This window comes from Abrus precatorius, unplaced genomic scaffold, assembly GCF_003935025.1.
Source record: "Abrus precatorius isolate BTA unplaced genomic scaffold, Abrus_2018 Scaffold7, whole genome shotgun sequence".
Taxonomy (NCBI): domain Eukaryota; kingdom Viridiplantae; phylum Streptophyta; class Magnoliopsida; order Fabales; family Fabaceae; genus Abrus; species Abrus precatorius.
In genome coordinates, this window is record NW_020874417.1 from 36,183,321 (window position 1) to 36,285,035 (window position 101,715).

The window sequence follows — 101,715 nt, forward strand, 5'->3', positions numbered from 1 at the left end:
TTTGGTTACCTGTGAGCCAAGTAATATGGGGTCTGTGGTGCCATTTGGACGTGCATGGGAAGTTGTACAAACAATATTACTTTCTTACATATTCTATTTTTGTCCTTCTTTTATTTTTCTTTTCCTTTTATATTTGTTCATCTTGCTTCAAAGTTCAAACAAACTATATATGCAGCATGAGAAGCACTTTTATCATTTCAGTATATGTATTTGTCATATACTTCTGGAACGTGTTGATTTTGCCTTTTTTGTTTTCTCATCTCATTTAATAATCATTTCTTTTTCTTAAATGAGTGAATAATTATTTTTTTATATACATAATAATGACAAAACCCACCTCAATTTTTTTCTGGAAAAAATGAAATTTGGTCTTATTTTAATGTTTACAAATTCTTTTCTAGAATAATATAGGTGCTTTTAGGTCAACGAATAAAGCAAAATCATGTGGTACATAGCCAAGATTTTCAAAGGTAGTGGATGGTTGCTAGTTTTTTTTTTTTTTCAAAATAAAAAAAGGATAATAACCTATGGAACATAAACAGCGTTTGGTAAAAAATTATATATATAATAAATACAGGTAATTATGAGGAATATTGTATCACATCTGTTTGTCCTAAAAGAGACTGAAAAACTCAAAATACCTTACGAATTTCTGACTAGACATTTCTGTTAGAGTGGTAGGGAATAGCTTTCTTGTCAAAGGAAAAAAAAATGGAAAAGATAAGTCAAACACACATGCAAATGTGTTAGGATTAGTAGTAAGTGATTAACATTAACATGAGCCAAACGATAAAATCAAACGGAATAAATAATTACAACGAAAGCCAAACAAAGCACACTCGTAAGATAGAAATGGGTACGAAATTTCCCATCCCAAAGTTGACACCAATATAAATCAAATCACTGAACCTCGAAATTACCCCATGAGAAATCAACGGCTGGGATCTTTGGAAGGATCTTTACGTCAACGTGATGAATTCCGTATGTGGAATTTCAACTCTGAACTATTGTCAATCTACACAGCTGGGGTGTGCCATCAAAATCAATCAATCAAGTTTCTTTATTACTGTCTTTATATTTATATTTTATTATCTCTATTTTTTTTAATGAATTTATTGAATATAACAATATTGATTAAACAGTATTTTGTTTACATTAAAGTGAAAATGGTATTAAAAAAAAAGTTAATTGGAGAAAGAAGAAAATTTTAATTTGACGTTGATATATTAAAAAAGAGAAAGAACTTTTGTATAAAATAATTAAGGAGAATTTAATTTATTCCTAAATATGTATTGATTATACATTTTGCAAAACATTGAGAAAGTGTTTCCACTTAAAATGTAAAAGGTTTTTATATAACTGTACATTTAGGATTTTAAATTTATATTTTAATGCTTTTAATATTTTTTTCACTTTATAATTTATTGATTGGAATCCTAAAAATGCATTCCTATAACTTTTATGAATATGTCAATTTTTAAAACTATAGCTCCATACGGTCCTAACAGACCTTAAGCTTAGCTTCTAAAATGAAGAACAGTTCACGATTTAAATTAGTACCCATGATTGCATGCAATAAAATCTTAGAAGAGGGTATAATATGATAAATTAGAAGTTAAAACACATCAATGGCTTCCATTAACTTAAAAAAGCGACCTCCTGAAATCAAATTGGTCCTTAAAAATCATTTGCAGGGAGTGGATTAAGAGGTGCTTGTAACATATATTTATGACCTGGTTTTGGTGAGTATTTAGATAAGTTATTTGAAAATTAATATATAAAAATTAAATTATGAAGTTATATATATATATATATATTTTTTTTTTAATTTATAAAAAAATTACTTTATTTACTATTTAATATTTTTTTATAAAAAATTATTACAAATTGTATTTAAAACCACGTCATTGTAAATTTCATAATTACATAAAGCATAAGTTCTTGTACCACTTCACCAACTCTTTTATTAATCTTGTCATTACATTAAGCATGAGATTATTTGGAATTAAAATTCATGCAGTCATTGCATTCATTATCTAAGTACAAATTTATATATATTTAATTAACTTTGTTAATATTAAAAATTTGGTTAAAATGTATCATTTTTTTTATGACTACAAAAAGTTTGTAGTTCACATAATTTATAAATGGAGCATCTTGGGTTTGTTGAGGGATAAGATTTGAATTTAGTCCCTACTTATTACATAATCTTGTAATGAATAATTCAATTAAAATACTAATAAATTATTAAAATTTAATAAACTGAAATTACATATATAAATTAAAGCAGAAAAAAATTGTAACATTAGTGTAGGACTGAATTAAGCTTAAGCTTTATTATGCATGTATGGGCCATTGTGGGCAAGTCCTTGAAGATGTACATGATGTAAGAAATAGTAGCATTGTTTTAATGTTGCTGAGGATTTAATTTTACACACATGACAGTGTATATATATATATATATATACAGTGTGATGTAGAAGAGGGAGTGTGGAGAAAGAATCGGTAATAGTGGTACGGATTAGAATCATAAATGGGATATTTAATTTGGGTACTGAGGCAGCTGACCATTTATAACAGAGGAAGGAAACAAAATGGCATTCTCAGCTAATCAGAAGGAATTGTTCTAAAAGATGCCAGAAACTGCAGACTTGTGAGGGGTATTACAAGCCAAAGCCAAAAGCAAAAGGAATAGAGAGTGGAGAGAATTAACAACACACACACTCTCTCTCTTCCATCTGATCCTGTCAGTATGATAATGATGGAATTGGCAGAAGGTAAAGGAAAGGAATGCTGGAAATTCCTGCACAAATGGAATGATGGGTTATGAAACAGTCCAAACAACATTCAATTTAATACGACCATTACTACTGTTCTCATCTCATAGGCTGCATGAATTCCAACACTCACCCATTCTTTTTATTATTTTAAATTTTTTTATCTTCATTTTTGTAAGTTTGTTTTAAATACCTAAAAAAATCAAATTTTATTTAAAAGGGTATTTATCTTCATAAAAATATAATAAATATTATTTTTTTAAGATATTGTTATTTTAAAAATTAAAATGAATATTTTGAAGGAAGAAGTGGAAAAGAACAGAGCGGAGAGTGGGATGGCTTCGAGGGCGCCGGTACCTTTGGCGTGAGCAGGCAAACGGTAATGTGCCTCGGCATATGCGCTTCCTTCGTCTCTCCTTTTTCTTTTGTGTAGAAAAAACAAACTAAAACCAAAACAAAATCATTGCTCAAGAAACCCAAGATTACAATATAATTTCTTAAATTAAATGTTTTTTTTTTTTTTTCACAGAATAAATAAAACTGAAAGACATTCAAAGAAAATATAGTAAACAAAGTGCTTAATTATTTTATTTTATTTTACTTAAGTTATGTATAATTTTAGTTTCTTAAATATTTATTGAGTTTATCTTTTTTTATTTATTTTACAAAAAAATCAATTTATTCATTTATTAAAATCTTTATTTTCTCTCTATCTGAAACTTTAAATTTTATGATACACTTAAAATACTCAATAATTTTATAAGTTAATAATAAATATTAATAAATTTCAATTGAATTTGAAGAATCTTATATAATATAAAAATAAAATTGTAAGAGAAAGATTATTATTTTTTACTTTTAATAAAATTTAAATTTCCATTTAATAGATTTCAAGTAAAAGAAAGTTTAAAATACAATTGATTCAATTTAAAAAATAATAATAAATGTTAAGGCTTTAAGAAATTTGAGCTCAATTTTAGTGCATCATTAATACATTATCAATTAATCATAATATATTATTAATATACTGTACATTTATCACACAAAAAATAATTTTTATTCATATAATAACTCATGATTAATTAGTATTGTATAATTTTTTATAATATTAATATATTAAAGTTAAATCCTTCCAAGTGTAGAAACACAAATAAGAAAAAAATTTACTAGAAACAATTATTCAATTTTAAAATTTAATAACTTAAAAATTTGAAAAAAAAAACAAAAAGTTACACAAAATTAAAATTGAAAAAAAAAAATAAAAGCCACATAAATCCAAAAAAATATATTAATTTTAATAGATACAAATAAACATAAAAAAAATTAATAAAATGAGTACAAAAATAAAAATTATATATATATATAATAAAGTTTTTACTTTTATAACAGTATTTTTTATTGAAATACAGGTAACAGAGGACTGATATCCTCTGCAATAATTACACTTAATAGTTAATATACTTTTTTTTAATACTTTTGGTTTAAATGATAAATCTTGTTTAAATAAAAATATAAAAAATGTATTAACTATGAAGTGAAATTAATGCAAAAAATGTAAGAAATTCCAGTCCAAATTTAGATCTTCTATGATTGCCTCTTGAGAAAAGCAAAATATCCTTTGATAAAACATAAAATTGATTAACTACAGAATATTATAATTTTTATAATTATTGAATATAAAATCAATACTTAAGATTTCTGTTGCAGAAATAATGCGTTGCAGACAATCCAAATCAAGTAAAGTATCAATATTTAAATAACAAATACAAAATCTTTTTCGAATAAATTTCACATTTTTAGCTTTCATTTCTTCATATCTTGCATGAACAATTTGTTTTAATTAATAATTAATTTATTGATTGTAGTTGTGTTAAGTCTTGTCAATCGCCGAGCTAGCTAGAGGAGCTGGGTAAATTACCTGACATAGACTACTTCTTTACCACTTTTGTTTCTTAAATGTGATTATGACGGTGTTCACTCAAGTTTAATTTTGATAAGACTTTGTTAAACAGCTCACAAGGTCACTGTTTAGTGATTACAAATTAGATTTTATTAAAAAAACTTTGTTTTTTCATGTTATAAAAAGCACATTCATATTTTTTTATAAATAAAAGTTAGATTCTAAAATTAGTTTGTCAGCTTAAAATGAAAAAACTTTTAAATAAAATACTTAAGAAGTGTTTGATGTCATCATAACTCACAACTATAATCTATGAGATGTAAGACTTTATTATATTTGAGTAGAATTAAGAATATATTTTAGACATTAAGAGTACTTTATATCAACTTATAAATATTTTTGTGTATTATTCAAATAACTTTAATAAAGAAAGAGCATTTAAAAATACAAGTCAAAAGTTATTCAACCAAATGAATCGGGCAAATATTCATGTGTTATGCAAATATCTCATTATTTATGTAATTATTTTTTAAAAATGAGAGAGCTTAGAGGAGAGATAAATTTTACACTAATGAAATAAGATTGTTTCAAATTTAATATGTATATTTACTTATTTTAGATATATAATTGTAAATTTATTTATTTTATCTCTCTTTTTTCTTCCACTTTTCTTAAGAATTGAACAAGCATAAATTTTTTTCCCTCCTCTTCCTTTCCTTCAATTAAATTAAATAATGTGTCAAAGAATAGTTGTCAAGCAATGAAAAAAATTATATAATATTTGGCGAAGAAAATTTTAGATTATTTATTTCATCTACAGCGATGCATAAGGTGCAAAAAAAATTTTATTTGAATAGATAAAATGTATTAAAGAAAAAAAAAACTGTACGACTATTTATGAGAGAGTAAGCTGTTTCATACAATAAAAAAATATAATTTAGTTACGTTATTCATGTATGTAAAGTAAAGTTTTAATTCATTGCCTTTTTAATTTTGAATAAGAGATCATATACTTATTTTATTATATGTTTAAAAAACACTATATCGTATATCTTAAAATTATAATACCATTATTTTTTACTTAACAAAATATTTGAATGCTTACACAAATGAAATAAAGCTAGTTGTTGAAGTAATAAAACAATAACTCAAACAAATAATGTTCTAATATTTAAAGTTAGGTTAGTTAAACAGTTCATTGAGACTTTAATTTATAACTAAATTTGCAATATGTAATCTTATTTTTATGCTTTATTAACCTCTTTATCAGTGTGTTAGGTCTCAAAATATATAAATAGAAATACATGGAGATTATAAGTTGTAATAAAAGACATTTTTTCCACTTGGACAGCAGTTTAATCTCATGGAGGGTACATTTTTTCAAACTCTGCCCCTTATTTGCGTTACATCTGAAAAATTTTCCACCTAAGATGAGCTTCTTTTAACCCACTTATGTACCCTCTCTTTTGAGCGATGCTATAAGTCAATCATTTTTAGGACCCAAAAGGCTAAGCCATGCACGTGTTGTTCTTATCAGCACTGTGTGTAATGCATAACCTGCTACGCCCAAAATGCGGTTTGACATTCTTTGGCACAATCACAATTTTGTCAAAAAAGGATGGTGAATCCTCCTTATACACAAAACAAACCCCACGTTCTTTCATATTCTTTCCACACACATCTTCCTTGATTCAAGGACACCTAACAAAACATTCAATTTTTATTACAAAATCCCTGAAAGGAACACTTAAATCAAGGCATGATATAAATCTCCCACCTTTCAATCCCAATTCCATTGCCCAAAAGCATTGTTTAACAATTAAATAATGGCTAATCGATCAAAGGGTGCGTCTAGGTTGTTTGGTTTAGGAATTAGGCAAAAGGCAAATATTTTGACCTCATACTTTGCCCACTTGTTTTGACAATGTGCAAGATAAAGAAAAAGGGACCATTAGACACAATTACATGCGACAAAAGACTTCAAATTTGAACTGCATTATTGAAGAGTAAAAAGGACGTTTGTCTGGTTCTTCGTATTCTGTGTACATTTAATTGTAATAGTTCTCTTAGTAGTTAGTAGAAGGAGTTTATATCATAAAATATTATTTTTAAAAATTATTACATGATAAGACACGTGAACTCGTATGTAGATCAACAGATGTTTCAAGTTCATATATGTTGTGCTTGTAAATGTTCATTATTGTAAAATACAAAGCACTGCGATCAATTTCACGTAATAGTATTAGGGTTGGTAAGATTTAGGATATACGATGCAGCCTCACATCAACTCGACACATTGTATACTGCATCAGTTGACTAACAATGTTCATCGTTATTGTTTGGGACCATTTTTTGTATCACTGTTATGTAATAGAATTTAAATCTATTTGTGTTATAAATTTATGCTATATTTCTGAATTATCTAAAATATGGTTCAAAGTCTTTTATGACTCTAAGATGTTATGGGTCATCAACAATGCCTTTTTCATCTATCACTTTAATTATTGAATAGTAATAAGATGTATTTTGGAATGTTTTATCTTTTGAATTCTGATCACTTCGCAATTGTAAGTTAACTAAATTGATTGAAAAAAAGTTGAGTGTTTTTAGGTAAATCAACCCTTTAAATATAATTAAAAATAGTAAAAAAAATGTATAAAAATTATATCGAAGCCTTTTTTAAAAAATATTAAATATAGTTTGAGATTGTTTGAAAATCAAATAGGAGTTTTGGTCCTCAAATGTTAAATATAAATGCCATTTTATTGTGAAACTATTAGTTGTTATTAAGTTTCTATAATTACGTAATAATTGCATTATGGAAAGGCCCCACAATACATGAGAAAAAGAAAAACCAAAATTGGATAAAGGGAAATTTTGAAAGGGAAATTTTGAAAGAGACACAAAATCAAATCACAGCACCTAATGAGGATCCAAGGAGGAAATGCAGTTAAAGTTTTTCCCTCTAGAAAACTCGTACATGGGGATTGTATGACTTTGAAAAAGCTTGTTAACAGTTTGAGAATTAGAAAAAAAAGAAGAGGAATTCCATTTTTTTATTCACAGTTCAGTAAACATGTGACATCAATGGTTTGTTTGTCATTTAGACAAAAAAAAAAAAAAAAAAAAAAAAAAACCTCATCGTGACTTAGAAAAAAGGTAAAAGGAGTGTGTCATCTTCTTATTAATTAATAATTAAGGGGAAAAAGTCATGTAAAAAAATCGTTTAATTTCACATAATAGATAATATTAAAGGAGGTTTGTTTATCCGAAATGAAATTGATCATATTTCCAAATAATATTAGTCTGAAGGTTTAAAACAGGGAGTGGTGTAAGATGTGCCACAAACTGTATTCCAACGTATTAATTTGATAAAAGAACTCGAATTCTCATAAATAAATAAAAATCCATTGTTGGTGGGATAGCTTAAACAGGCCAACAAATCCCATACTTTTAATAATAACATTAATTGAATAAACAAATATCAATACGTGACAAATTAAAATCTATATGACGAGGGCCTTATCATTAGGTGATCATGAATTACATATTCGAACTTTCTACAGTCAGAGTTACGTGCATAGATAAGATTGAGGAAGACGAATCAAAACAAAACAAAATATTTCGTTCACAAAGCTGAGTCCACCTAATTCCCTATCTTCAAGGATTAAAAAACCAAACACAAAGATGAAGACAATAAAAATGGGACCTATCTCCATTAGTCATCACATATTCCCTAGAATAAAATTGGACTTGTTAGCTAAAAAAAGGAGAAGAATGTATTGCCCAATTGTTTACTTTACCCCACAGAGGTTTTGGTTGACTTCCTTGTCCATGCATTAGTTCATACATACACTATACGTGTGTCATTCTCTCATTATATATTAATTAACAAAGTGGATTATAGATAATGGGCACAAACAACATGCTATTTTTGACCCATCAATTCTAATTATTGCATGCAAAGTCATGTCTATCGTATGTGTGCATTCACACTGCTAGACATCCATCATCGTTTTTTAAAAGAAAAATATTTCTTAAACTATTAAAATAAAATACTTTTAGTGTTCTTTCATTATAATAATAATAATATTATTACGTATTGGAGCAAAGGTAAATATATATTAGTGAAGGAATGGCGTTACATATGCATGCATGCATATGCTCACAGAATCGAAATCGTCTGTAATCTTCAGAAAAATGATAAATTAAGTAAAAAAAAATAGTTTGAGGTTGAGATGACATTAAATAGAATCTCAATATGATATTACACTGGTATCTGTGTCTATATTTATATTAGAAAAAATCTGGATCCAAACATGTAGTTATTCCAATAACAACTTTTATATTTATGTTTCTATTCAATAGATAAAAGCTCTTTTATGTAGTTTGAGTTTTCCTTCACATCTATGTCTACGCACAGGGTTTGACTTTTCCTTAATGTACACAAATAATTTTCAATTGATATATCATTTTTTACTTGGTTATCTCGTGAGGGAAAAAGAATCATGATATAAGGTGGCTTGCTGTTTCGAAAAATGAAATTCAATTTTTAGTATTATCCAATTACTCAAATTCCCTTTCATTTTTAAAAGTAAAATATCAATATTTGATAATGATTTTTAGAGTTAAAAAAAGGGTGGAGATTATAAATGATGTACGCTAATTAACTCCACATCACGATCACATGTGCACTTGCTGTATGAATCCATTGTTTTCCACACATGGGCTATAGCTAATTTGTTCATTGGCATGATCATCATAATTAAAAATCATATCAGCCCCTCACCAAACTCAGGTTAACTAATTACACACACATATTAAGTTTTTTGTTATTATTGAGATTTATGTGATTTGATGAATAAAAAATATTAAATACTATATTTTTTAAGACCATCTATTTATCATTAATTAAAAAAACGTGTGTATGTGTACATGAATAATTATAAGCCCTTCAATCTCTTATATCAATAAATCCTCCTAATTACTAAATGGAGAAGTTATTAATATTTTATATATTTTTAATATAATAAATATATATACTTTTTTAACTTAATTCTTACTTAAAAATAGTGTGAGCTAGAATTGTTAGAAAAAATTGTAAAAGAATATAGCAGTATTTCCCTCGTTACATATATATCAACGATTAAATTATTTCAAAAATAATTTTTACAATAGCAAGAGTTATTGTTTTTAACAATTCTTTTTAAATATTAAACTATCAATTTAATTATTAAATTAATTATTTTAATATAAATCAAAATTTTTTAAAATAATTAAATAAACAAATAACAATTTATCAAACAATTTAATTTTAACATCTAAATAATTTTTAATCATAAATAATTTTGATTATAAAATTAAATTTATATGAATACCTAAATTATCTAAAATATAATATATACGATCAATATAAATCTATAATTTTATTCAATTATTGATAAAATTTAATATTTATAAATAATAATTAAGAAGGATAATTATAATAATAATTACTTTATAAATAAAACAATATTTCCTTTTTTATATGTAAGGAATGACTCAAACAAAAATACTCAATTATTGCGCAAATGAGAATAATAAAAATAGACTATTAAATTTTATTTGAACAATTAAGATAAAATAAAAATACACTTAACCTTTTTTAAATGATAATGCTACTATTAACTTTGGATCTTGATAATTTATATAATTTAAACCAACAAATATCATTTGATTTTTTTAGAAAATACAAACTAACAATTAAATTAAAAACTTCTATCGTATGCATCATGTTTATAACATTTGAAATTAATCTAAAATTATTTAATACTTTATTCGTGTTTGTTAAAATTAACGTAATATATATTTTTAAAATATATAAGATAAGAGTAACTTAATCATGATATTTATTATAAATATCAATGTAATTTATAATGAAATAATTTCATCTTATATATGTAACAAATGATCATTAAAAATATTAAACAGGTTTCTTAGAAAAAAAATATAAAATAAAATATATTTGAATAAAGCATGACACTCTGATTACTTAAGTTTTATTGATACCCTATTGGTTAGTTTTCTTGCAACCTGGTATGTAAAGTTTGTTTTGAACCCCACCACACACTATGTCAAAGTTGATATTTGATAAAAGTCTCGATCACAGCAGCTGTTCTTGCTTAAAAGGCACACTGGAAAGTGCTGCTTAAATCGAAAGAACAAAGACATAATACAATAAATTCAAACTTTTGCGTTTAATCTAATCCAAATTCAATGCCTTGAGAATGTAAAGTCAAGGTGGTAGGTACCCCCTTCTCAATCATTATTCATTCCCTTGACACAAGAAGAAACGTATAGAAAGTCATAATATTCTATTCACTTTGTTTATGTTTTACGTTCCATATATTCTCCTCTTATTCAGGCTAGCAGCTAAAAAGAGATTGGCAAACAGATATATTAATAGGGTTACTTTATTTTAATTCGTCAAATCATAAGCATATCTAAGGATATATATAAAAAACAGTTCTCACACTAGTATAAAATTAAAAAATTTTATATTTAAATTTAAACATTTTATTTAACTTATATCTAACAATTATAATTTATTATTTTATTAATTATTAAGTATAAATTAAATAAAAAACTTATATTGAGTGTAAGAATTTTTAAAATTATATTAGTATAAGAATATCATTCTCCTATATATATATATTTATTTATTTTTTCAATTTATAACCTTATATTTTTCCTCTTGGATATCAGTAAACCCATTAAAATTTAATTTAAAATGAAAAATTTTATAACTAGAGTTAAAACCATGCTTAAAGCCTAAAATTATAGCTAAATAAAATAAAAGTAAAAGGATTTAATGATAAAAAGATATAAATAATCAAATGATATAAAAGTGCATAAAAGAATATGAAACTACAAGAGGTTAAAGAATGATTCATCCTGAAAATAATAACATCAACTAGAGATTGCGAGTGCTGCACCCATTGTGATAAAGCAAACATCCAAATTATTTACAAAATTATCACTTTGCTCAGTTTATTGACATTCAACAATTGATTGGAAATTGATAGTGGGCATGGAAATTTACCTTATTGTTTAATGTTATTATGACGTTTATGGGGTATCTTTGATGTAGTGTTTTTCCATCTTCCGAGTTTTAGTGCAATTTTTCGGATCTTTACATTACATTTTAATTCTTTAAGAGAACATATTGTCCGAAAATAAAATCATTTTTGGCCAGCTACCCTTTGGTGTTTTGTGACTGGGATTACGAGAGAAAGGAATGGAACAAACCAACACATCTACATTGGCATGTGCATGTTGGTCAGTTAGTAATACCACATTATAAAATGCTTTTACTACGTACGAAGGAACACAGTTTAGCCCAGTCACGCATAGGCTAGCAGAAGCCGTTTGCAATATATCATTTCAAGCTGCACAAACTCGTGCTTTCTCAGGAAGTTCATAGTTTCTTTTTCCATTTTCTTTTTGAAATCTGTCTTTGCTTGAGTTGTGGGACTGGGTTCGATTCTTGTTGAAATTTAGCCGTTGTTTAGTTTTAATTTTTTTATTTCTTGTTTTCATTTTCAAATTTTCAAGATACAGAAAATATGTTTGATTTAATATCTTGTTTCTTGCTTCCGAGAAATGAAAATATTGAAAACGTGTTTAGTTTATTTACTTCCATTATCTTGAGACATCCCAATTCACAGTCATTCCTTGCAATCGCCGATCAGGCTTAACAGTTGTGCACAGTTGAAACCCCTTTTTACGTGAGGAACCCTGTTCTTGTCTCCTTACATACCAAAAAACTTCTGGATTATCAATTTATCCCCTTCGTCCCTGTTACTGTCCCTTGTGCCAGGCCGAGCTTGAATGTTATAACTAAATCTAATCTCGGGAATCGTGGTTTCATCAATCCAATTTGGAATTCCATAACATTCTATTTGCCAACTTCTATGCGTATAAAAAGGAAATGAATCCTGCGATAGAAGAAAAAGCTTAAATCTGCACCCCTCTCCTCTCCAACTTTTTGCTAATATAATCTCATGTTTAAATTTAAAATAGAGTTTAACCTTATTAGTTGCAAACCTATTGATACTCTAAAACAGAATATTTAAGCTAAGTTATGATTACAAAAGGGGAAATAAGCACATTTTGGGCGACCAAAGAACATTTTGATTTTCTACAAAAGGTTCTTTTTTCCCCGTGCTCACCAGGAAACTCAATTCAAAGTACAAATTGTTGATATAAACGCTGAGATAAACTGCAATTAAGAAGCATTCATTTTTTTTCCCCTAAGCATTATCATTGAAATTGATTTCATGACAGGATTCGAGAACTTGCCACTTCAAATCCTTTTACTCGTTCCTGAAGATATAATCTATCTATATCTATAGTTAGATTTTTGTTTCAAAAAATTCTGTTAAATCCTTCGCTCTGACACCTTTGGAAATTTTTTGTTCCAGCCTCTATATTAGTTTAAACCTCGTCGAAGTGCCAGGTTTGATCACTAGCTAAGTGTGCTAGAATCGGATCTTGGATCATAGCCAAGGATTTCAAAATTGTCAGCTAAGTGATTAGGGGCATGACCAAGATGCATGCAAAACCAATCAGTTAGTATTTCCCTTTATGAAATGTTAACAAGAAATTTTATTTCTTCCAAGTAGAAAGTAGAAACATGACTCAATGACAGCAGAAAATAAAATATAAACAGTCTGTAGGGGTCTCTGGCAAACATTCCAAAGTAACTTTGATCCTTACAACAGAAAAACATGAAAGAACATCTGACCCAAGCAAAGGTTCCTGTCAAAAGTTGAACATAAATCAAAAGTCAAATAGGAAGTGCAAGAGAAAACCGGGGGGAGGGGAGGATCAACAAGATCTTGCGAAAGAAATCAAGGGGCAAATGAAACCTACAGGGAGAGGCCAGGAAGCTTATAACAACTGTTGCAATTGTATATTTTTTCCCAAGACTCCTTTCTTATCACTTATAATGCGGAATAAGGATATATCATTGGTGATTTACATTTGACAAACCAAAGTCCAATGAAAGCACATTATATATAATATCACCTCCAGCTAGGAGAAAAACAAGCGACCACAGAATTACAGATTCTGCAGTATGTTAAATTCACTGACCTATTCCAAACACTATCTTGTAGAAGTTATTTAATTGAAAAAACGAGGAAAGATAGTTTGTTTAATTGCCTGCTGCTACCATTCCCAGCCTTTATAAATCTTACAAGTTAATTTAGGCCTCACAAGCCCAAGATAATACAGCCTGAGTCATATTGTGAGAGGTTTCCATATAGGAAAGCAACCAAAGAATCACAAAGGAGAGAGAAAAGAGAAAAGCAAACTGAGTTCAAGATCTACTATCAGTCTGTTTGTTTCTCCGTTAACGAAGTGAAACAGAGTTTCAAAAATTCAAACCTACAGTGAGCATAATTTGCAAATCGATTTACACAGCCTTAACAATTTTTCAATGGTTGAAAAATTGATTCTCTTGCCATCTTTAGACAGAAAACCAATCAGGCTCTATGCAACTAAAAACAGCTGAATTATATTGTAAGAGGTTTCCATTACAATTAATAGTTAATCATTTAGAGTGTATATAAGTTACGCATTCATTTACATTTGATTCAACAAGCAACTCTTTATGTATTGTGCAAACACTTGATGTGAACATTCTCCTACGGTCCAATGCACAATCTGAAAGCGACACTCCCACTCCCCTGTAACCAGAATTAAGTTTAATAATAGACTACAAACTCCAATACTTATTTCTACACAGAATAGTTCGCAACAACCAATTTCAAAGTGCAGTAGCATTAAAAAGGGCTCCCACATTCTTCAAGTCATCTAAACCTAAAACATAATTTTATCCCCAAATCTAACTTGGTACGAAGACATAAATCGCCAAATTACTCATAAAACCCCAAACGACAAAAAATGGAAGAAAAGAGAGGGACTTACAGAGAGGGGGTCAGGCATTGGCCGGTTTGGGAATGAGGGAAACGGCGGGGAGAGGGTGTTTGGAGTCGGCGTTTTGCTGACGGATCTTCTGCATCTGAAGCATTCTCTCCATGACGAGTTCGTATTCGCACTTCTCGTAGGTGTGACGTTCGTTCTCGCACTTCCATGGGAGATAGAATTCGGCTTGTCTGCACTTGTTGAGAGGGATCAGCAAGTGTGCGCACTGGTCTCTGTACGCTAATGGAACCCTAGCCTCCACCATTTCCTCTTGTGTCGCTATCATCTTCTTCGATGATCCTTCAACTTCCATTTTCTTTTCTCAATTTGATCGCAAAACGATTCTCTCTTTCTCCGAATTCCACTTCACCCTGCTTCTCTGGCTGTGCTGTCTATCTCTCTAATCTACGTCGCAGCTTCCAGGCCAGGGCTGTGTTGTGTTTAATGGCCCAATCTTTTGTTTTAGTGATAATCCATTCGTTAATCTCTAAATTTATTATACACCAAAACGTATAATACTCAATTAATTAAACTTGATTACCTAACATTAAAATTAAATTTACTAGCTCACCCAAACCAATGAAGAAAAAGAAAAAATTGTTAATATTATTTTTGTTTTTCTTTTTAAAAAGAAAAAAGAAAAAATATGTTCTCACGTATTTATATTCATGTAAATTTTTTTTTAAAATATATAAATTGTTACATTTTTATTATTATTATTATTATCCTTTTATTTATATAAAAAATTAAATACCATATTTTGTTTTTTTTTCTTTTGCATTTTAGTAACATTATTTTTTATTGTTATTTTATAAAATTAATGAATAATTAAATTTTATTACAAATTTACTATTAATAATTAATGTTTATGGGATAGAAGATAATAAAAAAAATTAATTGATATAATAAATGATTGGTATGATTGAAAGTTAAGTATTTTTGTATAACACTTAAAATATCAATATTTTCTTAAAAATTGTGCAAAATCTTAAACATAAAAACAAAAAATATAATAAATAAAAATTAAATTAAAATGATAATTTTTGTTAAAAAATTATTAATAATATTTTTTTTTGTAATTTTTAATGTAATTTACCGTATTTTTTTTTCAAAAAATTTACTTTCAATTCTTTAACATCTGGTTAGCAAGATACTTTATTAAAATCACAAGATATTATATAATTAAATGCATTAATAATATGTTACAATTTTTAATAAATAACAAAAGTTTATTAAAAATATGTTAAAATGCATAAAAAATTATAAAAATAAATATCTTATTATATGTTTATTTTTTTTAAAATACTAGTTAAATTTTTAATTATTATTATTTTTTGGTTATTGTGCTCATGTTCAAAAAATATACTGTTCTACATATTTTTACTTTAAAAAATTACTCTATCTGATTTTTTTTTATAAGAAATAAAATAAAATATTTTCTTAATTCTTATTATAAGAAATAAATGAGATTCAAGATACATTAATTATTAATTTTTTTTATATTATTCTTTTATTAGTATTATTAAATATATAAATTATTAATTATATTATTTAATATTATAAATATTTTTAGAATAAAATTTATATTTATAAAAAATATATAAGACTTAATTACTTTTTTCGTTCTTAGTGATTTAGTCTTTTATTTTTTATAAAAAAATAAATAATTTAGTCTTTTTATTTTTTATAAAAAAAAGAAAAAAAATACTGTTAAACCAAATTTTTGTGTGGTCAAATGATAATCTCAATTTACAGTTTCAAGACTTTAATTGTGTGGCAAGACTCGAGACAGCACTTCAAACAAAACCTGTGTCACCATAAATGAATCACTCTATTTATTTACTCATAATAGGAAATAACACAATATTATATACTGAATCTTCGTTTTTTAACAAAAAAATGTTTTTAAGTTTTTCTCTTTCTCATCAAGTCACATATCTTTTTTTGTAATTAACATTTTATTTATGTTTTTTAGTCTTCCCTGGTTATGTTATTTAAATCTAATTACTTTTAAAATTTAAAATATCAAATGAATTTAAATACATAATTTTTAAGTAAATTAAAATCTAAGATTACTGCAATTTTGAGTTTTCACGCACTATTAAAATTAATACACTCAGAAATAAAAACATATTTGAATTAAAAAAATTTTGTTCTGAGGGGTTATCATTATATGTGAGTTGAGTAGGAGGCAGCTAGCTTAACAAAGATCATAATTAAATCTTCACTTGCTTTGACCAGAAATTACTTAGGAAAACAAGGGACATGCAATGCATGCTTCTATATTCTCTTGGTTAAGGAGTAACAGCATCTCAATTTCAAACTGCATCCATGCCTAGTGGGGAAAATGCTACCTTGCCAATCTGTTTCTTCAAGATTATTCTTAAAGCTAATATTGAAAGGCTTGTAAGCATGCATTCTTACACTTAGGCTTCTACCTCCATATATATAGCCATATATATCGTATAAGGATTTGAGATACTTCCTATTGCATGATATTAGATTGAAATTATACACATAGACATAAGTATTATGAGCGATTTTTACGAACTTGTTATAACCATCATGTTCTTTGCAGAAAATACCCAACAAGTTTACAAGGAGATATGGAGGTGGCTTGTCAAATCCAGTGTTTATAAAGCCTCCAGATGGCACTGAATGGAAAGTGTATTGGACAAAAGAGAATGGTGAGGTTTGGTTGGAAAAGGGTTGGAAAGAAATTGTTGAAAATTATTCACTAGATCATGGGTATTTGGTTGTTTTTAAATATGAAGGAACTTCCCACATTGATATACTCATACTTGACCACACTGCTTTAGAAATAGACTATCCTTTTTGTGACACTTATTGTGATGAAAATGACAACCTTAATCAGAATCAAACTGATGATAAATCAATTGAAATTTTGGACGAGTTTCCTGACCAAAAGGCTACACACATAACAGGTACTATTCTTTCCTCCACTTCATTGTTTCTTCTTCAATCGATTTTTTTCGGTGCTATCTTCAACTTATGGGTGGTTTATGCTCTCCTCCATGGCTATTTTGGACGCCACCAATGACTAATCTTTAGTTCCCTTCAGTTTTTCCCGACCTGTGATTTTTTTAACGTATACAATAAAAATATACTTATAATAAATTTATTAAAAATTGCAAGATATTACACAAATGTATTAATAACGTTAAATTGATCAACTTATTGGGTATATCATGCAGTAATATTTTAATACTCTCTCTATTCCTTTTTATAAGAAACAAAATAGAATACTTTTTTAATCTTTATAATGAGAAACAAATAATAGATTTAAGATATATTAATTATTAAATTTGTTTTATATCCTTCTTTTATTAGTATCATTAAGTATATAACTACACTATTTAATATCATGGGTATTTTTAGAATACAATTTATATTTTTTAATTTCATCGTGCTATATTAGCTCTTGCTAATGAATATTTCAAAGATATACTTAAAGAATTAAAAAATTATTAAAAATTATAATTTTTAGTTTCTTATCAAATATACTTAAACTTGGTTAGCTTTGACCTATTTGTTTTATCTTTTTATATATAGCAAGAGATATTGAAGGACAGCATTTTTACATTTTTAAATTTAAACCCCATCTTCCGTTTGTTTTGTATTTTATACAGGTGATAAGGCTATTGAAAGAACATCTTTAAATTGGCCAACACAAACAAGAGCAAAGGAAGTTGCAATAAAATTCATCTCAAAGAACCCTTTTTTCACTGTTTACATAACACCATCTCTTCTAGGAGCAAGTCGGGTGGTAAGACTAAACAAAAAACATTAAAGTTCCTGAATCCTGAAGTCGTAGGTTGTGTTATAACTAACTTTTAACTGTACTGATATTATATATATAATGTTACGTTATGCAGACTCTACCAGATTTGAATGTTGATATTGAGAACAAGGAGAAGAATGTGATACTTAAGAGTGGGGACAGGTCATGGAATTTAAAGTTGCTCCGGCGTCACAACCCTTCTTCAGTTCGCAAGCTCTCTGCTGGTTGGTCCTTGTTTGTAAAGGAAAGTCAATTGATACCAGGAGATGTTTGTGTGTTTGAACTCATTAACGCACAAGATTTAGTTTTTCAAGTTCATGTTTTCGGAAAGCACGGTTGAATTTGATTTTGGTTCAACTTCAAGAAGTTATGATGATCTCTTCCATTCCATGATTGCTGTAATGCTCCAAGTGACCTATTGTTATAGTTAATTTAGAAAGATTTGAATAAAAAAATAAATCTGTGGTCCATGATTACTTTAATGCTCAAATTTCTTAGGGCCCATATATGCACCTAGACCTGAATCTTCAAACTATTGGTGTTTTCTAAATTTAAAAAGTTGCAAGAGAAGAAAGAAAAATCGTGAAAACATAGATATTTTGCCTTCACCAAATTTGGGGAGGAAGAGGTTCAGATCTCATGAAATGGAACTGAAGTGGTTTGATAATAACTCGCACTTCCTTCTTTTAAAATGAAATTAATACTTCCCTTTATATTAATCATCGGGATTAGGATGTATATAAAGGATGAATTATACAGCAGGAGAGTAATTTTGAAGAGAGTAATTCACGGCGGCTAATAAATAATCTTTTCAATTTACAAAGCGCAGCCACTAATATGAATGGTTATGTTAAAGGAATGGCGGGGCTCAAGAAGTAACTCCAGACGTCACTGATTAATTCCAAGGTGCATGAGCATTAATCCCTCTTCTTTGGACTAGAAACCAAGAAGCCTTGATGCCACATTTTATTGCATGCGATCAAATAATCATTGCAATTCCATTATTAAGCGCAGTACATTGTAACCTCGTGAATATGAATGATTCAATTATACTATATGATTATGAAATGATGCGAATACAAATTATCACTCGGCAGTGGTTGAGTGACACAGCTTCTCAACTTCATATTCTATTCATGGCTACTCAAATTGGCCAACGTAATGCATTCCTGCCCATCCATTTCTTCAAGATAATCATTGAATCTAATGTTGAAAAGCTTGTAAGTATTCTTACTTATCCTTCTAAGTGTTGCAAAATACTACACTTAGCCTTGCTTTGGAATAAAATACAAAGTAGAGATATCAGTCCCAAAGAATTGGTTATGGAAAAAAGTGAAGTTAGAATAGAGTTATGTATGTGGTAGAGTTATGAACATTTGTTTGGCATACTAACAAATTAAAGCTTTTGTGCAGAAAATACCCAATAGCTTTACAAGGACATATGGGGATGGTTTGTCAAATCCAGTGCTTATTAAGCCTCCGGACGGCACTGAATGGGAAGTGTGTTTGACAAAAGAGAATGGTGAGGTTTGGTTCGATAAGGGTTGGAAAGAATTTGCTGAAAATTATTCCATAGGTTATGGGCATTTGGTTGTGTTTAAATATGAAGGATCCCCTCATGTTGATGTACTTATATTTGATAAGAGTGCCTTAGAAATAGATCATCCTCCTTCTGAAAATGATGATGATGAAATGGACAACCATGATGAGTGTAATGATGCATCTGTTATGATCTTGGAGGAATTCCCTCCACACCAAAAGACTAGATCAAACACACCATTGTTTTCCCCTCCACTCCACAAGAAAATGCGAAATAATACACACGAGAATGTTGAAGCAAACTCCAATTCACAGAAGTTGCAAGCAGATACAGGTGATCATTCTGAACCAGGGACAAAGTGTAAGAAAATAACCAAACACCAACTGAAAGGAATGATGTTACTCATGATATCTTTTTTCCTGTCAATGAATATGCATGGCATGCTGAGATATATTGTGTTAAGCTTTCTATGAAATGAAATAAAGATAGCATAGCACCTTGATAATTTAATTTCATTATCATGAGTGTTACTCCATAGATAGGCATATCTTTAATTGGTTCCGACTTGTTTTATTTGTATTTCACAGGTGTGAAGGGTACTCAAAGAACTACATCTTTGAATATGCCCAGGAGTGTTAGAGCACAGGAAGTAGCCAATAATTTTATCTCTAACAATGTTTTTTTCACATTGCTCATAAAGAAGGTCCATTTGGAAAAAAATGCTACGGTGGGGTTTAAATATAATTTTTGGTGAAACGATTTAGTTATATGCTCTTGCAGGTGTTTCAATACACTTTCAAGTTGTGTTTTTAATTTCTTTCTTATTTTTGAGGTAATGTTAAATTAATTTTGCAGAAGCATGTACCAAAGTTCATGGATATTGGGGAGAATGAGCGAAGTGTGATGATGCAGTTAGGTGAAAGATCCTGGTGTGTGAAGTTAGTTCGTGCTCCCAAAAGTTCCTATGATCGCTTCTCTTCTGGTTGGTCTGTGTTTGTAAAGGAAAGTAAATTGAAAACTGGAAACATTTGTATTTTTGAGCTCATTGACAGAGAACTTCCCTCCTTGAAAGTTCATGTTTTTTAAGTCTATGCTCTGAGTATAACTACTTTTTGTTAAGTTTTTAAGAATATGATCTTTATTTTGGTTATATTTGATTATGAGGAATTTGAAAGAAAAATTTATGGTCCATGAATATATTTGCTAAATTCACTTCTTTTACTTATTAATATTATTCTTGAAGGTATAATATGTAGATAAAACCAATTATCCCAATACGATTCTTATCAATTTTTATAGTTCTTTGACGGTCATAAAATAAAGTTAATAAAGATGAAAATAAATAAAAAAATAATTTTTTTTATAAAAAATAAAATATTTTTTTATCTTTATTATAAGAAATAAATGATAGATTCAAGATGCATTAATTGTTATATTTCTTTTATATTATTCTTTTATTAATATCATTAAATATATAAATTATTAACTATATCATTTAATATTATGAGTATTTTTAGAATAAAATTTATATTTATAAAAAACATAATATACTTAATTATTTTTTTTGTTCCTGATAATTTAATCTTTTATTTAAGTACCAAAGAGAGTAATACATAAAAATATACTAAAATTAAAATTGTAAAATATTGATTTGTCTAAGCGTAAAATAATAAATATGCTGTTGGAACTCATGGTTGATTAGCAATCATGAACCTAATCTTTATAAAATCAAAGAATTGAATAAATAAATAAAAAATGAGGTCAGAGGGAAAATATATCTTATAATATTTTTGATAAAATTGTTTAAATATATTTTTTATTATTAATTAAAATTATAAAAAAATATTCTTAATTTAGTAGTTTTTATTCATACTTCTATATCTTTTAATTAGTTTTATTGATAATTAAGAATATGTTGGAGAATATTTTTCAAATACAAGAGTATATAACATTGCATAATATATATATATATATTAAAATCAAAAGTGACAACATTCTGTTGTCTCCAAAACATTTTCCCTGTAGACCATTGTTACAACTGCAATTATAAGTTTGAAAAAAAAATCATGAATTTTATTTAAATAAAATTATAAAAATAAAAGGTATAAAAAATTTAGACCAAGTTTTGAAGTTTGTTGCACACACCGATAATTACCAAATTAATTTCACAAAAGAATAGTTTTTAGCTATAAAAGATTTATAAAATAAAAGAATATTCTTTTTAACTTGTGCAATATTGCACAAAATAAAAAAAAATGTATAAATTTTATAAAAAATTATTAATATTATTAATGAATTAAATAATATTGAATTCTATAATTTTTAATAAAAATATATTATATATAAATTTTTATCTTTGACAATATTACACATTAAAATATCTACCAAAAGATAGTTTTTATCTGGTGCTTCTCCTTTTTGTTTATATATTATTATTATTTAAATAAAAAGGTTTTTCAATTCATAAAAAGATATTTAACAAAAAATATATTATACACCTTAAATTTAATTTCAAAATAATAAATTTTACAAAATAGAAATAATAAAAATTTTATTTTAAAATAGACTTTCCCAAAGCATAGTTTTGACAAAGTATTTCAAAATAATAAAGGTTTACAAATTTTGATCAAGTAACTGTTATAGGACTAATCCAAATACATGGTATGTTCAAAATAAAATTTAAGCCCTATAGCAATATCATTTATTCTTTCATTGAGCCCAATATTAATCGTTTTGGTCAACTGAAAAATAAATGTAAGGATGAATACTCTACACTATTCAACACACACAAACAGAGAGACTCACTTCACACACCTCACATAATTTTTAACATATTCTACACAAGTATAATGAATTACAAACAACACTTTTCACGCATTCCATTTCAGTTCACAACCGATGCACTCCCTGCACTAACAACATTTTACACATACGTGTACTCACTACACGTAGCCTCGCTCATTGTGGCACTATGATCACAGTTTCACACCATGAATGGTCGTCGGTTATCCCCACCTCACGGATACAACGTGTGCGATTACGAGCTGCTTGACAAAGGTGTTGATCAGAGGTCTAGTCAGGAGAAGAGTGTGCGGCCTGTAGTGCACCCATGCTCACTGTTGGTGTCACCATTACCTTCTTTTTTCTAAGATATTTCTACCGTCCTCATCTTCTACACTTCTAGTGTATTGCTAAATCATTCATAACATATTCACAACCGCATTTAACATGCCCTTTCACACACATTTTAGTCACATACAATATTCATATTCGCAAACGGCACACAGACCCACATTATATCACAACACATGCACGCAGACCTACATTCATTCACAGCACACGATACATATGCCCATATTCCACCACACAAGGCTCAATCATACAGTTTTTTTTTACCATAATATCCCTATAACCATTCATTTCATCATATCCAGTATTTCTCAATATTGATAATACTAAGTTTCACACGATCTTTTCACCATAATTTTACTACAATTAATCAATTCTACTAATCACACACATTTCAAACCATCCACATGACAATGCATAGTAAATTACATGGCATTCAAACATAATGAGATAGAGTAGAGTCTCCCTCTTATCTCAGATTAAAGACTCACACACGAAATCAACCAAGGAAGTGCTCCTCACACGAGTTTCGTCATAAATACATAGAATGAGAACTAAGGAAAACTGAGAAAGCAGAGAATAGAGATGAGAAACTGAAACCCTAACCATTAAACTTACCTCCAAACGCCTCAAACGTAAATTCTACCCTTAATCTTACTCCTAAATGGCTTTGGAGACAATTTAATCGATAAAATAAGGTTTGGAATTGAAAGAATTGCGAAAGAAGGGAAGTGAAATGTAAAATAACCCATCCACTCGAACCCTAACTCTTCAAATACCTTTCTAGTCTCGACATTCTTGCTGCAGCGACACCCTCTTTTATTGCAGCGAAAATCTCAGAAGAAACTGCATTTTGGTTTCTATAGAATCTTGTTACAACGAAACTCTCTCGCTACAGCGATACTACAGTCATAAATGCACCCTCCATCGTTGCTTTCTTGCTACAGTAAGGGAATTCTTGCTACAGCAAGGGAATTCTTGCTACAGCGAGAACGCAATAACTTCACTCCTCTCTCCATTGCCTTCTCACTACAGCGAGAATCATCTCGCTTCAGCGAGAACACTCTGTAGAATCAAGTGCACCCACACTTAGCCTATTTCAAATAGTCCAAAAAATTAATCTTAATGCACAATCAACATCCACATTACTTTTACAAACATACACATATATTCTCATCACCATTCAATATTCATCATTATCATATCAAACTCATCATGTATTCGAGTGCACATTCCAGCATCCACACACACACATATATATATATATATATATATATATATATATAATAATCAATATTATAAAAATTCGGAGTGTTACATATATCATGAAAGATTCTCTTGATACATTTAAAAATAATAAATTAAATAAAAAAGTTATAAAATTTTTAAGAATCAAAATATTACTTAAATTTTTTAAAAAATATTATCAATCAATATATTATTATTTTAATACACTCTTAATACAATATTTTTGTTTATTAATTTTTAATTAAAATACTAGTTAGCAAAATGTTTATATTTAATGTATACCTAAGGATATACAGTAAAAATTTATATAAAGTAAATTTTTATTAAACATTATAAAATATTGCAAGATTGAGTATATTAAAAATATTAATTGTAATAAAATTTTAATTATATACTTTTTACATACACCTTATATAAAAAATGGTTACTAAAATACTTGTTTGGCCAATAAATATATGTTAGCAAAATATTTAAATTATTATTATAAATAGATTCATAATTATCATTTAAATTGATTTTTCACTCGTCACCGTCGTTTGGGTTACTAGCAACAAGGAATTTAGGTGGTTGGCACAATGAAGCACTTAAAGAATTAAAATAAGTACGCTTTATTCTACACTTAAACATGCTTTGAACTGAAACGACACGTCCATTTCTATAAATTTGAGCCTCCAAAGTGTGATTCATGGTACAACAATGTCTTCTCATGGCAATGACATTCATTTTTACAAGAAAATTGAGGAAGACAACCTGCGAAATGGGCACATGGTTAGCATTCTTTACCATTTCTCATATTCATATTAAGTTTAAGTTTGTTTTCCAACTATTTCAAAATCTTTCCTTTTTAATACTTTCATTTTTTTACTTATTATATTATTATTTATATTTAAACATTATTACTGCCATATATACTCCATTGACAATAATATTGTGTCAGAGGATTCCTCGAAGTTTTGTTAACAAATGTTGGGAAGAAATATCAAACCCAATAGTCCTTTTGCTACCTAACGGTGCTAAATGGGAAGTGAAATGGAAAAGGCCTGATGTTGACGTTTGGTTAAGCAATGATTGGAAGAAATTTTCCGAATTCTATGCTTTGGATGAGAACCATCTTTTGGTCTTCAGATATGTGGGGAAGTCAAGGTTTCATGTTGTAATACTTGATCAGAGTGCATTGGAAATAAAGTACCCTTTGTTGGAAGAAGCAACTTTTGATGATGAAAAGGGTGATAACTCTTCACGCCATAATAAAAGACAGAAATCTCCCTTAGCCTTTTCTAGTTTTACTAAGAAGATCAAAACTAACCCAACAAAGGAGCCTCAATGTTATCACAGTCAAGATGTTGAAACTAAACATGCTCAATCTAGAATGAATTCAAGGCCCAAAAATAAAGGTGGGGATGTGGGTTTCTTTCCTTTTTTTTCTTTAGTTCCAAAGTTTAAGGTATTGCAACCTTTCTGTTTTTTGAATTACATTGATTCGTTAACAGGTGGAAGAAGATATATCTATGCCAATAGAAGTAGCTCAAAATTTAAGGCTCCTCAACGTGAGGAGTCATTGGAAGATACTGATGGTAGTAGTGCTTGGGAGAGAGCCAATGCTTTCCACTCTGAGAATCCTTTTTTCATTCGTGAAATGCACCCATCATACGTTCAAAAATATTTCTTGGTAAACCACCCAAAAAAAAAAGTGATATTTGAAATGATAACAAGTTGTACAAAACTTAGGTGCATTATCCTATCCCAAGTATTTTGAACGTTGTTCTCTAATCTTGATTGGATAACAATACAAAAAATACCTTGGCATATAGATTTTGTTCAAGTTTTGCTATAATTCTGACCTATATTATTGATTATTAGGACCTGTACATTTTGTCAATGTAATATTAGTTAACAAAAGGTTACTACTGAACTTTGTTTAATTTGTAAATTTTTGTGGAAAAATAACTGTTAAAACAGGTCATACCAGGCCACTTTATAAAATCATCTCAACCAGAAGGGGATGACAGTGTTACTCTGTGTGTATCTGAGGAAAGATCTTGGGGGGTCAAGTTTAAGACAAATCGTAACAATGAACAAGTGATGTTTACTACAGGTTGGATGAATTTTGTGAAGGACAATAACTTAAAAATTGGTGATGTATGTGTTTTTGAGGAGACTATGTCAGTAGGAATTTCATTTAGAGTTGTTATTTTTCGGGATAGAGAAGAATCAAGCCCTCCCCTACTTCAAGGTAATTTAAAAATGATATTTTACTTTGCCATTTTAATTTGCAAATTTCATTTTCTTATTATTATTTTTCTTGACAAGCTCATGGGGATGGTGCAAAGCAAAGAAAACGAACAAGGTTTCAAAATAGTTTCACTAAAAGGGGCTGTGAAGGAATTCCAAGAGAGGACTCAAGGGCTAATGTCATTGATGGTATGCTTATTATCAACACATTCTTTTTTGATTCATTATGGAAATTCTATGATAATTTTCTCCATTTTTTTTTACTTTTTCCTCTTTTTATTCCCTTAGATTCTGAATTTCCAACATGTAACAACAAAATGTGGGAGAATCAATTAGCCCTCACCATAAAGTCTACTCAAATGAAGTATATGGTAGGTGTAAATTAGAGTCATGTTTTACACATGCAAAATATTCTTCCCTTGACCAATTAAATTAACTTATATTTTTGCAGTACATACCAGTCAATTTCATAAGAAAGCTTGCCATTGATAATGTAAATGAGGTGACTCTGCAAGTTGGGAAGAGATCATGGCTCGTTAAGCTGAAGTATTATCCAATGCATAACTACGGAAGATTCTCTTTGGGTTGGTCATCATTTGTTAGGGAATGTCATTTGAAGGCCGGAGATGTTTGTTTCTTTGAGCTGATTGATAAGAGAAAAAATGTGCTTAAAGTTAAAATTTCGGGATGCATTGACTGAGTTGTTGTCATTGCTTTTCAATATTCAATTAAAGTTTTAGTGACTTCTCCTTCCCATCTATTTTCAAATGTTTATCAAGGGAAAGTTCATAAGAAACGAAATTGTATGAATTCATGGGTGACAAATTTATTGAAAACCGTATATAGAACAAATGATGAACAATAATTATTATTATGTTGGTTGATTTTAAAAGCCCTATGGTTTTTCATCTGCCAATATATGATCATGTTTACGTGTGGATGATATCCACTTATCATTTATCATTTAATTTTAAGAAATTATTCTGCGTAACGTATGAGTGTTAATAAAGACTAACTTCTGCTTTTACTTTGATATTTACACATTTATTATTTTTCTCCATAAGCATTACATAACTTCATAGAAGGTTAATTAAATTTGTTATCATATTTAATTTTATTTTAATTTTAACGATAATTGAACGACAGTTATACAAATTATAACTGTTTTTCCTGACCCAGTGGTGGGAATTCATGATTTCACTGTCAGCCACAAACTCGAGGGCTATTTCTGTCTTTGAGGAAATAGGATGAAGTGTTATCCATTCCCTGTAACGAGAGGCTCAAAGCACTTGCATTGCTTCAATTTTTCTCTTCCCTTCATGATCTCACGTTATCTGAAAGGGGCCAAATCCTGTAGCCAACTCCAACTATTACACCACTAACCAGTCATCAATATTATAAGGTCAAAGAATCACAAGTCAAAGTCTTATCCATGCTCCAATTTCATTGGTCAGCAACAAATAAGTATGGTCTAGCATGTCACACTAGATCATCAATCTTTAATATTATAAGCAAAGACCAAGTGAATTTATGCTTCAACTTAAACTATAGACAGCTAGTTACACTTAACACACTCTTTTTGCCTTCATGGCCAAGCCAGTGTCCATCGAGGTATGGAACCCAAATGGGAAATACAGAGTTGTTAGCACAAAACCAATGCCCGGAACTCGTTGGATCAATCTTCTCATTCAAAATGATTGTCGCCTTGAAGTAATCAACCTTCTTTGTTTCCTTTTATACGATGCTACAATTTTTTATTTTTTTTTTGAGACAGCTTCTAAACGTTTGTTTTTTTAGTAAAGGAAGAGAAATTGAATTTCTTATTTGGGTCTTTTGTGCTACTCAGATATGTACCGAGAAGAAAACTATACTTTCAGTTGAAGACATCATTGCTTTGATTTGTGATAAGTGCGATGGAGTTATAGGACAGGTAATGATAAGAGTAGTTACAAGATGGTGATCAAAGTCAACAATTTTTATAAAAAAAATTATAATTTTGGTTTTGGTTTGGATTTTTCTTGCTTTTGGGCTTTATGGGTATGTGATGGAGTTGCTATTACAGCTGACTGAAGACTGGGGAGATGAGTTGTTCTCTGCCTTGAGCAGAGCGGGAGGCAAGGCATTCAGTAACATGGCGGTTGGTTATAATAATGTGAATGTTGATGCTGCAAATAAGTATGGTGTTGCTGTTGGAAATACTCCTGTAAGTTCTCTCTTTTCCCATTTCTCATGTGTGTGTTTTATAGAGTGTATAGTTGGAAATATATATGATACAACAATGATTGCTGTTAAATGCTTTTATGTGTGATGTTGAAGTGAGTTTGGTTATGTTGTGTATGTTCTGTGAGAAAAAGTGGTAGTCTTGAGGAGGAAATATTTGTTCTTACATTAGTTTCATTCTTTCTTTGGTAGGGAGTGCTCACAGAGACAACTGCAGAGCTAGCAGCTTCACTGTCTTTGGCAGCTGCTAGAAGGATAGTTGAGGCAGATGAGTTCATGAGGGCAGGGTTATATGATGGATGGCTACCTCATCTGTATGAAAACTACTGAATATTCCTTTATTGTTTCTTTCTTTATGTTAAGAGTAATGTCATGATATGGTAGTTTTTCTTTTTTGATTTGTAAGCAACATAACCTTTTGAAGGCTGGAATTACTGCTTTTGTTCTGTTTCCGTGGCAGATTTGTTGGAAACTTGCTCAAAGGACAGACTGTTGGTGTAATTGGAGCTGGTCGTATTGGATCGGCTTATGCAAGAATGATGGTAATTTTCCAATACATATAAGGTTCACTTGATTGAGTTGAATTTGGTGTGTGCTAAATCTGTCACCCATAAAAATAGTCTGGTTTCTCACTGCTCTCGTTTGGGTTTCTTTACCTGACTTTTATTTCATTTAAATTTTTGAATTAGCACTTTTGCTGTATTGTATTAAGCTGGTGATAATTGATGATACTTGATTATTCACATGATCATCACGTTCAAAGTTGGCAAGGGTACTGCGCTTCCCTTGCAAGAAAATGCATTATTTAGTTTGCTGATGTTAAAGATTTCAATTTGACTTTGATGCTCAATAATGTATAATTTTTTTTTCTCTTGATAATGACCAAAGAATTCTTTTCTACTATATCAGGTTGAAGGGTTCAAGATGAACCTAATTTACTATGATCTCTACCAGGCCACAAGACTAGAAAAGTTTGTCACAGGCATGTTCCTACCAAGTCTTATTTTATATACCAAATTATTGTGAACTAACTAAAGGTTCTTTTTTGTCCTATTGCAGCTTATGCTGCATTCTTGAAAGCAAATGGTGAAACACCAGTGACTTGGAAAAGGGCATCAACCATGGATGAGGTCCTCCAGGAGGCAGATATAGTAAGAATTTGATTGTGGAAAATTAATGTACCACATATGACAGCATACTACATTAGTTATTCCAAATATTATGGTTTATTATCATGGGTGGTGCTTTTGTAGATTAGTCTTCATCCTGTCTTGGATAAAACAACTTATCACCTAGTGAACAAGGAAAGACTCGCCAAGATGAAGAAGGTAAGAGTTTAAGGAACAAGGTTTTGCTCTAAATTATTTACGGAATCAAGTGGTGAAATTTCTGTGTTAATGCTGATGTCTCTATTACAGGAAGCAATTCTTGTAAACTGCAGTAGAGGGCCTGTTATTGATGAAGCTGCACTTGTGGAGCATTTGAAACAGAACCCAATGTTCCGAGTAGCCCTTGATGTGTTTGAGGTAACTGAACCTTCTTTTTGTCCTTGAATAATTGAATTTGTTATTACAAAACCACCTTTTAAGTTGCTACATGATTTTTTTTGTTAGGACGAGCCCAACATGAAGCCCGGGCTTGCAGAGTTGAAGAATGCCATTGTGGTACCTCACATTGCATCTGCTTCCAAGGTAATTTTACATTATACTAAGAAATTTTCAGTATTAATTAAAGTCTTATGGTTGACTCACTTTCAATTTTTTGATTTAATGTATAAACTTACTTGCAGTGGACCCGTGAGGGAATGGCAACACTAGCAGCTCTAAACGTGCTGGTATATATCTCTCCATCTTTATACTAATTTTGAATTGTTAAATGTGATTGAAATATGTGTATTTATGTTAATCTCAGCCTAATATTCATATTGAAAAGTGTGTACTTTTTTGTTTAACATTGTAAAAATTGATTTTTCAATGTCAAAACAATCAGGGACTTATTTCTATGATGACTGTAAATTCTGAGTGCCTTGTAAAACTGATTATAGTCCTAAATTATAAAATGTTCAGGGCAAGATTAAAGGGTACCCAGTTTGGTTTGATGCCAATAAGGTGGAACCATTCCTGAGTGAGAAAGCTCGACCTCCAGCTGCATGTCCAAGCATTGTTAATGCAAAAGCACTGGGTAACAACATTTTGCACACTTATTGTTGAAAACAAACCCTCTTAATAATACAGTGATTGGACTTGTAATTTTTCTTTCTAATTGCAGGTTTGCCAACTTCAAAGCTATAGACACTCGTGGCTTTATCTTACAAGGCCCTTCAATTGCAAAAATGACCATTTTTTGTGTGTTGAGTTGGGCTCTGTTGGCGAGGAAATATGGCTGGCTAGTCTGTGTTTTTGTGTATGTAGAGTGCTGATGGCGGTGTGAATAAGAATACTGTCTCCTTAATATATCAGCATCATTGCTTGTAGTATTTGAAATATTGATTAAACATAAATGAACTTAAAAAGAAAAGGAGAGAAAGTGCTAAAGTGTATTTGAACACACAAAATTTGGGCACAATTTCATAAATATTTTTAGTATTATTTTTCAATCAAAACTAGTATCTTGTCTGTGTTCAAGCTTTCAATTCGTGCAATCTCAGCTTAATTACCAAACTCTAGGGATTATTTGTGTCTCGTGATTCAATTCTAGCATTCTTCTCTTCTCTCACTTATTTTTTTTTTAACTTTGGAGAATTATTAAACGTGTCCTATGATTTGTGTTGGAACCATTTGAATGGTAGCAATTGTTCTTGGATCGATGGGATGGCCAATTTATTAAGAGAGGTGGCTGAGTAAAGGAGAAAAAGAGTCGAAATTATTGTGAAAAACAAAGAAAAGAAACGAAGGGCAAGTTGCAATTTTTCAAAAGATAACAGTCTCCGCAAATTCTTTGAATTGTGTTGTAGGTGACAAATCTGATGAATCAATCTCTATAATTTTACTTTATTTAATTTTATTCTAAATTTTAGAGATAAAAGCTATTCAATTACAAAACTTTTTTTTTTTTTATGAAAACTTAAATTCGTGACTACCTATTAAATTAAAACAATCTTATACCAATTAATCCACTCGTTCAATAATATTGATATACTGAGTTAGCTTTGTCTCAAATTCACAATTTTAATATTTAAACAAAAATTACATACTGTATTTAAATAGTATTTTTCTTCTTCTTTATCAAGCTGAACATAATTTGAAATGAAGTGATATAGTAAATAAGGAATTATTCTGGTATTTATATGTATATTTTTTAATTTTTCATTCGATGAATTAAGTGCATTGATTAAAAAAAAATCTTATATTAAAAAAAAGGATAAGTTATAAAAAAATATATTTAAAAAGTTTAATATTTACTTTTTTTAAAGCATTTAAAAAAGTGTTTTTAATATCTCTTAACCTATAGTACCTTACATATAAGATTAAAAAAAAAACAATTTTTAAAAGTCTTGCTAACGGATATGTTACAGTTATTGGTTAAGAAGATATTTAATGTACCCATTAAATACATATGAATTATTTAAACATATAAATTAAATAGTTTTTTTATATATAAATATTTTTCTTTTATCTGAACGGTTTCTTATATTTTTATACTTATTTCTTATGACGAATTGTAAAATATTTTACATAAACATTAATAGTGTTTATTCAATAAATATATTTATTATTCAAAGCATCCCCGATACAAATCACTTTAGTGCATATAAATAATAGTATGAGATATTTGTAAGCAGTCAAGAACACTGACATTTTCAATCTAATAGTCTCTTTTCTCCTTTGATCAACGATGGCTTCACCTTCATTGAAGAAGATCAACGTGAAATGTTCCGAAGGCGAGGTGTTGGAGGTAGAAGAGGCTTTGGTGAATGCATCTCCCACTATGAAGCGTTTGATTGAAGAAAAGTACAGTAAGAGTGAGAATAATATCATCATCACCTTGCCAGAAATCTCGATTCAAATCTTGTCAAAGATCATTGATTTCATGAATAAACATGCTGATGATGTTGATGATCCCAGCAAGGCCTCTAAGAGCGATAAGGAAAGTCTCAATAATTGGGACACAGAGTTCATCAAAGTTGACGTGGACACACTGTATGACCTTATCCTGGTTAGTTTCATCTCTTAATCTTCCATGCACTCTTCTCTTCTTTTCTTTTGTATTTAACATTCGTTAATTTTTTTTTCTACAGAAGTTGTGATGTTTAATAATGACATTTACTTTTGTTTTTGTTATGTCGGTTTGTAGTTTAATAAGGGATTTGTGAATTCAGTCTAATACGGGGCGTGGTTGTAAAAACATCCAAAACCTTGTTAGTGTCTACAAATGTGGCATTGGCTTGCAATTTGAAAACTTGTAGAATCCACTTAAAATGTTTTGAAATTGGATTAGATATCACTCATTCATGGCTTTGGATTTGGGTTGTGTTCTATTTTCTGTTCTTTCTTGTCTTGGGGTAATTGATTTCTACGACCCAATTTTTTTTACACCCAAATTCTTATACCCACTTTATATTTCTTTATCTCTACTTTTCTTGTCATCACATTTATCACTTTCTTTCTCTTTCTTTTTATTCTTAATTTTCTCCCTTTCAAAGTGTATACACCATGGAATGAGAATAAAAAATTGTCGATTGGTGAGTTCAAAATAAAATCGTTTTGCTTGACACGTTTCTCACCTTGCGTTGTTGTTCGATTAATATGGTTTTTCAGGGAGCACACTATCTCAAAATTCAAAAACTTCTTGATTTGGGATGCAAGACTGTGGCGGACAAAATGAAGGGAAAGACCCCCGAAGAGATACGCCAAATTTTTGACATCAAGAATGATTTTTCTGATGAGGAAGAAAAAGAGATTCGGAACACTAGCCCAGTTTTCTATGATCTATAAACAAGATGTGTTCAAATATCCACATTTCTATAGTAATGTGGATAATAGACAGCAGTTATGCATCATATAGGTTTTAGTGTATTGAGAGGAGGTCGTGCTAATTCGAACTTGCATTTTGTCGGTGTTTAGTATTAACCTCCTCTAAACCACGCTCTTATTGATATCATAATATAACGCATTAGATGACATTTGCTTAACTTTTGGGTTGAGCACTTTAGCATTTGATTGATTTCTTGTGTTTCAAACCTTCACATTGATATCTTTGCGCTTAAGTTGCTAATAGAAAAACTGGTATGGTTTATTTTGTTTTGTCTCGGAAAACATGTTGGCTTGGGTGCATGGTAATAAGACTTCAAATTCTATCATTTTTGGCTTCATTCTCTTTGCAGCGCGATGCAACTACATAAAAAAATCATATCAATGCTTTCTTCCAATTCTTTTAGTCGGGTGGTATACTTGATAAACGTTACTAAAGGTACGCCTCGGACTGTATAGATATATTTATAATTGGACTTCAAATCAAGTAAAAGAAAACAAAATAATGAAGATTATATAGAGTTTTCTAGTTAGACAGAAATTGAACTAGCAAAGAATGTTCCTAGTTTGCTGCCATCCACAGAAATCGGTATGATGGCCAATTTGTTAAGAGAAGTTGCAGAGTAAGAGGGGGAAAAAGAGTTGAAATTATTATTAAAAACAAAGAGAGGTGGGTCAATTTTATAATTTTCAGAAGATAAAACCTCCACATAATTTTATCAGTTGTAGGTGACAAAACCTGCCACCCATCAAATAATTATTCTATTCAATGACAATGACTTGGTTGTTGATTACTAATTTATGAAATAGTGTAGTATCCTAAAAACCAGTTTTGTCCCAAATCAACAATTCAATATTGAATAAAAAAAATTCCAATCTCCTTTTAATAGTACATATGTTTCTTCATCGACCTTATTATTTGGAAGAACATAATTTGAAATAAAGCAATATAGTAATTAAATAATATTTTTTTGGTCCAAGGTAAAAATTACAAGATGTCTCCAAGCGCCAGAGGATTCAAGGCTAAAACTAACTCCCAATTCGTGGTTGCTTCTAAAAGCGATATGATTTTTAACGAGACTGGAAAATAAATTGACATTCTAATTTCATAAATATCTAGTCATACAAATAAAAGTGGAAAGATTGGAAAGAGTGCTATTAAGAACCCATGTACAAAGCAAGCATTTAGTATTTGAAGTTCAAAATGAATCAACATTGCAAAATATTAGTCCACTCTATAATGTTACATAGTCAAAAGGCACTTTAAAAATGCAATCTATCATTGAAATATATCAGTATTAGAACAATATGACAATAATAAAACATCACTGCAAAAGCAGGTACCTCAGTCGGGCAATGCTGTTCCGCGCTCAAGATTATTTTTAATCTCCAGGGTGTATTTACCAAAGGCTCGCTCAATCTTCTTGTTGAAATGCTCATTACGGTCATTGATTGAGTCAATATCTTTCTCTTCATGAAATCGTCTTCTCCTGCTAAATGACTTGCGTTTCTCCTCCCTATCCTTTAGCTCCTGCACCATCCTGTCAATCTTCTCCTCTGAGATTTTTGGTGCCTATAATGAAAGAAAAGACAACTCATAAAAAAATAACTAATGCAGTAAGGGTTTTGAAAGAGATAATTAATGTCATGGAAGTGTACCTTTCCATACTGGAGACTTGAAGCTTCACGGTAGAACTCTGGATCAGCTTCTTTCATTCTAGTGTATTCATCTACATCAACCTCAATGTTCTTGGTCCGCTTTTTATATGCATTGTATAATGTCTTCTGATTAAAAACTGGGGAAAAAGAAGGCAATAGTTTCAGTTCCGTTATAATTACTCTACAACACAAGTTTTTTAGGATAATTTTGCAGTCAATTAGACACTCAGCAAGAAAGCATCTATTTCTCATAATATAAAACAGGTAGATTACAAAACACAAAAATATGACTCTCCAAAATTATATGTAGGAGGAAGACAAATATTCTTGGATGCTTTGCATGTATTAACACTAATTTCTCTATATTTTAGCAACAGAACATTTGAGATGATCTACATGTAACTCTTCAAAAAATTAGATTCATGCAAACATCTATAGTTCATCCAGGAATCTCTTTTAAAGGAAAAGACATCAAACTCTTCTGTTAACAATTTAAAACTCGTATGGGTTTGAAAATCTTGGATAAGTAGTAAACATACCATCCCACCCAAATGGAGCAGGATCTTTCTCCCATTTCTTGTATTTCTCTTCTGCTGCCTCTTGTGTGTCAAGCATATAAGCCTTTGACAAATCCAATCCATTTGCATCAAGAAGTTTTCCAATTTTTTTCTTCCTGTCCTCAAGCCACTTCTGTTTAGAAACACCCCTAGACTCTGTTGGAGCTTCCATTCTCTTTTTCTCAGCAGCTATTTCAATTTGATTACGCTTTTTTGCTTCTTGCTGCCAGGGAAACAAAGCAACAATCTTAGGTTTTCTTCAAATAAATAAAGCAATAAACAAGAGGTTTTTCACCACTTTACCATCTTGGCTCTCAACTCCATCCACTTTTTCTGTCTTGCAGATAGTTTTGGGTAGCCTCCCTCCACTTGATCTGCAGCCAGCTGTTCAGAATCACTATCAGAGTTTTCTTCAAGATTGGGTTTGTCATCATCATGTATTTCCTCATCGGGATATGATTCATCAGGGATGGCTTGCTTACTGCCACTTCCACCACTAGCTTCTGCAACTTCTGATTGATATAAAAAATGGTACGTAAATATCGACAGATAAACTCAGCAGCATAAAACCAAGAAATACGAGTTCTTTCTTTCTATCAGGGAAAAGTTCAATATAATTATTAAATAAAAGCTCTCTAGTCTAATGACATATGATCAAAATTTAACCATTAAAAAGAACATTTCCCGTAGGATAGAGTTGTCAACTTACTTAGCAGTAGCACAGTGACCTTTTACCGAAGAATAATGGACATTAAAGAACTTAGTTGTAATAAACATAACTAAATCCATAAATAACTATCCAATTACTTGAGAAAAGCTCATCACCAATAGAAGAGATTGCAATTGAGAAACTAACCTGATTCCTGTTGCTGAACCCTAATTTTGGTTTCAGCTATCACTCTAAAGCAGTAATCACTACATTCATGGAAAGGATTACTCGCATTCCGACAATCGGGATGCACTGCTCGCTCCTCAGACATGTCGCGCAAAGACGTTGTTGTCCCTTCGAGAACGACCTGTTCCGTTGCCGCATAGCAAACCAACATGTTCGTGTTACAAAACCATTGCTACCCGAAAAGAGGGGGGAAAAAATACAAAACCCTAATCAATCAATATCGGAGGCGCAGTTTTATTCTGCTTATTCTTCAAAAATTGACAGCAAGTAGCGCACAGAGAGGTTGAAATTGAAGGAACAAATATTACAGATGAAATCAAAATAGAAAATAGGGTTATTATTTATTGTTCCCCATTAGAGTTTTGCGCAGTAATACATTCAAGAAGAGAAGGGGAAAAAGATACGAACCTGTAACAGCAGAACAGCGATCTCTGAACAAGCAACAAGAGGAGATGGAATTCGGAATTGGATTCGAATTTGAGTAATTAATCGATTTGTAAACCAATCTGATTTGAATTTTTGTTCTTTTTCTTTTGGGGGTTAGGGGTTGTGTTATACTCTTGCACTATCCTTTGATACATACTGCCTTTGCGAGATGGGGACAGAGTTTGCTAAAAAAATAAATAAATAAATAAATAATAAATATTGATTTTTTAGAATTTTAATAAATTAACATTTCTTTCACCATAAGTAATTTTTTTTTAATTTTTGTAAAAATAATCATTAAATATAAAAATAAATATTATTATATTTTTATTTATAATGTAATTCATTTCACGAGATATTTATTATTATGTAAATAAATATGTTTATTTATTTAACATATAAATTATTTATTTAATTATTTAATATTATATATTTTTAAAATATAATATAAATGTATGACATATAGTTATTTTTTATTAATTTAAACAAATTAATTTTAAAATATTAAATATATACTTTTTAATTCACTTTTTATTACACACTTTCTTTTATTAATTAAGATTTATTTAAAATAATAAAAATATAAGTAAGATTTGTTAAATTGAGAGTGAAATTTATATATTTTTATGATTTTAATATATTTTAATTAATAATAAAACATGTATTTAAAACTACGTTAAAAGTATATTATTAATATTGTTTATTAATTTTTATAAAAAGTAGAACGAAGTATTATTTTAGGAAGTTTGTTAATGACGTTGTTGTCAGGGAAGGTTGGATTGGACCGTGCAATGAATGGTTATAATTTTTTGTCTCTTTTTTTCAATATTATTTATTTAAATTTTTTTTGTTATAATATTAATTAAGTTAATATTATTTAAATTATTAAAAATTCATTAAAATATAATATTATTTTTTAAAAAGAAGATTAATAGAGCATAATATTTATTATAATGGATTTTTAAAAATGAACACTAATTAATATCATTTAAATTATTTATTGAACTTAATTAGTAATGATAATAATTAGATTGATATTATTTACATTATATATTTAAAAAATAAAATAATAATTTATTTTAAAAAAAGAATAAATTACTTAGCATTATAATTATTCAAAGATTTGAGTTATATCGAATAAGTTTTAATATTTGTTCATTTACTTTAAATATTACATATAAGTTAATCTTTGAATTCCTATAGCTTGAGGAATTGTACAGAGTATGAATGTAATATGTGGAAAATTATTTTCCCCCTTTCTCTTGACATATGTTTTTCACTTAAAAAGTCAAGTTCAGTCTTTTAATATATTAAAAATCATAAGAAAAGATCATTTAAGAGTAATTTAAATTGAGCAATAAGTCTGCTACTAAGGTTTGTTCAAACATCAAATTGGCAAAAGGTTTATGGTATTTAATAAGGTTTTAAATGATAGTTTGTTATTATCAAATGATATTATAGAAGCAAGATGATATTGCACCCCTCACATTCTCACCATCCAAACAGAAAAGTTTACAAAGCCGTGTGAAACACCAAAACTAACTATGAAATTTACATGCAAATAATAGCCCTAATGATCAAAGAAAGTGTTGAGTAAGTAAACAAACTGAAAAATTCTCTATAATAACCGCAATGCCTTCAACCCATTGTTCTTGGGACAATTATATAAAAAAAATTATATTAAAAAAATTGAAGTCCAGCAGCAAGGGTGCATATGTGCGAGTGCAATATGGATTCATACCATTACCTAGCTAGAAAATATAACTCCCAAGAGTTTATTTAGTACCACATTCTACTTGTTAAAGCATTACCGTAATTCTAAGGATGCAATTCAAAGACAAAAAAATCTAAGCAGTTGCATTATTACAGTAGTTCATGTAGCAAGGATTTGTTATCCAAATTGTCAACCTTGGACTTGAGTGACAACATGTTCTTGTCCAAATCAGAAGACTTTAGCTCAAGCTCACTCAAACGCTCCCTTATCTCTTCAATTCTTGTTTTGATATCAGTTACCTCTTGTTCTTTCTGGGCCAATGTTTCCATCTTTGATTCTAGCTCTTTCTTCAATGATTCCACTTCACGATCAGAGTTAGCCTTTGCCATCTCCGCGGCACGGTGTTCATTGATGACTTCAACGTTTTCAGCAATTTCATCAACTATGCTACGCAACCAGGCCACACGAAGTTGAGCAGATTCTACATCTTTGAGAATAGCCAACAATTCCTTGACTTTGGACTTTGTTAGTTGCATTATTGGAGTTGAGTGTAACTCTTGGACAACAAAGCATACACACTCAATGTAATATGATCGCATGATCACTGATTCCAAGTGGCAACTTGCTCCTATATCACCATACTTTTCAAATATGGATCTCAGGATTGGAACAAAGCTTTCTTTCACATGGTATCTTCCAACAGGAACACGGGACTCGGAGACCACAGACTCAGTCTCCTCTCCGTCACTGTCTTCATTATCATTGAAATTACCGGAGAAACAAAAATCCATGGACCCACCATCCGGTTTAGTAAGAGTGAGACCTGTTGTGTCATCAAGAGAGGTGATTGGAACAACTTTTGGTGAAACATTCTTGTCTCCATCTTGCTTTGTTCTTATTGGGCCGGCAAGATGCTCAGGAACATCCTTTGATTGGACTTTGTCATTCGTAGGCTTTCGAAGAAACAAGGACAAGAGAGTAGAGACAAGTCAACTATGTGCTTAGTGGGTTTGCTTGTACATTAGCCCAAAATTTAAAAGAATTGTCGGAATAAAATGTGAGAATAGAGGTAATTACCATGAGTTTTGGGACGTGTATTTCTCCAGAAACTGGTATTAGCTCATTGCTTTTTGGCTCCTCCTTTTGCGTTTCAGAATAATTTGATAATGGTGATGAAGCATCAGAGAAATAAATTGCCCCAATTTTTGAGGCCGGAACACTGTCAAGAACTGGGAGTTCTGGCTTAGAACCAAGCTTCTTTTTCCTGCCTAAGTTTAATGGAATTGGACCTGGCAATTGAGAGGATAGTAATCAGAAACATTATATGTGAGAATTCTATGGTATACCAACGATCTGTTTATTACCTCAACTTAAGATTTTTTTTATTTAATTAGTCAAACAAATTAACAGACAAGCCTTGCCAGTGGCTTTATTAACCACTATTTGAAGTTTATGATTCAGGGCACTATTATTTATTATAAATAATTTAATTAGAATATGAATAGACATTAACTATATATTTGTGAGCTTGGCAAACCAATTGCACAGATAATGCAGAATTATAAGATGGACAGTTAAATGTTTTGCAAAGATGCTTAATCCATTATCATGATTTGGTCAGACAAAATCACAATGTTCGCAGTTTATATCATTCGTACACAAGTTGTTGAAAACTGAATAATATTACATGAGACCATAAATTTATTTTTCAGTCTCAGGTTTTTTTTCATATGGGATGAATGAGATTGACTTCTTTTTATATTTTGGCAAAAGTAAATTGGATTAGACAAATAGAGAGATTTTTGCTTAAAAAATTATCTGTGAGGGTATAAACTATTAATAGATCAAAACAAAAACAAAAAATTATCTCTGATATCCTCAATTAGCAGATAAAAAAATGATGGGAAACCTGAATCAGCTCCAGACATTCTCTTGTGGCAAAATTCATCACACACATGGTAAGGATTAGATGCTTTAGGGCAACCTGACTGTGAGCGTTTTTCTTCATTCATCTTTTTGCCAAGTTCACCATCAGTAACACTTCTGCGATAATCTTTGGGGGAAAAAAAAAGACAGATCTTACAAGTGTTCAGAGATTGGTAGCTACACACTACCAAATAGATTGGTTAAATTTGAAGTATTAGACTTATTATCATTTAACAGCGACGACAACCATGTCTTGTCCCACAGTTAAGAAATATTCATAAACAAGTCAAAAACAGTATCAGCAAAAATCACAAATAGCAACACGGACACAAACAGAAGAGCATCATGTAGCAGAAAGCGGTTACAATTAATAGCACAATAGAAGTGATTTTTTTAAGAAAAAAAAAAAGAAGATGCTACAGGTCAAATCTTGTTATTTAATTGATACACATTTATATAACAGAAATCCAGGGAAAAAGAAAGTTTTCAAGATGGGCCACCAAGAATAATAGAGAAATGATGTTTTCACTTGACATAACAAAATCATAAATATAAATATAGTATCTTAAAATATTTGACTGTTATGAGATGAGGATAAAATATAATTGCAAGCATTAGATAAAAAGCTGAGGAAACAGGAAGAACAACCGACCAGAACTCTTTTTATTTTTCGGTGGCTTTGTTTCCTTGATCCTTTGCAAGCAAGCCTCAGTGCATTCATGGTAGGGATTAGAAGCATATACACAGCTTGCCATGACTCTTGTGTTCTGAATCTGAGCCATCTCTTTCCAACCGTCACCCGCCTCACCTTCGCTGCAAACCAACCGTACTGTGACTGTTGCATCAATCAAACAACCTCAAATTAAACAACAGATGCATATATAGAAAAAACAAACACACAAGTTCTTACCCAAATCCGACCAAGACACTAAATAGCTTTTCCTTTGATTAAAAAAAAAATACTTACGCACAGTAATAGGTGACACACACAAAAAAAAAAAAGATCAAGATTTCTGTTCAACTTTTAGCCCACATCGTATTCTTATCTATCTAATCAAATCAAACCCACCCCTTCCAACAGAAAAGGAAAAAGAATAATTTTTTAAGGAAAAATAAAAACACGCTTCAGAGGTTTCCTTTTTTTTTTTTTTTTAATCAAAAGATACATAAAAAAATGGAACAAAAATGTTCCTGCTTTTCTTATCATTTGCAGCTGATGAAGTTGATCTATGAATGTCTGTAAATTGAACCAAGCTGAAGGGAAACACGTACAGCAGAAAGAGACACCCATGAAACAGAGAGAACAGAAACAAGGAAAAAATTACATAGAAAAGAATTCAAAAAGCAGCAACCTAGAAAGACAGAGACGACGTGGTTGCAAAGTTGAAGGAGTAGGTGGACTCCGAATTCCAAATCAAACAGTGTCCAATTTGTTGAGAAGTGTTTTTGGATTGAGCAAGAAAGCAATCAGTGGATGAAAAATGGGGAGGAAGCGTTAGTTCTTTGACCATAAGAGGCATGACAGTAGAATTTTATAACTTTTGAAAGTCTTTGACCAAAGGAACATCACAATATTAAAATAATAGAAAGATAAAAATTAAAAATAATAAATGAAGCGAAGAAAGTGGACGCTAAGAAACTGCTTTTGAAAGCTGGCTCTCATCTCTTAACCCTTTGAAAGTTTTATCAATACAATATTTGTCAAACATCTAGAAAGTTACGCCTCCCAAGCACACATCTTGCCGCTTTCCTACCTGTGCTCTGTGAACCCTTTTTCTTCCATCTAATATATTATTAAACCATTTTTATTTCTTTATTTCATTTAAATAATAATATTTTAAAGAGCTATTAAAAATTATAATTTATTTAACAAACCCAATTATATCTTTACCTATACCCCCATTTGTTGTTATTGGGTAGTTACGTGCCAAGATGACAACCACCTCTGTACTCACATGCTATTCCAGATTCGATTCATCTCGAAAATTCAACTAAATCTAATTTCAATTCATTTCAATGGATACTCAGAACATAAAATATTTTTATATTTATATTCGATAATTTTTATTACGTTATTTGATGGAGTGACGTTCGTATCGTATTATTAAATATAAACAATTTTATAAAATGATCTATGAATTTTTTAAGACAGAAAAATTTAAGAGATTCAAAGAGAATTTATACATTAAATTTTTAAACAATATGCTAACGGAATAAAATGTTTAAAATATTATAACTTTCACTTAAATGTTTTCTATTTTTTATTTTTTTTAACCAAGTAAATATTTTAAAGTACTATCAAATTTTAGAAAAAAAAGGATTTCTTGTTTATGAGAAGAGTTATATTTAGGGAAAAGAGAAAAATTAAAATTATGATATGAAATTGTCTTATTTTATTGGATCAATCTCTTCATATTAACTAAGAAAACATCCTTTTCAACGTAGCTTTGCATATATGTATTTATTTTTTGAGAGCTGCAAACACTTGAATAGGAATCTTGATAAAGATGTGTGTTCATAAATTTAAATTTTCATTAAATTATTTGTCCGTTTCAAAAAGGTATAATAAACATTTAATAGAATCTCGAGATATTTAACATTTTTAGTTTAATTCCTTGTAAGTGTCTATATTTATTTTAACAGTAAGGAGATTTTCAACAATAGATAATATTAAATGAAAAGATGGAAATTTTTAATATTTTAAAATAAAAAAATATTTAATGAGAATTAACAATGATATTAGAAATTATTTCTGAATTGTTGAAGACAAATCAGTGTCATGAAAGAAAAAATAAGAATGTGGACCAACAGTTTAAAGACACGTGGGACGATGCAAAATGAGATGTATGTGTATGATGGGTATCACGAGGTTCACTCGTGCTCCATTATTATGTGTATGCTGTGATGTGATGTGATGTGATGTGAAAGCAATATTATAGTTCTCATGAAACCACTTTGGACCAAAGTGGTAGAAGTGTACCATCCAACCAATGTCCTTATTATGTGCCCAAATATGTTGCTAATTACATATCACTTTCTTTCAAACTTACTGTTACTTTATTCTTTTTTTTAATAAATTTTTAATTTTTTTTAATTTTGTTTTTACCTTTAATTTACATAGCTGTAACTAAAAAAGTATATGACTATACTTTTATTAATTCTAAAAGAGTATGAATTTCCCGAGACTTTTCTCGCACGTCTCTTAACTTTATTACGTACGTGCATGGAAACTTTAGTATTTATATTTAAAATATTCAATTTACTAAATCCACAAAAATAATGAACTAAAGGGACATAACTGAGATATGCGTGTACTTATATTTGCTTTTTAAAAAATAATGTGAAAATAAAATAAAAGATAAACAAGAATTAAAAGTCTTAAAAATTTGGTAATCAGATAATCTAATGAATAACTTTTTAATCTAAGCACTAAATAATTTCAATTTTTTTTCTCTCGTACCTCTATTTCATGTGGTGTTTAAAATGATTTTGAGCTGATAGCAATTCCGAATCACAGGCAAAATTAATCTTAACCTCTTTAATTAGAAAGTTATTTAATAATATTTCGAACTGACAACAATAATCCTATAATTTTTAGTACATTCCACGTGTCAATACTAAACAAAATTATTTATTAATTTCTTGGTTAGTACTCCTAATAATATGTTTGGATTGGGAGAAAAAAACGTTAATGTGTTTGAATGAGGGAAGAAAAAAGAAAGTAAATTTTTTTTAGCAAATTGAGAAATATAACTAGTAAATAAATACCATTAATTTAAATTTAAATATCTTTTACAGATAAGCCAAATTTAAATTAAAAGTAAATAAAGATTCATTTTCTCACGTTACAATTCTCTTGACTTTAGACAAGTCAAATTCTTTAAAAAATTAAGAGCCTTAACTGGTAAAAGTAAAAGATTAATCTCTTAATTAATCAGTACACTATATACAAAAATTTTGGTAATAAAAAATGATTTTGCTAACATTCGTTCAATCAAATAATAATAAGAAAATATAATACTTATTATACTTTTATCTTTACAATGTAATAAATATTTTTTAATTAAAATTTTGTTTTTAAATACTTAATCTTAAAAATTAAAAATTAAAATACCTTTAAAAAGATACATTTCCTCGATTAGATCATACTATATATGTTTGCTAACAACCATTTCGTTAGTCAAGACATCCATCTCGTCTTTTTTTTTTTTCCCGATAATGTTTTCAATCATATAACCAATAATTCTCTCTTTGTACACACACATAATAGGATTAAAATTGATTCAAATTTATAATTCTGAACTATATAAAGAAAGTGGAGAAACATAATATAAAATTAAATTTTAAATGCATTTTAATATCTTTAACTAAGAGTGGTGAGATAAGATTGCGTTAAATTTAAATAAAAAAATAACTTGTGACGATAACAATGACAAGAATAATTCACAGTGAGACAGTAATTATGTGAGTGATAACCATGGTAATAGTAAAATTGACTTCAGATTAAGGATTGAAAATAACAATTAAGATGATACTTTTTTTTAAGAAAAGCAATCCGTCGAAATTATGTTTCATATTCTATAAGTACTTTGTAAGAGCTATAATTAAAATGGTAAAATTCAATTCTGATTTCAGAGTCTCAAACTCATGTTGAATTCCATCCACCAAACAAAAATGGAGCTCATCAAATTGGCTTCAATTGGGCAAATATACTTTGGATCATTAAGATTGAAAGTGCAAGTACAATGTCTCCTTGAACTACATCATGCATAATCAATAAAGTGCACAGATTCCTTCTTTTATTTCTAGTTCAAGGCTTTGTGTATATATACTTGTAATATGTAATATGCAGTTTCCATTTGTGGTTAATATAGAGTATATTAGAGGAGTAGTTGAAGTTAGAGGGAATATAGTATCCAAAAAGAATGAAAAACTTTAGCAAGGTAGTTAAGGTTTTGTACGCCATCTTGGATCATGCAATATGCTCCTGCCATCATCACCAACTCATCTATATCTTTCACTGCACCTTTCTTTCCTCATTTCTCGTTTCTCTTCCTTAACAGAACACAAGGCAAAAAAATTATTTCATTGCACCAAATATCTCTCTCTCATTCACCCTCTGCACTTCACCTACCATAGTAACAGCCACTCTCCAATATGTATATAAATTATATTGTTATGAAATAAAGAAGGAACTGGGTGTGTTTTTTATTGTTTGCACCTTTGTTTCATCCCAAGCATTGATATAAGGAACATTGTTTCTAGTCTCAGTTTGCTGAGATGGGACTTTTGGCGTAAGGTGGATGATATGATTCAAATTTTGGGATATGACGGTGCAGTTAACTGTTGCTGTCAACTAAGTTTGTATGGATCTAAGTTTTTGTTTCTTCTGCTTATGTTCTGTTTGTTCTTCAGTTTTGCTCTTGCTTTTCTGGCTTTTAGTCAAAGGAAGTAGCCATAGCCATTTTGCCTTTGGGAGAAGGTCCACTGTCATATGCCAGGTCTATCTCATTCTTCTTTTTTCTCTTTATGGATATATTTGCGTGGATGCATGTGGGTGTGTCAAAAGTGCAAGGGATATACAGTAGTGCATTATCTGATCATATTATATGAATACGAGGTGAAAACTCAAATGCAATACCATAAGTACTTTTGATACTATTCTGCAATTAGAATCAGAATTTTACCTCAATATTTTGCGTAATAGAAGTTGATATTAAAGGCCAGCGTACATCACTAAAGTAAAACTCCAATTTTGATTACAGAACAGTGACAAAAATACTTATTTAAATTCTATCCATATATATGTAAATATATATATATATAAGACAGAGGACATATCAATTGATATATGACAAACTCTTGACTGGTACCTGGTTTCTGTCGGCTAGGTAATGTTTCTCAAATCTCAACATCAACTGGCATTTAGTCAATTATTGCAGGTGACATGAACATCATCATGCAAAACTTAATAGAGAGACTAAGACCCCTCGTGGGTTTGAACGGATGGGACTATTGTATCAGCTGGAAATTGAGTGAAGACCAAAGGTTATACATAATTAACTAATCTTTCCATTTTTTTTTTCTCTATCTCTCCTTGTGTCCAATTGTGATGCTTGCTTTAGTTTTCTTGAGTGGTTGGGATGCTGTTGTGCTGGCACCGAAAGCAATCAAAATGATGGGGAAGAACATATTTTCCCTGTCTCTTCAGTGGCTCCATGCAGGGATACCATGTTTCCGCACTCCAGAACAAAGCCTTGTGATCTTCTTTCCCATCTTACCACTTCCATTCCTATAGATAATTCAGGGTATGTGTACTTGCTTACCTATATATGTATTTACGATTGAAGTATTTAGACAAGATGTTCTTACCTAGTGATCCAATGAACAGGATTCATGCACAGACACTATTAACAAATCAACCCAATTGGGTGAACTATTCCAATGGCTTGGATCCGAACATTTTGGAAGTAAGTCAATTTCTTCACGTTAAATCTTTTTTTTTTTTTAACAAAATTTAAAATCCAGTACCTTCAAGTATTTTTTAATGTTATCTTTTAATCAAAATTCGAGTTTTAGTTCAATAAAAAGTTTGACATTTTTGGTTGTTACAAATGACTGACATGAAACTTTACTTTTAATTGGAAAACAACACAAAAGAATATCTCAAAAATTGCTCCTAAATTTTCCCTTCTCAGCTAATTCTGTATATATTGATTGAGTATTAATTTATTTTGCAGGAAACAATTGGGACCCAGGTTTTGATTCCGGTGCCAGGTGGACTAGTTGAGCTGTTTGTAACCAAACAAGTACTGTCATGTCATATATATGTTTTTTCAAAGTAGGTAGCAATTAGCATCTATAAAAACGTTAAAACTTTCTTTCACACTTGATATATACTTTTGTAACAGGTGCCTGAAGATCATCAAGTAATAGATTTTGTGACAACCCAGTGCATTGCACTGGTGGAGCACTCAATAAGCTTCAACATTGACGTGAATTCAATGAGCAACATGCAACCAAACCCACTTGAAAACGAAGGGAATAAGAGAAACAACCTTTTTCAGCCTTCAGAAACTTCGAATCTCCCACATGACATCCCAATGGACCGCATTGGTCTATGCACTTCTCCACTGAACTTGATGCAACAGTTCAATTACAACCAACAGAACAGAATGAAAAAGGATGCATTTTCTGAAGAATACCAAGGCTCCTTCCTTCATGACAAGCAAACCAACCCACTCAAATCCATTTCAGAAGAGGACCATGATGCTTATCAGCAATGCATGATGACAGATTCCCAATATGTGGACATGACGGAGAAGCAAGAACACGACAAGGACTTGCTCAAACATGTCGTGGGTCGATCAGATTCAATGTCAGATTGCAGTGATCAGAATGAAGAAGAAGAAGGTGGCAAGTATAGAAGAAGGAATGGAAAAGGAAACCAGTCCAAAAACCTTGTGGCTGAAAGAAAGAGAAGGAAGAAGCTCAATGATAGATTGTATAACCTTCGTTCTTTGGTTCCAAGAATCTCTAAGTTGGATAGGGCTTCCATTCTTGGGGATGCTATTGAGTATGTTAAAGATTTGCAAAAGCAAGTGAAAGAGCTCCAAGATGAGCTTGAGGAAAATTCAGACACAGGAGCTGAAAGTAACTGCATCAATGCCAATAACAACAACAATAATCAATATGTTGGTGTAGGTGAACTTGGGCCAAAAGCTGAACATGGTAAGACCCAAACTGGGTTTCATGTAGGGACCTCAGGGAATGGATATGTGACAAAACTGAAGCAGGAAGATGCTGCTGCAATGGACAAGCAGACGCAGCAGATGGAGGTACCTATATAACATATAGTTTATATGAATGCTTACAACTATATGTAAGCACATTTTGTTTTGGTTTAGACATGCATGAGTGGTGTTTCTTTGTTTGTGAAAATTGTAATTTCATGAATTAAATTGAGTGACACATGGATGGATATATATTGTAGCCGCAAGTGGAAGTGGCTCTGATAGATGGGAATGAGTACTTTGTGAAGGTGTTCTGCGAGCACAGGCCAGGTGGGTTTGTGAAATTGATGGAGGCGTTGAACACTCTTGGCATGGATGTAGTGCATGCCACGGTGACCAGCCACAAGGGTCTTGTGTCAAATGTTTTTAAAGTGGAGGTAAAATGGGCTATTCAATTATTATAACTGAACAAGATTATTCTATACTAATGATATTTTCATACATGTCCATATATACATACATACATACATATATATATATATATATATATATATATATATATATATATATATGTATGTATGTATACATTGTTGAATTGGTTAATTGGACTCCAAAATGATGAAAATAATCGTTCTATTTTCATTTTTTGGGATGCTTAACAGAAAAAGGACAGTGAAATGGTTGAGGCTGAAGATGTGAGAGACTCACTAATGGAGCTCACGAGGAACCGATCTAGAGGATGGACTCATGAGATGACAGCAACATCAGACAATGGTGTGAGTAGGGATCAACATCACCTAAGCAGCCACCAAATGGGTGCCTATCACCCGCATCAATTTCATAGTTAACCTTTCGTGATGTGTTTGTTCGTAAGCTTTGTTATGGAACATTTTTTAACAATGTTGAATTTATAATACTTTGCATGCACGTGAGTATAGAGCGTTCTTTACTTCTTAATTTATTAAATCAAGTAATCTCCTTAAATTGTTAAAAAATAAACGATAGATTTCTACATAGTGCTTATACTATGTTTAGAAAAATCTTCCATGGTTATCGCTCCTCGCCTGTCAAGAAAGGGACTCGAAATATCTTACTTTTTTTTTATTAAATTCTCCTATTTGCCTGTTTCAAGTGGATTGATTTTGAAAATGAAAATTTTTAAGCTTTTTCATGGAATTAGAAGAAAATAATTATTTTCTAAACAAGTTAAATCAAACACATTTAATGATAAAATGCAATAAAAGTCTGAGGAAAAAGAGAAAAACAAACTTCAAACTTTGTTAAAGATTCACAAAAAAGGGCCTAAATTTCTTCTCCAAATTTTATTATTACTTTGAAAGAATAATATATCAAATTAGTCCTATAAATTATAAATGTCTATCAATTCAATCCTTGAATTTATCAGTAGGTCATTTTAGTTTTTATTATTGTAATTTTAAGAACTAAAATGACATGTATTTATAATTTTAAAATACTTATAATTTCAAGAACTAATTTGATGCATAACTCTAATTAATTCGAAGTATCTCTGACCATGCCAATGTTGCAAAATGTAGACCACGAGTAATAACTGAGTTTGATCAAAATATTTTAGAATGTAGAGATGTGCCTTGTATTAATCAAGATAAGCCATAGAACCAGTTGTGTGAAAAAAACAAGAGACCCAATAACGATACATGCAAAGCAAATACTTGTTTTAGGCAATGAAGAAGTTTTTGAGATGGGGGAAGGGAATCTATGCACAAATTAATTTTGTGCAACCAGGTTACCAGGTTACCAGGTTGTGCCATGTCTCTCAAATTGTAATTAGCAATCTGAAAGATGTTTCTTTGAGGGCTTAGATCATTAATAGCTACACAAAACAATAGAATTAATTTTAAAACCAAAAGAACATAGATATAAAACCTTGAATCTTGAATCTTGAATCTGAATCTGAAAGCACTCAATTTTGCAAGATATAAAAACATAATATTGACTAACATTGTAAAAGATGGGGTGGCTAGAGGCCATTGAGTGTGCTTTGAGCATCAGTTTTAAAAAGCTCGATTTTGAATAGCTTCATGGAATAACCAATAAGCAATACATGAATTCACTTCATTCATCATGTGCTCAATTCCTCATTATCTCAAACCACCCAAAAGAATATTTAAAAAGTATAATAAAAGATGAACACAAAAAGAAGAGAAGGAAAGGAGAGACGCTACTACCAATGAGTGTTTGATGAGTTTAGGAAACATCATAAAACCCTATTTTTATATTGTGGTCAGTTGAGTATCCCTTAAAATTTGGGATACAAATTTAACTGATAAGCTTTTTATACGATATCGATCAGAATCCGATCACGTCATTTAACGTTTCGTTTAATCTTATCATTGAATTTTTCAACCAATTTTTAAGAGACGCTAAACAACTGATAGAATAAATCTTAGAAAATTCTATCTTTTTTTAAAAAAAAATTGTTAGTTCTTATAGCTCATTTGAATTTGTGTTATATAAAAATATTTACTCATATCGTATTATATATAAGATTATCTTTTAATATCATTTTTTTAAATTTTCTCACTAACTTGTAGGATTAGTTACCATTTTTTTTATCATGATTTAATTTTTTTCAAATAATTATAATTATAGTGACTAATCTTAAGAGATTATTAAAAAAATGATATGATTAAATATTTTAAAATGTTTTCGTATATTTAAGCAGAGATTTGATTTTGGTAGTAAGAATTATTTTTTATAAATGTTAGTTATTAATTAAATTATAAAATTTAATATCATTTACACGTTAAATACTAAAAAAAGAATTTTATTATCATTCACAATTATCTTACTAAACTCGGAAAAAAATCATTAACTAATTAAGAATTTAATTAATGCATTGAAAGTGTATAAAAAATATGCCATGTAATTTTAGTGAAAATTATTGACTTTAACAGCACATCAAAATTAAATTCCCTAATTAAAACTGTAAAAACAAAAACAATTAAAAAGTATATATTTTGGCACGTATTATTTAAAGGTTTGTTATGGTAGGCTGTGTTGGATGATTGCGTGCAAATGTGGGAACTGTGTGGTCCATAGTATATGTAATGTTTTGTAAGGTCACTTAGTTTTTGATAGCTTAACACAAAGTGAGTATGATGTGCTGTTTAGTCATCCACGATGCCCCTAAACCATTAAACCTTACTTTTATATTGCTTCTGATTTTTAACTATCATTGCTTCTCACCTTTTATGCTGTACTATAGCTTTTCTTTCCTGTGTTTCCAATATTATGGGTTTGTGTTTTAATTGGCTTATTTGATTTTACAAAATGGATTGAAAGAATAATTGAATATTTGATTTTATGCTGTACTATAGCTTTTCTTTCCTGAATTTTTTTTTCCAATATTAGAAGGGGCCCAATATTTCAATTATACAGACTAGTGAGAGAGAGAGAGACCAAAAAAACATAAAACACATTGATGATTGGAACAAGAGTCTAATTTATATATTTGCCAGTCTAGAAAAAATATATCTTTTTTGTACTTTAAACCTAATGAATTGCTAAAGTATACACATGAAAAACTCAATGTGCAGAAAACACATAATCAAATTTCACATACCTGACCATTTGTTAAAAATACAAATTGAACAACAATAATCCAAAGAGAATAAAATTCTCAATCAGTCTCCATCTTTCAGAGATATAACTGGTAGAAGAATTATTCGAGGGAGTTGGTTCAATTGGTGTGTTAATTAATCCACCCTCCGTGGGATTAGTAGGAAGGGGAGCATTTTTGCCATGCTTAACTTCAATTCCAAACCTCATTCCCCCAAGGCAGTGCCCTGCTATATTGCAAATGAACCAATATCTCTTTACCTCATTGAGTGCCACTTGATCTTCTCCACTCTCATACTTTGCCAACACTCCACTACTTGCATCACACGATCGGAAAGTATCCTCTTTCACTTCATACACATTATGTTGCCCTTTCACGTACTTGAAAACTAAATCAAAACAACAAAATATAAGCACCCTTTTGAAAGATAATAAACTCAGAGGAATCTCTTGCATGTATCAGTGAGAACAAAAGGGAAAAAAATCCAACAAAAACAGTAGTCAAGTAAAGATCTAATGTACTACCAAGAACATCGCCTAGGCTAAAATTGTATTTCTCTGCCCATGAAGCATAATTTGTCTGGCTACTCCATTCTTCTTGGTCACCAACATTGTAAACACTAGCCATGACACCATTCAAAGGAAAACTACAAAACAAATTAAGAATTGCCAGCAAGAAGGTATAATTTTTGAGAAAATTAATACCCCCCATGTCCATGAAAATATAAGGTGTGATGGAGCAGTGGCTGAAATAAAGGGTGGGTTGCCACTTGCCACAAAGTTGCTTGTGTTTGAAGAAGCAGCTCAAATATGGAGGTCTAGTTCATCGTGTAATTTTGTCAACATTGGGAAGTTTGTGAAGTAATGATTTTGGTTTATATGATGAACTATTGACATAGACAGGCTTGGCATTCAAACTAAATGGAAGATGGCATTATAAAACGTGCATAGTAAAAATACAAAAGGGCCTAATGGACCCAAAACAAAGTTGAAGTTTTACACCTTGAAAGTTGGAAGGACATGGCTGGCCGAAATGATTATAATTAACTTCACACCCAAGATACGTTATCCTTGTGTTTTGCCATACATATAAGTAAAACATTGCTATGCAAATACTAGTTTTTATATGAAACTTGAATAAGAGTTCATAATTATGATTGTACTTTGTTTGTCGATGATTTATTTTATTTCTATCTCTCAGCCGGCGATTCATGATGGACATTGAATATATAATGTTTGATCCCCCCTTTCCTTGTTCCCGTCAGTAACTTAGTAGTAATTGCACTAGAAAAAAGCTTACAAGGTATGTTTGAGGTGATTTCAAAATTTTTGTTTTGAATTTCAAATGCAAATTTCATGCAAAACTTAAAAAGAATTGAAATAAATTTTAACTCAATTTTCCAAACCAAAAAATTACTCGTCCATATAATATCCACCATGTATACATGTCAAACACGAATGGAACACATAATATGGCTTTTATATAAGTATTCTTACTTTTTTTACTTTTGCATATACAATTATATTAATAATTATAATATTATAATTAAAAAATTAAAATGGATATATTTTTTCATAATTTTTTTTTAAAGAGAAGGCAGTGTTGGAGAAACCCACCATATATTTAAAGACTTTTTTTTTGGGTCAATGTTCATTTTTTTTAGTTTCCAGCTGAATCCAAGAACACAGTTGTGGCTTGATAATGGAATATAAGCCCAAATATTATGGCCCCCGAGAGTGGTTGAAATGGTGATGATTTGTTTATGAAATTATTAATAAGTTGTCACGACTAATGAGTCCATCACAGTTGATGGACTGTAAACAAATAATTTTAAAAACCAACAACCAAAAATGTTCCGATCAATTATAAAGGTAGTTACCGATATTGTGATAAATTGGATATTGATGATTTAAAATGTGAAATTGACGATGAGATAAGAAAATCAACCTTTTAAAATTTTATAAAAATACAAGCACTTGAACAAGTATGTCATGATGTGTTTCTATCTACTTAATTCTCTCATCGGTGATTATTATTTACACTTTACTTCCGAATATGCCTTTTCTTACTTACCCACTAAATCCAACTAGATAATATGAATTCCATACCAGCTGCCTTGTGACTCCAAAGTCCCTAACTAGTAGTATTAATAAACGAAAGCAGTGATATTATTACGTTTGATAAGTGATTATTTTAAGAAATTAACCTTTTTTTAAAAAAATTCTCATAATATTCTTCATTAATTTTTTTTTCTCATCGTTTTTTAATTTCTCTTTTCTTTTCTTTTAATATTTATTCTAATATCATAAACTTGAAAAGACATTATGTACCTTCTTTAAATTAAAAGTTATAATTCTTCTAATATTTTAAAAAATTAAAAAATATTTATATCTTTTCTAAATAAATTACTAATCTCGCTATCTATTAATAATAAAAATAATTATTATACATAGGAGAGCATTCATGATATAAAATGCCCTTTTGATTTACAAAACAAAGAAGAAATCACCTTTCCTTATTTAATATAAGATATATAAAAACGATAATCAATACAAATGAGTTTTATAAAGTCAAACCAATTTAATGCGTAGAAATTTACCAAAAACTTTTGTTCTCCATCCATGCTTGGTGAACCACTAAATTACATTAATACAGATACGGTACCAATATCAGTACAGATCCAGATACGAAATATGATAATTTTAAAAAATTAAAAATATATGGATACACTAATAACTTTAAAATATTATTAATGGAAAATATAAAATTTATAAATTATTGAAAAAAAATATTAAAATAAGAAATTAAAGCAAATATTAATAAATTTGATTAAATAGAAAAATTGAATACAAAAATTGATGAAAAAAAAAACCTATATTTATCTGTTGACCAAAAAAATATCACAAACGAACTGGCACCTTTTCGGGTGAAGGTAGAGAGAAATGATATAGCTAGCTCGTATTTAAGGCATGGAATCATTCAAGCGTATCCTAACTGGTCAAAAAACTAACACTGCATCTAAAAAATAGAGGTTCTGATAAATGGTAACGAAAGCTTGGAATTAATGGGGGTGAAAAAATCAGTAAGACGTGGTAAAACATCACAGGAAGAAAGCAGTTACCACTTACAACACTGGATTCAAGAAGATTAAAAGTAAAATTGTCAAAAAGCTAATATGAACTTTAGTAGCACAGAATCCATGATAGACGGGAAGGGGGAGCGGGAAGAAAAAGGAAAGGAACTGATTCTTCAATTATATTCAATTCATCGTATCCTCAAAAACAGAAGGTAAATCAATTAATGCAAGACAATCAAACGCTTTCAAATACCTGAGAAACTCCAACTCCGCCCTCTCCCCAGATATAAAAGAAAAAAAAAAAAAAAAAACATAAAAAACATACAAGTTAGTACCCAACATTGCCTCCCACATTCAGGTGATCAAAATCAAAAGGATATGTCCAGCCTACTCTGTCAGTGGTTGCTTCTCTATAGCATATGGATATTCACACTAGTCCCACCAATGTTCCTTTCAAGCTCCATGAAGGGAATTGTTCTTTTAAACAAGAGAAATGAATTAATGAAGACTTTAAATTGTAGAGATCAAAACATTGACAATATAAGAGAACCTTTACACTTGTTGGTACCTTCAAACTTTAAATTTGCGCAGAGTCAGCAGACCCTGTTGGCTTTAAGGATGTGATGTATCATCATAACTTCGTTACAACTTACAACTCTTTGAGATGCTTAAATTCCTCACAATCAGCTCCAACCTCACTTAGTGACAAGAAAAGCTTTGGTACTATCTTGGCTAACATCAACTTGAAACCTACAGAGGTTGAATTCTGACTGCTCTTTTCACTAATAGAGGCATCTCTAGTCAGAGAGCCAATCAAATAACCTTTCATATATGCATCACAAGCCTTGAGGATGTTATGACCACGCCTTTTAAAATGTTCATTGATAAGCACTTCAAAATCCTAGAGTATCCATCAGAAAGATAACAGTCAAATATACTATGCACAACTAAAAGAAAAAACAGTTGTTCACCAAAAACACTTTAATGAAATCTAGACATGATTAGTGCACATAGAACATGGTAGCTGCTACAGACTTCCTTACACATTAACTATTGCCAAGGAAAATATGCAAACGTTGTAATTAATAAAACAATTTCATATACTCATTGAAATAAGTGTTTTTTCCTCAAAAGCGCTCCCAGGAAAGTAGCAAAATAAAGCTATTATTTTCCCAAAATAAGCTAATTCAAACAAGAAAGTTCCCAAAAATATCCTCCTTTTTCTTATTTGCTAACCCTGTTACCAACCTTTTAGGAGATTCAATTTTCTATAAGGATGATATGAACTATATACACTCAGTATAGAGAAACCAAATACGCACAAAGTAATAGTGCTTCAACAAATCATCATAAAATAGAAATAGTATTGAATTAAATGGAGGAACAAAAACCTCATTCATAATCACCTTGGGGGGTTTCCGCATAAGATACATCATAGTCTTGCAGTTCAGTAAAAATGTATTCTCATTGTATGACAATGAATTCTTTTCTCCTTCGGCTGTTCCAATCTGCTTATCATACCCAGCTTCATTGAAGTAAGGCTTAGAGTTAAGTACTAATCCTTGCAGTGAAACTAGGACTTGAAGGATGCTAGAAGATTTGGGATCCCATACTTCATTTCCTCTGCCTGTCCATGTATTTAGAAGGCTAAGGCAAACCTTCCCTTCCTCATACAGATTAGGGTTAATACGCCAACCACCAGAATGATAGTATGCTGACTGCACCATTTCAGACCCAGACAAAGAACATAAAAAAGACATGGGATATGTCCATTTGGATGAAATTCATAAAAAATGAATACATGATTAACATTTAACTAACTTCCCCTTTTTTAGAGGGATGTTATAAAATGGCCATCAGTACAGCTTCAAGATCAAGATAATATCCCTTACCGGTGGAACATCAGGGTATTCTGGCGGAAGATGAAAATCAAAGAAGAAGAGCCCATCTTGGTAAGGGGTCCCATATGGCCCTACAATGACTGCTCTTAAGAGATCCATTCTATCTTCATAAACTCGTACATAGATTTCCTCTGTCAAAATGTTTCAACTGTTTACACTTACTGAAATGGAGGTATAACACACTACAAAACCTAGATGGCATCAAGTAAATGTAACACTGACCAGGAAGGTTATTCTGAAGTATGCTCCAATCTTGTTGCACTTTCTTAAACCATTTTCGGTTGTTACTCTGAAAGTGTATTGAACATAATTAAATAGCAGTATGATATAATAAAAGAAAAGAAGCAAGCATTTGAATATATTTGTTTAGATACTCACAAGTTTAATACTTTAATATGATCAACAACGTTAATCATGGTTTAGCTAAATGTAAGAACCTAATCTACATTAATACTAATTTATAATGATCACTTTGTCAATAGTCAGGCAATTGCATGCACTTGTGCTTCTTGGATTTTATTTATTTATTTTCCAATTTCTCTCTCCGCTTCCATTCTGTTTCTCTTTCTTTCTCCAACCTCCCTATTTGTCTGTTACTGCTTTTGGAATTAGGACAAAAAGGCACACTCATGACAATGATTGCAATTTTTAACAAAATGCTATGAAAAAGAAGTTGGCAGCCACATACAGTATTACCAAACAGCACAAAATATTTTGTGTCTACAGCTTGGCCTATTCACACAGGCACAGCCACTCAAATTATGATTTGGAACAGATGTGCCAAGCTTGACTATATCATGTATTGTGGTGGTTATATTTTTTATCTAATTCTTTTCTTTTTGGCTTGGTGAGGTTAGGAGAGAGAAATAGAAGGGGGTAGGGAGAAATTTAGAAGATTAGTATTTTTTTTTTAAATGGATAAATTTAAAATTATTAATACCTCAAATTTAGTATATTGCATATATACTCCTAAAAAACAAGTGGAAGTATATTAGCAGCCCCCAGTATACAATAAACATTGGAAGTACTTGTGTTCGTTCTTTTTTTTTTTTCCCTACTCAGCTACTCTTGTCGAGATATTAGAAATAAGGCAGCAACAGTACCTGTCCATTTGCACCAATAAAATAATGATCTGATGGATCTATGGTTATGTCAAAATGTTTCAAACTGCAAGCATCGTTATCAAAACTTGCAGGATCATCTTCATTTCTCAAGCGACAGAGTGCCTCAGATGCTTCCACGATTTCAGATGCTTCTGGAACAACCTCCTCATGTCTTTCATCCTTATTGTCTGAATTATCATCATCAAGGGCAATACATTTCTCAGAACTAGACTCATCATTAGCCACTGGTGATGAATGTTCACTTTCACCTTTTGACGGCAAGTGAACAGCATCTAAGTTCCTTTGACCCCTTGAGAATATTCCACTGGCAAGTCTGGTGACAAATCGAAATGCTGCTAGGGGGACAGAAAGTGCTCCAGCCCTACCAAAGTCATTTTCTCCACTTTCTTCTGCCTCAGAAATAACACTGCTGGAATTTTCCCTCTCAATATCCTGCATGTCAAGATATTGCATATTTAAAGAAAATGCGCTAATGACTACATATTAGTTGGTCAATGGAATGTCTACCATAAAACTTTCGAGACCTTTTAAAATGAGATGATGATAAGTTTCACATTCACCATCCATGAAACATTAAACAGACATATACTATTAGATGCATTGCTAAAGTATATGTGTAGAAAACAGCAAGGAGAAAAAGAGTATGAGCAAAGCGGTGAAAACAGTCATGTTTTCCTAGATTGGAAAATTTTAGAATTCTAGATCTCAAATTCCTTTTAAATGAGTTGAAGCAACTTTATATAGGGATCCAAATATAAGTACCAGATGACATTTTTTAACTTAGGCTTCCTCTCAAAAAGAAACATGTTTAAGACTTGCTAAGAATCACAGGACAGGTAGAAAAAGGAACAAACCTCTCTGGAATCCTCAAGAACTTCCATTTCATCATCATTAACAGTTTCCCAGCTGGCAGCATCGCTTATTTCACTCCCAGCAGCAATTGATTCATCGTCATCGTCTCGACCAACCACATAGATTGCTTGAGGTCCAACCTGGAAGCAAAGTAAATAAGTAAAAGTTAAATTGGAAAAGCAGTATCATCAGACATGAAGTGCTTAAAAATATGACTCCATAAATACATATACCAACATTAATCTTTCATTTTACATCTTAGAGACTTTAGACAAAAGAATAGATTTTAAAAAGTCTAATTCAATTCACATTTAAGGATGTGAATGGGAAATATCCAAAAACCAAATATTCTCAGGCTGTTTTAGCACAACAAAGACTGTTCAACTCACAATCAAAGGATTTTATTAATCTCAACAGCAAAAAGAATGTGTTTTTACTTATTTCTAATTGTCTCTGGCTTTTCTGCTACATGCATCTTGTTTTCACCTTGTTGACACAGACAACAAATAACCCCCTAGAGTCCATAAGCTTAAGGGTTAAAAAGTTCAATATAAAGGTTTACTTGAGACACCAGGGCTTGTTATAATAATAAACACATATTTTCTAAAAATTATTACCTAGCTGCTAGAATGTTAATATACATTGACATTTATTAGGAGTTTGTTTCAGGGTCTTTGGGCACTTTTTGCACTTCATATTCACAGCTGAGTACTTGGTCCTGGATATCTTGGGGACCCATCAGGCCCCTAAATTTTTAATTTATTTTCACCCCAAGTTGGAATGTTCCCTCTATTAATTCCTACAAACTAAGATATGTAGATTCTTCTTTTACTTCTTCCCCCTAATAATATTTGTTCAAACTTCTGTAATAAGTTTTGGCAACTTTCAGATTTAAGTCAAAACAAGTTAAACTGTAATAGCTGAGCCAAAGGTTCACAGAAGTCTTAGTCACAGCAACAGAAAGGACCCTTCCCAGATTGTAAGTATATTGTATAAAGTTCTTGGAACACAACGGTGCACAGCAGAATATTTTAGTCACCAGGACATTTAAGAGTTGGATTATTTTCTAGTCATAAAAATTTTACCAGGCATTAAAATAATTGAAGCAGTTCTTCAGTTTCCATTGACTGAAATAAGATGCAAGGAGATTGCTAGCGTTGTGTATGTGTGTGATAAATGAGAAAATGAATATACAAAATGAGCATACCATTGATACCATCCCATCGGCCCAAGTAACTTCAATATCACCATTCTTAAGGCCAGTTATATTTCCAACCCAAGAGAGGTCAGAAAACTCCTCACAATTTTCACCACCAGGCACATTTTCTACTTTACTAGTACAAGTTTGGTTTTTTCCTTCCTTTTTTATCCCACTTTCTTCACCTTTCTGCTTTGATTTCTCATGGGACTCTCCAGCAGATGCTGTTTCTAAACCAACAGACACGGGTGACAGCCGAACAACCACGTCACCGTAGCAGTAATCATAATCTGGATGGCCCTCTAGCTCATACACACTTACAACTTCCTCATTGTCAAACTCTCGAGGATCTTCTGCTCTGGCAACTTTTTTTAACCACCTCACACAAGCTGTCCGCTCCTTGGCATTCACACTTCTTACAACACCAACTCGCCTAGTTTCAGAAATATCCTCACCATCATCGGAGGTCTTCTCTACCACATATTGTTCTGAAACAAATTCATGATCACCAGGATTATCTATAGGAATTAATCTTGTAGAATTTATATCGTGCTCTATTGTTCCATCCTGCCATGCAACGTCAACTCTAGTCCTGGTGTTGGCAATCAGAAGAGCTTTCTCAAAACTTTCCTCTTTCTTCCGCACCTTTTTTTCTTTCCTGATGACAACTTTCCTAATTTTCTTGCGGTGAAGAGGCCAAGCTTCATGGACAGGTTCCTTTGACACTGAGATAGAACTACCACATGAGCTAGAATCACGTGATGGATTAATTCTATCATTTCCATCATCCCCTTCCAAAGCATCAACTGGATCAAGGTCCATAGTATCCTTATTACCATTTGATTCCTCAACTGTAGCTTCTTCAGAATCACCACAACCTCCTGTCTGATTAGATTCTAATTCATTGTTAGCAGAATCATTAAGTTTCAATTTTGATATGCTTTTGTCCATGGAAGCTGAGAATGACAATGCGGATGAGGGTAAGAGACACCAGTCGCCCAATTGCCAATTTGCATGAGCAAAACAAGACAACAATTTTAAGTTTTTGGGACTCTGCTCCTCAGCAGGGGCAGTAGAAGAATATGGCCCATAACCTGCAGATGCTATCCAATAAACAAACACTGATCCAACTGTAACTTTAGTGACTGTACCTTCTAACCTATTAGCTTTCCACAAGCCAGACAGCCATCTTGAATTCTTGAAGACTGATGAGGAGCTAGCCCTTACACGTTGCCCTGGGTAATAAGGAAAATGCCCATCTTCAAGAATATTTTTAGAAATCGGTTTAAGATTCAATGGATCTGCTTTGGAGACTTTACAAACTGACCCATCATCAAATAAGACAGTCACATTATCCAAAACATCATCAATTCTGCCTAGCCAGGGCCCATGCACCACATAATCACCAACAGTGAAATCCCTGATACGCATCAAGTTTTTTGATGAGACATCTTTTATTATAGATTCATCATGGGCCAACAGATCTACGCAGATATTGACGTCAACCACTACACCCACTTGCCCAGTAGGGTCTGAAGCAGTAGCAACAAAATCCCCATGTATGAATCCACGATCAACGACTTCTACTTCACTGAAATTTTGAGTGGATTCAGATTCATCCATCCACAGTACACGCAGCTGCTCAGCCTGAAGTGCATCAGGTTTACAATGCCCAGCAACACCATTACTTTCAGAATTTTTGCTAGCATCATTACTTTCATCGCCTTCCTCACCTTCAGCATCACCATCCTCATTCTCACTATCGTTCTCATCATCAGTGATGCTGCTATCTGAATCTGAGTCTGTATCACCAGCAACTTCTGTCACAATTCCAATCATGCCACTGATACTGTTTTTCACAACATCCTGTCTATAGATATGTGGGTTATTACTTTTCTTATAAGAAATGCCACCCGGTTCATTAACTTCATTGCTTTCACTATTTGCACTTGGATTGCTGTTAGCAGACACACTCACAAGATCACCTTGATTCAAAGAACTACTAGCACAAGCATTTTCAGCAGGATCGTTGTCTTCAGACCGTGCATGTCGTTGAACCTCCATCTAAAATCATAATATATCAATGTCATGAGATTGTCATTCTAATGTTGTTACTCACCTTAAATTCATCAATTGAAACAATAAATAACCATATCAAAGGCAAATAATGCCCAAAAAAAAAAAATAGTATCATCTCATCCATAGCTTTATGATTAACTCGCTAAACATGAGGCAAAATCTATCCTTTAGCTAATTACAATAAATGGAAATACTTAAAACACATTTATTTGGTACATAAAATTTAGGAAAAGATGGCACCGCATTCCAAGGAAGGAAAAATCACTAGGCTCAAAGAGCACTTACATTTACCTCACTCCAAGGAGACAAGTTGGGGTTCGAAGGTGCCACCTATCAAATGCAAGACCTTTTCCTGCTTCACTCGACCAATCCCTTGTAGTTACTTAAAACACATTTGAACAAATTGATTTCAAAATAACTTTCAATGCTAAGAAACAAAACGTAAGATGATGCCAAAATAAAAAGGAGAAAATAAACTAAGCGAGATTGCCACCGACTCTCATCTACACATCAACAAACAAAACGCACGCCCATTGTGGATCTGAAATCACACCGCCGAATCAAACAAAAACTTAGTTCTGACACCAATCGCAATCCAGTTTGCAAAATGAAATTCGCACGCACACGGCATCATCAATAAACCATTACAGTTCAATCAGACAGCATCGTAAATAACATTATCCAAAATCAAAATTAACCGCAAAACACATTAAAATGAACTAAAACAAAAAGCAAGCAAACAGGTTGATCGAAAACGAGAAAAAAAAAAAAAACAAGAAGCAAACGAATGAGCTGGTTCTTCAGGTTGCACCGTCACCTCGATAGGTTAATCATTTCAGAAAACAAATTTGAACACAAATAAACAGAGACCGATATAAATAGAAAAATCAAGAAAGAAAAAGAAAATCCATAGCTCCAGCAACATGAGAGCGAGATTCGAAGCATACCTTGCGAGAAAGAAGAACAAGTATGGGTATCAACGACGACGACGACGAGGATGAGGAGGAGGATGAGGAAGAGAATGCGAACGACTCTGCACAGAGGAACAAGTATATGTTGCAAAGACGCAGGGGCAATTTCGTCATTCTTGCTTCTGCTTCTATGTCCAGCTATCTGCTAACCCTATCATGACCGTTCGTTTTGAAGACTAGATCAAATATTTCAGATTTCGCACCTTTTCATTTTATGTGATAAATACTAACGACTATTTAAAATTTATTATATCAATTTTTTATTTTAATAACACGTATCTTTAAAAAACGTTAACGTGATTTTTATTTTATTTTCTTTGAAGAGAGGTTTTAAAATTGGCTTCTTACTTTAATTAATGTCTTCATTTTAAGATAGTTTTTTTTTTTTCATTTAGGCCTGAAATTAGGCTAATGAGTAGGAAAAATAACGAACTAATATTGGTAGATTTCTTTCTTCCTAATAAAGACATATAACACTTGTCAAAGAAAATAAAATAAAATAAAAATAAAGACACAACATGTTTAGTTCCAACGCAAAGTAATGAAAATGCTATTTTGGGTCATGCAAGTTTTAGATTGTCGATAATTTTTTCAAAAGTAGTCTTTCAACCCAAGATAGTGCCTAATTTTAATGGGTAACGTAAGGTATAAATTGGTCTAGGTGAAGTCATGCGTAGGATTTCGTTAGTTGGACTCGATTTTGTTTTTGTCCCAATTGCAATTTTTTTTTCTTGTGAATATGTGACATTAATTTATTTGATTAAGTTTTTATTAAATTTTCATTTCAATATTTTTATAAAAGATTTTTTGAAAATTTTAAAACTAATTTTTATTTATTTTCTTAGGTTATTCTAAATACTTGTTTGATGTACAAATTTTAGTATGTAATTAAACTTTAAAATTGGAATTGAATTTTAGAATTTTAATTATTATGTTTAGATGTCTATTTAGAATTGAGATTATAATTTCATAAATTAATTCTATGAAATTGTAAGATAACTAAAATTGACTCACTTCAATTATTAACTTACACCTTACAATTTGAATTATTAATATCATAATTCATAAATACTTTCTCAAGTATTATGTCTTTTTGTTTTCGTGATTCCTGTTTTTCTTTAAATACTTTTTTCTCCTAGTGTTTTCTTTTTCTCTCTTTTTATTTATTCTTTGTTTACTTATGCATATTTCTTCTTCTTCTTATGTTCTCATGTTTTTTACATTATCTACTCCTTTTAAATTTACTTTTACATTAATTATTAATATCATTTCTTTTTTTTATGTTCTCTTATTTTTTTTCTATTATCTTTTTTCTTGTTTTATATTAATTATTAATAAAAGTGATTTTTCTCTATTATTCATTATCTTGTCCTTCCTATTATTCTTTTATAGTATTCTTTCTTTTTCCTTTTTTACACTTATTTCCTATTCTTCTTTTAAATCTTCTTTTTTCTTTCTTCTTTCTTACATTTGTTACATGTTTAATATGTTTATGTTAATGTGTGTACTGTTATTATGCACTTATTGCAAACTATATTAAATTGTAAGATGTTAGATAAAATATTAGAAATTAATTCAAGAAATATTGAGTATACAAGAATAATAAAAAAGAAAAAATTAGTGAAATGCAATAGATTGATAAAGTAAAAAGTATACTTTTGAGACAATTATATCATAAGATTAATGAAAATTGCTATAATCAACTACGTCTTACTAAACTAGTTTTGTTTGAGTTTTGTAACATTTTACGTGAGGAAAACTATATAATACTTATAACAGAAAAATATGTTGAAATGTTTCTATTTATTTTAACTTATGGTTTCAAAATGAGAGTTTTCAGAGGTACTTATATTCAAGTTATATTTTTAATTTTGAGAATTAAATTAGATTTGTAAATATTTGTATGCTTTTATCTAATTTATAAGAAAGATAATTCATAACATAATATTAAATTTTAATAATAAATTAAATATAGAAAATAAATTTTTTGCATCATGATTTTTGAAAAAAAAATAGTAAGTTATCATCTTTAACAATTTATTTAATAATTATTTTGTATTTTTAATTAAAAAATTATTTTAAAAAAATTATTAAATAAAATTTTAGTGCAAAATTAAATTATTAAATAAAATATCTACTACTTTGCAAGATATTTGAAAGTGTAGGTAGAATAACAGAACACCCAGACTGATATCAGACATAATCTCCCTACCAATGAACTGTTCATGTCCAGACAAGAAGTTTGCAACTGCCCTCCAATATCATAATATAAAAATTCTAATACATCCATGCCCTTGGATTTCATTAGGCTGCATTTTGATTAAGACCTCATTTTTAACTTACAAGCACACGGACTAGAAATTGATTAATTGAGGAATCACATTTTGACAATAAATATGACAAAGGTGAAGAATCTAAGAGGAGTTTCATGAAAGCAGAGCCACCTATTATATAGGACTATGCTGAAAACAAAAAGAATTTTAGTCATTAAAGAAGTGGCTTTCAAGTAAACAGCATTTCTATATCTTATCCATATCCAATGCTCTGCTAAAGCACAATACTATATATCACACTGCAGGGATCTCAAGGTTGACGGTTAATTCTTTAGATGACATATAGCAGAAAAGAAACTACTACTTAAAATCCTTATGCACAATGGATACAGTAAGTGAAGAAACAAAAATCTAGAGTAGCTAAATATCTATCACCAGCAAAATTATTATTTTTGTATCTAGTGCAGCAGCAAAAATGGATTAAACTGGAACAGGAAACAATACCTGCTTTCTCTATCTCGTTCCCTTGATTCCTTCACACTATAAAAATTACTGTTATTATTATTTTAATATTGATAAATATTATTATTATTTTCTACTGATAGTCTTTAACGTGTAATGTGGATGGATTTTGATCCGTCCAAAAAGGGCTTTTGAAAACTTAGGCCCAGGTCAGCTCCCACTTCTTTTAAGCCCAATAGAGAGTACAGAAACACTGTTATTTCTATCAAGGCCCACTTAAAAATCAATAACCACTCAATTTTCTGTATTCTTTCACTGTACAATAACATATTGCAGCTTTTTTAAACTTTTCTGAAATAAAAAAATTTAAAGTATATACAAATCAAAATTATACCAAATTTTTAAAGTAGTTGATGGATAATGTATTGGGAGTACCATTTTTGGAGCCCAACAAAGAAAAATATCCTTTTATGCTATCTACCCTCTTTACCCTCCAAAAACTTTTTATTTATCCCTATTTAGATAGTATTGAGATTTTATTCGTGTTGTTAATGGAGTGAAACAAAAATAACGATAGGGTGAAAAGAAAACAAAAGAAAAGGAACGGATCAAAATTATTTTTTACCCATTACATGGGAGAATAATTTGAAAGGGAATGATAATATTTCTCATTCCAACCAAAATCATATATTTGATGAAAATGTAAGTGGAATAAATTCACATTAGTTACTTTCACTTCAAGGAATCTATTAGTTAATAAAATAGTTTAAAGTTTAAAAAACTAATCTTTAAAAATTGATAGTTGTTAGATGAAAGTCAATAGCTATGAAGCTAGTATATTAAATTAAAATTATTTAGTAAAGTCAGTTGAACTAACTTATAAACATAAAATAACATAATCAAAATTGTTGTTATTATTACCATCCCACCCAAAGTTGGGAAATTCAGAACAAATGAAACAGTAATAGAATCAGATTGTGCCTAGAACCATAAAGGAGTGGCAAAACAGATACATAGTATATCAAAATTTTCAGTGGGGTAGTTAAAAAAATCTCCACCTTCACAGTCAAATAAAACAAATAAATAAAAAAGCATTCAAAATTGTTCACCTCCATGCTAGAACCACCAATATTATTAGATGATGCAAAATTCCCCCCAAAATTCAGCTAAATAAACAAAGCTTTTCATAGATCAACCAATGTAAATAAATAGTAAAAACAGCTGCAAGCTTTGTGAAGTAAGCGTGTCAACCATTGCTTCATGCCTCTAGAGAAGATAATGTCTCATTGTAACATGTTTGCCATCATATATAGCTCATCTTTGACACGCCCCTCTTCTATTCTATGCATGAGATGCTAATACACCTTCTCCGATGACTCTTATTTTCTCAAATTACTGAGACTCCTGGTTGAACTGTTGCCAAGTAGAATCTTGAAAGTTCCCTTCTCTGTTCCTATGCATCCCAGCTTTTGCACCTTGAGTCTCAGGGCCTTTTGGAGAGCTAAAAAGGCCATAACTAGTAGATGTTGGTGTATTGGGAGGACTAGGATGCTTAGGGATACCCTCATTTGGAGCACTAAAAGAGCCATAACCAGGTCTTGGGGTATTAGCAGCATTAGGATTCCTGGGGTTATTATTATGGTGAGGCATTGAGTGTCTTGATCCAGGAGTAAAAGCTTGCTTGTTATTTTCTATTTTGGGATTAAGATTTTCATTTACTGGGACATGTCTCATATGATTCCAATTTGAGGGTGTTGGCCTGACCGCATCTCTTATTCCCGGACGACCTGTATTATTTGATGATGTTTGTTGAAATCTGTTTCTTGACTCTACTCTTTTGTACCTATTCTCAGTCACAGCAGGAGGAACTTGTGCATTAGATTGGACCTTATTCCCACCATGATGATCAGTTCTTCTATACCTATTCTCAGTCACCGCAGAAGGAACTTGTGTATTAGATTGGACCTTATTCTGGCCATGATGTTCAGTTCTTCTATACCTATTTTCAGACATTGAATCATTACTTCTTGACAGAAAGGCTGCTTCAGGAGCAGCATTTGTTTGATAATCAGGAGAGGTCACATTCGTATTGTTGCTAAATACAGAGAAAGCATCATCAGAAAGCACCTCCGCCTCCGATTCAAACCCAGATTCTGCATTACTCTCACTAGATATTTCCATATTACCATCGTGAGCCTTAACAGCCGTTTCATCTTGCAATTTTCTCCCACCTTTCTTAGATAGCCCATATTTAACATGTCTAACAATCATATATGCATCTTTTTTTGCCATATGTGGTCCATTTTCCACAATACAGACATCTTCTATCTGCAAAGAACTTTTTGAATGTAAAATGGAAGGATATAGAGAAATAGGAGAAAGGATAAAAAAAATCTTGAAAAATAGTTCAGAAAGAAAAATCCCAGAATAAAGTAGGAATCATCGTACCAGAGCAAGAAGACGACATAATAATCCTGTCAAGTCTTGATCTTCCTTGCCTGATACCTTGCACTGTTTTAAATAGATGAAAAAGAAATCACCATGAATGAAATATAGATGATACACAATGATAAGAACATTGGGAGAACCACACCACAAAAGCTAGTCATTTTAGATAAATCATTTTACATTGCACCTGGAGATTCTCAAGTGAAAATTGCACCAGTACAACCAAATTGAGAGGTTGCATAATGCACTCAGCATTTTCTAAAACCAGATGCATACTTAACCTTTCAAATGAAAAACAGAGTTTCTAACATTGATGAAAATACAATTATTTATAAGACTGCTTCCCAAAAATGTAGATGGAAAAATCTAATTCAAAACCAAAAAAGGGCATATGCCAAACATGGAAAGAAAGTACCTTCACCCGATAACCCTTCTCCATTAACTTTTTAACCATATCTGCTTTCATCTTCATATCTTTTGCTTCCTGAAAAAAATTAACAACAGAAATTTCAATTCATAAAATTTTCCTTTTCTAGGTTTCGGAAATAAAATATGATACTCAGAACACAGAAACCATTTTTGAGAGCATATATTAGAATTTATGTGTGGGCCATGTCCAAGAATGGGAAGTGTGAGCATTCAGCTTAACTGGCCTAATTGTCCAAAAATACCAAGGCACTTTGGACTCTTGACCCCCTTATTTAATTTATACACTTATTTAGTGTTTCTAGCCCATCAACGTAAGACTTCCAAAACTCCCTAAGTCTGGCTTGACCAAGTTGTGACAATGTGTCTTGTTGTCAATCTAATTGAGCTTGTACTACAAGTTTGAACCTCAGAGGCCACAGATTGTGCTTTCCATTCCTTGCCTGCACTTGTCCTACTTCTCAAGTTTTAAAGGCCACATTCTCTTTTTTTTTTGTTGAGTCTTTCAATATTTTTTAGTAGTCTCAATCTTTAACTTGGGCTTCAAGTCTTCTTTTGGATATGCGCTATTCAGAATTTATGTGCTGGCAAAGTCCAAGAGTGTTTGAAAGTGGTTTTGTAAAATGCGTTGACACTTTGAACCTCTTGACCCTCCTACCTCTTTTATTTCCTTCTAACTCATCAACTTGCGACATATATACAGGTGTATGTGTGTCTGTGTTTGTGTAGATAGACATATAAATATAAATCTTGCTAATCTTGACTGGTTAATTGCCTCACCAGGCCACTTGTTCTAGTCAAGCACCAAAAGCCTGGGGCTGGGTCATAGAAAGCAAGTACAAAGGAGCTGAAAGTGAACAATATTCATGTACAGCAAAAAACCATGAAGGCAGACTAAGTTTATAACACGTACATCCTAATTCATTTGCATATGAAACACCAATGCCAAAAGGTTTATCCAAAACATATATAGGCCTAGCCAAAGCTGCAAAACGTGGCTACCACAGCCTAGCCCACAATTGGAAACCTAGTAAAAACTAGGTGCTATTGGACTTAATTTGTAGTAGATAATTCTGATAAGAAAAAAGTAAGCTTGCTAACAATATTTAGGGATGTGGAAAAGTAAAAAGATACATAGAAAGAAAACTCACAGTTTTTTCAGAAAATCGCACTTCCTTACAATCTTTTCGCAGTTTCATGTCGGCCTGCATTTGTCAGAAAACTGATTAAGAACAACACCACATCTAAAGATTAAAGATTTGTCTTTGACAATTCACTAAATATTCCATAATAGAATAATGATTATAAAAGGGTGACACAATGCCTATAAGTAATTAAAATGCAAAGCACCTGCTAGTAAATTGAAGGTTTTAACTTTTCAAGTACACACAATATTGGGTTTTGTAGTAGTTTCAGTACTGAAAATGCATAGCTTCATTTATAGTTCCTAGCCATTTGATTAAGCATACTAACTCTACAAACAGCTTCATTTTTAAACCATCATTGCTATAAAAATGCTTGCTGCACCGTAATTATTATTTGGAACAATGAGAAGAGAGCATGAAAATTTCACTAAGCATATTAATTTTGTTCTGTGCCAGAGCACAATAGCTTACTCAATAAAAACATTCAACTGTCCAAGGTCAAAGTCATTCTTAGCAAGTTGATCTGGACTTAAAAAGATGAAAAATAAGTATGCAATATGAACTTGTAATTTGTAAATTATGTGGCGATTTAGCCACTTCATACTTGTAATCCCCTCATTAAAATTCTATCTTACTTCTATCTAATCATATCTTATCATGTTGCCAACACTTTTAGCATACAATATGGCTCATGTATTCTGATAGGCAAAGAATATGCGCACATTCCCAGTGCTTTGCTAATAAAGATTCATGTGTTAAAACACATCACTATCAATTATCAAATAAAAATGAGTGGAAGAGAAAGTTATACCATTAATTTCAGCCAAAACCAATTAATGAAATTTCACAAGCAACTTGGAAACAATCACACTAATCCACACAACAAGGTACCTTGGTTTTAGCACGCTCCTTTTCCCTTTCTTGCCGCTTATACGTTTCCTTGTGGAAGTCCATAATTTTACAAACAGGTGGATTAGCACTCTTCTGAACCTGTAACATGATCAAGTACTCGTATAATAAATGCCACAAGATCTGGGAAGTATCCTTATGTGCTTAACCCAACCCTCTTCACACACATTCCTAAACAAATTTTAATGCTATACAGTTTGACAAATATGATACATGGGTAGACATAGGTTACCCCTAGTCACAAAATATTCCAAATATTAGGATATGTTGCTTGTGATGATGAAAGCGATCACTACATAATGTTAAACACACACTTGTTTGTTTTTGCCCCAACTTAAGGATAGAATATAGAAGGATTAAAGTTCAGACCCATCATAATGCATTAAAATAAAATAAATAAATCCTTCAGTAAATGAAGAATATACTTGCAACTATGTCTTATAATCTACTTCAACTCAGTATCTATATTTTGCAAGTATCTCTTCAAAAAAGAATTCCTATTTAACAAGGCAAAGGACTTAACAAATTTCATTTACCTCAACTAAATCAAGTTTAAGCATCTTGGCACGTTCCAAAGCTTCAAACCTTGATACTACTGAATGCCCTGCATGAATTATATATTTAATGAGACATTCAAAGTTCAAGCAAAACTTCCGGCACATTTATACAGTAAATAACACATAAAGCAAGCACTTAAGAGAAACAGACATAAGCAATGCCACCAATAAGGATTAAAACATTGCACAACTAAGGAACTAAACCAGCCAAAATTAAAATGTGTCACAATTTACCATCATCAATCACAAGCCTAACATATGGAGCTTTGATCTGGTCATTCAACCGATACCCGCTGGTGCAGTTATCCTCCGTTTTGGTCTTTGCCTGAAACTAAAATCCCACAAAGTATCACCAAATTCAAGAAGCACCATTATAACCATCAAGGACAACCCCACAACACTATACCCTTATCTATGCTACCAAATACAAAACCCACAACAAAAAAAGTGCCCATCTGAGAAAAAGACCCATTCTTGAGCACAATTCAAAAATCACAAAGCAACCCATATCCAATTTCAAAGCAAAGAACAACTTGATAGTCTCAACCAATAAAAGTTTGACAAATTACCTGAACGGGAGCTGCAAAAAACCTCACGCTATTAAAAAGATTAGTGGGTTTGCCACGAAAAACCGAATGCAGATGTGGGGTGACCAAAGTGCAGGGTTTGGGTGCGGAATTGATGGAAGAAGCATGCGGAGGGTGAATGTAAAATCTATGGAATTGTGTGCACAGAGTTCTCAGCTTAGGCTCTACAATTCTGTGCCAAAACGCCATAACCTCAACGAATCAAACGGATAGATTAGTTGTAACTGAGGTTGGTGTTTTCTTGGCGGAAAGAGAAAAGGAAGAGACAATACAACCTCAAACTTTCATGTGTATGGCATAGTTGCGTGTGTTCTCTATACCGAAAACTTTTTAACTTTTGAGAACGGAAATGGGCCTTGCTAATCCAAATTGAACTCAATATTTAATTGACAAAAAAAAAACTCAGTATTTACATTTATATTTAACCTTCAATATTATTATTAGTTTGTTATTTTGTTTATTGAGTTGTTCTTATTTTTCATGAAATATATTAGACCAAATATAGCCACTCTAAATACTCATATTCATCAAAATCCATCAGAACTCTTTTAAACTTCCAGCAATGAAATTTAGAAAAGCTTGTTTCGGTGAATATCTGCAAAAATCAATCAATTAACGATGTGGAAACTCTGAAGAGGATTTTTTTGGTCAAATAATGGGCTTTTCATAACTTAGGACCAGGTCAGCTCCCACCTCTTTTAAGCCCAATAGAATACAAAAACACTGTAATTTCTATTCAAGGCCCACTTAAAACCAACAGCTACTCAATTTTCTGTATTATTTCACTGTAGATTAAGATACACATATATATATATATATATATAAACAGTATTAAAAAAAGTTAAACATTATTATTACTTTTATTGATATCAATTTAACTAAAACTAATTCGAAGCATACCTTGCGAGAAAGAAGAACAAGTATGGGTATCAACGACGACGACGACGAGGATGAGGAGGAGGATGAGGAAGAGAATGCGAACGACTCTGCACAGAGGAACAAGTATATGTTGCAAAGACGCAGGGGCAATTTCGTCATTCTTGCTTCTGCTTCTATGTCCAGCTATCTGCTAACCCTATCATGACCGTTCGTTTTGAAGACTAGATCAAATATTTCAGATTTCGCACCTTTTCATTTTATGTGATAAATACTAACGACTATTTAAAATTTATTATATCAATTTTTTATTTTAATAACACGTATCTTTAAAAAACGTTAACGTGATTTTTAAAATTGATTTCTTACTTTAATTAATGTCTTTATTTTAAGATGTTTTTTTTTTAATTTAGACTTAAAATTAGGCTCATGAGTAAAGAAAAAAAAATTAGTGCGAAATGCAATAGATTGATAAAATAAAAAGTATAATTTTAAAGTAATTATATAAGATTAATGAAAATTTCTATAATTAATTATATCTTACTAAACTAGTTTTGTTTGAGCTTTGTAATATTTTATGTGAAGAAAACTATATAATATTTACAATAGAAGAATTTATTGAAATATTTTTACTACAGGATACTTATAACAGAAGAATATATTGAAATGTTTCTATTTCTTTTAATTTATGATTTTAAAATGAAAGTTCTCGGAGGCACTTATATTAAAGTTATATTTTTAATTTTGAGAATTAAATTGTATTTGTAAACATTTGTATGCTTTCATCTAATTTATAAAAAAAAATAGTTTATAACATAATATTAAATTTTAATAATAAATTAAGTATAAAAAAATTACTGTGTCATAATTTTTGAAAAAAATATTAAGTTATTATTTTTAATAATTTATTTAATAATTATTTTTTATTTTTAAACTAATACATTATTTTAAAAAATTATTAAATAAAATTTTAGTACAAAATTAAATCATTTTTTAAAAATTTAGATGTTACATCACACTATAAAATTTAATTTTAATTTAATATTATAATTTTTTTAGTACATTAAACATAAAATTATAATTTTGAAGAAATCTAATTCTGATAGAATTAAAATTTTAAATGTTAATTCTAATTTCATGCACCAAACAAGCTCTAATAATATTTTTAAAAAAATAAATTTTAAGTATTTAACAGTTTTAAAATTTTAATATTTAAACAAAATTTTAACAACAAATTATTTAAAATATATGAAAAATTTTAGTATGATTAAAAAAATTAATGCGGGCATATCACAAATATTTAAAAGATTAAATGTATAAATTATATAGAATTCAAATTTTATATATATTTAAAAAATTAAAAAATAATTTTAATTTCATTCCTAACTTCTCCATTCATCACCCATCAAAGCTAAGAGACAAATAAACTATGTACCAAAAGCACAAGGCACGTTAACCATTGGATCTTTGTAAATTTTTGTATCTTTTAACCTTAACCTTAGATTTAGTGAGAATATGGGTTTTTTATATTTTACTTAAGAGTTTGAAGGTCTAATCGCATTAAATTACTATGATTGCACCCTGACTTCATTCCCTTATTATTTGCAATCTACTAAACAACAAAGTCAAAAAAATAAAATTTGTATCCTTACATTAATGTGCAATTGGTGCCTTAATCCCTCATACTTGTCTATGGTAGTACATTAAAATTCCTAAAAACACTATATCCACGGTGGGTAATGACTGAAAGAAGGGCTATCAAGGACAAGAGAATAATTTAAATGATTAATATTGCTTCATCTTAGGGATGTTAAGTGTTCCACAATCAAAATCTGACTTCTTCAACAGCAACTCGGCTAAGAATGTAGGCAAAACTTTGTCCCTAAAATGTGCAACCAATTTAAAATCACCTTGCAAAACAAAACCCAAAACATAAGATGTAATACTAATATCAATACTTCTCCATCTTCTCTGATTTGCATATTTCCCCAAGGCAACCTCAATCTTTTTATATTGCTCCTTAACATTTTCTTCTTCACTCATCTCTTTGGTATGTTTGCTTGGTTTTTGGGAGAAGGCCTCAGCTACACACCTAGCAAGAACAACCCCATCCTCCAAAGCACAACATCCACCTTGGCCAAGATCAGGGGCCATGGGGTGAAATGCATCTCCAACAACACAAACGTTGCCTTTACTAATATTTCCCAACATGAGCTCCCATTGATTTCTATATCTCAATGGAGATGTTAAAATATCTTCTACTTTTGTTTTCTCAATAAAGGATTTGACATCTCTTGGCATCTTCTCAAGCTTGCTCAACACAAGTTGCTTCATTTTAGCTGGGTTCTTTACTAGCTCCTTGTCTACAACATAAGCAAAGTGAACTAGTTAATGTGTGGCAATGGTAACCATACGTTTAAATGTCATAAACTGATATGCATAGGGAATTAATGAATGCTAATCTTTGCAATTGAATAACTTTTATTCAGTAAAATCTTTTAGGGTGTTAAATTACCTCAATCCTTAGCTACAAAGCTAAAGAATTGTTAAGTCAAATAAATTTGTTTAGAGGAAACACTTCCTAAAAATAGTATACCTTGGCTGGTGGGAGTCCAAGTTAAAAACCAGTAAATGGTTTTTTCATCACAAGGAATTACACCAGATCGAAACCCTTTCCCAAAGTAGTGCATGAATTTGAGTTGAAGCCCATGATTGTTCACCAACTTTGTGTAACCCCTGATTACATATCTCCCCGTGAAAGAGGTTTCATTGAAGCCTAGCCACTTTGCCACAGTGGAGTTTATTCCATCACACCCTATCAATACCTTTCCCAGTTGCAAGCATCAAATTAATTAAGGTGCATTCTTATATATATATATAAACTTGATTAATTCCATTAACTGATACGTTGTTTTTACCTTGGTTCTTATAGTTGTTCGATCAGCAAGATGGAGTATCTTATAGAAGCCAGATTCAGATTCCTCAATAGCAACAATCTTTGACAAGTACCTTATGGTGCCACTTGGAAGCTCCTTGGCAAGAGCTTCCAACATTAACTGTCTTCTAACACAACGAACTTCACAGTTTCCGCTGCATCGCATGACAATACCAACGTTAAGATTATAATTAAGAACATAATAAAATCAAGATCATGAGAAATTGGTATCTATATACACTGTGCTTACTGTTTTCCTGTGCCATTGAAAGACAAGCTTGATGTTTGTTGCCCCGTAATCAAAGAAGTAGTCACATTCCTGCATTCCATACACTTATCTATAACAACTTTGTAGCCAATAATTAGCTTAGTTCGATTATCCATACATTATAATGGTGATTATGAGAGTAAATTAATATTCAAATTATGTGATGATGAGGATTTACTTATAAGAAAAAACCTATCACAATTAACCCACGTGACAAAAATTGAGGGATGTTATAGGAAAAATATATACAAGACTACTACCTTAAACATTGTTGTCTAAAAATAATTTATATCAACTTTAAATTCATTTTAATCAATTTGTAAATTGTTATTATTTCAATAAATCTTTCCATTAAATAAGTGTTAAATCATTAGCCGTCAACTGGTCTCAAGAATTAGGTAGGCTAAACCGTTCATCGATTTTTTGTTCTTCACATCACATGTTATCTTTTTTTCTGGTGTTTGTTTATGTTTCCTTCAACCCATGTATCGAACCAGAATCACGCCCTAATTTCCTGAACCAAAATCCCGGAGTTGGAGAATTTTAAGAAGACAACGGCAATATAAACAAAGGATCCTAGTTGAGGCACAATAATTCTAAGCGTTAATTAAGAGAGGTTTGAGTTACTTTACAAGTGTGTGTGTGTGTGTGTGTTTAACTGGAAAATGAAAGCAAAAGAAGATATTCTAGGGTAAACTTAATTTTTTAAAGAAATGTTTTACATAATTTTTTAATTAAGAGCATAAATTTACAATTATTACAATAATATAGTTAAAAAATTAACATATAAATTTATTAATATATTTTACTTGGGATTTTTAAGTTATTTGATAAAAAATTTATTTTCTTATTTTTGTATGCAATCAAATAAGAAGAAATAAAATTTTACCGTTCATCTTTTTCTCGTGTAAAACAATTACAATTTTATTTATTTTTCTTTCATTATATATTTTTTATTTACATTTTTACTATTTTTATAAAAAAAAGGTAATTAAGAAAAGACTAACAAATCACTATTAAATTTAAAATTACTTTAAATTTATATTATTTCTTTAAGTTAATGCTAAAAACTCTCAGATATTATAACTTTTTTATTTATTTGTTTACTTTCTTCCACACAAGAAACTTAACTATATTTTCAATCCTTATAATTTTATAAAAAAATAATTTTAGATTTTATTTTTTCAATAATATAACTAACTAAAAAGTTGAGACTTATCAATATTTTGAATATTAAGTATTGATTTTTTTTTATATGCTTCCTAATTATTGTGTATTAAATAAAACTCATAAAAAATAATGGCAAACAACCTAAAAAATCTAATTCGCCTCTTACGAATGATAGGCAATGAATTGATAGAATAATTTTCCTTTCAAACAACTTAATATAAATTTAAGAATCATGTAAAGAGAATATGCGAATCTGCATCATGCAACATTTGACTCTATTTTTCTGTACAGTTTCTTATGGGCTTTCTGTAAATCCATCAATAATGAATCCTGCTTGAATAAAAATAATAATATTTTAAGAAAACAGTTATAATATATATATATATATATATATACACTTTAAAATAAATATTGTGTGTAGCTGTATTCGATCCGTGTGAAATATGTATTCGCGTAGGACATTTCACTGATATTTTAAATATTTTAACTATATATCATAAGTTTTAAAACTTTTAATTATACTAATATATAATCAAAATATTACAACAATTAAATAAATTATAACATTTTTATCATATATTATAATAATAATTATTTTTTATTTTATTTATGTTTTAAATATTACACTAATTTTATATTAAAGTCATATAATAGATGCAATGCGTCTAATAATTTTTAAAATTATTATCATATTCTTCTATCCGTGTGCTACCTTATCATATTTCCCTGTCGTTGACGTACTTTTTTGCCAAATTTGAGCTTCTTCTTTTAGATAAAGTGCTTCATCGTTACTATTTACTAAACTTGAAATTTCAAACAACTCAATTGCCACAAATTAATTATATATTTATATAGTAATTTACTCATTTAGCTGCACATGTTGCTCACGAAGAAGGTCTCCAACACCAACAGCATCCAAGGCTTTCCAAGCATTTGTCCACGTTGTTAAAGCAAACCCAGTGATCCTTAAAGTATCTGAAGCTTCTAACACCAAACTTCGGATTCCCAACCTGCAAGCATGTATATATATACCACTGTCAATTTCTTAGCTTAAAATAGAATTACAAAAACACATGTATTGCTACTGCATGCAGTCTTCTACATTTGAAAGAATAGTGAGAACAAGAAAGCACAAATATAAGACCAAACATAAAGATGATATGATCTTATTATAGAAACACATACAACATCTCCTTTAGAATTCAAGGATATATATATAAAAAAATATAGTAAAACATTAATATATATCATCTATGTAGTTTGTTGTAGTATTTTTTATACTATTGATTATAAAAGCTAAGTAAAAAAAGTGCAAACTTATACTATAAAGCATATATATCTGAACTAATACCACTACATGCACGTTTAATGCGAATATAATAACTATTTTAGGGCAAAAGAGTGAGAGAGAGAGAGAAGCAATAGGTACCTGTGAAGTCCTAAGGATGTTGTGAGGCCTGCAATTCCAGCTCCCACAATCACAATGTCTTCAACTCCCGATTCCATTAATCTTCTAGTACTAGCTAGCCTATCTTTTTTACAAGGACTGTCGAATATATATAGTAGTTGGATTGAGTAATTAGCTTAGTGAGAAGCTAAATAGAGGGGAGGAAATGAAACGTTTAAATGGATTATAGTTAGTGAAAGATGACGACCAAAACGATAATCACTAATGACAGATATCTAACTTAATTTATTACACCGACAATACAAGTCCTACCGGCTCTAATTTGCCAAAAAAGCTTAGTTACCTACACCTGTTTATTGCACATATTACTCAGCTGAATAGCAATATATATATATATATATATATATATATATATATATATATATATGTATGAAAGATTCCCTGTACTATTTGTGTTCCATTAATTCCTCGGTGATTATTGCACATGCAATACACCAATAATTGTACAATAATTGTAATGCTATTAACATATTCGCTAAAATTTAAAACAAAATTAGGTATATATATATATATACTTATGATCATTCGTAATTTACCTGCAATTTTAATTTCTTGATCGGGTCCTAGACTTCTAGGATTTTCAATTTGATGTTATTCGCTAAAATAACTTATAAAAAGTAGCAAAAATAGTACTGGTTTAATTGAAATTTGAACAATAAATAAATTGTGATTGAATGACTAATTTAATGGTTAAAACATGCATGGTTATATACGTGCCAACGTGTTTCGGGCACAATGAGTGTCTATCTTCTTTTTCTGCTCAACTGCTCAAAAAGATAAATCGTATCTTCAAATTGAGGTGTGGAAAGGATACCGCATCTGATCTTTAAAAACTATTATATATAATAACTTGTTCATCAACATTTTCATAGTGCGTGGCAATTGGATTCCATCGTAAGCTGCATAACAATTCTGCAGTGAAAAGGTTCAATCAGTGAAAATATACATAAATATTGAGCTAGATAAAGTCCATTGGCGTATGCAACGAACCAGATGAATAAAGTCATTTCATATTTATTATACTTTTTAGAGAATAATTCAACTTTTGCGAGTTACATGACATGCAATGGGCCAGATGAATAAAGTTATTTTAGATTTATTATTTTTTTAAAAAAATAATTTAACTTTTGTAAATTTTTTTTAATAGACAAAATATATATTATTAGAAAGAGTTTAAGGAAAATTCAAAACCTATATATAGAAAGAAAAAATTAAATATATTTTAAAAAAAGTTAAACACATTTGTATTAAATATATATATATATATATATCAACTGTGATTTTTAATATATTTTTTAATTAGTATTATCCAGCATTATACTTTTATATTATGTCAGAAGATAAGCACGTTGTTAAAGTTAATTTAAGAGAGACGACGATTCATGATGTGTAATTTTTTTTATTTTTGCTAAGAGTAATTTTTTATTTTAAATAGTTAGATTGTTAAAATAACATACAAGATATGATTAATAATATTTATATAATAAATTTGTTTTTTGCATATTTTCATCTTCTTAATTATCAATATTATAAGTTTTGTTAATAGAGTTGATTGATTGATTAAAAAATGATTTGTGTGCTTATATATGTAATTTTTATATACTTTTATTAATTATAATAAAATTATTTCTTTAGTCTATTTGATTTGGTAATTTTTATCTCTTACATTAAAAGTGTTTATACGATAAATAATCCATACTTATTTTTTATTTTGTTATTTTAATTATTATAATTTTTTTATAAATTCTTTTATGTTATTTGATTTGACTGTTTAATTTGTTATTATGTAAATATTATCATTATTCTTGTTAATGATGTTTTTATATATGATTTAGATTGTTAAGATGTTAACGGTTGTAATCTAGTCGTATTAAAAAAAGAAAAATATAGTTTTTTATCAAATAAAATTTACTATAACTGATTATAAATTCTTCTAATAATTATTAAATTTAATTTAAAAAAAGTGTTTTTTCTCATTTTAATACAGTCACATCAGAACTAGTCAATTAATAATATAAGAGAATTCAAATATATCACGACTCTCATTTGCGTATAAATAATTTTATACAATCACATCAGAACTAGTCAATATAAAAAAATTCAAATCTATCACAACTCTCATGGCATATAAATAATTTAATTTATAATTTTATACTGTTTTTATTTTTTATAAGAAATAAAAGATTAAATAAATAAATAAATAATTAAATCAATTATACTTTTTATAAATATAAATTTTATTTTAAAAATATTTATGATATTAAATAATATAGTTAGGAATTTATATATTTGATGATATTAATAAAAAAATATATAAATAAAATTTAATAATTAAATATCTTGAATTTATCATTTATTTTTTATAATAAAGATTAAAAAAATACTCTATTTTATTTTTTATAAAAAAGATAAAAAATAGTAATTTACAAACACTTAATTGGTTAATTTGAAAAACAAACAATCTGAGTAGTCAACCTCCATCGATTTACAAAATAACATCTTTTACGGATTCACGACCTTTATGTTTGGATACTATGTGACTCGTTAATCAATCATACAGTGTAAGTGATTCAAATCACATCATTTAAAACGTTTGATAATTGTTAAATTCGGATAAGATTCTTTTTTTTTTTTTTTTCACGAACATGACTTTTATATGCCGCTACTTTTGTATTTTTGCTTAAGTAAAAAATAATTCACTTAAACGAAAATGTAAAAGTACGAAACATGAAAGTCATGAAAAGAATCCTGATCCGTTAAATTCATTGTAAGAATTTAATTTAAAAAAAATATAGAATGTATTTTTGTATTTACAAGTACTATAATAAATATTATTTTAATTTTAATCAAAAAGTTACACTAATACAAGTAGTAATGTACTTAATGGATTAATTACGTGTATTGCAAAAGGAATAACCTAAACTTAGGCAAAAAACGCCAAAAAAGAAAGGTTGTTGAGCATGAGGTTTGTGAAAAACTAGAATTAATTAAACATGTCTTTATTTTGTGTCGTTTAAGATTGAGATGATGAAGATGCAGAGTGTACTTTTGCTTAATCTGCTTTTCATATTGCTATTGCCCCTTTTCTCACTTTTTGTATTTTTAATATTATTTTGGATGTTCGGTATCTTATAATGGATTGCTTTGCATCTCTTACATATATAATCAAAGGGAGAAAAATGAAAAGCTCAACAATCACACAATAAAATAACAAAAACCAAAGTGCAGTGCCATGAACGATGAGGAAAGCTTCCACCAAGGATATGGGGTTTTCCATTTTTGTTTTCTAAGCCTTTAAATCTCATTTTTAGGAGGGGTGGACAGAAATTAGTGATGATTATCTCTTATTTAAAGATTTTGTTAATCTCAGTTCTTTAGTATTTATAAATAAAAAAATTTATAATTATTATATTAAAATTATAAAAATACAATAAATATTTTTTTTAATAAAATTTTATTAGAATTAACAAAATATTTTATTTAAAAGTTAATTAATTAAATAATGAATGGACAGACAGTTTTTAAATTTTTTTTTAAATTGATTTTTGAGTTTTTTTTTATTTTACTCTTTTTTATTGTTTTACTATTAAAATTTTAATTCTCTTTAAAAAATAGTTTTAAAGTATTTTTTTAAATTAAAAAATAAAAATATTAATTTTTAAAATAAAAAATATTAATTTATTATATTTTTTAAATATATATATATATATATATAATACAATAACATCGTTTATATAATTAAATTCTTCTCTTACGTTCAAATAAAAGAAATATTTATTCTTTTTTTTTCTTTTTCTTTTTTTTAATTTATTTTATTTTTTTAAAACATTTAAATAAAACTTTAAAAAAAATATTTATTTTAATATATTTAATATAAATTTTTTATAATCCAAGTTAGCTCCTATCTTGCAAGCAATGGAAGATTGTGAGCTAATTTAACAAATTCTTTTAGAAATTAGTAAAAAAAATATAGTAGACCACATTTATTTATTTCATTTTGAAATTATAGGGTAAACTTGAGAAATAATAATAATATTAAATTTTCTTGAAAATTATATTAAGAGGACAAAAAAATAATTAAATCTATTTAATCTGGTTCTATATAATAATTGTGAACCTTTACTAAAAAAAAGTATTTTCAAAAATTATCTTAAGTGATGATTTTTTATCATATCATGTGAGTTTATTTTTTTAATCACATGTATTATTTACGTGATATAAATTTGTTAGAATTGAGTAGAGTTATTATCAACGTTAAAAATATTTGTAAATATTTAATAGAATTACATTTTCTTATATTATTTTATTTAAAAGAAACAAGTAAACAAATTTCTCTACTTATATTTAAACCAATAAAAAATAAATTAATAATAATAATTCATTTAAAAAATTATAATTTTAATATAATATTTTTATAATTTTATTTTTATATTATTTTAAAAATTATTTAGTATTAAAAAACAAAAAAAAAAAGAACTATTCTTCACCGTCCAAAATTACAAGCGAAAAAAAATTGTAAAATATATCACTTCTTATATTTTCTAACTAATAAAGATAAAATATTTAAACAAATAAAATTACTAATTTAAATAAAGTTACTTTTTTTTTTTCAAAATTATCCATTCAAATAAAAGATAAACGAATAAATAACTCACATATAAATGTCTATTGGATCAGATAAATCAATAAACTCAATGATTTAAACTAATTTAAATCAGAAAATGATTCAAATTGATACTTAACAGGTTTGATTCAATTCAAACCAATTAAATCTGACGTGATTTGGTTCAGATAACAGGTTGGCACAAGTTAACCTGTAAACTCAATGACATACCTGATTAACTTATTGACTTACGTTAACTATTATTTTAAAAAAAAAAAACATCTTCACATGTAATAATAAGATATGTTTTGAATTGAAACTTTTTTAAAATTTATGTTAGAATGTTATATGTCAGGCTAGAGATTTATTATTGAGTAATCTATAATATTTTATACTTGTTCAATGTTAATTGAAGGATTATTTGGTATTGGAATAGATTTAGATGGAGTTTGAAATTATTTATTAAAAAAAAAGAAAGTAAACAGTATCGTATGAACAGTGTCAGTTGAACAATAAAACTGTGTATGAACAGTGCAAACCGCGTATGTATAGTGACTGCTGATGTCATCAGTGACGTCATGGCTGACGTCACATACACGTGCACAGTATTTTCCGGCGTGAATAGTGCCCTGAACAGTGTTTCCGGCGTAAACAGTAGGGCAGTGAACAGTGTTTCCGGCGGTAAACAGTAAATTTCAAAAAATTTCTATAAAAAGGGGGCTTCACACGAAATTTTCATTTCTTCACCCCTATCTAAGGTTCTCAAAGGTTCTAAGGCCAAATACCACCATTTCTCTCATACTAAACCTTCCTAAACTTAGATTTCTTGTCATATATGAGATTCTACGTCTATTCTGAAGGATTTGAAGTAAGTTTCTTTAAGTTTGAAGTTAAATTTACCGTTCGTTTCTCTTCTCCTTTTCTTTCTCATAGAAGTTCATGGTGTTCTTAAGAGAAACTTCGTTCTAAAGCCGAATCTTCGGTAAATCTTGCATTAAAACAAGTAATATTCGGTAGATCTAGTGTGAATCATTTTTCTGAGGTAAGGGGAGTTTACTTTAACCTATGAACTACATTTTGAACGGTTTAATATGCTATTTCAAGATGTTTTGATATGATTTTGTTAGATCTTTTGAATAAAAGCTATTTTCTAAGCTGTAACTGTTGTTAATTGATTTAAAATGCTAAGATTTTGGCTGATCTATTATAAACTTGCTTTAGTTGAGCTGTTAAAATAACTTTGGCGGTGTGCATCATGCTGAGATATATATTTTGCATCATTATAGAGCCGAGTTACATGTTTAGGTGGGTAGACGTGTAACAGTAAGTTCATGCTGCTGTACTGTCTGGATCTAGATACCGGAATGGGTCGCTCCCGGACCGGCTCGGTTCCTTCTGGATTACTTAGGCTGTGAAACCAGTTGGAAATCGTTTTCATGCTGAGCATTAGATGGGCTGGAAATGCATGGGATTATTGCTGTGAGAAATATTTTACTCTATATATATGATTTTATTTTAAGTTTGGTAAGCTCACCCTTACATTTCTTTCTTTGTCGTTGTGTGCGTGTGTACTGCGATGATCGTACGGTGGTACGTGAGCAGATGTAGCAGGTGTTGCATCTACCTTACAGACTGAGGGGCCAGTGAAGAAATGATTGAAGCTGGGTCGAGTAATATTGCATCAAAATCCTTTTTCCTTATCTTTTGAGACCTCATGTAGAGGGAGTTACGTAGTATAATTTTGGGTATTTTGAATATTATGAACTAAATATAATATTGTGTTGTTTTATTAGATATTTGTTGTAAGAAACTCTGTTTTATTTTAAATGAGAAGAGAATTTCATATTTATATTCTCTATACTTTATTTATTTTAAATAAGTTTGTGATGTAGAAACAATATTCTCGGTTCCTTATAAAAGGAGTCGTGACATTATATAATTATGTTAAAATTATATATCAGTCTAATGATTCAAACTAAATTAATCAGTTCATATTTAGTTTAAATTAGTTCAAATTTTTAAATTTTTTACATAAATTTAAATTAAACCAAATCAATTCTTTTTTATTGGTTTAAGTTATTTTTTTCTCCAAATTTGAACTAAAACGACACATGTACACCCCTAAACTTACGTATCGCTTTCGTCCGACAGCATCTGTCTTCGCCATCGTCCATTCAAAATAAATGAGTGAATAATTTAGTGGGAATAAATTTTTGGTCTTTTAGTTATATTTTTTACTTTTAATGATTTTAAATTAAGAAAAACTAACCATATATAAATAATTAAGGAAAAAATTTAAGTATAATATTATATGTATTTTCTCTAATTAATAATAAAATTTTATTTTAATGATTTATTAAAACATTAAATCGAAATATTTTATAAAATAAAAATTTAAATTCAATTAATAAAGGGTACAACAATATCTAGCCGCCCATCACCCCAAATTATGGAACATTTCAATTGTGTGGATATATTTTTTTGGGTACAAAATTGTGTCGATATTTAACTCTTTTAATACAAAAAATTAAAATGCATTTATTATTAAATTTTATAAAAAATAATTTTAAAATTTAGTAAACATGATTTAAGTAAAACTATATTTAAAATGTAATCAATATATGCTTAAATCAATTTTCATAACAATATTAGTAATTGTTTGTATGTTGGTGCACAGTTATCATTTAATTTAGTTAATTTATTTAAAATAAATAATTAAAAAGACAGTAAATTATCATTTTTACATATTATAAATTAAAATATAAATATTCTAATTGTTAATAATAAATATTATATTATATTAAATAAAATTAAAAATAATTTTTATAGAGTTTATCAAGTAAAGCAAGATATGATCTTGCATCTTTTAAATCACATGTTGGAACTCTAATTTATAAATTATATATTATATTATCCTTTATTCTTAAAATTTTTATTTAAAATTAGAATATTATAAAAATCTAAATCAATATTAAATAAAAAATACATAATGTAAAAAAATGACATAATAAAAAAATTAATTCTGAAAATAATCTCATTTAAAAATAGTTATAAAAAATCTCTTATTTAAAAAAAAACAGTACTTATAAATTATGTATAAAAATTATTTTATAATAAAATATGCATTAAGTGTAAAATCAATTTTGGCAAATATAACTATTGTAAATAACACTACAAGTTAAGTTAAAGGAATTAGGTATCAAATAACTCACGTGGTCAATGATTTTAGATGTGTTAATCAATTGATTGAATTTAAACTAAATAAACAAAATTAAAAAAAAAATGTTGGCTTGCTGAATTGAAATCTTTGTTTGGTTTTAATGTTGCCATAATAAGCGTTTGGTGGAATAGGCATCAATAATTGAGAAAAAATGTCTCAAACACTGATATTGACAGTTGTTGTCTGCAAAAGTGAGAAACAGATATGAGATAAAGAAAAGATTTTGATTATGCTTTTGTCTTTAAGATTAAAGATCATTTTAAACCAAAACTAATAAGTTATTTAGTTAATAATTATATGTGTATTATGTATTCTGTTATTAGGGTTTTGTAAAAGAATAAGTGTTAAATATTTTATTTATTAATAATAAAGATAAAAAGTTTTAAAATTAAAAAATGAAGTCTAAAATATAAATTAAAATTAAGATGATAATTAATCTCTAAATACTTTTATTCAAGAAGACTCTTAAAAAATTTCATTTAAAAATTAAGACTCAAATTATATATAGAGGTAGATATAATACATTCATAATTAGAAATTATTTTTACTTTCTTTGTCCATTTTTAACTATATTAAATGTGACTTAAAAATAGACATTTTTTAAATGTGTGTTCAACAGTATTTGCTAAGAAGTTAAAATGTTTTTTTATTTTCTTAAAAAAATATATCTAATACATACTTTTTATAATAATTTAAACACATTCAATAAAAGTATATTTAATAGTTTTTAACTTGTCTTTAGACACACATCAAAATGATAAAAACATAAATAATGTAACTTTAAGAATCAACCATTATTCTTTCTCTATTGTGTATATAGAGTACAGATAAGAGATGTACATCAAATTAATCGAATGCAGTAACAGGTTTTCGAATCCTTAAGCATCAATGGTTTTCAAATATTTTATAACTCCATAATGAGTCAAATATCGTGGTTGATGTGCTGGTTTATCCAAGATTGGTCATTGTTCTTATTTTATTCTTTCACAATTTGCTAATTAGCACCATTGATTAATTGTAATTGAACCAAGACTACATTCTTATATATGCCAACTTTACTGAGCAACATAAAAAAAACAGAGAGAAGAAAAAGAAAAAAAAATGGCATCAAAATCATTACAAGGCCGGACTGAGCATTTCACAAGCTAATTGTGACTATGCATGTTAGGAAACACATAATTTGGAGAAATTATTGTTTAAAATAAGCAAAATTGAATACACATTAAGAGCTATTGAGTTCTCCACAATCATACTTTGACTTCTTCAACAACAGGCTACCTAGAAATGCAGCCAAAATGGTGTCCCTCAAAAAGGTAACAAATTTAGACTCACCCTGCTGAATAGAACCCACCATGTGAGATGTAGCAGTGAGATCAATGCTTCTCCATCTTCTATGGTTTGCATATTTCTTCAAACATCCCTCAATCCTTTTGTATTGGTACTCTTCTTCATCCTTCTCTTTGACATGTCTCCATGGTTCCTTGGAGAAGGCCTCAGCTAGGCACCTAGCTAAAACCACCCCATCTTCTAAGGCACAACACCCTCCTTGGCCAAGGTCAGGAGTCATAGGGTGGAAAGCATCTCCAACAACACAAACATTGCCCTTGCTAATATTCCCCAACATCAGCTCCAGAGGATGTCTATATCTCAATGGAACTGCTAGGAAACCATCTAGTTCAGTTTTTTCTATGAAGAATCTAACATCACTTGGCATCTTCTCAAGCTTGTTTAACACATATTGTTTCAGTTTAGCAGGGTTCTCTTCTAGCTCTTGGTCTACAAGACAAACCAAGTGGACAAATAAATGTAACAAATGGAAATCACACTGTTAAATGTCACAAGCTAATGAGTATAGTGAATGAATGCTAATTTTTGCAATTACAATTTGAGTCTTCCTAATCAATGTCCTAAAAGTAATAGTTAAAGAATCAAAAATAGAATTTTTTTTATTAAAAATTATGTTAGGACCGTATTAGAAATTTTAATGAAAGTTCATTAATAACATTTTTTTAATAAAAAAAAGTTTAAATATGATTCTGGTGCTCACATTTTAATGATTTTTTTGTTTTAATAATTTCAAACGAGTTTTTTTTTATTTTAGTTTCTACTGATTTATAAATTTTTATTTGTAGGTTAAACTGAATATTAACACATAACAATATCTCAACAGACTATATCAACATTATGGACAAAAAACCAGTAAATTCACCTTGGCTAGTTGGTGTCCAAGTGAAAAACCAGTAAACGGTCTTCTCATCACAAGGAATAGCACCAGCTCGAAAGCCTTTACCAAAGAACTGCATGAACTTGGGATCAAGCCAATGATTGCTCTTGGACTCAGCAAAACCCCTGACTGCATATCTCCCTGTAAAAGAGGCCTCCTTGAAGCCTAGCCACTTTGCCACCCCTGAGTTCACTCCATCACACCCAATCAATACCTTTTCCAATTGTAAATATCAATGTATCAATTGAAGTGTACTAACTTGGATTCATAATAGAAGTTCTTTGCTTATTATATATGAAAAATCTTTGCTTATTTCACATGCCATGTTACACATACCTTGGTTTTGATGGCTGTTCCATCAGCAAGATGGAGGATCTTATAGTATCCAGATTCCTCAATAGCAACCACCTTTGACAAGAACCTGATGGTTCCACTTGGAAGCTCATTAACAAGGGCTTCCAACATTAACTGCCTTTTAACACAACGAATTTCAAAGGCTCCACTGCATGGCACAAAACAACCCATCATAGCAAGAATTCATATCAAATTTAAGATCTCAAAAGTTAGTTTTAAACTCAAAAAATTGAAACATTTGGACACGCTAATTTGTATTCATGGAGTGCACTTACTCTTTTCCTCTTGCTTTGAAAGGTGTAGTTGATGTTTGTTTCCCTGTAACCAAAGAAGTAGTAACATTCCTGTATTCCAATTCGAGTACTTTAGTTTCAGGCTCTTAACTCTTCACTCAAATTAGGTTAGACTTCTTCTTTTCATTTCTGTTCATTTTTTTTATAATGAAATCTAAGAATAGAACACACACACTCACAACCATACACACATAATACAAAAGAAATGAGACGGACCACTATGTGACTCCAAAAGGCAAAACTAGGATTTTTTTATTAATAGTTAAGCTGGTTAGCCACACACATCCTAAATAATTTGAATTTAATTTTTATTAACAAGACTAGAATAAATTTTCAGCCAATACTGAAATAATAATATCAAAAAAAGAAAGTTAAAAATATGTGGCTGCAATATACTAACCCACTCAGCTGGACATGTTGCTGGCGGAGAATGTCTCCAACACCAACAGCATCCAATGCCTTCCAAGCATTGTCCCATAATGTCAAAGCAAACCCAGTGATCCTCAAAGTATCTGAAGATTCTAACACCAAACTTCGGATACCCAACCTGCAAGCATGAATAATTGAATATCAAATACTAGCTAAATTAAATTACATTAATAATCATAGTTTATTTAAGAGAAAGAGAGTGAGAAGGTACCTATGTAGTCCTAAGGATGTTGTAAGGCCAGCAATCCCAGCCCCAACAATCACAATATCTTCAACAACTTCTGTTTCCATTACTATATGATGTTAGGCACTGTGCGAAAAGGCAATCCTTCTAGCATTTAATATTTTATTGGAATATTAAATATTTAGAGGTAATTGAGTATATATCTTTACATACAAAGCTTATATAGTTGGATAAAGATGATGAGCACGATGATACGGGTGTCATAATTCAATTTTGATGATGAAAGACCATACGTAAGATGTGACACTGACACTATTCAGATACTGTGCCACTGAGCCACAAGCAAATGTTAAATCCTCCACATTTGGACACTAAATGTCATTATGTGTGTTATGAACTAAGGCTTACATCATATATATCTAAAATATCCCAAGACCCAAATAAAAAATTTAAAAAAATCAGCGCAACTCACAAAATGATTCTTTGTTCGATATCTTTGGCTAAGAATATTTCATGAGTGGGTGGGTGTTAATATAACCTTTGGATAACCTCTCATTCCCATTTTTACTCCAAAAATAATTTACAGGCGTTTAAACTGAACTGTTTTAAATTAGTCTTTAATAAAAATACGAAAAACACTTAAATCCTTAAAAAAAAAAACTTAATCGTTACTTTGGACCAGTAATAATTTTGTCAGATTAAATTGTTATACTATTTATGTTTTAAGAACTAGTGTGAAAAATGAAAAATTTATTGAAAGACTGTTCTATGTTTATAATCTTGATTGATTATTTAGTAATATTTTTATAAACAAATTAGATTAAGTAAATATTTTAAGATAATTGAATATTTATTGTTTTCAAGGTAAGTAATCCCAGTCAAAGAACACAAGTTGAGAAAAGCAAAAACTTAGACTGAAAAGTTCCATGTGGCAAACCATTGGGGACACATACAATTCGCAGCAAACTTGCATTGTATCTTCTTCTTGTAAAGTAGACAAATCTTCTGTCATTGCTGACATCCGTCCTCCCGAAGTTCTCTTCAATCAAAATCCTCTACGGTTTATTTATGAATGACCAAACGATCACATTCAAGTGCATGGTTAGAAAGAAACCTAATAAAAATAAAATCACCACATTTTAATGTGAAATTTGTACTTTTAACATTGAAATAGTAAGTAAATTTGAGGCAGAACCAAAAATGCTATATTAAATGTTACAAAAATAATTTAATTAAAACACTCGGTGAGTTCGTTCTCGAATTGAACCAAACAGTTTGCAACAATTAAATTGGGAGAAACATCAGAAGGGCGCCTGTCTTAATTTTTTTAAAACTAATTACGATTCTATGAAATAATTATAACCATTAATTTATATTAATAAATAATAAAATTAAATATTTATTTTTAAAAAATATAAATATTTTTAATCTTTTAAATATTAAAAAAATCACAATAATCAATTTGAAAAATAATATCCTCTCAAATTTACATATATTATATTACAACTCGGACGGTGAGAGAATAGTAATATTATTCTTTCAATAATTTTTTTAAACATTTTTCACAACTCATTTTTCTTACTTTACTTTATTACATTACCTATTTGATTTCACTCTACTCTTTATTTTTCATTTTATTTCCCTCTTAAATTGTAAAAATTGCTATGAAGTGTTATTGGAGTAGCATTATCTTATCTCTTCATAAACTTGTTAACCGACAACAAAAAGAAAACGCTAAACTTGTCTTAACTAACTCCTCAGTGGTTTCCTTATAGGCATATACATCAAAACTTTGTGTGATTGCAATTAGCCGAAGTCGAATAAAACGAGTGTTTCCAAGAATCACAAAACCCTTCTCTCAATCAGTAACACTGCCAAGCTACAACTGTAATACTATAATAGGACGTTTAAATCTGAAGATGATTGTTTTTGCCACGAGATTACTCCTCTCATGCAACAACTACCTAATACTGATTCCATGAATTTATCTGCTCTCTGGGAATTTATCCTCATATGACTGGGGCACCTGCCAGCATATAAAATATTTGATAGATTCTTGGTTAGGGAAAGATCTCATTACTTGTGGATATCCACAAAATCAAACAAAGGAAAATAAAGCCAATCAAATGTACCATGAAGCTTGCAGTGATCATCTTCCCAGCAAACCATCTTCCGTGCAAGGCCCGCTGTGCACTTACAGCGGATTGGGTATCTTCAAATCTTAAGTAGACAAAACCAGCACTCTTCCTGAATATCATACAAAATAATAAATAAATGGAAATGCCACAAACATTTAGTCTCAACTCTCATAGAAGTCAAAGAGGTAAATAAGCATTACTAGTTTACTCACTTGTCAACATATATGTGTTTTAATTTCCCAAACTTGGAGCATTCTGCTTCAACATCTTCCTTAATATCCAAATCAAAATCTGGTTCGTCCTGCAGCACATCATACCAGTAATTAGACACAAAAAAAATTGACAACAAAAATTCCAAGTAAAAGTGCAATTTAGCCACCTCATCTTTGGGATCAAACATATTCTTTAACAATAAGCATTCACTTGGAACACCTATTGTATCAATAGAAGGGATTGTAGCAGTGGGAATTTGGAGACCTCCACCTGGCAATCCAGCTACTGCAGGAACAGAAGAAAGGGGGGAAACCAGTGGAGAACCCACAGATGCTGCTCCCAGAAGAGCTGCTGCTGCTGGTATGTTTCCTGTTGCTGGTAGATTAAGACTTGAGCTGTTGACAACAGAATTACCAAGGGAACCAACCATGCTGTCAACAAAAACACAAAAAGTGAGGTTTATATTGATCTCAAAATATGAAAAACCAAAATGGCAGGGGGCAAACCTTGATGCAGTGCCACTCCGATCCAACTTCTGCATGAGTAATGCTCTCGAACATGCATTCAGGGACTGAATTTCAGAAAGGTCAGCTAAGACATCAGTTTTGTTAAACTTAGTAATGACTAACAGTAAACCCTTTGACAATTTAGTTTTGTTAAATTACTAAGATTCAAAAATGCTCATACAAAAATAATTCATTCTAATAATATCCAGAACTTCATTAGCCAATTTTTCAGGTCTGAAATGTAAACTTTTAGCTAGCATTAGTTTCCTAGATGTTAGTTGATTGTATAAATGACTAATAATTCTCAGACACTTAATTACTGCACTGTTCATGATCTTGATGTGTGCACTTCCTATATGAAAATTTTCTAGAAAACCAACCAAATATGGAAATAAGTCGTGGCAATATTCATACAGTTGCTGATATATATCTGAAATAAAAGAGAATTATTCCAGTATAGAATAGAGTAACCCAGTTTGATTACATAATAACCACACTAATGAAATATGATTATTCAGTTAAGAATGTGGCTGTTACAACTTGCAATGCATTAGTGGAGTTCCATGTAGGTATTGTAAATATAAGGGAGGTAAGTGTAAGCAATTCTCTTGAGAAATAGATTACTTACCAAGCCACCTCCTTCATCATCATCAAAATCACCAGTATTTCCACCAACTTCTTGCATGCCGGATTGATCAGTAACAGCCGATACCTAATTCATAAAACAAAAAATAGAGATAATAAAACCAACTTAACAGCAAGAATCAGAATGCATGACTAGTTTACTACACATGATCTATCCATCTGGTTAGATATATCACAAGATCAAGATACAAATTAAATCACTCTGTCAGTTGACTGCTCATTATGTTATTTCAACAATTTCACATTTACAAAATTTAATAGGACCTCAAACTTCATTAAATATAAAGCCTAAATTTAGAAAAAGATTAGATCTATGAACAAAAATCAATGATACCTTGATTGTCCTGCCACCAATCTCTAATTGACCGTTCAAGCTCTGGGCATTTCTTGCATCTTCAAGGCGCACAAACTACAATAAAGAATAAACAATTGTTTCAATTAACCTACACTGCTGGAAACAACTGCAACTTGCAGAAAGCATTGTCATAAAGCCATGTAGTAAAAAAGCATCAAAACTCAGTAGCAACTCCATTCATAAGTACATCTTTACTCCAATGGTTTCAAATAGAAGTTCTCCCTCAGTTTAAATTATTGCAGCTACCACATAGAACGAACAGTTGCTCAATATTATGCTATAAGCTAAGGAAGAAAAAAATAGAAAATTTTGATACAATTAACTTAGAAAAAAAAGCAATTATTAGCTATAAGATTCACCTGAACAAAGCCAAAACCTTTACAGTGCCCACTATCATCAAGAGGCAGCTGAACTAGCTCAACCTGACCGAATGCTTCAAAGACCTAAAGAATTTAACAGAATATAAAAGAATAACACAAACAATTAGATACAATGCTGGAAAAAATACGGTTGTTAAACTACAAAGGAAAAGAAAAAGGTTGACTTAAAAGAAATGTAACACGAGGAAAAGAAGAGGTGCAGACAAAAAAATAAAAGCAGATAACGTCTCAGTCCAGGTCCCTCTCTCATTTTAATCTTGCATTGCATCATGTCATGAAGATTGAAGACTCCTTTCAGTCAACCAGTTCTAGAGAATCAATCACAAAATGCATCAATAAGTCATCCAAGGACAAAAGAAACAAGAAGTGCTCACCCTGCGAAGATCAGCTTCAGTGATATTGAAATGCAGATTGCCAACATACAGCCTTCTTGCTCCCCCTGAATAAGGGCCTATAACTCCAGTGGGTCCACTAGCAACAGATGTTGTGGACTGAACCAAATTCTTTTCAGCTTCTGATGGCTTCACCATCACTGGTTGACCAAGAAGAGGTTGGCCCGAAAGTGCTATTGCCATGGGGACAGACATGACATCATAAAACTCAATATATCTGCACACATAAAGAAAGCAATACATAATCATATAAAGCCAACGGAGATGAGGTTTACACATTTTGAATCAAACAAGTCATCCCAAGTTTCATAATATAATCTTATCTCTATTTATTTAACAGTTAACTCATCTCCCAACAGCCTTTCTCATGCTACTTTTTTTTCTCTTGCATAATTAAGAGGAGAAATAAGTTAATTTAGTTCAGATCAGAGTTATCGGACACTTACCCAACACCCTTAGAACGTCTTGAATTGCGGTCCATAATCAAGCGAACATCTCGCACCTAAAAATAGTATTAAAAATAATTCATGTTATTAACAACAATGGATTTCCTTCTGGCACTTTGTCTGATAAATTAGGGAAATGCAGTATAATCCTTTCAGATTTATATTTGATCTAGCAATCAATTACTCTTTAAGGGAGACAAGGATCCAATAGACTCAAAAGTAGAAAAGGAAACAAATCCATTTCCATTAATAATGTCAGAATTCGCTTTCATGTATTACCATAATTAAAGCCACATAGCAGTAACAGAAGAAAGCAATTTTTATGTTAGTAAAGAAAGTCAATGGAATATTATGACCTTGCCAGCCCTTGAGAAGAACTCATATGCATCTCTTTCATCTGCTTTCAGAGAAATCTGTAAATGTGCATCAAAGATTAGATCTGGCAGTAAATGAATATTAACAAACAGACCATGTGTTAGCATTCCAAATGTATTTGGAATACCTGATAAGCAAACACAGTTCTTTGATCTCTTTCAGGATCAACCTCAGGTTCTGTTGTTTCTTCCTTTTTCTCTTTAGGTCGTCTGCAACATTAACAACAACACAAAATTAAATCCCAAATTATCAGAATACATGCAACCTCTTTATAGCAGCAGTTCAGACTCGAAAATGACAATAACATCTGGTAACAAACTATTGCATAAACCATATTTTCCCAACACACAATTTTCATGTTCCTTAAATTTGCAACACGGCAGCAAATTGTCTTTACATGTATAAAGCCCAAATCCACGTGACATAAGCCTGCAGGGAACTAGATTAAGTTAACATGAAATCCCCAGGTAACAAGTTTGAATTCATGACTTTGTGTCTTGAACTCAAAGAATCAAACCTACAGATTGTGGGAAAGAGTAATTAATTGAACGGAATGAATGTCATCCAATTGTTATTAACACAAGATTTTGTACCTTCTATAAATAAAATAAAATCTTATATCGAAACAGCATCACCAACTCGAATTGATGGCAGTACGAGAGATTGAGGGACCTAATTGCATTAAGTTGAAACCTGTTAAAAGCTTATATATACTGAGTAAGAGAAACCACAAGCATAAAGAATGAAACTGATTTTATACATAAAAACGAGTTTTATATAAGATGTCACTAGTGAGGTGATTAAATTGAAGGTAAGAATCAACAGCAACAGGACAGCACAGTACATAAAAGAGCCATCCTTTCCATGCAGTAGGTAAATCACTAGGATCCAAAAATGTCAAAATTAAAGGCTTTAATAACATTAATCAATGCAAGGTGCTAAAGATGTGAATGAAAAAGTTAATGCTGCAATGGAACACCCAGGGCTACCCATCAACAACAGACATAGAGGAACTTCATCTGGTAGTTGCAAAATCATGAACTAATTAATATGAAAAATGAAATGCTACTAATTGGAAAGCTTTCTAAAATCTTATATTTCTTGAATTAATCACGACTGACACCAATTTATCACATGCAGTAACAGAAATTGTGACCAAAATGTAGCCAAATGAACATTGTTTTTGCCCACAGGCATCAGAAGATGAATTGCTTCTCTTAAGCATAGCCCGTTACTCCCTCACCAGCATTTCTGCAACAGAATAAATGTGATTCAGCAACTAAGTTCAACAGGGAAGGATAACAAATAGCATGGCATCACCACTGCTACAACAATCATTCATCCCCTACACCCCCTCAAATCTTGCAGCGCATGCTTTTCAAATACTCTCTAGAAGGGAGAAACTTCTGATTTTGAAACCCATAACCTGAGGTTCCAGTACCAAGCCCAATTATCAGAAAGACTATTTGATGGTCACTGTATCATATCTGTCAATTCCCAGAACCTAATATTCAATATTCAGAAGCTTTAAGACAGTTATACAGCTTCACTAATCATATGCAACTCAGGAACCACTATTCTCAATTTTAGTTTACATATTACACTCAATACCAACATCCCGATACAAGAAAATCAAATAGACTAGAAACATGGATCAATTTCAAGGCCACGACAACCTAGCACTCCAACTGTACTAAGGCTGTGACTGTGAGTTTAAGACCATAAGGACCAAAATCTAGATCATGTGGTCAGCTAGATTCAAATCCTACATTGAAATGAGACTCTACCTAAAAACTTAAGCTATTAAAAAAGGGCTTGTGAGTAGTGTCATGCATCCTAGACAGTAGTACTTGATCATGTAATATTATATCTCAAGAAGTATCTGGGAGTTTGATTGGTTAAAATGAAAACAGAAGAAAGTGGACAAATTAAACAATTACATCATAAAGAAAAGAATCAACCAGTATCGGATGAGAACACATGGCTTTCAATATCTACTACTTTGCAAGATATTTGAAAGTGTAGGTAGCATAACAGAACACCCAGACTGATATCAGACAAAATCTCCCCTCCAATGAACTGTTCATGTCCAGACAAGAACTTTGTAACTGCCCCCTCCAATATCCTAACATAAAAATTCTAATACATCCATGCCCTTGGATTTCATTAGGCTGCATTTTGATTAAGACCTCATTTTTAACTTACAAGCACACGGACTAGAAATTAAGGAATCACATTTTGACAATAAATATGATAAAGGTGAAGAATCTAAGAGGAGTTTCATGAAAGCAGAGCCACCTATTATACAGGACTCTATGCTGAAAACAAAAAGAATTTTAGTCATTACAGAAGTGGCTTTCAAGTAAACAGCATTTCTGTATCTTATCCATGTCCAATGCTCTGCTAAAGCACAATACTATATATCACACTGCAGGGATCTCAAGGTTGACGGTTAATTCTTTAGATGACATACAGCAGAAAAGAAACTACTAGCTAAAATCCTTATGCACAATGGATACAGTAAGTGAAGAAACAAAAATCTAGAGTAGCTGAATAACTATCACCAGCAAAAATTATTACTTTTGTATCTAGTGCAGCAGCAAAAATGGATTAAACTTGAACAGGAAACAATACCTGCTTTCTCTATCTCGTTCCCTTGATTCCCTCACCCTTTCTCTATCTTTGTAATCCTTATCCCGGCTTCTTTCTCTGTCACGACTTGTCTCTTTGTCTTTGTCATCCAGATGACTTGGATGCCTTTCAGATCTACTTCTGCTTCGCCGCGAGTGCTCTTTCTCCCTTTCCCGTTCACTCTCACTCCCCCGGTCTCTTCTGTCTCTTTCTTGGTCACGGTCACGGTCCCGGTCTCTGTCTCTCTCCCTTCCATACTTGTCCTCATTGTCTCTTTCCCTATCTCTCTTCCTATCCCTATTACCCCCAGAGCTTCTATGCTGATCCTTCTCCTTGTCTCCATCTCTAGACTGTGAACCATGGCGAGACGAGCCTCTTTCTTTCGACCTGTCATGATCACGAGAATCATCTCCAGATTTCAGATGCTTGGAATGGTAATCAACATCATCGTCCTTCTCAATACCCTTATGCTTGGAACTCCTACTATGGCCCCTCTCTTCAGATTTCACAGTTCTGTCCCCACCATTTTGCTTCTCCTTATTAAATTCAGGATTTTCAACAGTTTTCTCTAAATACTCATATTCATCAAAATCCATCATAACTCTATTAAACTCCAGCAATGAAACTTAGAATTGGGTGAATATCTGGAAATTTAATCAATTAACGATGTGGAAACTCTGGAGTGATGCACAGTACATAACGCAATTTGGAAACCAAATAGGAAGAGTGAATGATGGTAAAATTATAAATCACCTTGAGAAGCGAAGAGAAACCCTTGCAAGTGGGAATAATCAAAAGAGGCGTTAGGGTTTGCTACTCTTGAAACTGAGGTTCAGAGAGAGCAAAGCAGAAAAGCAGTTTTAAAACTCGAAATCTTCGTTCTGTCGTTTTTCAAATCAAAATGTAATATTCACTACTCGTCACTCACACTATAAAAATTACTGTTATTATTATTTTAATATTGATAAATTATTATTATTGTTATTATTTTCTACTGATAGTCTTTAACGTGTAATGTGGATGGATTTTAATCCGTCAAAAAAGGGCTTTTGAAAACTTAGGCCCAGGTCAGCTCCCACTTCTTTTAAGCCCAATAGAGAGAATAAAAACACTGAAATTTCTATTCAAGGCCCACTTAAAAATCAATAACCACTCAATTTTCTGTATTATTTCACTGTACAATAACATATTGCAGCTATTTTAAACATTTCTAAAAAAAAATTAAAGTATATACAAATCAAAATTATACCAAATTTTTAAAGTAGTTGATGGATAATGTATTGAGACTACCATTTTTGGAGCCCAACAAAGAAAAATATCCTTTTATGCTATCTACCCTCTTTACCCTCCAAAAACTTTTTAGTTATCCCTATTTAGATAGTGTTAAGATTTTATTAGTGTTGTTAATGGAGCGAAACAAAAATAACGATAGGTTGAAAAGAAAAGGAACAGATCTATATTATTTTTTTACCCATTATGTGGGAGAATAATTTGAAAGGGAATGATAATATTTCCCATTCCAATCAAAATTATATATTTGATGAAAATGTAAGTGGAATAAATTCACATTAGTTACTTTCACTTCAAGGATAGTTAGATGAAAGTCAATAGCTATGAAGCTAGTATATTAAATTAAAATTATCTAGTAAAGTCAGTTGAACTAACTTATAAACATAAAATAACATAATCAAAATTGTTATTATTATTGCCATCCCACCCAAATTTGGGAAATTCAGAACAAATGAAACAGTAATAGAACCAGATTGTGCCTAGAACCATAAAGGAGTGGCAAAACAGATACATAGTATGTCAAAATTTTCAGTGGGGTAGTTAAAAAAATCTCCACCTTCATAGTCAAATAAAACAAATAAATAAAAAAACATTCAAAATTGTTCACCTCCATGCTAGAACCACCAATATTATTAGATGATGCAAAATTCCCCCCAAAATTCAGCTAAATAAACAAAGCTTTTCATAGATCAACCAATGTAAATAAATAGTAAAAACAGCTGCAAGCTTTGTGGAGTAAGGGTGAAGTTTAATACTCAGTATTTAATTGACAAAAAAAAAAACTCAGTATTTACATTTATATTTAACCTTCAATATTATTATTAGTTTGTTATTTTGTTTATTGAGTTGTTCTTATTTTTCATGAAATATATTAGACCAAATATAGCCACTCTAAATACTCATATTCATCAAAATCCATCAGAACTCTTTTAAACTTCCAGCAATGAAATTTAGAAAAGCTTGTTTCGGTGAATATCTGCAAAATCAATCAATTAACGATGTGGAAACTCTAAAGAGGATGTTTTTGGTCAAATAATGGGCTTTTGATAACTTAGGACCAGGTCAGCTCCTACCTCTTTTAAGCCCAATAGAATACAAAAACACTGTAATTTCTATTAAGAATTCATAATAACATAATAACATGATGCATGTTAGTGTGAAATAATATTTTTTTAAGTAACAGTTTAATCATTATTAGATGAAAAGAATATACTAATAAAAACAAACTTAATACTTAATTATTAGTATATGAAAAATTATTTATTTTATTTTAATAATCCAGATGACATACATTTGTATCGAATATTTTCTAGTGAGAAAGAAGGATTGAATTTGTATCTAATATTTATACTAAATACTTTATACTATTATAACATAATTACTTTTTAATTTATACTGATTGTCAAGTATAACATTCAAATTGGATGTTAAAATAACATTCCTCTCATAACTAATAGTATAAAGAAACAAACAGAAGAAACATCCCAGTTAGAATTCAAAACACCATTCAATTCAACACATTTTAACTAATCACTTTTATTGGCTTCAGTTAAGAGCCACACGTATATTATTGTTTTATTTTCTATGAAATGATACTAACTATAATTAATAATAATTATACTAAGCTTTATCTCCCTTCGATAACACCTGATCCAAAAACTGCACATACATATAGAATATTGCAGAAAATAGAACAGATTAAAAATTTGACCAATCAAAGGCAACCTTTGGAGATCCTCAAAAACCATTGATTTCAAATTGGACGGCATAATTACATTCTTCATAGCATCTTTGCTTATCGTTTTCATATATGGTCGTTATCTACGTCATATAATTGACCATTCTGGACAAGATTATGGACAATTTTGGACCTTCAACTTTTTCAGTATCTATGACTAACCACCTAATATTACTACAATATATACCCCTCAATGTCTTATAGAATCACATGGAATGGGCTCCAAAACTTAGCTTTCAATGATGTTCTCAAACAATTCCATCCCTAGACAATTTC

At 30.3% G+C, this 101,715-nt stretch overlaps 14 protein-coding genes and 1 non-coding gene across 26 annotated transcripts; 5 read left to right on the plus strand and 10 right to left on the minus strand.

Annotated features, from left to right (window-relative positions):
• Window positions 1-13,353: 13,353 nt before the first annotated feature.
• On the minus strand, window positions 13,354-15,021 carry LOC113873112 (NADH dehydrogenase [ubiquinone] 1 beta subcomplex subunit 7). Its single transcript, XM_027511094.1, has 2 exons — window positions 14,650-15,021; window positions 13,354-13,476 (listed from the first exon to the last, which is right to left on the minus strand). Exon 1 carries the CDS (start codon window positions 14,957-14,959, stop codon window positions 14,660-14,662), a length of 300 nt encoding a protein of 99 aa, XP_027366895.1. The 5' UTR covers window positions 14,960-15,021; the 3' UTR covers window positions 13,354-13,476; window positions 14,650-14,659.
• A 1,956-nt stretch (window positions 15,022-16,977) lies between these two features.
• On the plus strand, window positions 16,978-21,074 carry LOC113871917 (putative B3 domain-containing protein Os03g0621600). Its single transcript, XM_027509008.1, has 8 exons — window positions 16,978-17,052; window positions 17,225-17,591; window positions 18,297-18,433; window positions 18,543-18,716; window positions 19,546-19,668; window positions 19,862-20,348; window positions 20,576-20,637; window positions 20,844-21,074. The coding sequence occupies exons 1-8, from the start codon at window positions 16,978-16,980 to the stop codon at window positions 21,072-21,074; spliced, it is 1,656 nt and encodes a 551-aa protein (XP_027364809.1).
• Window positions 21,075-25,061: 3,987 nt separating this feature from the next.
• On the plus strand, window positions 25,062-27,297 carry LOC113871918 (B3 domain-containing transcription factor VRN1-like). The gene is made up of 7 exons (XM_027509010.1): window positions 25,062-25,133; window positions 25,303-25,771; window positions 25,856-26,034; window positions 26,325-26,598; window positions 26,676-26,786; window positions 26,886-26,968; window positions 27,049-27,297. The coding sequence occupies exons 1-7, from the start codon at window positions 25,062-25,064 to the stop codon at window positions 27,295-27,297; spliced, it is 1,437 nt and encodes a 478-aa protein (XP_027364811.1).
• An 801-nt stretch (window positions 27,298-28,098) lies between these two features.
• Window positions 28,099-31,494, plus strand: LOC113873805 (glycerate dehydrogenase). 2 transcript variants are annotated; one of them, XM_027512130.1, is made up of 13 exons: window positions 28,124-28,307; window positions 28,444-28,527; window positions 28,660-28,800; window positions 29,010-29,131; window positions 29,278-29,359; window positions 29,727-29,799; window positions 29,877-29,968; window positions 30,071-30,145; window positions 30,236-30,343; window positions 30,431-30,508; window positions 30,607-30,651; window positions 30,884-30,998; window positions 31,086-31,494. In XM_027512130.1, exons 1-13 carry the CDS (start codon window positions 28,185-28,187, stop codon window positions 31,106-31,108), a joined length of 1,161 nt encoding a protein of 386 aa, XP_027367931.1. In that variant the 5' UTR covers window positions 28,124-28,184; the 3' UTR covers window positions 31,109-31,494. The 2 variants fall into 2 exon arrangements, with proteins under 2 accessions (XP_027367932.1, XP_027367931.1); XM_027512131.1 differs by lacking the exons at window positions 29,010-29,131; window positions 29,278-29,359 and having other exon boundaries at window positions 28,099-28,307; window positions 31,086-31,471.
• Window positions 31,495-32,651: 1,157 nt separating this feature from the next.
• On the plus strand, window positions 32,652-33,751 carry LOC113871919 (SKP1-like protein 1). Its single transcript, XM_027509011.1, has 2 exons — window positions 32,652-32,972; window positions 33,575-33,751. Exons 1-2 carry the CDS (start codon window positions 32,652-32,654, stop codon window positions 33,749-33,751), a joined length of 498 nt encoding a protein of 165 aa, XP_027364812.1.
• Window positions 33,752-34,898: 1,147 nt separating this feature from the next.
• On the minus strand, window positions 34,899-37,495 carry LOC113872705 (pre-mRNA-splicing factor syf2). Of its 3 annotated transcripts, none has more exons than XM_027510462.1 (6): window positions 37,307-37,495; window positions 36,860-37,019; window positions 36,307-36,515; window positions 35,986-36,226; window positions 35,447-35,583; window positions 34,899-35,360 (listed from the first exon to the last, which is right to left on the minus strand). In XM_027510462.1, exons 2-6 carry the CDS (start codon window positions 36,981-36,983, stop codon window positions 35,133-35,135), a joined length of 939 nt encoding a protein of 312 aa, XP_027366263.1. In that variant the 5' UTR covers window positions 36,984-37,019; window positions 37,307-37,495; the 3' UTR covers window positions 34,899-35,132. The 3 variants fall into 3 exon arrangements, with proteins under 3 accessions (XP_027366263.1, XP_027366264.1, XP_027366262.1); XM_027510463.1 differs by having other exon boundaries at window positions 34,941-35,360; window positions 36,307-36,512; window positions 37,307-37,361; XM_027510461.1 differs by having other exon boundaries at window positions 34,943-35,360; window positions 36,860-37,070; window positions 37,307-37,416.
• Window positions 37,496-38,916: 1,421 nt separating this feature from the next.
• On the minus strand, window positions 38,917-42,622 carry LOC113872135. Of its 3 annotated transcripts, none has more exons than XM_027509432.1 (5): window positions 42,237-42,559; window positions 41,617-41,799; window positions 40,948-41,091; window positions 40,116-40,327; window positions 38,917-39,991 (listed from the first exon to the last, which is right to left on the minus strand). In XM_027509432.1, exons 1-5 carry the CDS (start codon window positions 42,253-42,255, stop codon window positions 39,188-39,190), a joined length of 1,362 nt encoding a protein of 453 aa, XP_027365233.1. In that variant the 5' UTR covers window positions 42,256-42,559; the 3' UTR covers window positions 38,917-39,187. The 3 variants fall into 3 exon arrangements, with proteins under 3 accessions (XP_027365233.1, XP_027365234.1, XP_027365235.1); XM_027509433.1 differs by having other exon boundaries at window positions 38,960-39,991; window positions 42,317-42,622; XM_027509434.1 differs by having other exon boundaries at window positions 38,960-39,991; window positions 41,023-41,091; window positions 41,875-42,559.
• A 4,289-nt stretch (window positions 42,623-46,911) lies between these two features.
• On the plus strand, window positions 46,912-49,545 carry LOC113871920 (transcription factor ABORTED MICROSPORES). Its single transcript, XM_027509012.1, has 7 exons — window positions 46,912-47,012; window positions 47,090-47,272; window positions 47,356-47,434; window positions 47,705-47,773; window positions 47,876-48,802; window positions 48,958-49,134; window positions 49,360-49,545. The coding sequence occupies exons 1-7, from the start codon at window positions 46,912-46,914 to the stop codon at window positions 49,543-49,545; spliced, it is 1,722 nt and encodes a 573-aa protein (XP_027364813.1).
• Window positions 49,546-50,718: 1,173 nt separating this feature from the next.
• On the minus strand, window positions 50,719-50,808 carry LOC113874011. The gene has a single exon (XR_003506073.1). It is a non-coding gene; the product is annotated as a small nucleolar RNA SNORD36 (small nucleolar RNA).
• A 1,504-nt stretch (window positions 50,809-52,312) lies between these two features.
• On the minus strand, window positions 52,313-53,009 carry LOC113871921 (mavicyanin-like). The gene is made up of 2 exons (XM_027509013.1): window positions 52,823-53,009; window positions 52,313-52,686 (listed from the first exon to the last, which is right to left on the minus strand). Exons 1-2 carry the CDS (start codon window positions 53,007-53,009, stop codon window positions 52,313-52,315), a joined length of 561 nt encoding a protein of 186 aa, XP_027364814.1.
• Window positions 53,010-55,531: 2,522 nt separating this feature from the next.
• On the minus strand, window positions 55,532-63,626 carry LOC113872326 (probable ubiquitin-conjugating enzyme E2 23). Of its 4 annotated transcripts, none has more exons than XR_003505868.1 (10): window positions 63,476-63,597; window positions 62,814-62,910; window positions 60,459-62,513; window positions 59,254-59,391; window positions 58,379-58,831; window positions 57,498-57,564; window positions 57,267-57,406; window positions 56,781-57,092; window positions 55,943-56,275; window positions 55,532-55,851 (listed from the first exon to the last, which is right to left on the minus strand). XR_003505868.1 is itself a non-coding variant. In XM_027509804.1 (10 exons), exons 3-10 carry the CDS (start codon window positions 62,511-62,513, stop codon window positions 56,024-56,026), a joined length of 3,387 nt encoding a protein of 1,128 aa, XP_027365605.1. In that variant the 5' UTR covers window positions 62,814-62,910; window positions 63,476-63,597; the 3' UTR covers window positions 55,532-56,023. The 4 variants fall into 4 exon arrangements, 3 of the variants coding, with proteins under 3 accessions (XP_027365605.1, XP_027365604.1, XP_027365603.1); XM_027509804.1 differs by having other exon boundaries at window positions 55,532-56,275; window positions 57,498-57,562; window positions 58,374-58,831; window positions 60,459-61,174; window positions 61,208-62,513; XM_027509803.1 differs by having other exon boundaries at window positions 55,532-56,275; window positions 62,820-62,910; window positions 63,476-63,626.
• A 3,509-nt stretch (window positions 63,627-67,135) lies between these two features.
• LOC113872124 (translation initiation factor IF3-1, mitochondrial) lies at window positions 67,136-72,615 on the minus strand. 2 transcript variants are annotated; one of them, XM_027509410.1, is made up of 8 exons: window positions 72,289-72,615; window positions 71,954-72,050; window positions 71,699-71,766; window positions 71,145-71,243; window positions 70,260-70,313; window positions 69,098-69,166; window positions 68,683-68,745; window positions 67,136-68,562 (listed from the first exon to the last, which is right to left on the minus strand). In XM_027509410.1, exons 1-8 carry the CDS (start codon window positions 72,493-72,495, stop codon window positions 67,627-67,629), a joined length of 1,593 nt encoding a protein of 530 aa, XP_027365211.1. In that variant the 5' UTR covers window positions 72,496-72,615; the 3' UTR covers window positions 67,136-67,626. The 2 variants fall into 2 exon arrangements, with proteins under 2 accessions (XP_027365211.1, XP_027365212.1); XM_027509411.1 differs by having other exon boundaries at window positions 71,954-72,044; window positions 72,289-72,595.
• Window positions 72,616-74,967: 2,352 nt separating this feature from the next.
• On the minus strand, window positions 74,968-79,061 carry LOC113871922 (monooxygenase 2-like). The gene is made up of 6 exons (XM_027509014.1): window positions 78,985-79,061; window positions 78,419-78,565; window positions 76,368-76,436; window positions 76,101-76,272; window positions 75,779-76,007; window positions 74,968-75,545 (listed from the first exon to the last, which is right to left on the minus strand). Exons 1-6 carry the CDS (start codon window positions 79,059-79,061, stop codon window positions 74,968-74,970), a joined length of 1,272 nt encoding a protein of 423 aa, XP_027364815.1.
• A 7,526-nt stretch (window positions 79,062-86,587) lies between these two features.
• LOC113873007 (monooxygenase 2-like) lies at window positions 86,588-90,523 on the minus strand. 2 transcript variants are annotated; one of them, XM_027510940.1, is made up of 6 exons: window positions 90,358-90,523; window positions 90,118-90,264; window positions 89,700-89,768; window positions 89,407-89,572; window positions 89,056-89,284; window positions 86,588-88,622 (listed from the first exon to the last, which is right to left on the minus strand). In XM_027510940.1, exons 1-6 carry the CDS (start codon window positions 90,435-90,437, stop codon window positions 88,069-88,071), a joined length of 1,245 nt encoding a protein of 414 aa, XP_027366741.1. In that variant the 5' UTR covers window positions 90,438-90,523; the 3' UTR covers window positions 86,588-88,068. The 2 variants fall into 2 exon arrangements, with proteins under 2 accessions (XP_027366741.1, XP_027366743.1); XM_027510942.1 differs by having other exon boundaries at window positions 88,051-88,502; window positions 90,358-90,493.
• Window positions 90,524-92,008: 1,485 nt separating this feature from the next.
• LOC113873006 (RNA-binding protein 39) lies at window positions 92,009-100,691 on the minus strand. Of its 2 annotated transcripts, none has more exons than XM_027510938.1 (14): window positions 100,637-100,691; window positions 98,415-99,022; window positions 95,908-95,989; window positions 95,762-95,818; window positions 95,406-95,461; window positions 94,942-95,176; window positions 94,547-94,630; window positions 94,167-94,241; window positions 93,816-93,899; window positions 93,188-93,252; window positions 92,848-93,112; window positions 92,681-92,769; window positions 92,463-92,577; window positions 92,009-92,356 (listed from the first exon to the last, which is right to left on the minus strand). In XM_027510938.1, exons 2-14 carry the CDS (start codon window positions 99,008-99,010, stop codon window positions 92,315-92,317), a joined length of 1,845 nt encoding a protein of 614 aa, XP_027366739.1. In that variant the 5' UTR covers window positions 99,011-99,022; window positions 100,637-100,691; the 3' UTR covers window positions 92,009-92,314. The 2 variants fall into 2 exon arrangements, with proteins under 2 accessions (XP_027366739.1, XP_027366740.1); XM_027510939.1 differs by lacking the exon at window positions 100,637-100,691 and adding an exon at window positions 99,165-99,292 and having other exon boundaries at window positions 98,415-99,055.
• Between the last annotated feature and the right edge of the window lie 1,024 nt (window positions 100,692-101,715).

Bases quoted from the DNA above. Each gene is read 5' to 3' on its own strand.
- LOC113871921 (XM_027509013.1), bottom strand. From the start codon at position 53,009: ATGGGGGGTATTAATTTTCTCAAAAATTATACCTTCTTGCTGGCAATT. The intron at 52,687-52,822 runs GTAGTACATTAG...GTTTTGATTTAG, and splicing joins TAGCCTAGGCGATGTTCTTG to TTTTCAAGTACGTGAAAGGG.
- LOC113873006 (XM_027510938.1), bottom strand. From the start codon at position 99,010: ATGATGGATTTTGATGAATATGAGTATTTAGAGAAAACTGTTGAAAAT. The intron at 95,177-95,405 runs GTAAGTGTCCGA...TTATGTGTGCAG, and splicing joins AGACGTTCTAAGGGTGTTGG to ATATATTGAGTTTTATGATG. The intron at 92,357-92,462 runs GTACATTTGATT...ATATGCTGGCAG, and splicing joins TGATCACTGCAAGCTTCATG to GTGCCCCAGTCATATGAGGA.
- LOC113873112 (XM_027511094.1), bottom strand. From the start codon at position 14,959: ATGGAAGTTGAAGGATCATCGAAGAAGATGATAGCGACACAAGAGGAA.
- LOC113872135 (XM_027509432.1), bottom strand. The intron at 41,092-41,616 runs GTCGGTTGTTCT...TTTCCCCCAAAG, and splicing joins GAAAAATAAAAAGAGTTCTG to ATTATCGCAGAAGTGTTACT. The intron at 39,992-40,115 runs GTAATTACCTCT...TTTCTTCGAAAG, and splicing joins TACACGTCCCAAAACTCATG to CCTACGAATGACAAAGTCCA.
- LOC113871918 (XM_027509010.1), top strand. From the start codon at position 25,062: ATGTCTTCTCATGGCAATGACATTCATTTTTACAAGAAAATTGAGGAA. The intron at 25,134-25,302 runs GTTAGCATTCTT...ATATTGTGTCAG, and splicing joins ACCTGCGAAATGGGCACATG to AGGATTCCTCGAAGTTTTGT. The intron at 26,599-26,675 runs GTAATTTAAAAA...TTTCTTGACAAG, and splicing joins AAGCCCTCCCCTACTTCAAG to CTCATGGGGATGGTGCAAAG.
- LOC113873805 (XM_027512130.1), top strand. From the start codon at position 28,185: ATGGCCAAGCCAGTGTCCATCGAGGTATGGAACCCAAATGGGAAATAC. The intron at 29,132-29,277 runs GTATGAAAACTA...TTTCCGTGGCAG, and splicing joins GATGGATGGCTACCTCATCT to ATTTGTTGGAAACTTGCTCA. The intron at 30,344-30,430 runs GTAACTGAACCT...TTTTTTTGTTAG, and splicing joins TAGCCCTTGATGTGTTTGAG to GACGAGCCCAACATGAAGCC.
- LOC113873007 (XM_027510940.1), bottom strand. From the start codon at position 90,437: ATGGAAACAGAAGTTGTTGAAGATATTGTGATTGTTGGGGCTGGGATT. The intron at 90,265-90,357 runs GTACCTTCTCAC...TCATGCTTGCAG, and splicing joins ACATCCTTAGGACTACATAG to GTTGGGTATCCGAAGTTTGG. The intron at 89,285-89,406 runs GTATGTGTAACA...CAATTGGAAAAG, and splicing joins GAACAGCCATCAAAACCAAG to GTATTGATTGGGTGTGATGG.
- LOC113871919 (XM_027509011.1), top strand. From the start codon at position 32,652: ATGGCTTCACCTTCATTGAAGAAGATCAACGTGAAATGTTCCGAAGGC. The intron at 32,973-33,574 runs GTTAGTTTCATC...ATGGTTTTTCAG, and splicing joins CACTGTATGACCTTATCCTG to GGAGCACACTATCTCAAAAT.
- LOC113872705 (XM_027510461.1), bottom strand. From the start codon at position 37,049: ATGTTGGTTTGCTATGCGGCAACGGAACAGGTCGTTCTCGAAGGGACA. The intron at 36,227-36,306 runs GTAAAGTGGTGA...TTTCCCTGGCAG, and splicing joins TGGAGTTGAGAGCCAAGATG to CAAGAAGCAAAAAAGCGTAA. The intron at 35,584-35,985 runs GTATGTTTACTA...CTTTTTCCCCAG, and splicing joins TGCTCCATTTGGGTGGGATG to TTTTTAATCAGAAGACATTA.
- LOC113871920 (XM_027509012.1), top strand. From the start codon at position 46,912: ATGAACATCATCATGCAAAACTTAATAGAGAGACTAAGACCCCTCGTG. The intron at 47,435-47,704 runs GTAAGTCAATTT...TTTATTTTGCAG, and splicing joins TGGATCCGAACATTTTGGAA to GAAACAATTGGGACCCAGGT. The intron at 48,803-48,957 runs GTACCTATATAA...TATATATTGTAG, and splicing joins AGCAGACGCAGCAGATGGAG to CCGCAAGTGGAAGTGGCTCT.
- LOC113871922 (XM_027509014.1), bottom strand. From the start codon at position 79,061: ATGGAATCGGGAGTTGAAGACATTGTGATTGTGGGAGCTGGAATTGCA. The intron at 76,273-76,367 runs GTAAGCACAGTG...CATGCGATGCAG, and splicing joins TTCAATGGCACAGGAAAACA to CGGAAACTGTGAAGTTCGTT. The intron at 75,546-75,778 runs GTATACTATTTT...CTTATGTTGTAG, and splicing joins TTGGACTCCCACCAGCCAAG to ACAAGGAGCTAGTAAAGAAC.
- LOC113872124 (XM_027509410.1), bottom strand. From the start codon at position 72,495: ATGGCGTTTTGGCACAGAATTGTAGAGCCTAAGCTGAGAACTCTGTGC. The intron at 71,767-71,953 runs GTAAATTGTGAC...TAATTCATGCAG, and splicing joins TAGGCTTGTGATTGATGATG to GGCATTCAGTAGTATCAAGG. The intron at 69,167-70,259 runs GTGAGTTTTCTT...AATTTTTTTCAG, and splicing joins TGCGATTTTCTGAAAAAACT to GAAGCAAAAGATATGAAGAT.
- LOC113871917 (XM_027509008.1), top strand. From the start codon at position 16,978: ATGCCTAGTGGGGAAAATGCTACCTTGCCAATCTGTTTCTTCAAGATT. The intron at 17,592-18,296 runs GTACTATTCTTT...TATTTTATACAG, and splicing joins AAAGGCTACACACATAACAG to GTGATAAGGCTATTGAAAGA. The intron at 20,349-20,575 runs GTAAGAAAATAA...TGTATTTCACAG, and splicing joins TTCTGAACCAGGGACAAAGT to GTGTGAAGGGTACTCAAAGA.
- LOC113872326 (XM_027509803.1), bottom strand. From the start codon at position 62,513: ATGGAGGTTCAACGACATGCACGGTCTGAAGACAACGATCCTGCTGAA. The intron at 57,565-58,378 runs GTACTGTTGCTG...ATACACTTTCAG, and splicing joins TTATTGGTGCAAATGGACAG to AGTAACAACCGAAAATGGTT. The intron at 57,407-57,497 runs GTCAGTGTTACA...ACATTTTGACAG, and splicing joins ACTTCAGAATAACCTTCCTG to AGGAAATCTATGTACGAGTT.